This window comes from Pinus tabuliformis, chromosome X, assembly GCF_031772625.1.
Source record: "Pinus tabuliformis cultivar Carrire ecotype Pingquan chromosome X, CPIR1, whole genome shotgun sequence".
Classification (NCBI taxonomy): Eukaryota; Viridiplantae; Streptophyta; class Pinopsida; order Pinales; family Pinaceae; genus Pinus; species Pinus tabuliformis.
The window spans coordinates 769,310,985-769,448,609 of NC_142308.1; the positions used below are offsets into that span (position 1 = coordinate 769,310,985).

General features: G+C 37.7%; 1 long non-coding RNA gene and 1 pseudogene across 2 annotated transcripts; one reads left to right on the plus strand and one right to left on the minus strand.

The window, feature by feature from the left end:
- Positions 1-18,633: 18,633 nt before the first annotated feature.
- LOC149142124 (uncharacterized) lies at positions 18,634-121,578 on the minus strand. Of its 2 annotated transcripts, none has more exons than XR_016264459.1 (4): positions 118,143-121,577; positions 108,274-108,319; positions 107,299-107,526; positions 18,634-18,925 (listed from the first exon to the last, which is right to left on the minus strand). It is a non-coding gene; the product is annotated as an uncharacterized LOC149142124 (long non-coding RNA). The 2 variants fall into 2 exon arrangements; XR_016264460.1 differs by lacking the exon at positions 18,634-18,925 and adding an exon at positions 104,226-104,797 and having other exon boundaries at positions 118,143-121,578.
- On the plus strand, positions 111,471-115,196 carry LOC149142125 (probably inactive receptor-like protein kinase At2g46850; annotated as a pseudogene).
- Positions 121,579-137,625: the final 16,047 nt, after the last annotated feature.

Sequence of the window (137,625 nt, forward strand, 5' to 3'; positions counted from 1 at the left end):
GTCGGCCTTAGCTACCATAGCTGTGGTGAACTCATTCTTCTTTGTGATATTATTAAGAAGACTAATCGCAGAAGTCTTTTCTATGAACATCTGGGCATTGTTGACCTTTTGCTCACTGATCACATTCAACGCACGCTTCTCTCTGGCCCAAAGTTCCGCGATCACACCATCTTGCAGGGTGTGAAGGGCCTCACTTGGCGGCGGGACCAAGTTAAACCCAACCTTCTTGAGACTGCTGATGGTGGCCCTCTTAGCTTGCACTTCTGTAGTCAATGCTCTGTCTGGAAGTACGACGACCCGGGGATCCAAGGAGCGGACCAACTCCGCTGCTTTTGAGGTCCTAGGCGCTAAGCTAGTTGAATTCGCATTGTGTTGTCCCACATTGGTCTACAATTGAGTGGCCTAGATCTGCAGCTCGCACAGACCCGTTTGAATGGAGATCAAGGCTTGCTTCTACTGCTGCTCGAACTGCTGCAGTAGTTCCGCGGTCGCGTGCCTCACTGTGTCCTCGATATCATTCAAATCAACTTCAGTCAAAGCGATCGGGTCAAGTGATGACTTGCTGGCCTTGGAATTCTTCCGCAACCCTACTTTTTCCTGCTCCCTCGTGCACTTAACCCGGAATGGAGTAGTCTCTGGCTCTACACATCCCTGTCTTAATAACTGCTCGTATTCCTCTATCTGCGGTGAAGGAGACCTTTGAATTCTGTCAGAGTCATGCTCTTCTTCTTCTTCCTCCTCTTTTGTCTACTTTTTAGCAGCACACTCTACTTTAGCTTTTTCCTCATTTCGATGAACTCCTGCTTTTTTAACCTCGCCTCTTCCTTCTTCGGCTTCGTTGCAGACTTACTAGACCCAGCTGACAAGTCTAAGTCTGTGCGCCTCTCTGCTGGCCAACTCTCAAGGATTGCGATGATTGCATCATCCATCGCCAGGTATGGAAGATCATACCATTTTTTTTCGGGGTCCTTCCACGCTCTGATGGAAACGCAATGGAACTTCACCTTGAACTCCACATATTCTAACAACTGCTCAAAGATAGTTGGTGAGAGCCGCGGCTTGCGGTTGATTGTGGCACGGATGCTTGCCTCCATTAACTCCCAAAAGATATTGTTGTCTTTGATCCTCGCAGTGTCCTTGGTGGCCCAGAGCGAAGCAAAATTCGTTGCTTCTTCAAATTGACTGTCTGCGACGCGCACTGCAAAGAGCTGCGCGTCAGGAAATCCTTCCTCCAATTTAGTAGGCTCCTCTCCTATTTCAATGCGCGACAGATGATCTGGACCCACATTCAATCGTCCTGGCTTCACGATAACTTCAAAATCATATTCCTAGAACAACAACAACCACCTGAATATCCCCCCCCCAACATAGGCTTGTTGACCAGGTATTTCAACGCAGAATGGTCTGTGTACATCTTAAAGTGTCTGCCTAAATAATAGTGCCTAAACTTCTGGAGCACGTACACCATAGTCAAACCCTTCGCGCTCCATCGTTGAATACTTCTTCTCAGCTTTAGATAACTTTCTACTTGCAAATGCTATAGGATGATCCAATTCTCCCTCGACGACCTGCATTAGTACTGCTCCCAGTGCAATACATGACACGTCCACATGCAGATGTACTTGTTTCTTCCAATCCGGGAAGACTAGGATCGGCGCAGTGACGATCTTTTCCTTCAACACATCTAAGCTTTGCTGGCACTCTTCATTCCAATAGAATGTATCATCCTTCTTTAGCACCTTCTCCATCGGTGCGATAATCTGGGCATAGCTTTTGATGAACTCCCTATAATACCCAGTATGCCCCATCATTTCACGCAACTGTTTCACACTTCTTGTTGCCTCCAAATTGATGATGACCGCGATCTTAGTAGGGTCTACCATTAAGCCTTGTCTGCATACCACATGTCCCAGCAGGATCCCAAAAGGGACACAAAACAAGCATTTCTTCAAATTGAGCGCGATCTAATACCTCCGGCATGTGTCCAGCATCGAGCGTAAGCTAGCTACATGGTGCTTTGCTAGCCCAAACACCGTCCAATCATCAAATTATACCTCCGGAAACTTATGAATGAAATCCTTGAATGTCGCAATGACTACACGTGAAAATATTGTCGGCGCATTCTTTGGTCCAAACGGCATCATAGTATATTGAAAGCACCCCCATTCAGTCGCGAAGGTCATCTTGCTTCTATCCTTAGGCGCGATCTTGATCTAATGGTACCCCAAGAACCCATAAGTGAATGAATATGCTTCCTGGCCACCAACATTATCCAGCACTTCATCGGTGAATGAAGTTGGAAAGGGATCATGCACGCAGGCGTCATTCAACTTCTTGAGATCTACGCATATCCTTATTTCATCTTTTTTCTTCTTTTCCTGAACCACTATTGGGCTCACCCAATCAAATTCTTCGATCGGTTCAATAATTTCAGCGGTAAGCATTTTATCCAACTCTAAGGGGACCTTCTCTTTATACTTGGGGTTGAGGCGATAAGGGCTTTGATTAATCGGCTTCACATCTGGTTTCAATGTGATCTTCATCACTCCTAGGTCCCCTATTATCCCTTTAAAATCTGAAAACTTCATAGGGAACAAGTCCTGATATTCGTGGAGCAATTCAACGACCTTATAGACTGTTGCATCATCCCAGTAGTCCCCAATTTTTGAAAATTTCGGCTCCACATCTGTCCCAATGTTCACTTGTATCATTTTCAGCGACGCGGTGATATATGGATTCTCAATTTGTGGTCCTTCAACTTCACGTGACCTTCAGTCTATGTGATATTAATGTTCCTCAGGTCTTCATCCTCTTCCTCAGCAGTCACATTATAGCACTCCAGCGTGTGGCGCAGCTGGGTAGTCCAATCTGGTTGAATTAAGTCCAAGGGGTCCTGTGGTATTATGATAATCAATGCCTTGACTTCCTGCAATGCTTCATCAATACATTCGAATCCATCCACGAAAGTAAACGTCATCAAGAACCCTTGTTTCAAAACGTCCCATTCTTCAGTGCCATGGTGGAGCTCCGTCTCTAAGTACTAATTCATCGGTATAACATCCAAAGTATGACAAAACAGATGCACCCATTCAGGCTCAGGCTCCGCTCCATAGACCTTGGTCCATTTGGCTAGGTGATCGCGCGGGTCATCCCTCCCATCATATTTCTTTGTGAACCACACTTATGGGTGACCAAACTGCAATCTCATCATGTTTCTGTACACGTGCCAATAATCAAAACTTTCCTTGTGCGTACCCCACCATCTCGCAGGCATAGCTCGCAGTGCCCAATCGAAGGCCTAGAAGTGATGCTTCTCTGGCACTTCCCTCTCAAATGTATCTAAAAATTCATCAATGTCAGTTCAACCATCATAGTAAGGTAGATTCCTTACCACTGATGATACATAGTGCAACGACTTGGTCATCATATTACGTACTTCATGCAGTCGATTCTGCCAGTGTTCCAACTCCTCATCTAAATCTAATGTGCGGGAGCTTTCGCGGTCCCATGCAATACGTCCATCCACTGTCGGATTCAACCAATCCTGATCTCACGCCATTATCTTATAAATTTGGTCCAATTCATCATCACTTTCATAATCACGGACCGGTTCAGTATAGCGTGGTCCTTCTGCAGGGTCCAGGGGCAGTACTATGTGGAGCAATTTCTTCTCAAATATCATCTTCCACTTCTTCAAATTGATTAACCCATTCAAGTCAGTGGCCCAATCGATCCCAAGGAGCGCGGGGTAGGGATTGCCGTCATCCACAATCTCTATCACTTCGAAGTCAACCAATGCACTCGCACCCTCAATATCTACTATCACTTCCTGCAATCTTCCCATGGGGATGATTTTCTACTGATTCTCCATCTTTAACTGAATCGGAGACCACTGCAGTGCAGGTCTCCCCATCCTTTCCCATTTCCGTTTAGGTAGAACATTCGCGTCCGATCCCAGATCAAGAATTACTTGATCCATCTCATATTCTCCTATTTGCACAATGAGCCTCATCTCATGCCCCGTTCTTTGCCTATTCTTACCAATCTTCCTCACTATGTGCGGTCCATCAAGAGCGTTTTATTTCCCGACACACTTATTTATCAGTTCCTTTAGTCCTTTTACAGCCTTGCTCTCACGCAAGAGCTTCATACAGGTCTCCAAGAAAGTAGTAAGCATGGAAGGGTCCATCTCTCCAGCTGGCTTATCCTAACTTCCTGAGGTATAGGCCTCAACGAAGCTTTTCTTCACTTCCATAAATGTTTCCCGTGCACACTTTAGATCAAACTTGACCTCCTTTTCTGGAGCTTTGTAGACCCATTCACTTTCTTCAGGCTACTTCCCCTTATCTTCGCGAGTCTTCATCCCACTCCGCAACACAATATTTACCTTGGGATCCTCTTCGCGAGGCTCAACCCTCATCATCTACAGATTTTGAGTCGGCTATGGAGGCTGCGCCCCCTTTTCACGTATCTTAGCTAGCAATACCACACAATATGCAGTTGTGTGGTCAAACTAAGTACAATATCGACATGACAAACGCGTCGAATTTGGGCAGTCTCGCGCGTAGTGTCTCGGTCCTCCACAATTGTAAGAAATGACCTGTCCCCGATCTCTACCAGGTCCTCCTCCACCTTGGTCTCAACCGCGCCCTTGATATTCACCTCGCGCTCCCCCAGCACCTTGGTCCGGAGGCCAGGTTTCTACCTGCACCCAATATATGGCCGTTCGATCCATCATTAACTCGTAACTATGAAAATTGCGCTCATCATGACCCACCGATTGACAGAAGTTGCAGAAGAGTTGTTGCAGTGTCTGTACAAATTTCTACAACAAATGGTAATTGTTCGTAACGTGTTTTCCAACTACTTGACAGATAGCACACCATAGCGCGGGCTTTGCACTTGGCCCTGCTTGAGCCTCCAGTCTAATAGGCATTGGTCCTCCTGCTGCAACATAACTCGCGAAGACTGGGCAATGATCTTTGTCATGCCCCTGGATTTTGCATTTCAGGCACCAAACTTCTTCGCGCACCTCTGGCCGAACTGTTCTATCATTCTTCAGACTCTGCATTTCTTGGCAAAGGTTCTGCAACTGTGCATGAATCTACTGAACCCCCAAATTAGCATATCGCATCAATGTCTCACGCAATCTCATCGCAATCTCCAGAGCTTCTGCCTGAGTCCCAATATTTTGTTGTGATAGCGCAACCCTTAGATGAGGCAGGAGCGAAGCCACAAACCATTTGCGGTGCTGTCCATCAGCCAGATTCATGTTAGCTTCACGGATATTACATTTCAATATCTGATCCAACTCCTAGGGCGTCTCGCCAAGCCTCATCGTGATTTCCTTGAATCCAATGATTGATCGCGCTTTAGACTTAGGCCTACTGAATTCCTTATTTAGCGCGTTCTGAATATCTGCCAACACAGACGTCGGGTTATCAATGGAGTACTTAATGTACCATGTTAGCACGCGTTCCTGCAAAGCACTAAACAACATTTATTTCTTCATTTGATCATCTGTGATACCCTGAGCTTCCCATACAACCTTCACTACAAACCAAAACTCATCCGGATCCTCATTTCCCAAGTCCTTGATCACAGGTAGCTTTACTGAGTTCGCCATACTGAACGGTAGCGGAGGTGGTGGTGGTGTAGGCGAAGGTGTATGCGGTGGAGGTGAAGATGGAGATGGTGTGGGTGGATGGGGTATTCGCGGGAACCCTTGTTTTATCAACTTAACAACGCTCTACAAAGAAGCCTTTGCTGCTTCCTCGTCGTCACTCAGAGGAGGTTCAATCAATGGGCTATACTCAGGGCCTGTTTTCCCTTTGTTCCTGAAGGAATTTCCACTTCACGTAGCCCCAAACATCAAGGTAGTTGCATAACACGCTTTTCACACAATGACATCTTAATCCAAGTATTTACAAACCTTAAATACTTACCTCGCGACCCCTTGAAGAAGCGGCGCTCCACTTCGCTGTAACTAACCGAGGTATTGACCGTGAAATCTGTCACAAAACCTCCTATGATACGATCGAGCCAATGATCAACAACGTGTGCAATCTTATCTTCAGAGGCTTCTAATCTCCACACTAACTCTAGGGTCCAGACTATTGGACTGTCAAGCCTCCACCTTCTTTGGTCGTCTGCCAATTTCGTGATCCACTCATACAATTCAACCGGGAAGGAACAGAAGAAGATTTCGTGTATCTCTGTGTACAGATATCTGTCCAACCACTGTTCTTTCGTCAATCGCAGATTCCTATTCTCTTGTGCTATGAATTCGTGGATCTTTCTATCCAACCAGTCTTCGATCTCCTTCTTAGTTGGATTTCAATGATGAGACATCACACATATTTTTATGCAGATCCTGTCCCGACAATGGAACCATTTGTTGGCTTGATGGGCCCTAACCAGGTTCAATGTTAATTAGCCAAGAAAATCCCTACACTACTGGCCCTTTCGGCATCAATCCGTAGAGCGCGGACTGAAGTCTCACCCGAAGTAGTATAGGGGGATTGAAGAACCAAGTTTCCACACTCCGAGATGGCAGTGATGTATCTTTATACCCTAACCCTTCCTTCGCGCAGATCGATAAGCATTTTAGGGCTTATCAATATACTTTCCTTAGTTGTCCTCTAGAACTTCGTGAAGGTCTATGACTGTCTTTCGCGTACCCTAAATAGGCAATCCAAACACTTACACGCCTCTGTAATTACTCTTACTGCTGTATTTACCTTGATTAGCTTAAGTAGTGGATAACTTCAACATGAATTATGACTATCTTCGCGTAAATAGATATTCTTACTTGCGTTCATATAATAAAGTAAAACACATAGATTCACGCATCAATACAACATTAAATCATAAGCCTAGTATTTAACATAACATAATTGGATGCAGTCATAACAGAAGTAAAATAGCTCATACACAGGTAATTCCAGAATAATTCTCTTTACTGTTGTTCAGATCTCTCTTACAGACTCTAACTACCCTGCGCACATAGCTACAGGGGTACACGCACTCAGCTATGGATTTCTACCCTAGACCTCTGCGCACTCAGCTGCAGAGCCTCTCTCCTACGCTAAGACACTTTTCTCTTAGCCCTCACAGAACCATTACATCAATGACTCTTCAAAACATATCTGAACTGAACTACCAAAACTGCCTTAGACTCTTCTAAGACTTCCCTTTTATACATTCCCATGGTCCGCGGACCAAGGGTGGATCTCATAAAGTCGACACAAGTTACATAAACTAAGGGTGGAAACCCTTGATGACTCTTTACATCTTCGCACTCCGCAACCACAATCGCACTCCGCAACCACAAAATGTGGAGAATTTACATTCTTTATACAAAACTTGGGCCTTTAGCCCCAAAACTTGGGCTTTTAACCCCAAAATTGACCCTAGGGGACCCGTTCCCAACACTCCTCTACCTTCATTTGTTGCACTCCAAATCCCAGTCTCCATAAGAAATGCCATTGTCCAACGGTGTATCATAGATGAAGGCGCTTCCACCTCTGTGATATTTGCTGGTGTTTGGAAGCGGATTGGTTCCCTGGACTTGTCCCCATTCACCATCACTCTCTATGCTTGGGACAATCATCCCTCACAACCCCTTGGATTACATAAAAAATATCATATCATTATTTTCAGAAAGATTGTATCTATTAACAATGAGGTCATTGATGCCCCATTACATTACAAAATCATTTTTGGTCGTAGCTATACCTATGCTATGTTAGTTTCGCATCTGCGTTCACCGTAAGATGTGCTTCCCTCATAATGGAAAGATCGTCACTATTGATCAACTGACGTACTATGATCCCAAATCTCAGACTTCACCTCAATCCAATATCTCATCAATGGCTGATAATCAAATTGTCTCATCCCTTACCAATTTCTCTCATGGAGTCTACAAAGGTCCCATCTTGCTTTTTCTTTTTACGGTCTACCACCTACTCCTTCAAATCCATATCCACAAAGTTCAGAGCTTGGGACACTTACATTACAACTAAGCTCCATGAGGAAGCAAATGACTTATAAATTTGATGAGCCTTTGTCCCGTTATCAAATTTTTCTTATATAATTGTCATCTCATTTGTAATTTGTCTTATGTAATAAATGATACGTAATGAAGTCCAAATGACACATGTGGAATGTGAATAGCCACACATTGGAATGTAATGAGTCATGTATATAATATAAATAGCCATAGAATTCAAAGGGTCATGAGTAAGCTCAAAGGTCATTGTTACTTGTTACAAATAGCTCCTCATAACTCAAGCAAATGGACTGGATTCTAGAGGTCTTGTCTTGGCATCTCTTGTAATACATAGGAGATAGATCATTCTTTAGAGAAGCAAGTTGTGGCTTCATGTTCCACTATTGGATACAAAATTTCATCTATGTACAGTGTATTTGGGATCTTGCACTCTTAATCAAAATCTCAATGAGATGACACTTCTTCATAAACGTATCATAGATATAGTAGGGCAATTCTTGTTATTTTTATGGTATATGTCATTTTAATCAAACACTAAGTTAATGAACTAATTTGTTGCTTATCTATGGTTATTATTGAATAAATGTTGTTATGTTTTAATGTTTGTTGTTTATTATGTGGACTAATCTACAAGTATTCAACAAGCCTTTCTCTTTCTTCCCTGGTCCCCCTTTAGGATAAAACTATTAATTTTCTAACTGGTGGCTCATTTTCCCTACTAGTCATGGAAGTCTCCCATGTACACCTTACATTGGGTGTCTCACAAAGCTCACATTATTTTTCTTGACCTCGACACAAGTGACATTATCAAATCATGGTTTCGAGAGCCTTCCAATTTTCGACATCGCCCATTCGCATCCTATCTGACCAAGATTCTTAGAGATGTATATAAATACCTGATAGTTATGTGTTTTCAGTTGCATGGGTGCAAGAACGCTGAGGTGAGGAGAATTAGATATATATGCTCAACATGGTGGTATTCCATGGTAGAGTTTTCAATTGGGAATATATATTGTCATATGAGTTGTGACGTCATGTGGGGCAAGAAAAAACATCTTTGAGGGCAAACTATGAACCAAAATTCTACATGTTTTCATTTCCCTTAAATGGAATCTGTGCAAAGTATGCGTTCCCGGGAATGAACTGGAACTTGACCCATGAGGAGAAGTTCCTGGTTTACTTCCACTGGATAGTGTTATTAGAATCAAGCTTCAGAGGCGTATATGACAAATTGGCTGAGCACTTCTTTGCAATTATCTTTTAGATGATATTCGAGATCGATCCTCCTTGCATGACCGATCAGGTGAAGGAGTCACTCTGAGATATCACGGACTTGTTTGTGAGAGAAACAATAAATGGAAAGTTGATCCTTTAAAAAAATGAGCTATTCAACTAGAACATGAGAAGAGGAAGTAGGATGAGTTTCTCTAATGATCTAGGTCCGGGTGTCACAAAGGACCCTTCCAATACCTTTTACTTTGTTGATGTGTTAAATTGTATTTTTAAAATAACATAAATGAATACATGTGCATGTTGTAAAGAAGAGGAACATGTCAATCATCAACAACATAAAAACATAAGTCGTTGATAATGGATTTCGTCTAGGAGGGACTACGTTGGATTTCGTGTAGGCCATTGCATTAAGTGTTGTCAATAGTGATGATGTACATAAGAGGTGATGTCACTATCATACAAGGAAAATGCCCTCACGCAGGAGTGGCTCCAAGAGATGTTCCACTACAGGAACTCTCAGTCAAAAGGACTCCTATCAGTATGACACAAACTCATGCATGATGATCATCTCGCCAACATGGCATAAAAGGGATCTCAATGCAAACATACAAGACGACAACATGAGTATCCCATCAACATACAACAAAGGGATCTCAAAACACACCATGAAAAATCATGACAACAAGTACATCACACAGAGGATTCCACATCACATCAAGTAGGAATCATGAAAACAAGTAAGAAACAAGATCCCACATAGAATATCAAACAAGGATCTGTGCAGCACAATGCATAGCAAAATAAGTACATGAATGCACTGCATATACCTCACATCCAGGGGCCATCTGAAGAAGCGGGATGTCAAACTGCTGAAACTGTTCGAACCATCGATCTCACGGTGTCGAATGTCATGGAATGATTGCTCGCACGTTGAATTTTGACACATGCACTCCACTTAGAAAAGTGGTCGAAGAATAGAATCAAAAAATGGAAAATTTGAACGCACCATCAGATTTGTGGCGTCGAATAGTGCAAAATTGACTGTCAAATTTCTGAATTCTAAGAAAGTGAGAATCTGGGGCTCAAGGAATCTTTTAGATTCCCCCTAGATTCCTCAAATATTCTATCCTCCAGGTCCTCTGCAAATTGGCTACTCAGATTAAGAAATTGACTAAGCCATCGGGTTCGTGTTGCTGAGAGGTGTAAGATCGACATAAATTTTGTCTAATTTGGACACTGCAAAAATTTCACCCTCTTGGAAATTTTGCTCAGTGATTGTTCCACCTACATTAAAAATTAATAAAAAAATATTCTGCCTCGTTTTCCGTGCTCGCTCCTAGTTCCTCCATCTTCCCGGGTGCACTTGTGAAATGAATGTTTCTATAATTTTCTGGCGGATTTATCAACGAAATCATTTTGGTGTAGTGGTAAAAATAGGCAAATGGTTGAGGAGGGGACGGGTGGTCAAACCCCGCCCCTCCCTTTTTTTAACACATCATTGTTTGGCTTTAAAACGAAATGAATTTTAATGGGGGGTTGGGTCCACATTGGGCGGCTCACCCCATACCTCTGTATCCATATATGTTGTTGACCGTGGGCTTTGGGGTTGTTGCAATGTATTTTATGGGTGGTACATCACACGGTTTTGGTGTTACATGTATTAATGGGGTCGCCCACTTGGGGGCTGTCCATGTGGGCCGGTCAGGTTTGACCCCCGCAAGCTCCTATACTAATATTTTGGTGCCGTTTTATTGGCGGGGGTGTGGGTCGGGTCCACCGGAGGCGACCCGTGCCCACAGGAGGTGGCCCGTGTCCACCCCATTTATGTTTATGTTACGGTATTAAACATAGGAGAAGGGTGTGGTGGGGTTATGGCCGTCCACCCAACCTTTGTATATTTGTTTTGTGTAACGGTTAGACCGGCGGGGGTCATGGCCCATCGGCCCGTAAATAATTTATTTTTGTTATGGAATTTTAGGGGTGGCGGGGGTGGTGGCGAGCCACCATAATGTATATATATTTTTTTATTATTAGGAATAGGGGAGATTTTCCAAACTTTAGAAAATAAGGGATATTAGGCAAATTAACGAGGCCACAATTTCGACTGCTTCCGGAAGCTAGGTTTCATGCCCTGGGGTCGGTCAAATTGTAGGACACTTAAACATGGCCCACAACCCAACTTTGACCAAAAATTTGACTGGCTTGTTCTCCCTCATACGAGCTTGGATTGGCGAACCATTTGCAGCGCCGCGATCAGGACGACGAGATCTACGCTTTGGTCCTAGTTCGAAACCATTCTGATCATTTTGATTTTCGAACTCCCATTAGCCCTCTTTGTCCTGTGTGTATCTCTGTAGCCACCTGGATCAATCCTCCCCACTGAGGAGCTTTTTTTCCTCCAAAAGCATGAAAAATAATCTGCAAATTCTATGTACCTTGTCTGCATCATAAGCGTCCTGAAAGGTATCGCTTCCATCTCCTTCACCTTTGTTCTTCGGAGCCTTAAGCGATGAGCCGACCCCTGCAACCTCTAGTACATTGTTTTGCAAATTACATGCTTGACTTTCATTACCAAATAATGACCCAAGCGTCCCACACTTGCCACGAGTTTATAACACATACTTGGTGGTCAAGTTTACAACAACATGGACGCAATACCCTAGCTACGAAAACAAGGCCAACATATCATTGCTGCTTCAACAAGTGATGGAAAACACATCATCACTACAACACATGATTTACAATCATAAGGCCAAACACTATTGTCTTGACATGTGATGGAAACACGACATCACTTTCACAGTTTATCATGCAACACAAAACAAGACCAAACATCATTGTTGCTTAACAAGTGATGGAAACACGACATCACTTTCACATTTTATCATGCAACACAAAACAAGACCAGACATCATTGTTGCTTAACAAGTGATGGAAAACACATCATCACTTTTACATTTTAAAATGCAACAAATGATTTACAAAGGTACGGCCGTGAAATGCTAACATATCTAGAAACCATTTTTCACTTATCAAAGTGAATGGGTCACCTCCTTGTGGCTATTTTTCATATCGAACAATTGTTTCGCCTGGTTTATGCACCGACACTTTCTCTTTAAGGTGCTGCTCTGGATGGAGCCTCCAACAAGTGGCTCTTTGATGGCCGCTTCTATCGCAATGACTGCGATACATCTTATTTCTCCATATTTGTTTAACCTGTTGTTGAGAGGGTCTTTCACGCCTCATCCTTTTGTGTGCTGCCATTATTTTCCAACACTTCGAAAATGTATGGATATGTAATCCAAAAAAGGTACATGTCTTTCAAAGCCATGTTTTACGTTCATTATTAACAACCTGATCATAATCAAAATGAAAATTCGAATGTTGAAAGTGGTTATACCTTTCCTTGCCATCTCTGGTGTAAGTATGGCAATGAGAGCTGGCCTCATACAAGGAAAATGCCCTCACGCAGTAGTCGCTCCAAGAGATGTTCCACTACAGGAACTCTTAGTCAAAAGGACTCCTATCAGTATGACACAGACTCATGCATGATGATCATCCCGCCAACATGGAATAAAAGGGATCTCAATGCAAACATACAAGACGACAACACAAGTATTCCATCAACATATAACAAAGGGATCTCAAAACACAACATGAAGAATCATGACAACAAGTACATCACACAGAGGATTCTGCATCATATCAAGTAGGAATCATGAAAACAAGTAAGAAACAAGATCCCACATCAAACATCAAACAGGGATCTGTGCAGCATAATGCATAGCAAAAGAAGTACATGAACACACTGCATATACCTCACATCCAGGGGCCATCTGAAGAAGCGGATGTCAAACTGCTGAAACTATTCGGACCATCGATCTCTTGCAGCCTAATCACTCCGATGCCAGACTCCAGAGCATGAGGAGCCTACTTAAAGGATGAAGCACTTGCTCCTACTCTGCTCGCAATTTCCAGCCCATTCTCCTGTGTACCTTCTTCTCACCCTCTTCATGACATGCTACCTTAAACAAAGAACTGCCATTCACAGACTTTAAGTTCTCCCCCTCCTTGTCAGTGCGCTCTTCCTTTTGAAAGATGCCTCAAACTGTTTCCCCCTTTCCCGGGTATAACCAGGGTCTGATAAAAAAAAATCTCCCTCTGGCCCAAAGTTACTGAGCCAATCAATTGTTTCCCAGCTATCCATATTGTTCCATATTTTTTTGTGTTACTTGACCTTGTCACTGCTAATTAATTTGTTTCTGCTTGCCAAGTCTTGCAAGCCAATCTCTGTGATGCCGCCTACCAGCCTTCATGGTTGTCATAAGCAAAAAAATCCCAAGCAGTTTACCTCCTCATCTCTGGAAGTCCATGTCACCAACTTAGCCTTTTTATTTAATTAAATTTATAATGCTTAAAGCATGCGGGAAATGTATTGAGTTATTACAGCCAACACCACATTACAAGATCCATAATTCCTCCAGGCACCTAGTGTCATCAAATTATCTTACTCCAAAAATTAAAGGACTTGATATTGAAACCTAGAATTAGCTACCGTGATGAGAATTCTCTTAGACTAGCATATCATGAAAATTACACTTCCACCTTGTCCTTTGAAAATTAAAAAATTATAGAGAAATGGCAAGGTGATATGTTTGGAGATGGCCCAGTTTAACTCTTAGTTACCTCCTGTACACACAGTTTCTAATCCGCCTAAAGGGTGTTTAGACTCTACATACAGAGAATAAATACAAATCTTCTTAGATAATGCACAAGATTCACGGAAATTATCAGTGGTCAATAAACCCTCTAGAGCTTAGAAGTCACTCTCAAGATAACACACATGTGAGGTATATTGGATGCAAGAATGATAAAAATGAAACCACAATTGCAACCTAGCAATCTCACCCACCCAACACCCCTAAATTGTCTGGAAAAAACAAAGAACCCAAAAAACACCACAACAAATAAAAAGCAAGCCCTGAAACTCATAACCCCAAAATTCTTGGATAAGATTTTTTTTTTGAAGAGCTAAAAAAATCAATGATGACATTGCAAAAAAAACTGTTGATAAACCATTAACGCTCATATAAACACTCTTAGTTGATGTTTCTCAACATTTCCTTGTATCTTGGCATATCCATTACGAACCCATGAATCAACTTGAGCATGCATAACTGAGGGTCAATCCCTTTCATGTCTGGGTAGTCCCATGCAAAAGCCCCTTTATATTTCCTAAGGACTTGGATAAGTTTATGTTGCTGGTCATTACTCAGATTATTGTTAATGTTCAGGATTTTCCCTTGCTCGATTTCAATACGCTTGCTATTATAGACAGTGGTTGTTGGTATCGGTTGGTCATTAATGTCTCTCAAGGAATCTTCTTAAATCTCATTATCAAGGACTGCTTCAATTATGTGACATCTCAAATTAGACACTGGAGTAGGGTGATTGATAAAGGTGTTAATGACATCATCTTCTGTTTGGTTTTTGAATTCAAGCGCATCTGCCACAGTCAACGGTGAACGAATATTTTCTTTTAAATATGTTGTTGGTTGTTTCCTAGTTTTTACAATGGTTAGACTTGGCTGAGTAGGAGGGTATAAAGCTAGATTATTTACATCATTCCCTCTGGTTATGGTCATAATGCCTATTCAGAAACCTATATAAGCATCGAATGTTGGTAGCCAAGGCCTTCCCAGTATTAAGGTATGTCCATCTAATCGATTTCTGGGGTTAATGATCAAAAAATCTGTCGGATATTCCCAAGAGTCCACAAAAACCATCACATCTTGTAATGTTCCTTCTGGCCTAATGACTGAATGTTTAGCTAGTTCCAACAAGGTAGTGGTTGGTTCTAAGGCTGTGATACCAAGCACTTCGCAAGTTTCTGTTGTAAGAATGTTAATGGCTGCCCCTAAGTCAACTAAAGCATTGGGAAAAGAGCGGCCATTTATTTGTACTGTGACAATGGGATTTCCCGGGTCTTCGTATTTTACAGGTGTCTCTTTGCCTAGTAATAAATCAGACAAAGTTCCAATGACATGGACAGTAGGTGTTATTTTTGTTTTCCTCACATACTTATTTGCACACAATTATTTAATGGTTTTAGCATATATTGGAATATCTTGAATGGCCTGGAGGAGGGGTATTTTTATACAGAGATTTTTGAGTTCACCCGGAAGATCAAAGTCAGGATATTCAATTGGTCGAGGTATTATCAATATTTCTGGGAGCGGGGGAGAAGTAATTATAATTTGCTCAGGATCTTTCTGCCTGACTGTATCTTCTCCCTGTTTTATTTTCTTGTCATCTATAGTCGAAGGCTTATCCAGATGCGTTTCTTTAACTTTAGGTTGCAGATTTTTGTCCTCATCTGGAGAAATTATGCGTCCAGATCTTAACTTAAGTTCATTACATTCTCTCAACTCAACTTCAGGGTCTAGAATCTCAATAATTTGTATTGACTGGATTGGTTTGTGGTTAGGATTTCGGTTGGGTTGAGCTGGGAGTTGCGGTCGTATATTAGGTTGAGGATTTTGCTGCAACGTGTAAGGTGATAGTAAAGTTGGTTGAGGCATAGGAACTGTCCCCATAGGCTGGTTTGCGGATCGTTGCCAATTTGGTTGCCAGTTATGATTTTGTGAGGTAGAAGGAGACCATTGAGAGGAATAGGGGTTGTTCTGCCAGAATGGTGGAGGGTAAGAAGAATTTGGCCAATTATTATTTGGATTTGATTGGTTGGGCCCTGATGGCATAGAAAATGCTTGAGGTGGCCAGGTAGAGAAAGGTGGCTGGTTCTGCCATGCTGCCCCTGGATACCTGTCGGACGTGCTTTCCATTGACGGCGCTGGTTCAACAGATATACTGATTCCACTTCCTCTTTTGCTTCCTTGAAAACTGCTTTTAACCTAGGAAGTGATGGACAACTTTCCATAGCATGATCCTTAGTGAAAATGGCACATGTTTGTATCATATCTAGTAGACATTCTCTATGATTGTGTTTCTTTATGCAACGTGGACAGAAAATAGCCACGTTCTGTTCTACTTCAGCCTATTTTCATTTGGCTTGCATGATATCCAATTGTGTCGTCAATGTCCCCAAGATATCAATCTTGAAATCTTCCAACAGATTGTTGATTTCAACTCGTGTAATGCTTCCCCCTGAGGCTTTGCTGTCTCTGGCGATCGCACCTCATCCGGTTGGTTTCAGCCTTGTACTACCTCTGGAACACCTGATGCACAATTGTATAATATTGTCATAATCTTCTTGATAAATATCACCCTTCCCCATTAAATTTAGTGTTTCTACCCATTGGTCTTTCATACCTTTGATCATCGTAGTTTTAAGAACTTCAGGAGGAAAATTTGCATAACGAGATCTTTGCAAATTATATTGAAAACGTTCTACATATTCTTCAAGAGTCTCATTAGTATTAGCTACCATTTGAAAGATTTCATCCTTTAGTTCTCTAGTTCGACAATAATCTTGGTATTTTTTTAGAAAGGTTGTTTTCATTTGGTCCCAATCATTGATGGTACCTCCACCAAGCCCCATAAACCAACGCAGAGCTGCTCCTTTCAGAGTAGAGGGGAACAACTTCAGCTTTTGGGGGTCAGTAGTGTAATTACACCCCCTACATAAAACATCGAATTCGAAAAGGAATGCATCAGGATCCTCTGAAGTTAGCCCATGAAAGGTAGGAATATTCTGTAATGGAATAGCTTTCATGGGAGCATTGACAACTGTATCAACAATAGGGTATTGTAATGTAGAGGTCTGAGGATATTGCTGATTATTAGCCATTTGATAAAAAATATGCCAATATTCTTCAGGGATTTCCGGAGCTGGAGATTTGTTCCTAGGGGATTCAGAAGAGACTTTTAGAATGGTTTTAACAACGCTACCTTGGTCTGGAATATTGGGTGTCATCTGTTCAACTACTACTTCAAGATATTTGGGTTCTCACGATTTAATCTTTTCAGCATTACCTGTTTCTCCGTCTCCTTCATGGAGGTTGCAAGAATTCCCTTCTTGTAAAGGGTTAGGCTGTAAGTTTTCCGTGTTCTGAAAACTTTGTTCAGACCCTTCAATCTTGTTGTGAATCTTAGCATCAGCTACAGATGGTGATCCTGCGGCCTGAAGGGTTACAGTAGGATTTCTTGTAGAAACGGTTCGGGGTCCTACTGATGACTGAGACTCAGCTGTCCTGATGATTTCGTCAATGAAGGTTGATCGTCCAAGGGGCACCGATCCCTTATATTTTTCAGATCTGGGTGGAGGAAGAATATCTTTTTCTACTCTTTTCTTCTTAGTAATTCACACATAAATTCAAACATTTATTTCTACTTGAATTCCTACGCAATTTTTCTGAAAAGCGGGCAAAGGAGCAAGCACTTTACTTGTTCTTACGCAGTTTCTTACCTTCCGTTTTTAATACCCAATTCTTTCACAACAAACAAACATCAAACATCTATTTCTACTTCAATTCCTACGCAATTGTGTTGAAAAGCGGGCAAGGGAGCAAGCACTTTACTTGCTCGTACGCAGGTTCTTACCTTCCGTTTTTAATACCCAATTCTTTCACAACAAACAATTATAAAACACACATCACCTTCTGTGAAATGGAAATACTCTCCCCGGCAATGGCGCCAAAATGTTGGGCACATATAAGGTGTCTTTTAGAACTCCTAAATGCTTCACATTAATTATCAACCTGGGTAAGTATTTTTGTTTCAAGAGTGTACACAATATGTGCAAGTGATGGAAATCGTTATATCTACAGAGAGTAATGCTTTGAAATAACTTATTGATTTCAATACAAGAGTAAATGGATCAAACCATAACTATCAAACTTTAACTTCAAACCATAACTATCAAACTTGTAACTTCAAGGAAATTAACCTATTCAAGCACCAAAACTCAATCTTAATCAAGAAGTTCTAATTGCAATTACATCAACCGAGTGCACCGTAGCAATAACAGAGCTCTTTCAACTGAATCTAAACTTCTGCATAAAAGTAATACACTTGATCTAACCAATAACACTCTGGCTTTCAATTAACAAGAAATGATTCTTACCTAATAATTAAATTGATCTACGACATGAATAAATAAAACCAATCGACAGAAATAAGAATTAATGCAATGAATACACAAACTCAACACTAGTGAAAGTAAATCAATCGTAAAGCTATGAAACAGAGTAATTAAACTTGCAGTAAAAGAAAGGTAAACTATAAAATAGGGAACATCAGTGAAATCCACCAGTGACTGGGCCCAAGCTGCCAGTGATTACTGCTTAATTACTTCAGAATATTGCGAATGAACAACAACACGAATTATATATTATTCATCAAATCCAAATGTCATTACAACACGATGTATCCTTCAGAATAACGCTCTGTATATTAAAATTACAACTGAAGTAAAAAGGCGAAAAGTTAAGTCCCTCTATTCTATTCGTTTTTCCCCTCTTATAGTCAAAGAGGAAAAGAGATAAATGTGATTCCTCAGGATAAGGAGATCCTGAGGAATTCGCAACCAAATACTATTATCAAACAATCTTCCATCTTGTGTTGATCCTCCTGATTCGCTTCTCGATTTAATTGCGCTCTTTTCTCCTTGTTTAGCCTTTGTTGTTCAATAGTTTGAAAAACAGTTGTTCCATTCGCTAATTTCTGCATAAAAAGCAACGAAAGTTAGTTTTGACAGCCAAATCACATCAAAAGAAGTTTCGTTCACTTCTTATCGCAATTCTATCAAAACCTTATTACATCATGGCACAAATACATAAAAAGGAGGAAAAAGATAGTGTAATCAAGAGTAAATTTATACCTGTTGCACGACCCAACAGTGGGGTGAGATATTTTTCTCTCTAATTATTTATGTCAGATACTTGCTGATTGGATTGCTAGTTGGGCATCCATAGATTGTACTTAGATTTCACTACTGCATAATAAAGTAAAACCCTCATCTTTTTGCATCAATTTTCCCAATGTTGGGTTTTTCCAAGGACATTTGTCCAAAAACAACGGTGTTAATTTTATGTGTGTGTGCTAGTATTTTCTCAGTTCCAACACTATTTATTTCCACAATTTTTATTTGTGAAGGTTGAATTGTATTTATTTCGATGTTGTCGTAGCAATAAACTGAATAATTAATTTATCAGTTAGAAGAAATAATACCAGTTGCTGCAATAAGATTCTGGTTTTTGGATTTTTCACAACCCTGGCCCAGATGGCAAGGGTATTGAATTTTTCCTGGGTATTTATGAAATTATGAGTAGTGATTTATTAGATGTGGTAAAAGAATCTTGTTTGAATCATCATATGCTCCTTTCTTTAAATTCTACTTTCATTAATCTGATTCCTAAAGTGGAATACCTTATTTCCTTTGATGATTTTAGGCCTATATCTCTCTATAATGAAGTATACAAAGTCATTACAAAGTGATTTCCCTTCGTCTCAAACCAATTCTCTTGGCCTCCATCTCCAAGGAGCAATTTGATTTTCTTGAAGGCATACAAATTCATGAAGTAATTAGGGTGGCTCAAGAAGGCCTTCATAGTCTGAATACTATGAATCTCAAAGGTGCTATATTAAAGCTTGACTTATCAAAGGCCTCTGATTAGGTTAGTTGGATGTATCTTTGGTTACTTCTAACACATGTGGGCTTCAATCTAGATTTCATTACATGGGTTATGAGTTGCATTCAAATGGTCTCTTTTGTTGTGCTTATTAATGGTGTTTCTTCTCCCTTCTTTCATGTACAAAGGGGTCTTTGTCATGGGTGCCCCCTCTCACCTTTATTATTTCTTATAGTTGTTGAGGGCCTTAATCGGATTTTGGGAGAGGTGAAAAACAATGGGGATTTTTAGGGATGCATGGTAACTCAAGCCTTGGATATTTCTCACCTTATTTTTGTCGATAATATTCTCATATTATGTAACGGAGATATCCAAGAGGTATGTTGAAAAACTTTCAAAAATGATTTCTTCTAGTTTCAAATCTGGAAGAGGATATTGTTCAACAAATTATTGATCTACTTCTGAAGGATTTCTCTCATCTAGATGATGGTCTTAAATATTTGTGTTTTCTCCTAAAAACCAACACTTACAGAATGATGGATTAACATTGGCTGATCACAAAGGTTTAGAAGCATATAAATATATGGTGTCACATACAGATTTCTCGAGTTGGCTACCTGGTTCTTATCAAATATGTTCGCGAAGCAATTTATGTTTATTGGTATTCTCTTGCCTAGATTCTAAAAGGTGTTTTGGAGTGTATTAGGTTGGTTTGTTTCAAATTTTTATGGTCTGGATCAAATTATGATGTCACCCTCCCATGTGTGGGATGGGATAAAATAAGAAAGCCCAAGGCCTTGGTTGGTTTGGGCTAGAAGAACATATTTCTCTTCTCACATGCTCTTGATGCAAAATGTGGATGACGTCTTCTTACCACCCAAAGCCTATGGCCCACAGTTTTTATTGAAAAATACATTTCTCCACTCTTGGTGGAGGATTGGGTTCATCGTGCAGATAAAAATCACCTAAACATTTCTAGAATTTGGTGTTCTATTGTAAATACCTTTGAAACTATCTATAGTGGCATGGTTTGGAGAGTTGGATCGGGTCTTTGGGTTCATCTGGGTATGGATCCATGGCTTGGATCCCATCATGATCATCTTCTTCCTTCTCCAATAATCAACTTTCTTTAGGATCGTGTGATATCAAATTATATCACATTGTTGATCTGACATCTACTTCTATTTGGAGTCAAGGGTGGAAATCTGTGGCAGATTTGGGAATTCCAGATCCTTTCACTAGTTAGTGGAATAATTTCGTTAGCGCTCTTTGATTGGGCCATGTTCATCTATCAGACAAGGACGATGAAATCATTTGGTTTGGAGCCAAGATAGGGATTTATTCTCTAAAATATGGTTATAATTACAATTCATCTTAGTGTCATCCAAATGATACACTATGGTGGTAGCCAATTATATGGAAATCCAAATTCCCACCGAAGGAAAAAATCCTAACGTGGTGTATTATGAACAGGAAGGTTCCTACATGGGATGTACTTCAAAGGCGTTATTCTATTGGCCCTAGATGGTGTGCTCTTTGTCAAGATGAGGGGGAGTCTATCACTCACCTCTTCATGAATTTCTCTTTTAGCCACGTAATTTGGGACCTCTGTAGATTTGCATAATCTCAAATTAGTCCTTGGATGGGTCCATCTATTTAATCCACTTAGCAATACTGGCTCTCTCTCTCGTCCTCCCACACTTTCAAGGCCCTTCCATTAATCATATGTTGGGGCATTTGGGTAGCTCACAATAGATCTATATTCTAGGATCATATATCTTCTCCTAGGATTATAGTCGTTGAAGCAATGGTGATCCTCAGTCACTATCCATAGGAGAAAGAAGTTCATAGGGTGTGTGAAATAGTGGCTAAACAACCCGATGAACTAAATTGTGGGCATATTTTGACAGTGCTTCAATTGATTTGGGTGGGAACAACAAGGGGCGATTTTATTCTTCATCTCACTTCTAACATCTATTTTCATGTATCTATTGGTATGGGGGTTGGATCAAATAACTATGCTGAAATTCTTACTTGATGGAACCTATTTGTTTTTTCCATAGAACAGGGTGCATCTCATTTACAACTTTTTGGAGACTCCAAGCTTGTGATCCACTTGTTGAATGACACTTAATATTGCATAAATTTTCTTTTATCACCCTTCTGGATGAAGTTATGAGATTAAAAAATATGTTCTCATATTTTTAATGTCAACATATACACATGGAATTAAATCAATGTGCATATGGTATCTCCAAACAAACTCTTAATCTGGCAAAGGATTGTTGGCAGATCACCGAATTTCATGGAGGAACCTCAACTACAACTTCTTTCAGCTGATCTCCTACACATATTTCTAGTCAGCGATTGTGATATGATTGTTGGGATCTATGATCATTTGTATATACAATTTTTTCCTTTCTTCTATTTTTTCTCTAGACATTATTCATCTTGATCTCTATTTAGAATTGTTTTATGTATTATTTTTGGGACTCTCTATGTGCTCATGTTGGATGAGCTTCATGATATTTTTGTATTTTGGGGACAATAGTTAGTATATGACCCCGATTTGATATATTTATGGTAATATTGAGTGATTGATTGATAAATATGCATACATACAACAATGTGTCTACAAAATGTAATTTTTATTATCTCTTAATAAAAAGTACAATATTTTTTTTTGTGGGAAAAAAATATTGTATTCATTAATTCAAATTTATCATTCACCATTTTAAAATGTACGTTTATTTAAATTCATCATTCATCATTTTATAACATACATTAATTTAAATTCATTATTCTTTATTCATTATTCTAGCATTTGATTAGTACTAAACAAAATAGTAGATATTAATGTCCCAATGCTGGAATAGTAAATTGAAATTATTGAAACTCAAAAAAGTAAAGATTGATGAGTCAAATACTTGATGTGAGGTCATAAATATCTACAACCAAGAAACAAAAGTTAAAACTAAAAATTAACAATGGGTAATGAGCCATGTTATCTACTAATTGAACCTATCGACCACAATAATGAGAAAAATAACATAAAAGTAAAAGCAAACCAAAAATCGATCGACCGAAAAATAAATAAATATTCATGTGCATCCATATGAATCCAAAAAATTACACACAAATATGTAAAGTTTCTTATATATATAAAGTAGGTGTGCATATAACAAAAATAGCACTAAGTGCAATCCATGTTTGAACAAATAATATGTTAAGAAAGAGGCTCTAGATGGCCTACATATCATCAAAATCATTGCCTATATTGGGATACTTATCATCAATATCACTCTTTAAGCATTAAAATAAGATATAAAAATATTAATATGTAAATTTGAGATTTTGTTTGAGTGATAGATTCATTTTTACTAGGGTCATGACAAAGGATTTTAAAAACTAATACCACAAAAATTGAGGTACATAGAGGGCTTGGTCCTCTTGATTGAATACTAGTTCCATACCCTCAAACATGATAGAATCCAATGACAACATTGCAATCCTCCACCAATCCTAAAATCTTGAAAAATGTTACTTTTGTTGGATTTTGAATGGGATCCAAAATTCTACTTTCTCCATATGAAATCTAATGAGGTTGGAACCACTCTCAAACATCTTGAATCAATTAATGGTATTGTTAAAAATTTAATTAAAAGGATGAAAATGGAATATAAAGGAGAATGCCACTTCTTGACATTACAATTAATTACATAGCATTAGTAGGGAACTAGGGTTGAATATCAAACTTCCTTACTCATAAATTATTTCTTTTAGGAAAAATTCAACGGGTTCCCACAAGAACCCCCTTTGGGGAAATGCATTCCCCACATTGGGAAAATGTTCCCCCCTATGTTTCACTAAGTTTCCCCAAAAGAGGGAAATGGGGAAACATTTCCCTAGGTGTCTCCTATCTTAGGAGTGCAGGGAATGTATGGAGAATAATCCCCTCTCTCCAATACTACATATGGGTGAAAAATACAACGCTTTACTCTGATAGTAATAATAAAATCAGTCGTAACGTTAGATTTTATTTGGATTTTTTGTATTTTTTTTAATCCCTGACCATCATTAGATATCTTACTTTGTTCATTAATGTGTTGGATATCTGACACAAACACTGGATATCCGACGTGCATGCTATGTGTGTCGGATTCCAGACATATGACTAGGTCAAGCATAGCAATGTTGGAATACTGACGGTGGAGGAGGTCAATTTTTTTGTTCGTTATACAATTTCTCTACATAATATTTGGATGGTGTAAATCTGACAAAAAAAATATTATATTTAATGGAATTACAAATTGCATCACAAATAGTTAAGTTGTGATTGATTTTTAAAGATAATCAATATTGAAAGTTTGGTAAGGAAAAATGGATGATGGAAAATATTATTACCCTTGTACTAGATGCAGGGGCTACAACAGGAGGAGACTTTTAATAAGAACAACTAAACACCATTATAGAGAATTTGGACACCTTGAAGATAGGCATGAATATCGTTCCTTAGTAAGTTATTCATTACATGTCTTTATATTGTAGACTTTTTTTGTAAAGTAGGCGTTTATGGTTTAATGGGTTTAAGGTTAGGGATCAAGGGGTTAAGTCGGCTTATGGGTTAATAATTTAGGGGCTTAGGGGTTATTGGTTATAAGGGTTTGGGGGCTAGGGATTAAGGGTTAGGGGATTCAAGGCTTAATTATAAGGAATGGGCATAAGGTGTTAAGGATTAGAAGGATAGGATCTAAGGGGTTATGGGTTAATAATTTAGAGGTTACCAGGGGGTAGGTTACTGATGTATGTGTGTGTGTGTGAGCTTTAAATATTTTTATTTGATTTTTAACTGATTTGTTGTCAACTTTATTTCTGGTCATATGCTATGATTTATATTTTGAGCGAAAAATGAAGGCAATATAAGAATAAGTTATCTTTTTTGGTTCTGATTATATATCTCACAAAGTGTTTATTTTTCTATCTGCTAAGAAAAGTAATGTTTTCCCTAAAAAAATTTCAACATATTCCATGAACCTCTTGATAAATTGCAGAAGCTCCGTCATTGATTTGTTGTTTTCGTTTCTCGGTCTCACCTAAGTTTATTGCTCCATCTAGACTACCAACTCCTTAATACCCCTGATGCTTGGATTTTTAATTTTTGAAAATTTAAAAATTTATTTAATAAAAGTTACATTATCATACACGTTTTATTAAATAATAATAAAATACCCCAGCGTCAAGCATTCCACCAGGAAAAACTTCATCGATTAATGGTCCAAGTTCTTTTAAGGATGAAGTGAGAGGGAAATTTGCCACACTAACTCCAAATATGACTATCTCGGGGCCTTACATAGTTGATAAGGCATAAAAAGCATAAGCTCTATCAGTAAAATTGATAGAAGTGAGTGGGATTTTCACTGTTCTCCAAGCTAGATCTATGATCTACCGATTTAATGGCTTATGGCCCAAGTCTGAAGATCTACATCAATAGATCTACATCAACTGGACTAAAAATTATGATATATGCCCATGTGCAAATGGATTTTTTGTGTTTCAATTCGACAATCTGAAATATATGGACTACGTCATAAACGAAGGACCATGGTTTTGGGGAAGGGAGGGTCTCTTCATCACTCCATGGTTTCCAGCTTTTGATGCTACAATAATGGTGATTACAAAGATGCCAATATGGGTAATATTTCACAATCTCCCACTTCCTTTTTGGAACCATCAAGTTTTAAAAGGCATTGAAAATTCATTTGGGAGAATTCTAAAGATGGATCGAGAAATAATGGAAAAATGTATCTTTACTTTTTCTTGCATCTGTATGGAGATATACCTAATCAAAGGCATACCAAATTGCATCCATCTAAATCATCAAGATTTCAAGCGGACACAATGTCCAGACTTTGAAAAAATTGCATTTAGGTGTCGAATCTGCCATTAGACAAGGCATCTGCAGAACTCATGCCCTTAAGCAAAAGGAAGGACAAATAAAAGATCCCAAATTCCAAAGGGATGGAAATCTTCAAATCCACCTTCTTCAAATGATAAAGATGAAAAATGTATGAGAGTCTTCAACAATCAAAAGCATAGAATCAACAAGGCTCCTAAGTGGAGGAGGGAGAAAAGAAGCAGAAGGATTATGCTAAACATGGTGTACCCTTTCAAAAGGAAGTAGGGGGGAATAAAGTGAACCCATACATCAGGGAGTTTAGATTCAGAAAAAGAAGTTCCCTCGAAGGTAGAAGGAAATCAATTGGAAATAAAATAAACTGCTCCTAATCAAGGAGTTTGGCGAAAGGTGGAAAAAGGGGGAGCCTAATTAATTATTATCACACTTAGCCTCGAAAATTTTATGTAATTTTTTTGTTTTGTTTCTTTTTTCTCTTTTTGTGCATTAGATGAAAGGTTGGCTTGATTGAATTCTTTCGGGCATTTGCAAAATGTAATTTTGTTCCTTCGTTTTTAGGTTGAATACAATTATGATTTTTCTTCGAGGAATATATAATATTGATGTGTGTAATTTATTTATTTTTAATTTTATTTGTATAATTAAAATTTATAACTTTTTATTAATAATTAGATTTGAAACAATATCAACCAAAAAATTACCTAAATGTATTATAAAATTATGTCTTTAAAAATCCTAAAATATTCAAATTATAAAAAATTCAACTTCAAATTATAAGTTAGGGTACTTAGTAGTTAATAGGTTAAGTGGTTAGGGGTTAATAAGTTAGGGTTTAAGTTAGGTTTAGGGGTTTAGGTCCTGGGGAATTTAAAGGTTAATTGGTTATTGGTTAAGGGTTTATGGTTGAATGATTTAGGTGTTAAGGGTTAAGGGCTTAGGGGTTAGGGGTTTAAGGGATTAATTAGGGGGAATGCGGTTAAGGTGTTAAGGATTAGGGGGATAGGGTCTAAGGGGTTAGGGTTTAGGCCAGATTAAATGGTTAGGGCCGGTTAATGGTTTAGATATTAAGGGTGGGATAAAGGCTAAGGATTAGAGGGAAAGTTTCCATTGACTTAAAAGCCCGCATAACCACCAAGTGAACTCGAGGAAGAATATGGCATGATGATGAAGGCGAAATAAGAATAACTTATTTTTATTATTATTGTGACTATATATCTCACAAAGTATCTCTTTCTACGTGTCAATACAAGTGACATTTTTCTAAAAAAATTTCAACATATTCCATAAATATCTTGATAAATTGCACAAGCTTCATCATTGATTTGTTGTTTTTGCTTATCACTCTCACCTAAGTTGATTGCTCCATATAGACTACCAACTCATAAGTACCCCTAACACTTGGATTCTAATAACCTCTTAACTCCTATTGTGTTAACCCTTAATCCCTCAGCTTTGAACCCCTTATAAATTAAACCATTGTCTTGAATTAATTTGGCAAGGAAAGTTGCCATCGAAATCAAACTCGCAGTCTCCAAGTGAAATAAAGAAAAAATAGGACATAATGATGAAGGTGAAATAAGAATTGGTTGTTTTTTTCTAGTTGTGAGAATATATCTCATAAAGTGTATCTCTTTCTAAATGTTAAGAAAACTAACAATTTTCATATATTTTTTCAACATAGTCATAAACATATTAATAAATTGCACAAGATTCATCATTGATTTGTTGTCTTTTTTTTATATAGTATATTTTTAAATTTTTGTATCATTCAAAGATTTATTATATACACCAATATTACTTTATTGTTTGTAATTATGCACAAACAACGCCTTAGGGAACTAGCCATGGATCAAGATGTCATGGTCGTTATACAAGCCCCTGCTCAGGAACATGGAGAGAATATTGAATATCAAGTTAATGATCCTATGGAAGAAGATGATGATGCTAATAACACAGTTGAAGAAGTGGGGACAAATATATTGATCCAGGATACATTTAATAATGATGGAATGAATGATGACGATGACCAAGTAGATGGTGTTTTTGATAGACCTCTAATTGAGATGGAAACACAATCTCTTTATGAAGGCTCCAAAACAAGTCTTCTCTATGCTATATTGCTAATGGTGAACTTAAATATTATGAATGGTTTGTCACACACTTGGGTCACACAACTCCTAAGCTGTGTAATATATTTTCGAACATTTAGTACTTGATGATAATTTTTTTTGTTTTTCCTCTATTTTTATTGTAAGTTGATCATCTATAAAATTTGGATGCAATATGTATGATTAATTTTCTTTATGTTAAGCAGTACTAATTTTTTAATTATGTTGTAGATTGTTAGGTACATTTATGTTACCATTGTCAAATGTTTTACCTCACACATATCGATATTTACATGCCATTATGAAATATATTGGAATGGAGTAACAAGCTATCCATGCATGTCCTAATGATCATATTTTGTATCATGGAGAACATGCGTTGAAAGAAGAATGCCAAAAAATTCAAATTAATAGATATCAAATGGATCAAGTAACAAAAAATGTGCCTCGCAAAGTGGAAATCATGCTTTAATTAATTGACCCTGCACAAAGGGGGTTTTGAATGGGGCCAACGTTGATTTTTTTTTAGTTTGTACTTATATGCACTAAAATTTTACATGGTTATAGTAGATGCATGTGTTGATAGTATGGGAAGGTTCCAAGACTCAAATATGACTCACACAAAGAATTCGACAAAATTATAATATAAATGTCGAGGAGATGAAATTATGTAAGTAGCAAGACGTGATCATAGAGGCAAAAATTGAGAAACTACTAGAAGAAAAAACATACCAATGATCATCACATGGATGCCTCGAATCCTAAATTTATCCATTCTCATAATAGCGAAACACCAACACAAGATTGAAGTGGAATTAAAGACTAGTGTGTATGACGAGATTTAACAACAAGAATTTTGTTATCCCTCTTATCCTAATCTTGTCTCCTCCTAATTGAAAATATGCCTTTGGTTTATGGCTTAATTGATCGACCTAAATTTTGGGCGATAATCCTTAAGTCTAATATCCACTCCCTCTTGTAATTTGTAGTCGCTACTTCCCCTTGAATGCTTTAACCATATACTACATTTGTAACATATGGTCTCTAAAACTTAATAAATCCCCACGCCACTAACTCACGTAACCCATACAACCCTGATAACTCTTGAACCCATAAGCCCCAAAATCTTTATAGGCTAATATAAATATACAACCCTCAATATTGAAATTTTAACTCTTGAAGCCTTTATCTCATAATATAACGTTTAATGCACCTATAACTTGATACTTATATCCACTCATCACAATAACACCTGACCATTAAGCCATGTAACTTATGTCACATATAAAACTGAACTCCTAGTCCTTAAAATATAATCACAATACAAAATTTTAATTAATCATTGAAACAAGAGTAGGAGTAGCTTCGGTCTTAGATGTGATCCAGGTCCGGGTGTGAAGAAGGACCCTTCCAAGACCTTTTACTTTCGTGATGTGTTAAAATTGATTTTTAAAAGAACATTAATGAATACATCTGCATGCGGAAAGAAGAGGAACATAACAATCATCAACACATGAAAACATAAGCGTTGATAACAGAGTTCGTCTAGGAGGGACTACGTCTCCGGGCCCCGTGTCAAGATCGTGTAGGCCGCTGCATTAAGTGTTGTCAATAAAGGTGATGTACACAAGATATGATGTCGTGATCATTCAAGGAAAAATTTCCTCACGCAGGAGTCGCTCTAAGAGATGTTCCACAACTAGAACTCTCGATCAAAAGACTCCTATCAGTATGATACAAAAACATGCATGGTGAGCATCCCACCAACATGGCACAAAAGGGATGTCAATACAGAACACATGCATGATGACAATAAGAGTAGCTCAGCAACATACAACACAACCAAGGGCCATCTGAAGAAGTAGAGGTCTCACTGCTAAAGCTGCTCAGGCCATCGATCTTAAGGAGACGATCGTATGAAGATGGCTACTCGTAGAAGAAAGTGGACGTCTGAAACATAGCTATCAAAAATGCTGAAGCTTGCTGAATATCGATTTCACAGCATCGATTGCAAGAAGAAGAATCAATCAAAGAAGACTAACTGCTCTGGACTTCTCGCTCTGCAGCTCTATGGCTATCCGGCTTATCACTACAGCTCCGCGATCTGCCAGAATTTCAGGCGTTGTGACTCTATGGCTATCTGCGCTCTGGATTGATCAAGCTATGTGGCTTTATGGGGTTCAAGCGTTGCGCTGGCTTTCTAGCCCTCTCTGGCACTCAGGCTCTTGGGCCTCTTCCTCGCAGCCTTTCCACGAAGCCTCTCGGACTTTCTGTCATACTGCTCTTGCCCACTGTTACCCAACCTTTCTGTGCTCCCCCTTGGCTCTCTGTCACCATCGTGTGTTATAACACGCTTGGATCAAAGTTGCGCTTAAAAATCGGAGGTCGGTTTTGTTCAGAATAGAAGTCGTTTGCTTAGAAGCATCGACTGGTGCAACAAAATCCTCGGAATAGCCTTCTTTCTATTTAAAACATAAATACACTAAAAATTGATAAATCCGAACAAAATCCTTTAAAGCCGAACTTCAAAATATTTTAAATCGGCCCTACAAACCCAATCGGGTCCGCCTTTAGACACTTATAGCAATCGTTGCAACTCGGGGTCCTGACTTTGGCATCCGCCAATCACCGACGCCAATCGTTCCAGTCGCCGATATCAACGATCGCTAATCACAATCGGCCCAAAGGTCCGGGTCTTGTGCCTTGGGTTTCACCGACCCGATCCACCGATGCCGACATTCCATCGCTGATTTGACTTCTTCGACCCCATATCTCGGTAATCGTTGATCAGGGGTCTTAAAGTCCACCCTTTGCATGATTCCCGAGCTGATTTTCATTATAAAGGCTTTAAGTCCATTTTTATGAGAAAAACCTCCTTTCTTCAAAGGAACCAAAGCAACTCTTTTCATGATAACTTCATCATCCGGACTCAAATTGACGAACCATTCGCACATCCACGATCAGGAAGATGAGATATATGCTCTGGTTCTGGTTTGAAGTCATTCTGAGTGCTTTTGATTTTCGAGCATTCATAACCATCTGTCCTGTGTGTCTTTCTGGAGCCACTTGGATCAATCCTCCCCACTAAGGAGCTTTTGGTCCTCCAAAAGCATAAAAAGTAATCTGCAAGTCTCTCTGTACCCTGTCTGCATCACAAGCATCCTGAAAAGGTCTCGCTTCCATCTCCTTCACCTTTGTTCTTCGGATCCTTAAGCGATGAGCCGACACCTGCTACTTGTGCAACCTGTAGTACATTGTTTTTCAAATCACATGCTTGAATGATATGACCAACTAATGACCCAACGTCCCACGCTTGCCACGAGTTTATCACATACTCGATGGTCAAGTTTACAACAAGATGGATGTAATATCCCAGCTATGACAACAAGGCCAACCTATCATGGTTGCTTCAAAAAGTGATGGAAAACACATCATCACTGCAACACATGATTTACACACATAATGCCAAACACTATTGTGTAGACAAGTGATGGAAACATAACATCACTTTCAGAGTTTTAACATGCAACTCAAAATACGATTCAAGACATGACCAGACATCATTGTTGTTGAACAAGTGATGGAAACACTTCATCACTTTTACACTTTAAAATGCAACAAATGATTTACAAAATAATGACCATGAAACAACAACATGTCTAGAAACCATTTTTCACTTATCATGGTGAATGGGTCACCTTCTTGAGGTGGATTTTCTTGTCGAACAACTGCTTTACTTAGTTCACGCACCGACGCTTTGTCTTTAGGGCGCTGCTCTGGATGGAGCTTCCAGCAAGTGGCTCTTTGATGGCGGTTTCTATCGCAATGACTGTAGTATGCTTTCTTCCTCCATATTTGCTTAACCTGTTTCTTTTCATGTTGTTGAGAGGGTCTTTCATGCCTCATGAGTGTTGCCATTCTTTTCCAACACTTAGAAAAGGTATGGTTAGGTAAACCACAAAAGGTACATGTTTTTCGATGCCTTGATCTTCGTTCATTATTAACAACGTGATCATACTCAAAATGAACATTTGAAGATCGAAAAGGGTTATACCTTCCTTTGTTGTTTCTGATGTCAGTATGGCGATGAGAGCTTGCCTCAGCTCTCTCCCTGCAATGGAAACTACCATGGGATGATGGGGATGTTTTCTCATCATTCTCTTTCCTTGACGATGTCTCGGACGAATCTAACACCTTTGAGCACTCTCCTTTAGTGTATCTCGAGCCTGAAAATCGATGTTCATGCACAACCTCCAAAGGTTGAGTGATGCCTTGGTTATTAGCACCAAGTTCTTCTTTCTCCTCATGCCTCATCCTTGTAAGGAGCCTCATGTTTGTCCCTATAATTGGGATCTCCAAATCTCCAACAAACATCATACTATGAGAAGATGAAATCGAAAGGAAATCAACATCTTTTACCTTCTCTTTCGATTTGGAAAGAATTGATGAGGGCTTCTCATCATCCGTCGTTGGTGGTTCGCTAAATGTCTCAGCACATTCCCCAACTTCTCTCCTGACATACCCAAGACCTGCCTGACGGGGTAATTCCTCTACTTTGATGGGATTGACAATGCCTTGGCCATTAATGCCCAAGCCTTTTCCTTCATACCACATTCTCTTCAACAGTTTGGAGCCAATTCCTGTGGTGTGATTTTCAAACACAGTGAAATCATTATCAGGAAACATACATGAAGATGGAGAACTACTTTTCACCTCGCATGGGTCACGCTGCAGCTTTTCCAAGGCCTCGTCCTTTGCTTGCAGCTATCATAGAAAACTTTGTTTTTCCTCTTTCTCTTCATGTAGGCGCATCTTCAATTCATCATTCTCTGTTTGAAGATTATGTTTGTTTTGCTTCAGTTCTTCCATGGCCTTTTTTGTGGCTTGCAACTGAAGCTGCAACCGCTCCTTTTCCTCTGTCTCTTTCTATAGAGTTTCATACATAAGTTCCACTCTCTTGGAAATGTCGAGCATGGTCTCGTACATCACTCTTTCATCCTCTGTCATTGTTCACACTGCAATTCACATTAATGCAAAGACCGCTCTGATACCACTTGATCCAAGTCCGGGTGTGAAGAAGGACCCTTCCAAGACCTTTTACTTCCGTGATGTGTTAAAATTTCTTTTTAAAAGAACATTAATGAATACATCTGCATGTGGAAAGAAGAGGAACATAACAATCATCAGCACATGAAAACATAAGCGTTGATAATGGAGTTCGTCCAGGAGGGACTACGTCTCCAGGCCCCATGTCAATATGGTGTAGGCCGTTGCATTAAGTGTTGTCAATAAAGGTGATGTACACAAGATATGATGTCGTGATCATACAAGGAAAAATGCCCTCATGCAGGAGTGGCTCTAAGAGATGTTCCACAACTAGAACTCTTGATCAAAAGATTCCTATTAGTATGATACAAAAACATGAATGGTGAGCATCCTGCCAACATGGCACAAAAGGGATGTCAATACAAAACACATGCATGATAACAACAAGAGTATCCCAGCAACATACAACAAGGGATCTTAAGGCATAACATAAAGAGTTATGAAAACAAGTACATCACATAAAAGATTCCGCATAACATGAAGCAAGGAATCATGACAACATGTAATAAACAAGATCCTGCATCAACATCAACCAAGGATCTGTGCAACATAATGCAGAAAGAAGAAGTAGATGAACACATCATATACCTCACAACCAAGGGCCATCTGAAGAAGTGGAGGTCTCACTGCTAAAGCTGCTCACACCATCGATCTCAAGGCGACGATCATATGAAGATGGTTGCTCACACAAGAAAGTGGACATCTGAAACATATCTATCAAAAATGTTGAAGCTTGCTGAATATCGATTTCACAGCATCGATTGCAAGAAGAAGAATCGATCAAAGAAGAATCAATCAAAGAAGAATTGATCAAAGAAGAATAACTGCTCTAGACTTCTCGCTCTGCAGCTCTATGGCTATCTGGCCCTATAACGCTCTGTCTTATCACTGCAGCTCTGTGATCTGCCAGAATTTCAAGCGTTGTGACTCTATGGCTATCTGCACTCTGGATTGATCAAGCTTTGTGGCTCTATGGGGTTCAAGCGTTGCGTTGGCTTTCAAGCCCTCTCTGGCACTCAGGTTCTCGGGCCTCTTCCTCACAACATTTCCACTCAGCCTCTCGGGCTTTTTGTCATACTTCTCTTGCCCACTGTTACCCAGCCTTTCTGCGCTCCCCCTTGTTATAGACAATTGTGTGCCTTGCAGCATCAGGCATGAATTGTCAATAATCCAAGGGATGCAAAGTCCCTAAACATGATGTTCCTACCCCTAGAGGAACAAGGTCAGCAAGCCAACAGCTCTCAGATCAGTTCTCCACCTGAAAACACTCAAAAACAAGCAATCCTGAAATCAAAGCAGGTGCTCCACTAGGCTTCTGCGCTGAAACTCAGCTGCTCCATGGTGTACCTGCGTTGCAAAGCAGGTAGGACAAAGGCCACCTGCGCTGAGCGAGATGGGACAAGTGGCACACTGAGTCATTGCTCTGGAATCTTCCAAAAATGACACTTGGATCAGGGATTTCGCCTTGTGATGAGTCAGAGGCTCTGTTTCTCCAAGTGGAAGCAAGGTTCTCCAAGTGGACTCAAGAACTGAAGATCAACTGAAGAGAGAGAGGACACAAGGCAGCTACACATCAGTTGCAAGCTGACTCATCCTTTCTCAATTCATCTATATATTGAGCTCTCTACTATGAGCTCAGGAGGCTGGAATTTTGTGCAAAGTAATGATATGCTGTTGGTTTCACTATAGAGCTATTGGGTGATTGCTTGAAGGAGGTGAAGAGGAGAAATTCTTTCTGCTGGGAGGTGTTGCTGGATTGGGGCCTTCAATGGTTGTAACACTCTCAGAACTTTACTTCTTCCATTAATAAAAGCTATTGAGGTTCTTCTATATGCACTTGTTTCAATGATGTATTGTGATAATTGTATATTTGATTTATGCTAATCCTTGAATCAGTTATGATTGCATGCTTCTTGTAGTTTCCTTCTTGGTTATTTTGCAGGATCTCATTGTAGCTGGGCCAGAAAAAGAGCAAGGAGCTGGGAGCAAGCAAGCAAAGAGAAGAGTTTGGATTCGACATTAAGCGCAAGGAAACGGTTAGTGCATTTCTTCATTCTCTCTTGCTTTCATAAAGAAGTAAACCTTAAGTAGTTTTCTTTACAGTTGTTGCTGAGGTACTATCACCCTTAGAGTGGGATAGGGTCATCCGAATCGGATACTTTTCCCTACAACAAACTGGCGACTCCGCTGGGGATCGTATCTATTTGATTGTTTGTAGTATTTTGCTATTCATTTCCTGAACAAAAGAGTACCAAATCGAAAAGCTTTTGACTATATCAAAAGCGAAGTAGAGGGCAGCTACTCTAGCTCATTTCTGAGCATGTTCATGATTTGAAGAGCTGATCTACAAGGATCCTTGTAAGCTCTTAGTGATAGCTTTTCACCTTCCTTGACATCCCTTAGTGTGTGCTTGACTGATAGCTTCTGATTTGAGCAAAAACTGAGAATTTTTGAGAAAATTGTGACCCGGAAACTGTGAAAACGAAACTTTCGTTTTCCAAAGCAGGTAGTACACAAGCTACCTGCTTTGCAACGCAGGTCCCGAAGGGGCTACCTGCGCTGAGATCCAGATTGGCTGTGCAGCACCTGCGTTGGCCCAATTTTGCCTTGTGCAGTTGGGGTTTCCTCCCTTTTTCCTGCCTGTTTTCACTATAGTTTTGCAGTCAGTTTTTCAGTCTTAGTACCTATCTGAAACCAACCTTACTTGCCATCATTCCACCTCTGTTATATAACGAAATTGTACTTGTTCTTTTGTATTTCTTATGTCATTTACAATTTCCCATAACGAAAGTGAACTAGTCTTGCTTTTGGCCTCTTAGATCTGAACCTGTGTTAGGCATTTTGCTGGTCTAAAGTGTTAGCTTGTTTGCTGTCCATAGCTGATTAGTCTTTTCACTTTTGTCATTATGGTTTGATTTCATGTATTTTCGGTGATTAAACAAGTAAATCTTAAGGTGTCTTTTGATTTTGGACTAGCTTGTTTACTTTCGCTTTAAATCGAAATCAAAAAGTTATATAACAACTTTCTTTTTGTAATACATCAACATTAAGAAAGGGAAAAGAAAATACATGCATTGTGCATTTTGCATTTGAAAAAGTTTGCATGATGATTTAGGAGAAAGTGCATTAGTTTGTGCTGTATGAACTGTGAGAAAAGATTTGCCTTTCTTCTCCCTCAGTAGTTAAGATTTTCATCAGTCAAAAAGATTTGAAAGAGCTTGCTTCTCATCTTAGGCTGCATTTAGGAATTTGTCATATACATCTCGTGGTGAACCTTGAAAGGCAAACTTTAAAAAGATCAACTTAAAATATACTGAATGAACCTAACAACGCATTGAAACATAACGCAAACACATAGAGGTCTAAGCTAGAGACGTGTTTCGGCGTCGTTAAACTTAGTGACTGTCAATCTCTACGAAGGTGGGTGATTCCTCCTGAGAGTCGGTGGCACTAATACGGACTTGTGCTCCCACGTACCGTCGTGTATATATTGGGAGACCCCTATAGGAATAAAGCCTTTATCCATAGGAAGCCGTGTCGGCCGCCCTACTGATCGCAATGCAGTGAACACAGCATTCACGAAGATTGACCACACGTACCGTAAAACGTATTCCGTGGTTTTGCGAAAGGTTTGGCACACCCTCTGCCTAGAACTCCAGAGCAGTTTCTTTTGGCCTTTTTCAAACTCTATAACTGAAAAAGTCCAACCGAGCATTTGTCACTTCGGGCTCGTTAATACATCGAAGGAGACTAGAGTCATCTTTAGCTTTTTCTCGACTCTTAAAACATGAAAAAGCAAAGTTATGTCTAAAAGCGTCTAATAAAATTCATTCAAATCAGAAACACAAATTTTCCCCTTTATATTTTAGTTGATCAAGTAATCCGCAATCGTGGAAGAAAGTCAATTGAATATCCATCATTCGCGGAGGCTTGCGAGCCAACCATCTTTGTCTCCGGAATCGAAAACAATCCGGGCAAAGCGAGCTCATCGAACCAGTTCAAAATCTCCTTTAAAAGTTAGAACAAGTGTTCCAACAACATCTGAGATTCTGGTGACTCCAAACATTTCCGGAAACCCTGCCTCTATAGAAGAAGTTCAACCGCAGCAGAAGGACAGTAATACTGATCCCAGTCTGGGGGCAAATACTTGTATAACTGAACCAGTTCCATCTGTAACCGGTCCAGAGAGTTTTGTTCCTCAAACATCTGTCGCTGTCGATACAACCCCTTCTTCGGCACCGGAAATATTTTACGGACCTGACGGTCTTCCTCTTCCACCTGGTCTGATTGCGATAGAGGAAATTATAGAGGAACCGCAAGTATCCACTCCAACTCATTTTGGAGTAGGGGTCACTCTATTTCCTGCTACAACAGAAGTTTGTCCATCACCAGTGGAAGTTCCTGTAGAATCACTAGGCGATCAATTGGATAGACTCAAAATGTCTGAACAACCGTCGACATCTAGGACTGTGTCAAATGACACGACGACAGCAGAATTACCTGTTGCAAATCTGACAATGTTCGCCGGCATACCATCTGTCCCAACTAGCTCTCAACTGCTAGAAGGAGTCTACCCAGGGACTATCGCGACGGTATGGTCTGTTCCTGTTTGTTCCAGAGTAATGTCTGGTAACTCTTACGGTGAGACTCATCAAATTGACCCTTTTGGGAATCAAATTAGGCCATCCAGTCCTCCAGGGCAATCAATTGCCTTGAGTTCTGGATTACCACCATATGGGGGGCAGTACGCCCTTTCATTACCCCCTCCGGGAGGGTACCCATACGGGAGTTCTCAACCTTATTCAAGTTATGGTGGAATTGCAACAAGTAGTTGGGTACCCATGCTATCCCAGCAACCGAGAGTTGTATATTCTATGCAACAGTTTGTACCTGTGGCGAACATCCCAACTACACCGGCCATTATAACCGTGTCGCAAGTTCAAACGATGCCTGTTGTATGTCAACCTCAGATTTCTCAGGTTCTCATGCAACAGCCCCTTGACCCTGCGACCCAACCACAATCGCCTACTGGTGGGGCGACACAAATACAATCGGGTACAATTACCCCACATCTTTGTCCAATGGTTAGTATAGCACAACAACCCATGGTCTCGCAATCGTGGCTAGTGCAGTACCAACAACCACAATTCCAGCAAGTGTACCAAGGTCCTGAACAGCAAATCTTTGCGAATGGTGGACAACCATATATCCAAAATGGTCAAAATCAACCACTTTATAGTGGTAGTGTCCACCAACCGTACCAGTCATACCAGCATCAACTCCATTATGCTGGCATGCAAAGGCCAACTGTTCAAGCGATTCCATCGTATCCTGGTTACGCTTCACCTAACTTGAATCAACAGTTACCATTCGTGGTGACTTTAGAGTTGCCTGATCTACATCGGTTAACCAACGATCCGATTGCCTACGCCCCATGGTGGCCAGTTATTCCACACAAACTTCCATCCGACATTACTAAATTCAATGGAAATCCAGGTGAAGACCCGTCGAATCATGTGATGACATTTCATCTATGGTGTTCATCGAACACCTTAAATGACGATTCGATAAGACTTCGCCTCTTTCAGAGGACATTGACAGGTCCAGTGGCAAAATGGTATATAGAATTGCCAAGAGCTTCATTCGACAATTTCAGCTCCCTTGCCACGACATTCTTAACCCACTTTCAATTACCGATAAGGTATGAAACGGGAACAGAGATATTGACCAACTTCAAACAGACAACCGCAACTCATATATCAGATCATATACATGAGTGGCGACGTCGACGAAGAATGGTTAAAACATACGTTCCTGACCAGCTTCTAGCTGAGTGGTTTATAAAGTCGTTACTTCCGGCCATAACGGAAGATGTGGCGAAGGGGGGAGTCGTAACAGAAGAGCAGGTTATTGCTCGTGCGCAATATTTGGACTTAGTATATACTCAGTCCGGCACGCTCTATGACAAGATACCAGACGCCCCTAGACCAGAGTTTTCAATCCCTCCTCCTCCTAAATCGAACAGTGACTCTCATGCCGGCGATGGCGTGATTGGCACAGCAAACTCGAATCTGAAAAAGGCCAATCAAAAGAAAGCCCGTAAGGATTCGAATCAAAATGCGCATGAAGAAATTCTTGCTTCAGAAGTAAATGCTGTATCGACAGATAAGGGCAAAGAAACCAATCAACCAGTAAGCAGGAAGAATCAAAACAAAGGGAAGAAGAAAAAACAAGGTGAGTCATCGCCTAAGAAAAATTCTTCAAACCCTCCTGGGAATAGGAAACAGAATCCATGTCAAATATGCGCCCATTCAAAGCTGAGCTAAAGAGGCTCTTTAAGAGTCCACATACCTCAGCTATGTCAAATGATCCATTTCCTAACCCAGGTCAAAATCTGGTTGATAGCGGAAATGCTTCCCCATCTCAAGTGCTTATGTTGTCGATTTCAAAACAGCAAAATGATGCTTTGATTTTGACAAGGAACAAAGATTACGGAAATCCACAGGTGTCGAACGATAAAGGTAATGATCAACCTGGCAGTTCGACAACAACTTCGGCAGAAGTTGTACCCCCCATCACGCATGAATTAACAATAAAACCGCCAAAGGGAGTAGTACACAAGTCGACATTTAATCCTCGTGCCAGAGCGGCACAGCATTACAACATAGTGGAAGATTTGGCGCAATCGCCATCCGCTATGTCGACTCTTGAAGTACTACAGCATTGCCCATCCCAAAGGCAAGCATTGTTATCAGCAATAGGTGGGGTGGATCCTAAAGATTCCAATCTTGTATCCTTTGATCACAAAGGGTATGATCCTCAGTTACCAGCTCAACTAGCTTTCCTCGTCCAAGTGAAAGCCCTCAACAAAATTGTTCATCGAACGATTATTGATGAGGGGGCATCGACATGTATTATGTCGATGAGTTGCTGGAAAACTCTAGGATCTCCAACCTTGTTGCGATCATCGACAACATTAAAAGCATTCGATGGAAGGATATATACCCCTTACGGTATCCTTAGTAACTTGAAAGTTGAACTGGGGGCAAAACAGTAGATATAGATGTTGAGTTCATTGATGGCAATCTTGACTATAACATCCTACTGGGAAGACCATGGATTTATGCCATGCAAGCTATTGTGTCAACTTATTTTAGGAAGATCGCATTCCCCTTTGAAGGAGGGATTACGGTTGTCGACCAACAAAACTTCCTCCCTAATGGTTCACAAGTTACAGGAAGCGTTCCCATGATCCACAACAGTGACCGGTCGATTCAAGATATTGGAGTAGGTCTATTGAAGGATCCCACCATGATGGGAACTTTCACGCTACCACCTCCTTTTTGCATAGGAAATGTACCATTTGTAGCAACATGCAATATGGTATCCACCTTGAAAGTCACAGAAGGCAGAGTCGCTATGGATCATGCAATGGTTTTGCCACCAAGTCCCATTGAAATATTGTAGCAATCAATGTTTCATGCCTGGGAGGCAAATCCCAGTCAGCGCTCTTCGAGCGTTTGGGTAGATAGATCTAGAGAATATGGTACCCCATTAGATCCTTGGTCGAAAGTACATGGGACTGACGAAGGAATCTTACAATCAATGTTGATTGAGGGAGCACCATGGAATGATCACCACCATCATTTCCTTCTTCCGGAATATGAAGAAGATACTCGACACGACCTATACCACCCTTCAGTTTTTGAATTCCTAACAAATACTATAAATACGGTGGATTCTGAGCGAAACCTATCCAATATTGAAGAGACCATAGCCATAAATATCTCGACAAAACCTGATGTTGTAGAGAATATTCATGTCGGCAAAAGTTGTTCCCCTTCAGAACTGGAAATATATGGTGCTCTTTTCCGCGAGTTTAGAGATGTCTTTGCGTGGTCATATGATGAAATGCCAGGCATTGACTCGAGTATCGTTGAACATGAAATTAAAATGTATCCTGATGTCAAACCAGTAAGACAACGGCTTCGACAGGTGCACCCTAAGAAAGCCGCTGCCATTAAAGCAGAAGTTGAGAAACTTCTCCATGCTGGATTCATCTACCCGGTTCCTCTAACCGATTGGGTATCGAATATTGTTCCTGTTATGAAAAAACAAGGAACAATACGAGTGTGCGTCGATTATAGGGATGTAAACCAAGCTTGTCCAAAGGACAACTACCCTACACCCTTCATCGACCAGATAATTGATGAATGCGCCGGATGTGAAATCTTTTCCTTTATGGACGGATTCTCCGGGTATAATCAAATTAATATCCGCCCACAGGACCAGTCTAAAACTGCCTTTATATGTCTGTGGGGCACATTCGCTTATCGAAAATTACCCTTTGGTTTGAAGAACGCAGGGGCGACTTTTCAGAGGGCTATGAATTATGCCTTCCACGACATCAAGAGCATTGTTCAACCATATCTCGACGATCTTCCGGCTCATTTGCGAAAGCGGACTGATCATCCGCAGCATCTAAGAGCGATATTTCTACGTTGCCGACACTACAAGATAAGACTCAATCCACACAAATGTGTGTTTTGCGTCAGTTCTGGTCGTTTACTTGGCTTTGTAGTCTCTAAAGATGGGATTCGTCTCGACCCCTGTAAGGTACAGGCAATCATCAATTTGCCTCCACCTTCGAATTTGCTTCAGATTCAGAAACTCCAAGGGAAAGCAAACTTTCTGAGGAGGTTCATTCCAAATTACGCAGAACTTGCTAAAGGTTATACACGTCTTTTGAAAAAAGATGTACCCTTCGACTGGGACCAGGTTGCGCAAGCTTCCTTTGACGCTTTGAAAGAGTCTCTAGTAAAAGCATCATTAATGTACACCCCAGATTATCTTAGGGATTTTAACCTGTATCTAGCTGCAGCGGATACAACCATTGCGATGGTTTTAGTTCAAGAAGTCGATGGAGTTGAACATCCTATATATTATTTAAGTAAAAACTTAAATGATACAGAAAGTAAATATTTTTACGTTGAAAAGCTAGCGCTTGCTGCTGTTCAAGCGGTACAGAGATTTCGACATTATATCCTCTTTAGGAAAACTACCATTTTGTCAGATTGCAACCCCATGACTTATATACTGTCGCGACAGTTGCTGGGGGGCAAGTATTCCAAATGGATAGCGATCCTTCAAGAGTTTGATTTGGAATTTGTAAAATCCAAATCAAAGAAAGCTCTGGTATTCGCAGAATTATTATGCGATCTCCCATCGTCGTCCAACGATGAAACCTCCAAGGAATCAATCGTGGACGAGACTTTGTTTCTGATATCTGCAAGCGATGAGTGGTATGGAGATATAATAATCTATCTCCAGACCCAAAAGTTTCGGCCAGACACCTCACACTCCGAACAGAAACGTATATGATACCAAGCAAAAGACTACATGATCGTCGGTGATACTCTTTACCGTCGTGGTATCGATACAGTTCTGAGAAGGTGTCTCACCCATGAAGAGGCCGAAAAAGCCCTGAATGAGTGTCATTCAGGCGCGTGTGGGGGGCATCAATCAGGATTCGCTACAGCCCAAAAGATATTAAGAGCAGGATATTTTTGGACAACCATATTCAAAGATTGCATAATCGTAGTCCGAAGTTGCCACTCCTGCCAAATCTTTGATAGAAAAACCAGAAGACCGCCCACACCACTGCAACCAATAGTTGCAGTTGGGCCTTTCGCCAAATGGGGCATCGATTTCATGCAATGTAACCCCACCTCGACCGGGGGACATGGGTATATTATAGTCGCTGTTGACTATTTTACCAAATGGGCCGAGGCGATGCCTACATTGGATAACACTGGCGAAACAGCTGCCCTTTTCTTTTTCAATCATGTAGTCGCCAGGTTCGGCGTACCACAGGCTATAGTTACAGATCATGGATCACATTTTTCCAATCACATGATGGTCGAATTGGCTGCCAAACTAGGGCTATCTCACGACAGCTCTACCCCATATTATCCACAAGCTAACGGACAAGTTGAGGCAATCAACAAGGTCCTGAAGCGTATGTTGCAAAGGATGATCGGGGTTCATAAAAGAAGATGGCACCTAATCCTGTACTCAGCCTTGTGGGCTTACCGAACATCGGTAAAGAACGCAACCGGGTTCACACCTTTTCAATTGGTGTATAGCCTGGAAGCAGTCTTACCAATCCAGTGCAAAATTTCGTCGCTTAAACTCGCAATTGATCTCCTCCCCGGAACTTCGGAAGAAGAGGCTCGTTTCTTGGAATTAATCCACTTGGATGAAACCCGTCGTGATGCTACTTTGGCTAACGAAGCCCATAAGAAACGAGTCAAGGCTCAGTTCGACAAAAATGTCAAACCCCGTGTCTTCTCAGAAGGTGATTTGGTCTTGCTTTATGACCAAGAATCCGATAAATTAGGAGCAGGTAAATTCAATTCCTTATGGATGGGCCCCTATATTGTTAAAAGAGTGTTAGCAAAAGGAGCCTACGAGTTAATTGATTACGACGGAATTCCACTGGCGCAGCCCCGGAACGGGCTGTACCTCAAGCGTTACTATGCTTAAATAGTAACCTACATGCTTTTGTTATATTTTGTTTTCGCCAAAGTTCTTGTTTTGGTTGAGTGATTCCCCTTTTTTCCATTCGTTGCAGTTGTCAAACCTTATGGAGACATGTGTTGGGTATGCCGACGGAGTGAGTCGTAGTTCGCGGAACCTATCCTCCGCAGCCTGGGCCATTTTTGATCCAAGCGGCGAGTTAGTAAGTTTCAGAGGTGTATGTATTGGGAAATCAACGAATAACATCACTGAGTATAGCGCGTTGATAGAACTACTCTCTGATGCCATCACACGTGGCATATGCAGACTAATTGTCAGGCTAGACTCACAGCTCGTAATACGACAACTCAATGGTATATATTCTGTTCGCAATCCAGCTATTTATCGCATGTTCCTAAGAGTAAAAATCTTGGAAAGACGATTTGATTCAATTCAATATCAACATATTTCAAGAAATTTAAACACATTAACTGACTCATTAGCAAACTATGTGTTAGATAGACATTTGCAACATTTATAAAAGGGACACCTCATAAAAGAGTGTACATATGAATCATCCAAATCAACCAGAATGAAACTCGAAAATCAAAATACATATAAACTGTTTATAAAATTCATACATAATGTTCTGTAACCAAGAAAAATTGGTCATGCGACCTAAAAACTCAAAAGTGCTAGGGGGCACCCTGGCCTAGTGATGCTCCTGATAATAAGCCACAGTCTATGCTATCATACGCAGAAGACGGGTCCATCGTCTAGGTACACCGATGGTATGCTGCTGCATCGGTAAAGGTAACTCGTCAATCTGTACATCCGGAAGACCACGGGTAAGGCTCTCAACCTACCCCTGCACAGCTGTAAGGGTCTCGGTATCGCTAAGATCACGGATAATAACTCTCCGAGCAGGTTCCTCTGCCGGAGCAGCAACAGGTGGTCTTAGACGAACTGCCGGACGAACAGGACCGACATCTGCAAGCACACATGAGTTCAATTAAAGTCTTGATAGAATAAAGTACAAGAACATTATAAATGAAAACAATGGACAGTAATATGGTTGAAATTCTTACCAGTAGCATCCCACTGAGCACCGTCTGGCAGTACCATATCCGGATCACCCCGGAAATCCATACCAACATATGGGTACTCGGAAAAATCCATCTCCTGGCGATCGAACCACCTGAAGAAAGCGGTACTGAAAGAAATCTGGGATTGACCTGCATGTCTGGACATGTGATCGACCCATCGCTGCATACGTGGCTCGGTAGGAGAAGGCACTCCGAGATCAATGTACTGAGGTTGCATCAGAGGGATCTTCTCCAAGGCGAAGGCAGTCAGAATCGAACCAAAACCAAAGTTCTTCAGCTTCCCGTCCTTCACCTTGTTTAGTTGACTTTTCATCTGAGTAAACACTGCATCACTCCAGTTGAAGATCTTCGGTTGGAGACACTCCAAGGCGTGCTGCATATGAGACCTGTTGGCAACATGTAAAGATGCGCTGCCAGCCATCCTACCAAGAGTATACAAAATAGACCTGAGAGGCCTGCTAGTAACATCACGGATGACTACTTTGCCGTCTCTGCTCGGCTGGGACCCCTCCCTGCAATACTGGCGGACATAGTCTCTCACGGAATCATTCCCCCGAACTGTACCAGATAAAGAAATGGGGGCACCCCGCCTTGACAAGCCAGTCAAAAAGTAAATGTCTGTCACGGTCAATGGAATAGGTTTGTTCCTGATCTGGAATACTTGGTTAACAGGATCCCAAGCATCAAGCATATACTGCAGTAATGAAATCTGTGCTCTCATGCTTGAGATACGGAAAAACTTCAGCATACCACAGTCTTGTAGCGTGCCCACCGTAACAGGATCATGAAGGGCAATCATATCTTCTTCTTCATGTTCTCATTCTCGCCATGTGAGGGCCATCTTGATCAAGAATCCCTGCAAAACAAACAAGAGAATGAGTCAGCTCCTGAAATTGATGAAAAACTGGCGAAAATTTCATCAAAATCTGTAAAAAATTGTTGTTTTTATGCCCCAAAGCAGGTGCCCAGTGTACTACCTGCGTTGGGGGACAAGCTGCCTTCAAGCAGCTTGAATCCCAACACAGTTTTCGAATGGGGAACCTGCGTTGATCAGAGGGTGCCCTAGCAAAACCCCAGAGGCTCAATAGAACAGCAAAACAAGCATAAAACAGGAAAATGAAACCATGAAAATGAAGAGCTAAGGTTTAGCTCCTACCTGGTCCAAACGGCGCCGAAAATCGTCCACAGAATCTCCCGGAATCAGCTGGTGAAAATCAAGGGGAAAGAGGCTCCTCCAAAGCTCCAACAAGCAAAATGAAAATGAAATGGTAAAGTGAGAGGTAAAAGCCCTTTTTATTTGCTTTTTACGTAGTTCAAGGTAAATATTAATGTGTTAATCTCATTTTCAAGTAAATATTACTCATTTCTAACTAGTTTGTTGCAGCAATTTGAAAATGCAGTGCTATCAGTGAAAAAGAGAAGCTAGTTATGGTAAAAAAATCAAAAGTAAACCATATAATCGAGCAGTTTTAGCAATGTTCATGCTCGTTAAAAAATAAACGCAAGATCCGAGCAGTTTTAGCGCATAGTTCATGCTCGTTAAAAAATAAACATAAGTTGTGAGCAATCTTCCCCTAGAGTTCAAGCTCACCCAGAAAAAATGAACCGGTAAATAACCTTGGTAAATGTAACCTTTGACTGCCATATTAAAAGCCCTTGGTCGTGTTTATATGCCATCACCTCCATCCGTTCATTTGGCCAATCGTTCATCTCCATATGATTGTTTACCTTCTTTTGAGGAACAGCTGCGAAGAGTGATTTCACTAAGCCATCCTTGTGACACTGCCGTGATTGGAATATTCCAACCTGTACCTGGAATCTGCCGCTGCCCTGTTTATCACTCATTCCTCAAAAGACGAGTCTTCTTTGAGCTCTTTTCACTGACTCGTAAAATATGAAAAGTTTGCCGAGTTTTGGCCTTCCAGCTCGTTAAAGCGACCGGAAAGCTATCCCTCCTCTAGATTTTAAGTTTTTTGGACCTGAGGGATTATTGCACAAAAAGATCGAGCGCTTGTTTTGTTCGGCTCGTTAAAAGTACCGAAAACTCATCCCTTCTGTATTGTTTTATACTTTTTCGGACTTAAGGGATTAGATGACGAAAAAGGAATTCTGGAGTTGACTTTATGTACCTTTTCAACTCTCTAAAAGTGAAAAGGACCGAGTTATCCTTGTCGTTAGACTCGTTAAATTCATTAAATAGTGACAAACTTGTCTTTAGACGAGAACGAGTTTCCCTATCGCTAGGCTCGTTAAAACATAGCAATGGGCTTGCCCGAAGGGCAGGTTATAGAACAAGCATATGTTATCCTCCTCAAGCTTGACAAAAATAAAGAGGTACTGGTCAGCAATGACTGGGGAAAAATTGGGAGAACCTCACAGCTTTAATGGTAGCAAGTCGCTCTTGAACATGACACTTTGTCCTCCGTATCACATCGGGTTGGGTTGTTTCATTCACCGGTCTCATCACCATGGTCCTCGCCACACCATCCATAGTTGGGGTAATGCTACCGATCCATCACATCAGTGTCGTTATATGTTCAAGAGATGTTGTTCTGCAAATAGTCAACCGTGTCCCATCCACTGCCATACATTATCCTTCATCCATTTCATGACCGCCACCCTGAATCATACATCACAGTTTGTTTTCACCTCATCACAATCACTAGCTCCGTTCCGTGTCAATGATGTGGGATTCATTAAGGCCCTCCTTTGACGGATCGCTCCTTGTCGACATCAGCTCATTATCCAAGGAGTTGATCTAGGAACAACCCCTTCAGTACTTTGAAGCTTGCATGCCTCAATGGCAAGTTTCTCACTTCCGGCGATAGGTATACATCAATGACCTTCGACCAGAAGATTTTGCATGGTGGTCGACGCCAAGTCCTTTATTCCCACCATGTGAATTGTACTGTGGTACCTTGAGGGTCATCATCCTTATCGGTGATTCCTCTCGCGCTTGTTAACGGTTTACATCATTGACCGGTAATCAAGCGATGTCTTTCCATGTTCGACTTCAAGAAATTCTCACATGGATCGACTTGTACATCGAGTGAAGATCGGAAGAGATTGAAGACCCCGGATCTAGTTTCATCCATCTGCGCTACGATATATATTCAGGATATAAAGACATTTGATATGTACATCATTGCAGCAGATGATCATCCTTCTCAAAGGATGATAATTTCAGTAGAGAATTATCAGTCTACCATCAGACGATCGTCTGTTCTATGTACCAAAATGAATTTATAAAGCTGAGCATGGGAATGCCCACCTCAGCTAGATCATGAAAAAGTATGAAAAATAATGTATTGTATTGTATCTTATTACAGGACACTTCTCAGCGGATTGAATGAACTTTGGATCCTCCTAATAAAGCATTTCACCCGATAAACGACCTCATACTTTAGGGGGCATCTGTTATAGACAATTTTGTGCCTTGCAGCATCAGGCATGAATTGTCAATAATCCAAGGGATGCAAAGTCCCTAAACATGATGTTCCTACCCCTAGAGGAACAAGGTCAGCAAGCCAACAGCTCTCAGATCAGTTCTCCACCTGAAAACACTCAAAAACAAGCAATCCTGAAATCAAAGCAGGTGCTCCACTAGGCTTCTGCGCTGAAACTCAGCTGCTCCATGGTGTACCTGCGTTGCAAAGCAGGTAGGACAAAGGCCACCTGCGCTGAGCGAGATGGGACAAGTGGCACACTGAGTCATTGCTCTGGAATCTTCCAAAAATGACACTTGGATCAGGGATTTCGCCTTGTGATGAGTCAGAGGCTCTGTTTCTCCAAGTGGAAGCAAGGTTCTCCAAGTGGACTCAAGAACTGAAGATCAACTGAAGAGAGAGAGGACACAAGGCAGCTACACATCAGTTGCAAGCTGACTCATCCTTTCTCAATTCATCTATATATTGAGCTCTCTACTATGAGCTCAGGAGGCTGGAATTTTGTGCAAAGTAATGATATGCTGTTGGTTTCACTATAGAGCTATTGGGTGATTTCTTGAAGGAGGTGAAGAGGAGAAATTCTTTCTGCTGGGAGGTGTTGCTGGATTGGGGCCTTCAATGGTTGTAACACTCTCAGAACTTTACTTCTTCCATTAATAAAAGCTATTGAGGTTCTTCTATATGCACTTGTTTCAATGATGTATTGTGATAATTGTATATTTGATTTATGCTAATCCTTGAATCAGTTATGATTGCATGCTTCTTGTAGTTTCCTTCTTGGTTATTTTGCAGGATCTCATTGTAGCTGGGCCAGCAAAAGAGCAAGGAGCTGGGAGCAAGCAAGCAAAGAGAAGAGTTTGGATTCGACATTAAGCGCAAGGCAACGGTTAGTGCATTTCTTCATTCTCTCTTGCTTTCATAAAGAAGTAAACCTTAAGTAGTTTTCTTTACAGTTGTTGCTGAGGTACTATCACCCTTAGAGTGGGATAGGGTCATCCGAATCGGATACTTTTCCCTACAACACCCCTCGGCTCTCTGTCACCATCGTGTGTTATAACACGCTTGGATCAAAGTCGCGCTTAAAAATAGAAGTTCGTTTTTGTTCAGAATAGAAGCCGTTTGCTTAGAAGCATCGGCTGGTGTAACAAAATCCTCGGAATAGCCTTCTTTCTGTTTAAAACATAAATAAACTAAAAACTGATAAATCCGACCAAAATCCTTGAAAGCCGGATTTCAAAACATTTTAAATCAGCCCTACAAACCCTACCGGGTCCGCCTTTAGATGCTTATCGCAATCACCGTGGCCCGGGGTCCTGCCTTTGGCCTCTGCCCATCGTTCTGATCGGTGATATCGGCGATCGCTAATCGCAATTGCAATCGGCCCAAAGGTCTAGGTCTTGTGCCTTGGGTTTCGCCGACCTGATCTGCCAATGCCGACATTCCATCGCCAATTTGCAAGCACCGATATCGCAGATTTGACTTCTCCGACCCCATATATCGATAATCATTGATTGGGGGTCTTAAAGTCTGCCCTTTGCACGATTCCTGATGCAATTTTCTTTATAAAGGCTTTAAGTCCATTTTTATGAGAAAAACCTTCCTTTTTCAAAGGAACCAAGGCAACTCTTTTCGCGATAACTTCATCATCCGGACTCGGATTGACGAACTGTTAACATCTCCACGATCAGGAAGACGAGATCTACGCTCTGGTCCTGGTTCGAAGTCATTCTGAGCGCTTTTGATTTTCTAGCGTTGATAACCCTTTGTCCTGTGTGTCTTTCTGGAGCCACTTGGATCAAGATGCCAAGCCTTCTCATTGATGAAGACCTTCAGGCAGGTTGATTCCCTGGGTTAGCCCTTGGGAATATGATTAAGGTGACAAAGGTGTGATAATTTGGGGTTGTTTTCTCGACAAAGGCATTATCATTTGGGGTTCTGTTCACAATGAAGGTGTGAATATTTTTGGTTTTGTTCAATGCGATGAAAACATGAGCATTTTGGGTTTTGTTCTAAATAAAGGCATTAATACAATCTTAAAAACCATCTTGGTAGAGAGGTTATTTGGTAAATTGGCCTAGCTTTGTGTCAAGTAGTGAAAGTGAAAGTGATCATGGAAGTAATTTGTTCGTTTTATGCTGCTACAATTTGACTAATTTGAGGATTCAAACCCTCCTAACTCCATAGCATTGATTGCATTCACCATTCAAAATTACCTTTCATATTTAATAATAAGAATATTCATAGTAATTCCACAAAGTCACGTACCATAGGCCTCGAGAATGGCATCAAGTTGTGGGCTCCGAAATGAGTTTTAAGCCACATGCAGGGTGTAGAATGTTGGACATGGCCACGATGCTATGAATCATCAAGCATAAGAATCATCAACAGTGGCAAGCCCATATCGAATGTGGAGATGAGAGTGGGTGAATAGCCTTTGAACGATATGATGGGAGGAGTTGGTCTATCGTTGGGTTGATGTGGCATCATGTTATTGGGTATTGGGCCTAGAATAATGCCTGAAAATGCACCCCTCAATTGGTTTGATATTTTTAATGGAAACCGAGGTATATCCGCTGATTTTCCATCAACTTGGGTTATATTCATGTGGGTTTTTTTTATAATTTTCTTTCCCCAAATCATGTGCAATTGTAACAATAAATTTGATATTCATCACATTCTACGAATATATTTCAAGAAATCATCATATCACATACTCATTGATTCCTTATAACTAGAAGAAACAACTTGAATGTGCATTAAAAGAGAACGTAAAAGAAAAAGGACAAAATAGGTGGAAAGTACAACGCACACAATTAAATCTTAGATATGATTTAATTTGGTGGCCATGGCTTGCTAATAAATAAGAATTATAATTTAAGATCTGAATGGGGGGAGAGAGAAGGAAGTCCACCATTTGAACAAATCACAATTAAAAAAAGAACAATGAATTTTGATTGAGATGGGGCAATGATAGTGCAAGATTGCACACAACGTTCAATGTTTTCCACCATTTTTCCCATTAAACAAAGAATTTGAGCACTATACACTAGAATTTAAACTTTTTGAGCTAATAATAGGTTGTTAGCTAGGTTGTTTTGAGTTGATATAGATTATCACCATGAGGGTATATTTATCTTAGCATTGTTTGACTATTTTGATTTTATCTATGCACCTTGCATAAGATAATCAAGCTTCTTTTGTTGCATATCATTTTTTTCATTTTCTTTGCATATTTTTGTTAACGATTTAAGATTTCAAGTATGTTTCAAGAAATCGACTGGACTATGATTTTGTCATGGGTTAGAGAAGTTGGGAATTGAATTGTGTTTTGTAATGGATTAGAGAAGTTGGGAATTGTAACAACTATTTGTAAAAGAAAATACAATTTGTACAACTCATTTATTTCTTGTTTGAGGTTTTTGTTGTGAATTTCATCTTTGGGTATGAATTCAATGCATTAAATGAATATAATGTTGTAATACTAAAACATTGTAATGATTTGAAGGAGAATTTGGTTTATTCTCATGCTAGACAAAATGCCTTTAGGTAGGGCTCTTACTATAACACCCATGGAATTCCCCAAGGGAAAGAAAGCTATAGAACAAATGAATGCTTTGCAACAGAAACCTATTATGGTAGAAATATCTTCAAAAGAATAAATTTTTGATATCTGGACACCTCAATCAAAGGTGGAACAACCAAGACCTATTTTCAAAGACATTGAAGCCATCAAAGGGGCTCAAAACCCTTTTCCATGATGAGGGGAGGTGTATCAAAGATTTCACATATAAGAGTGTCTTGAAGTAGTACCTCATATTCACCTTCTTTTTTTTTGTAATTAAAATATTTATATTATATATGATAAAAAATTACATTCATGAGAGCTCTACGGATTTGCAAAAGCCAGCCATAATCATGCTCTAGCATATGAAAACCAAAGAAATGCTAGAAGCAGGAGGCCTTTTTGAAAATTGTAATGAGAGTTGGTCTTCATAATTGTCATTGTACTTATGTAATTATATATTTTATGTAAAAACAAAAATAAAGAAATTTTTTTTTTCAAGCATGGGTTTCATGCTCAAGTCAATTTATTAATTAAGTCAAGCATGTTTTTCATGCTTCTAGGGTTTAATGAGTCAAAAGAATATTTCTCCCGATTCAAATTATTGTATTAGAGTCAAGTCCCATTTGGAATTTGAAAAGAAAGTGGAAAAATATTTTTATTTGAGTCGAAAATATAAATTTTGTCCCCATAAGACCAAGTTGGACCTACCTGGGAAAGTCGGCCCTGAAAGTGACCTATTTAACCTCCTAGTTGTGTATAAATAGAAGACAATTTGACCTCATTTAGAGTATGTCAAGTAAATTTTATTTCTATGCCAAGAAGAGAGAGAAAACAAACAAAAAAGTCAAGAAGAAAAAGCAAAATTTAAAGGAGAAAGAGTGAAGGTCAATGGAGGAAAAAATATACCCTAACTCTCTCACACATGTGAAATTCTGAAGCAATTGCAGGGGCTAAAAATCTACAGTTTGACCGAGTTTTGAATGTGTTGACTATCATTGACCAAAATGAATTTTGACTTGTTGGAAAAACTTGAAAGGAGGGTTTACTTGGGTATTGTGGGAAGTCTTGGTCTTGGTGTTCGGGTCTTGAAATTATCACTTTGATTTTATTCTATAAGAAAAGAAGAAATTACTGCGTTTTTCCCCTTAGAGGGGTTTTCCCCGAGCTTCGAGTCTATATCTCGTGTTCACTGTTTTATGTGATATTCATAGTTTATGGTTTTGGTAATTGGTTGATGAATTGAACATAACAAAATTAATAAGAATCCAACATATAGTCACAACCAATTATCAAAGTAAAGATAAATCAACCTTAATTTCTACCCTAGTGATTTCTCAACATGGTATCAAAGCTAAGATGAGGAGAAGGCAGCTTGAAGATCACTCTTGTTGGCACAAGTGAAAGAGATTCATCAAAGCTACTTTGGAGGACAAAAGGAAGGAGAAAGGCTCATCATTCATCTTGAAAGAATACATGTACATCATCTATTTGTATTTCTCTCTCTATCATTTAAGACTGTTGGTTGCTCATCATTTTTTGAAGAACATCATCATCTTGTCAATCTCTCTCTCTTGGAATCTCTTTGATCATCATTCATTTTGAAAAATATCTCTACAAGAAGAAGAATCAAGATCCTTGGGAACATCATCTACATTCTTGGAAGCATCGTCATTCATCTTTGAAGTAACCATCCTAGAAGTCATCATTCTAGGACATCTTTGAAGTCTCTTGGAAAGTCTTGGGAGCATAAAGATATTTGAAGACATCATCAAAGGAAACACATTTGAAAAGTAAGTACTATATTACTCTCTATGTCTCAATCTTCAAATAAAATGAATTCATTTTGTAAAGAAGGAAACAAGCTCGATGGGGTATGTGCCTTGCGAGGCAATGATGATGGTGTCTATAGTCATGCATCCCCAACATTGTGCTATAATATAGTGGAGAGATAGAGATTGTTAGTCAAGGCATTGCTATATCACTATGTTGACAATGTCAGTCATGATATTGATGCTTAAGATGGCTTATCAATCTGACTCTTCTTATGATAATATTTCAATTTGATATTTTCCTTGTATCTTGTAGTGCAATTATGAATACCTCCCTAGTTAAGAGGAAGTGTTGAAAATTGTAACTAGGTTTGGTCTTCATAATTTTCATTGTACTTATGTACTTATATATTTTATGTAAAAACAAAAAGAAAGAAAAACAAATATGTTTTTCAAGCTTGGGTTTCATGCTTAAGTCAATTGGTTAATTAGGTAAAGAATGTTCTTCATGATTCTAGGGTTTATTGAGTCAAAAGAATATTTTTCATGAGTCAAATTATTGTATTAGATTCAAGTCCAATTTGGACTTTGAAAAGAAAGTGGAAAAATATTTTTATTTGAGTCAAAAATGCCAATTTTGTCCCAACAAGGCCAAGTTGGCCCTGCTCGGAAAAGTCGACCCTAAGAGTGACCCATTCGACCTCCTGGATGTTTATAAGTAGAAGATAGTTAGACCTCATTTGGAGTATCTCAAGCAAGTTCAAATTTTGTGCCAAGAAGAGAGTGAAAGCCAGTAACAAAGTCAAGAAGAAAAAGAAAAAGTCAAAGGAGAGAGAATGAAGGTCACAGGAGGAATAAATATGCCCTAATTCTCTCACACGTTTGAAATTATGAAGTAGTTGTAGGGGCCAAAGTTGCAGACCTAGTTGTAGGGGCCAAAAATCTGTAGTTTGACCAATTTTTAAAGGCGTTGACTACTGTTGACCAGAGTTGACTTTGAGTTGTTCGAGAAGCTTGAAAAGAGGGTTGACTTGGGTCTTGTGGGAAGTCTTGGTCTTGGTGTTTGGGTCTTGGAATTCTCACTTTGATATGATTCTATAAGAAGAGAAAAATTTACTGGGTTTTCCCCTTTGAGGGGTTTTGACCTAGCTTAGAGCCTAGATCCTGTGTTCATTGTTTTTCTGTGATCTTATAGTTTATGGTTTGGGTAATTTCTTTATGAAATGAAGATAACAAAAGTAATAAGAAGCCAACATGTAATCATAAGCAATTATCAAAGTAAAGAGAAACCAACATTAATTGTTTCCATAGTGATTTCTCAACAACCTCTACCCATTAAGGAGAAACCAAAGGTCATCCTGAATACTACAAACCACATTACAAAGGGAAACCAAAGCGAGGTTGTCAAAAGGAACCATGAGAAAAAAACATAAAGAGGTGGAAGCATAGGAGAATCGTGGCCATGAGGAGGATACCTTGGAAGCCTCACGTGGTCCAATTAGAACACAAGAGTGACTTCCTTGACCATGGGACAGGGCTTGTAGCACTCAACATCGTCAGGAAGAGGGTGCATCATTAGAGTTGGCTCACTGGAGGGACCTATTTCGACTTGAGCTACCTTAGGATCCTTGCGGGTATTGCGACACTTTAGTGAGGGACCGAATTGTTGATCATGCATCATTGTTGTCTGAGTTGGAAAGAGTTGGGGAGAATCTACAATCGTGTCCATCGAGGGTGACACTCAGCCTTGAAGTTTCATTCTCATAAGCACAACAATGTGGAATTCCATGTCTAAAAATTTTCCTTCCAATAGAAAATTTACATCCTCTTGGTCTTTGAAGTGATGACTAAGGAGGTTTCTAAGAGCCCAAATATTATCACCTATCACCCTGAATTATTGCATCTCTATGTCTACAACCATTCGACAGAAATGGTAGGGGACAGTTCAATCAAAATGGTCATATCCCTTCCCATACCTAGGTTGGAGGGGAGGTCTTCCTTTGCCACAACCACCTCTATGTGGGAAACCCTTCTTGTGCATCATGGTTTTTATTGAACTGTTCTTCAAACTTTTCACCAGAATTTCTACTATGGATCTTAGCACCCAACTTTTTAACCCAATTTTGAACTCTCGCCTGCTCCGGAATGAGACAACATACTGCTACATTAGTTAATTGTGTGTGTTCCAGCGGAATTTCAATATATGCTGGAGGTCCTCTCACTAGGTGGAAAAATGAGTGTACTAGCTTATAAGCTATCATAAATTCCATTAGATGGTGGATTTGTCACCGACTTCATTTCCAAATCCCAATGTACACAGGAAGACAAGCCCATGGCGCCACCAAAGGCCTACTACATGAGAGCTGGGGGGGGGATTCATGAAGTTAGTTAATGCACTCAATTTAATGTCCATAACCCAGATATGGGGGTAATACCTATGTAGACATATCTCAAATCCCCTCCTTCATGTCCGTTATCAATTTATTAACGAGAATAAGAGACATTATACAACAATTTGTGATCAATTATCCCCTTAGTGAGTGGTAACATTGCTGATATTTCATATGGTGGAAAAGAAGTTGACCCTGAAGGAATATGGATCAGTTACATAGGGGTCATATCGTAGTAACAAGGATGAACTTTGATGAGGTCTTTGTTGAGAAACCAATGCTAGTAGACTTAGGGTTAGATTTAACTTTCTTGATAATTACTTGTGAATTATGTTGGCTTATTTTACTTATTTGTTATATTATCTTTTATCAAGAAATTACCAAATTATTTGTGCATGAAGATCACAAAAACACAAGACACAACCAGGGAAAAAGACCTATCGAGGGGAAAACCCAGTTAAAATCTCTTCCTTCAATAATTTTTTTTGAGACTCTTCAACCTAGATACAAACCTCTTTAACACCAACCCAACCTTTCCTTCTTCGATCTAATCTTTGACCTAGTAGTAGCCACACTTCAACTCCAATAAATTTGACTTGGAAAGGAGACTTCGATATCCTAAATCATCCCACATGAGAGAGAGAGAGAGAGAGCAAAGCTTCAATTTTTTTCTTCCCTTCCAAATCACATGAGAGAGAGACCAAAGCTTCAATTTTGTTCTTCCCTTGAGAGAGAGAGAGAGAGAGAGAGAGAGAGAGAGAGAGAGAGAGAGAGAAGCTTCAATTTTGTTCTGCCCTTCCAAATCACACTCCTTTTAGCCTCCTTCTTCACCTTAACAATTTTCCAAATTCCAGCGTTAGATATCGAACTATGTGTGAGAGAGTGAGATGCTCCAAATGAAGTCGAACTGCCTTGTATATATAGCCTTCCAATGAGGTCGAATTACCTTTCTTGAGACCGACTTGATCTTCTTGACGCTGACTTGGTGTGGAGGTTACATAATTCATCTTTGACTCAAAATAATTATTTTTACATCATTCGAAAGCCCAAGAAGGGTCTCATAAAATATACAATGACTCTAATAACTCTTTATTAATCCTAGGAGTCCAGAATGGGGACTTTGACTAATAAAATGATGACCCGAACATGAAACCCACGCTTTAATAAATCATTGCAACAATAATAAAAATTATTTTGACAAATACATTTTATGAAGACCGAACCTAGTTACATTTTTCAACGCTCCCTCTTAACTAGGGAGGTATTCATAAGGAAGATCTCAAACTATATGAACTATAAAGAGTTTAGGCACCATGTTAGGGTCCAACCCTAACCCCCTTATTTATGTAATAGGGTCGAGTCATAGTTATAGTTAAATAAAGAGTCAATAAAGCCCATATTAATAATTGTAAGTGGTTGAACCGCATTTAAGCAAGGGACCACAGTTAGTTGCAAATGGGCCATGGTATTAGATAGATGGTATTAATAAGAACCATGGTATTGACCCATGGTATTGAATGTATGAATCCCATATAAAGGATAGAGACTCCCCTCGAGGAGCATCGTGTCTTATTTTGTAATTGAGCTCAACTCTATTGGAGGTTGCCCCCTCGAAGAGGCAAGTGAACATTGCTTTCCTTTTTTGAATAATAAAATACTTTTTGTTATTTCTTATTGTTCTATGTTCTGGGTATATTTCTTCGCATATTTGGTATTCTGGTATCTTCTCGCAGGTCAAGAGCATAACACGCCACAATGCCATGGAATAGATTCCTGACCAGGGAAATTTATCCAAGGTCTCTCAATATTTTAGGCACTGCAATGCCCCAAACTATCCTAACCAGGAAATCTATCCGAGTGGGATTAAGATGGACTAAATCATTCAGCCTCTCTAGGTACCATCAGGCTTACTTACTAACCATCAACCCAGGAATCTGGGTGTGTATCTGAGGTTAGAGCTCCATGACCAATGCCACCCTCCCTACTTCGGAAACTAAACATCAACACATAGTGTCGACCAGATGTCCTTCCAGGCAATGTGTTTCACACACAAGGCCTCAACAAATTTCTTCCAAACTTTTATCATCATCAACAAGATCACTAATATCAACTAAACCAAGCACGCTTATAAGATATTCAAACCTCTTATTAGGAAGCGAATTTGTTAGTATATCAACTACCTCATTTTCTGTCGAGACATACTGTAGCTTCATGATCCCATCCTTCACCAAGTTCCTAATATAATGGAACTTATTGTTGATATGCTTCATCCTAGCATGAAACACGGGATCTCTAGACATCTTGATACAACTTTTATTATCACAATTAATCACAGTAGGGTCCAGAGGCTTCTCAAACAAATCTATCAAAATCTTCTTTAACCATACAACCTCCTTTCCTACTTCACATGAAACCACATACTCTGCTTCAACACTACTCAAAGCAACGCGATCTTGTTTTGTACTCATCCATGAGATCATGGTAGATCCCAAATTAAAGCATCCACTGGTAGTGCTTCTTCCGTCGGTCTCGTTGCCGCCCCAATCAGAATTTGTGAAGCCAACCGGCTTGACTTCCTTGCTATTTTACTTTAGGCAGTGATGTATTGTGCCACGAAGATATCTCAATATATGCTTGGCAGCTATCCCATGATCATGATGAGTCTCCAACTAAAATTGATTGAGTATGTTCACAATAAATCATATATCCACACTAGTATTTACTAAATACATCAGAGAACCCACTAAATGACAATATGAGGTAGGATCCACGAGACTTGGGCAAGATCCCCTCAACTTCTTGAGATTAGTGATCATAGGAGTAGTCATGGGATTAGAATCGATCATCCTAAATTTTTGTAACAACTTGATGATATAATTTCCTTTCCCCAAATATATATCCCCAAGATTTTTCCAGACTTCCAGACCTAGGTAATAGTGCATCAACCCTAGATCCTTCTTCTCAAATTCATCTACCAACATCTTCTTACATTCTTGTATTCTTCTTTCCACACTAGTAATGAATAGCACACCCACATACAATAGAATAATGACTAGCTTATTATTCACAACCTTGATGTAGAGATTTGGATCAACGAAACTCTTCATGAACCCAATTCTTAGAAGGTATGCATCCATTATTTCATGACATGCCCTAGGATCTTGGTTCAAAACTATAGGGCCTTCTTGAGTCTACACACATGATTATATTTTCAATTTACCTCAAAGCCTTCGAGTTTCTCAATGTATACTTCCTCATCGATGGTCCCATTTAGAAATTTTGGCATCACATCCATTTGATGGATATTCCATCCCATTTTAGCATCCAATGACACCCAATTTCTAATGGTAGTATACCTTGTAGTGGGTACAAAGGTTTATTGATAATATATGTCTTCCTTTTGAAAGAAACCACTTGCAACAAATTTGGACTTGTATTTATCTATACTTCCATCAACAACGTGTTTGATCTTGTAGATCCATTTTGAGGTGACAACCAATTTTTCTCTAGGTCTAGGAATGATTTCCCAAACCTCATTCTTCATGATGGACTGATATTCTTCCTGCACAAATTTCTTCCATACTTCTTGATGATAAAATTCTTCAAATGTAGATGGTCCTTCTTCAATTAGTCTTCTCATATATGAAACATACGCAGAATATCTCTTCGGCCTTTTTCTTTCTCTAAAGGTTCCTTTCGCAGCTCCATGTCCTTCATCATCTTCAAGAGTAGATTTTAACAAATTTGGCCTCTTTCTAGCATTCAGTATGACCACAGGTTGAATAGGCTCATATAGTCCTTCTTCTTCTTCTTGAATTGTAGAGGGCTTGTCAGGTTGTACTTCTTCTTCAAATATAGGTAGATCTTCATCATCAGAATCAATAGGAATATACTTTGATCTTTTGTAGGCTTGATTTTCATCAAATATAATGTCCCTGCTTACTTCAATGTGTCTCCCTTCCTTGATGTAGATTCTATATGATTTTGAGTAGAGACTATAGCCAATGAAGATCCTTTGATGCTTGTAGAATCCAACTTCTTTTGTTTTTCCTTTGGAATGTGGATGTAGGTTAGACTCCAAAAGATTTGGAGATAGTCCACACTTGGCTTCTTCCTTGTGAATTCTTCCTCGGGTGTCATATTTTCAAGAATTCTATGAGGACTTCTATTTTGAATATATACGGTTGTCATTGTTGCTTTTCCCCATAGAAATTTTGGTAAGCCTTGATCAAGGATCATTGTTCATACACCTTCTTCAATAGTACTATTCTTTCTTTCAACCACTCCATTTTGTTCAGGATAGTAGTGAACAATAATATCCCTCTTAATTCCTGCTTCTTTACAAAATTCAATCAATTCTTTAGAAGTGTATTCCACACCATTGTCAGATCTCAAAGTCTTTATTTTCCTTTCGGTTAGGGTTTCCACTTCACATCTAAACTCCTTGAATTTTTCAAATACTTCGTCATTTTTCTTGAGAAGGTAGAGCCATGTATTTCTAGAGTGATCATCAATAAATGTTACATAGTAAAGATGACTCCAAGTTATTTGTCAGACATGGGCCCACACACATCATAATGTATGAGGTCTAATATTTATTTATACCTTGTTTCACTATTTGAAAATGGTTTTCTTGGATGTTTTCCCAAATAGCATCCCTTGCAAACTCCTCATGATATTATTTGATATCAAGGATGACATGAATTGGATGTTTAAGAGTGGGAAATAACTTGTAGTGAAGATGACCATATCTTCTATTCCATAGCTCAATGGGATTGATTTCCATATGAACCAGAGATTGAGGAGGTGGTGTAATGACTCTATACAAGCTTCCTTCATGAACTCCAATAACCCTAGCTTTATCAATACTTGAATATTTTCCCCAAACCAAGACCTTTCCATCAAAAAAAGAAACTATATCCCCTTTATCTTCTAAGCAAGAAATTGAAAGCAAATTCTTTTTCAAACCTGGAACATATAGTATGTTATTGAGATGAAATTTTTCTCCATTTTCCATCTTCAAATATGTTGATCCCATGCCTCTAACAACGTAGCTTTTGTTATGGTTCCTTTGATAAAGTTTGTAGTTGTTTACTTTCCCCTGTCACTGATCCATTCATTATCATCATTAAGCGATCCTGTAAGTGTAGCTAAGAACCCTTGACTTTTGACCTTGTTGAATAAGTAGTAGACAATATTCTTGATCCATATTCCTATAGAATTGAATCCCATTGTTATCATAGAGGGAGTAATCATTTCCTTCAAGCCAACGAAGTGATATTCAATCTTCTTTGACCTTAGCTCTAATACCATGTTGAGAAATCAATGCTAGTAGACCTAGGCTTATATTTCTCTTTCTTGATAATTACTTGTAAATTATGTTGGCTTCTTTTACTTATTTGTTATATTATCTTTCATGAAGCAATTACCAAATTATGTGTGCTTGAAGATCACAAAAACATCAAACACAAGAAGTAGGCACTCTGCTAGGGAAACCCCTATCTAAGGGAAAACCCAGTCAAAATATTTTCCTTCAATAGTTTTTCTTGAGACTCTTCAACCTAGACACATACCTCCTCCATACCAGGCCATCCTTTCCTTCTTCAATCCAACCTTCAACCTAGTAGCAAAAACATTTCGACTCTAGCAACTTTGACTTGGTATCTTCCGCAATCAACAAACAACAACATCAACTTCGACTTTGACAAGGATACTTCAATCTCCTAAATTAAACCACACAAGAGAGAGAGAGAGAGAGATCCCAAAGCTTCGATTTTGTCTTTCCCTTCCTTTTTTACCAAACTTGCACTCCTTTTAGCCTCCTTCTTCACCTTCGCACTTTTCTCAGCTTCCAACTTCATATATGAACTATGTGTGAGATGCTCCAAATGAATTCGAACTGCCTTGTATATATATCCTTCCAATGAGGTCGAATTACCTTTCTTGAGGATGACTTGGTGTGGAGGTTAGATAATTCATATTTGATTCAAAAATAATTATTTTTACATCATTTGAAAGCCCAAGAAGGGTCTCATAAAATACACAACGACTCTAATAACTCTTTATTAATCCTAGGAGTACACAATGGGGACTTTGACTAATAAAATGTTGACCCAAGCATGAAACCCATGCTTTAATAAGTGATTGTAACAATAATAAAAATTATTTTGACAAATACATTTTATGAAGACCGGACCTAGTTACATTTTTCAAGAGTCTTAGGGGTTTTACTCTTGAAAATCACAACTCAAATACAAATTTAAAATGTCATATTTCTTACCCAACCTGAATTTAGGCACAAGCCTTTGAATATATTTGAGATCCATCATGTGGAACTCATATTCATATGATGAAATTATCACCAAATGAAACTATTGACTAATTCACCTCATCCAATTATCAATAGAGTACACAAACAATTTCATCAATGATAACCCACTGGGCCAACCAACCAAACATTCAATCTTCATGAAGCACATTAGAGCAAGGAAAGTTCCCTCACACACCCTCAACCTATGACAATTCATGTCTTTAGGCTCACCTAAACTAAGTGTAAGTCCACTCATCAAACCACCAAACTATTTATTCCCTAGAATATGAGAGTGTTTACCCAAAATGCAAGCAATTCAACACAATTTGCAGCAAGCATTAGGAATAAATATTTGCAGTAAAAAAAAAAAAAAAGGAAAACAAAAACAAACATTTTCTCCTTTGTATATTGTTGAGATTCCTATTACATGTTAGCATTGTAGTATCCTTATATTATCTTGATTTAGTGACTAAGTTAGTTAGAAATCAACCACCCATTTTCTGCATATGGACTTTCAAATCTTAGGAATTCACTTATTTGGAATATTTCCAATAGCTCACCTAGTTGATACAGGGTAAGATCTAGGGAGTGTATAACGTGTATATAACCCTCCCCATGATGATCAAGGGACTAAGCTAACCCCCATACTATAATTGTGAGGAAAATGAATACACTGGGGAATATCTTACATCACATTGTTAGATGTTCTATGAAGACTATACCCCACATAGTCTTCTTATAAAACCTAAGATTCGAGTTGTGAATCCAATCACGAACCCAATATCTAGGATTCCAGTGGCATCTTTCAAAAACTCTCTTCTATAACCTAGTTTATTAAAGCATGATATTAGAATCATTATCAAATAACCAAACACATGCAACATTATAATAGACAATATACAACATACATTTAAAACTAAAAAACAATAAATTAAAAACAACTCCGCTTGTCCCTGCTATTGAAGCAGGTAAAGAACACTTTAATTCTCTTTCTATTAATGAAATACTTGTAATAATAATAAACAAAATATCAATTCAACATTTCTTTCTTGTTGCAATTGATGATTTTCCCCTCTTGCAACAACCTCAATGATGTCGTGAGTACATGATCGGGTCATCAATGAGAGCTACAAAGGCCACAAGAACGAAGGGGAAGAAGAAACATTTGATGAATTCATTTCTGAATTCTATTCAAAAGTGAAGAAAAAGAAAAATAAATGATTTACTAGTTATATAATTAGAAACATCATGTACCATGTTATGAAAACATATTTTTGATGATAAAATTTATTGAGATAAGTGTTTTATGTTTATGATTAATGAATGAATGGATGTTATAGTTTAATGAATGATTGCTATATGTTTCTTTATGTAAAAAGCATGTATGTTTCTTTATGAATTTTTTGTTTTGCTAGTGTTTATGCATGAATCCTAATTTGTTGATTTCAACTATTTCCTAGTAGATAGATTGGGTACTAGGGAATTGAGAGTGATGTGAGAAGGGGGGGGGGAGGAGAAGGGGGGTTGGGGGGGAGGCGCTATAAGAGCTTCCACCTTCATGTGGTTAGCCCTATTCATTAGAGAACAAATTAGGATTTGGATAATATTGCAGAAAACTTCCCTCAATACAACAGAGCAACAACAAAGTTAATGTTGAGTTCATGTGTGGCTTCGTCAAATCGAGGGACATTTGCTCCAGGATTTGACTACTCTGATAAATTATTCTAAAAAGAAGAGAGGATCTCACTCGGGTATTCATGCACTCGATTCTTTTTAATTAAGATTAATTCATAAAAATGTTTGTTGATTGATTATATTATTTTGATGATTATTTTTCTACCTTCAACTCAATTTATGTGAGTTTTGGGTAGTTTATTCTCAATTTATTTGTTTTCATCCCAAATTCGACATCAAATTAGTTGAAATGGATCTTTACTAGTAAATTTCATGTATGTTATACAAATCAAGTCAAAATTTTATTATTTTTTCATCTAACTTGTTCATATGAGTCTTCTACCTCAATTACCTTCTCTTGTTTGATAGACCTAGTACTTTTTTCTACATTGATATTTCTAGTCATGCTCCTTGTAAAATTACGTTTAGGAGACAAACTCACATTGAGAGAAGTCCTTCTTTTCTTTAATCTTGGTGTTTTTATTCTTGGCATGACAAATTGACTTTTTATATCTAGGACTTCTTATTGAACATGTGTTCTAGGTTCAACCATAACTACTATAGTTACATGTTCTTGAATCACCATGATGTTATTCCTTCTTCGTATAAGCTATATTTTTCTTCTTTTAGAAGAAAAACAGATTTAGGTCTAACTCTAGGGTTTTGGGATTTATTATCAATCCTTCTAGGTTGCTAGGGTTTATAAACCCTAGACTTCCAATTTTTATCGAACCTTTGTCATATGCAAGTTTTCTTTCTAAAATTGAAATGCCAAAAACCATAAAATCCATATGTGATAAAATTAATCAAGGCATATTAGGGTTTATAGTCCATTATAACTTTTGTGAGGCAACATATCTCAACTAGTTTCATATGCAAGGCATCTTTCGAGGTTCACTTCATCAATACAATGCCCTGCTTCTGAGCAAATTCTAAAGTGCAATGTAACATTTCCAAAAGAAACATAGGTCCCCAAAACTTCAATCCAATGTATAACACTTCAGTTTTCCAAATAATTTTGGCAAAAGTATGAGAATTTCACATAGTTAATCCCTGACATGCTTGATTAGCTTTCATGTGCAGTTACCCAAGATACATTTTAATAAAGAGGCTTCTTTGAAGCCTTATCAAGCTATGGATTAGCTACCGCAACAATCAATATTGGTTCAGGCGAGGGTCATTAACTACCATGCACCTGACATTTTGATATATCACGACAACCATTGATTTTCATTTCTCACAGCCATTGGATCATATCGCTCAACAGCAAGGCATGCATTATAAAAGTCCCATCTTCTCACCCGACATTACAAATTGAACATTGGATGTAATGAGTGTGGGTCTTCAGATCGCATCAGGGGTTAAAATCGCATTAAAATGCACGCAGGTTCAAGGGGGATGCACCTTATCAGCCATAGGATCGATGGATTTACAACCACTTGATGATATCAGATTCAAATATGAAAGTGGGTAAATGACGATTAAACGATATGATGGGAGGGGCTAGCCCCACTACTGGGTCGACATGGTGTCATGCTATTGGGTATCAGGTATAAAATAATTCCTAAAAATCCACCCCTCGATCGGTCTGATACTTCTTATCAAAACAAGGGATCATGGTTCTGTGAATATCAATTTGTTTTATAATACTCCATTAACTGTCAAAATTCCAATGCAAAACCCATCGGATACACAGAGGGGTCTTTGGATTCACCTGTGTATTCTGTTAGATATAATGTTGGCCTGTTGGATAAACCGTCAGATTTACAACACATTAAGGTCAGAAGGGGTTGTTGGATGTACAATGCAGTCGTCAGATGTATAATAGCAGTGTCAAATTACTACATCGAATTTATGACGTAGACATGTTAGAAACCCCTAGTTGAATGCATATCTTGGCCTTTGTTTCATTCTCAGATTTCCTGTCGGCTATCTGACACCCATTGTAAGATTCTTATCGTTGAATTTGTGTACTTTATAGCAGAAATTCATCTTACATCCGACAAGGAAGAAGTTGGATACTCGACGGAATATTCATCACATGGTTGTCGTTTATCTAACTAGAGGTTTGTGGATTTCCAATTGACTATCCAATGCCAATTTGTTGGATTCTTATCATCAAATTTGTGGACTATCCGACGAGATGTCGTGGGCTATCCAATGGACTATGTGTTGAATACTCGACAGAATATTTATATCTTGTTCATCGTTTATCCAAATAAAGGCGGTTTTCGGATATCTGATGGCCATTTGTCCGGTCAATTATTTGGTCGGGTTGCACTGACGTCCTTGGAAAAAGAGGCCTGTCGAAGTGATTATAGAATTCTATCAAACATATGACATTAGGCCATAAGATTTTAGTGCACTATAGAGTAGTGCTCGGGGATGCATCCTCATGGAACATTAAATTTAAGATGGATTTAGACTATTTGTTTTAGATGTTACCATGTATATATGTACATATATAGTTATTTATTTTTCTTATTACAAACTAAGTACATGTTTACCTTTTTATCTCCATGATCACTTCATAATCCAAACTATATGTTTTTTTTTAGTTCAAGTAGTTTGTTTCCTCTAGAGATGGCTATAGGTTTAATATTTGGCTTGATAAACCGCGACCTAGGGGCATCTAAGCTGTCAAAATAACCCGAGGATCGCGCCTGGCCTGGGCCACACCAACCCTTAACATGAATGGATTTTTTCCATGGAGTTTTGAATCAGTGACCTTCACATCATGAAGTGACTTAACCATACACCCCATCACTGTTTATTATACGCCCCGTGGGCCAAAAGTATATGCTTCTTATTATTATCATTGTCATCTAATAAATTATCAATATTTTTTTATTTCTATTCAGAAACACAAATTTAAATTTCCCCTAAAGCCCTTTTGTTTATTTTTAACTTTAATATAAGTATTTTTCATTAATTTTTTACTTCGTTTAGAGCACCTCACAAGTCGTGCAATAAATATTTTAAGAAATGTTAGAAATTTGTCACACAATAACATCTTTGAGATTATCTTTAACTCTACTAACACAACAAAGAGTATCACTCATATTTAACAAGCATGAGAAGAATACTAAGGAAGCTCATCCTAGAGAAACAAGTGGTATAAGGGGTAGAAACTTGTTCCAAGATGATGGAACTTCCCTAAGCAAAGTGAAGTAGAGAGGACGAAAAAGAAAACCCACACATCATAATGGTCTCTCTAGTAAGGGTAAGAAAACCAAGTGAAATCTAGTAAGGGATTCAAGGAAATGTGATTAAAATGACCAGAAATAAGCCTAAGGAAGATCAACATACATAAGTAAATAATGCAATGTATAGAAAAAATCACAAGGTAGATTTTTTTTGGGAATCCTCCCAAGGTATGGCTAGAATACAACAGAGGAGAGAAAATGAGGCTTATATTTAGATTCATGGTAGGTATAAAGGAGGGATTCCAAGATTATAAAAATATCCAATATGAACACCAAAAAGGAAAATAGGTGCTAAATTAGGGCATCCATGTAAAGGAATGCTCTACCCTGTAAGTCATGAAATGAAAATAAAGAATGGTTATTGTCACAACCTAATGGGATCAGACCTAAGGCACAATGAAGAGGGAAACGGTGGTCAATAATGCATTAGAAATGGCATGGAAAGACCTACCTCTATATGCCAGGGTCAATAAAATTCGCCTAATATCCAGTGGATATAGCAATAAAAATGCCTACCTTTCCTATGAAATCCATCTAGAAAGACTAGACCCATGGTTAAATCCATGTTTTGTATATGTGTGTCCTTGTATAAATCCTCAATGATTGTGAAAAATGTCAACATAGATAGATGAATTACGTAAGTAACATCACGCTCTCACCATGGGTGTGCCTATGATAAGCCTAGAACATGTGACTAACAAATGCAAATAAATCAATAAGCATGATAAGCATTGAACTAAAACAACCCGCATTCAAGATAAAAAGCACTCACGTCACATACCAAACCAAAACTAAAATACATATGTATAAGGTACAACATAATCTAATAGGTTATGTTATTTAGTACCCAACCCCAGGTATAAGCCAAGGATCCCTATGGATGTTTATGAACTCATGGGTTGTTGTAAGCATCATATGGCACACCATTTCAAGGCCACACTAAACAAAGTTGAATTGTCACATTCCTAAAGGTTGATGATTCCAGAGGAAAGCCTAGAATTGTATCATTATTAGGAACTGCCCAAGGACATAGAGAGTGAGTAATATGATGAACTATTATAGCTCCTTGATGATGGCTATTAATACACAAAGTAGTTACAAGACACTCGCCAATGGGGGGTGGGGTTTGGATTGGAAAATTCATTGTAAAGTTTTATAAAATCCAAGACTTGACTCGATCCAAGGGTGGAACTTCATTGGATGACTGAGGAAATGGCCCCTGGCCTGATTCAAAATTTTGTTTACCAAGCTCCACCATTTCTAAATCAAGAAAAATAGAGGCATTATGACACATATCCTCCCTTGGATTATTAATTGAATAGATGACCTCCATGATGGTTCATTGTGAAGGGAACTTATCATCAAGGAGTCATATGGAATAGTTGGAGTGATGAATTTTGTGGGAAAATTTGTTATAGCTAAAAATTTCATCCTTAAGGTACAACATAGTTCAAAATGACACCCCTTTGGGTCTACTACAGAAGCACCTCAAAATGAGAGCTAGAATGTAAGAGAAAAGCTAGGGATAGTGATATTATATCAAATTTGAAACCCACTTCTCTTTGTAATAAGCTACAAAACACATTGAGCCTATTTATGAGTTGTGGTGAGAGGAGGAGCCAAGGGAAAGGACCATAGAGGGACCAACATTGTAAGTATTGATTGGTATAATAAAAAGATCATACATTTCCCTAATGCAACATATTTTTTCTATTTTATTGATAATGTATGTATCTATGTTATTATGATGACAATGCCAACTTCATTTGTAAGGATATATATATAGTGGTTGTTTGTTGTTTGTGTGCATGTTACAGGTGCAAGTAGTGAAAATACCAAGACCTTTAGGAGCTTCATCATTGCAAGCACCAACCATCCACCTTCCATGATAAGGTGTAGATATTTCTTCTTCTCCATTTAATTTCATTATTCATTCCTATGCCATATGTTTTATGGGTTAAGTAGATATCAAAAATATTGTATTTCATAGGCCTTGGGTAGGTCCGTGGGTCAAAATTACTCTATTACTATAGAGGAAATTCCATATAAATAGGACTAGCGCTTACAATAGAGAGTCCTAGTGGATCCTTTTTGTGGTATTTTTTTCTCATTTAATTTCTTTTGTTTACTTTTCTTGATTTTGAGTCATCATTAGGGGTCTTAGAATAATTCATTATGAAAAGTTGTGCTTGAAAAAAACTTCAAAACTAGGTCTAAAACCCTTCAACTCTCCTCTGCAGTCTTGAAAGAGTGTTGTTCGCTTGTTCAACACTATGTATGAGCTGTGACAAAGGATTGCAACTCTCTATTTCCTCTGTTATAAAGCATTAAAACACTCAAAAAGGGTTTTGCATGGGTTTTCTCTAAAATTTCTCAATTTTTCTTGCACCAGTATTAGCCCAAGGTTAGGCCAACTTTAGATCTAATTCTTTAGTCCTTGTCTCATTCAAAAATTTCTTAAATCCACTTCAAATAAGTGAGTTTGCAATCTTGTATAAAAGCTTTGAATCCTCCTGGGTTTTATTCCCAACAGTGACATTGGAGGTTGGGTGTTTCTCTCAGTCACCATTTTCATGTAGCCATGTTTCATTTTTGCCTTATGTTGTGAGTATGTTCTAACATTTGAATCCTTTTATTTGATGCATTCTTTCTTGTTGTTAGGGTCTTAGGTTTTGGGTACGTTCCTTTTTTATTCCTTTGGATTTCTCTTTGATTTCCTGCATATTACGATTCTAATATATTAATGTACGTTAGAGTGATAAATGAGAGAGTTTTGAGGATTGTATTCATATTGCATTGAAAATATATAACTCTCCTATAGATAGTTTTCATTGAAATAAAATATTACATTTGCATATTTTGCATCTCTTTCCTTGAAGCAATTCAAAAAACCATTGAGTTTCATGCCATATACTCCTGACATAAAAAAAAAAAAAAAAAAAATAGCCACTAAGAAGAAATTTAATTAAATTTATCAAACATTTTTCATTTCTTTGGCAGCGCACCAACATTATCTTAGGATTATAGGGCCTTCGAATAGGTTGGTGGGGATGCTCTCCAAGGCCATAAAAACAAAAACTAGAGTCTTCAATCAGTTAGTGTAAATCTAGATACAATTAGACATTGTCTAGGAATCCCTTCTGACACAAGGGTCAAGCATTAGGTCACACTGGGGATGGTGGAGTGACCGCCCCACTTCATTTGGTCTTGTTGGCGTGGTCTACATACATACGAGGGTATCTATTGGGAGGTTACGAGATCAATACTATTGATGTCCAAAATAAAAGTACTATTTGCCCATTTTTTTTTGAATCCTTGGTAGGCTAGAACAAAAAATATGGGAATGTAGCCTTGAATTCATAACCTTCTTTATCTATATTACAATTTCAAAGTAACTACTCAATAAATAAATACCAATAACATTAATATGATTGTTATATTTACATGCATGGACCAACCATAAGTAGTGCCATAAGTCACATAAGAAAAGAATTAAAACATCTATTAACGATGTATTTACAACTATAAAAGATAAGACATACATGGTAGATTGTTATAGCAAGTAGTTGCAACCATGTCAAACAAAATTCAACAATATTTACTGCTTCTATTTCATATAGAAACTCATCAACAAGAGAGGCGTTGTGTACAAAACAAATGAAACTACAATTAAAAATGTGAAGAAAATAAATAATAACAATAAGACATAGGATGGCAAGATAAGAAATAAATCCTTCATTGAGTATATTTGAAAAATTGTTTGGATATAATGATCCCAACTTAACAAATTATAAGTAATATATGACAAGAATCTTCTTTGGAAATGACAACGCTTATAACCTTATGAGTCAAATGTAAGTAGCAAAGAACAAAATATAGCCTCGGCCTTGTTGCAGCTAACTCAATAAGATCTTTTGGATGTTGGTATGACTATTGCAAAAAATGTTAATTATTAGCGATGACAAATAAACAATAGAGATAAATATCATTAAAGTCAAAAGTTAAAGTATACCTTAACAAAAAACACAAAACTTTTAAACCTCCATTCATTGCTACTATTTAAAAGAAGTCTTATAACAAAATTTTCATGTGTCTCAAAATATCTAAAACAACTTAACAAATTGTCCCAAAACTAAAGAAATTAGGCTCATTCATACCATACTCTGTGTGAATATTTATATAGTTTTCCTTCTCCATTTAGGTATTTGTAATCAAGTTTTACTTCATAGGGTTATGCAATTGTTTCATGTTTTATTTTCACTGAGATTCATCAATAAAAATGACTCACAAATAGGTGAGAAGGAAAATCATTTTAAAATGGTGGACTCTTAATAAATAGGGGACACATATGACTCAAGAGGGAGGGAGGACCCACTTCCGTAACATTAGCATGCCATCATATTTACATAAAAAAAAATCTTTTAAAGAAACGAAAATCCACATTATTCATGATAACACCTTGTATCCTGTACAAAGTCATGCGTCACATTATGGTCACTCATCACAAGATCAACTTTCCCTCAAAGATTCCAAATATATATATATATATATATATATATCAAAATTAGTGAATAGGAACTTTCCATATGATTTTGATTGTCAAAACAAAACCATCATCAAAACTAACCAAACAATTGTAATTAATACTTAATAGAAGTCCAAAACCTAATCTACAATCCTATAAATTAAAATATGTATGAGAAAATAGTCGAGTTATATGTTGTTTCAGAAAAAAATATTATAAGTTGCAGCCATTGGTTTCCCTGTAGATGACTCAACAAGGTTTGCATTAGACACAACCTCCTTTTATTTTCCTCCTTCTTCATGAGGTGAAGCTCTGAAAACATCGCCTATGTTTAAGTGTTCAAGATTAGAAGTAGGATTTTCAACATTAGGGCTAATAGAATTTACTGGCAGAGGACAAGGATTAGTTGAATCAAAATGTTTGGGAATTGGATCATCAACAACAACAACTTTAGTAGCAACAACATCAATATGTCTAGGATCAAAAACTGTAATGACAATAGTCACAATATATTTGGTGTTAGGGTTATAGATGCTTCAAATGGGGAATATTGAGCATGGATTTTTGAGGAATGAGAGTGATTAGACATATGGCGAGCAAAGTTTGTAACAATTTGTCCCCAGCCTTTATCTTCAACCTTTATCCACCCTTTATCACTAAATTTATAGTAATTGAGTGTAATTCTTCAAATTTTACAGCTGGAAAAACTCAATATAATTGAGTATGGAAAGATAAGCAAGTTATCATGGCTAGGGTTTTTACAAGGCTTGAGGATTTAAGATCATGAACAAGGGTAATAGGTCCAGAAATAGAAGTTGTATCAAAATAGATGAATAAATGAATTGACTGTCGAGCATAAATACCCAAGGACGAATTGAACCTTAACTTATATGAGGGCTTTCACATTTTGCAATAAGAGTGAGAATTATTTTTAAAATGCCCATTCAGAGCTCATTTCCAGAGTCTATTTCATGAAACCTTAAGTCAAAATTAGGGCCTTTTAGTTTACTAAGCTCGATAGCTAATTTTGTGAGGTTTCCAACAAAAAGTTGTTAAAATATGTTGCAGTAAAAAGGGGTTTTATAGAGCCAAATAATGTCAATGTAATGGAGAACGAGAAAATATACAATAAACACTAATAGTATAAAAATGGTTGCGGAATTGATGATGAATCTACAGAGTAACGAATTTAAAAAAAAAAAATGATTAATCAACATCCAAGACACATGTTAACTGCGTAATTAACCATAACATATATCAACTTACCTGTACCTTTCATTTCCAAAATTGACACACGACCTTTAGAAACATTCTAGTGGTTTTTCCACAACTTTAACTCAATGATCTCTTTTGGTTATAACTACTGCAATGATGCTTTGGTGAAACAAATAATTGTCGTTTAAAGTTATGGTTTGGTATGGTTATTTATTGTGAACTTGTGTCATGAAAATCATTTTATTCATAATAAAACATTGCAACATGATCAGTTATAGATTCGATTGTTGAGGCTTGATCTGGTTGCAAGTCATCTAGTCATAATTTGCTTGGAATACACTTTGATCCCACTGTTACATAGCTCTGGCTCTGGTTCAGTATACAACATCATATGATTCACATTATGACATGGAAAAGGCATAATATATGGTCGAGGTTTGATTGGTTCAAGATTTCCACGACGACATCCCTTGATAGGATTTCGTGGTATATGTTGTATTGGTTGGCACATGACATGAATTTTCAAGCCTGACACATCAGACCAAGGTGGTTTGTATAAGGACTGACACGATGTAACAAATATTTGAGCATAAGGTAGGCATGTTATCTTGCCCCTATTCAAAGTTAACTTTATTATAATGCCAGGAGAATAACATTACAAGGTTTAACATATAGATCAGTTGGTGGTGCACTGATAGTGTATGGGCTGAGACCCTGGTTCGAGTTCTAACGATAGTTAGGCTATATTAATTGTCTTTTATATAACGTCATTTAATCAAATGTTTAACAAATCGACAACATACATTTTGTAGCGTCGACACCAAAATGTGACCATAATATGGCCATTATGTCTAATGTGCCATAAATAAGGAAAATTGTATAATGGTTATTTTATTATATGGTTTTAAATGGTTGTTTTGATTTTTTGAGTTCATTCATGAGCCAAATTGAAATCTAGAAGATGCAGGTGATCAATGTTCAGAGGTGGATGAAAGCCTTGTTGACATATATTTGATGACCATAATCTATATTGCATGGTTTTGAGGATTTATGAGTAGGTTGTAGTGGTTTTGGATATGTTGAGAGAAAATTTTGATAAGGAGTTTGTGTGACCAGATAATGAACTAGTTGGAGAAGAGTATGGACAACAATATGACAGCCAGTGACAATAATTGATATGATAGTTTGTGGTAATGATTGCAATGAAAAATTGTGGTAGTGATTGTAGTGACAATGTTTGCAGGTTGTGGCAGTGTTTGCAGTGGCAATGTGTGCAAGTATTAATGATGGTGAAAGTGTGTGCAGGTTGTGACAATAGTAACAATGATTTCGAGTTCTGAAAAATTCATTGAAAAAAAACTATTTAAGATGACGGTGGATCCAATTTGATTTTTTTTTAAAGAGGTCCATAAAAGGTTGAAGAAGGAGGTGGGTGCCTCCTTTAAGTTTGGAGCCTAGAGCAAGTCTAAGCTTTATCATCATTTCGATTGGTGCCTCAATCATGTTATAGCCTAGAGCAAGTTGAAGCTTGCTCATCATCTAAGTTGGTCCTCAATTAGGTTTGTAACCTATAGTGAGTTATTGCTTGCATATTTTCGAGGTTGGTGCCTCAATCAGGTTGTATCCTATCGCAAGTAGTAGATTACATATTTTTTTGGATGGGTGCCTCGAGTAGGTTAGTGCCTAATCTATGCAATAAATTGAAGCATAAGAAGAAGAATTTGTGGTTTTCTCTTATATGGGTTTCCACGTAAAATCTTGTGTATCTTTGTGATTGATGCGATAGCTTCTTGATGTGTTATTGATGTGATGGTAGCTTCATGATGCATTGTTAGTCTAACAGCCCTTGGTTGATTTACTATGTAAATAAATAAAAATAATGACCAAGGTCATGGGACACGTATTCCAAGCTGAATATTGGGCACAAAAACATAGTGATGGGGATCACTGGTGATTAATAAATGGCTATGGAAATTAGCAAAGGCATTGGCAAAGGAAAAGTGGAATTTATTGACATTTTTTATGAAAATAATGGAAAATAGGAGAAAACGAAGGTGAAAGGTTACAAAATTGCATGTGAGGAAAATTGAAGGAAAATTAGAGGAAAATGAAGAAAATATAGGCCTCAATGATAAAAAGGCTTATGAGGATCAGTTCATAGTTTTTGACAGTACAAGATTTTATCAGTTCAGTTTTGGAGCTCTCTCTTTATTCTCTCTCTCTTGTACCCTTGCACACTTAAAGAAATCTTAGAGCATTGTTGGAGCATGCTTGGAGCACTCTAGTTTTCATTCGATTTGGTGAAAGAAGGCAAAGGAAAGAAGGAAATCGCAAGAGGACAATGGGATCAACAAATACAACATGATTGCTTTGCACATATTGAGTTGCATGTATGATTTCCTTGCTAGTATTGGCATACATGGTATATGCATGTGGTTATTTGGTTATGATCTATCATTGGCACAGAGGATTGCCTAGATTGACAATGGATTTTCCTAGCTTTGCCATTTCCTAGATAGCCATGGCGTTGTGGGTTTTTCCACTTGTTCTAGACAAATTGGGTTGAGTTACTAGCCTTGGAGCCTTGGTTGGACAAACGCTTTGGAGCCATGGAAGGTTGTGGGTTGAGTTATCAGTTCCTGGAGTTGTGGTTGGGACAAATGCTCTGGAGCCTTGGACAACTTGGGTAGGGACTGATCTGGTTGGTGTTAGTGATGTCCGACCGTGAGGTGGAATCAGGTTGAGGGTTGAGATGGTTGGCCTCTAGAAGCCCTAGTTTGGTTTATTCCATGAGATCCCACATATACACTTGGGATATGGCATCGAGGTGATTGGCTAACAGAGAGATTTGGTTCATCCCAATCTATGGTTGGGTGGTACGTGGAAGTCCATGACTTGGTTTGATTTTTCATATGTTAATAAGAGCTCTTTCCTCTTGTATTTTCATAAGTAGTTGTACTTGTTAATATGTGGCTTTGATAGTTGTTTTATCATGATGTACATGATATTCATTTGTTGGTTATATAATGGTTATATGATGTATATTGGCTATGGATCTTGATGTGTTTTGATTGTTGATGAATGGTTAATGAATGTATGAACTAAAAGATGTTATTTCATCTATTATGAGAGGGCACTAGACCTTCTTGATGATTATCAGATAAGTATCAAACCCCTATGTTTAAATATGCATTCATGACCTGTACATTACATGTTTTCCATATGTTTGATGAAATGACTGTCATGGTTAGGCTTGGTTAGGTCAAGTTTTTGGTTTATGTTTGGTTGAATGTATTTGTCATCATGAAAGAAATGATTCTGGAAAGTGTCACTGAGTTTTGGGCAGTGGTCTGGAGGCTGACCTGGAAATTAAGCTCAGAATTCGAGACCGCATTCTCTAAAATGAAATTTTTGGGTTGCAATCGCTGAGATGTAGGCTTATGCATGTGGTTGGAGGCTCCCAACTGTATGAATGCCTTTCTATGGGATTAGTTGAGGGCTCATATCAGAAAAAAGGGTGTCCAACTCATTTTTTGGGCACCTGGGGTGGTTACTCAGCCTCTAAGTGACCTATAGCCCCTGTATGATGTGTTGAGTTGTTAGTTTGTTTTTCGTGGTTGGCCCCACTCCTTAATGGGACTTAGGATTTCAGGTCATGTGATAGTAGCTCCTCCTCTCATGATTACCCCGGCAGGCCGATGAAAATGGATAGACATGGGATGGGTGGTTATAGTTATATCTGTTGATATGTTGCATATGGTTATGGTTCATTGAAATATGATTGTTTGTTGAAGAAAATTTATGAAATGGTAAAATTGTTCTCACATTGATTCACCGCTCCGCCCCCCGCCCCTTCTTAGTGTGATATTTGATCAAACAATCTAGACCTCCTGAACGTACTATGCAGAACCCAAATTCCACGTTGCAATATTGTATTTGTATCTTGACCTTGTGACTGGTGATCCCTGTTATTGCACCAAGAATGTTGCAACTCCCAAGGGCTCCTCAACTCAAATTATCAAACTGAGGTTCATATAAACTTTAAGGTGACAACGTTATATGCACAGCAGAAAGGATTCCACTCATGCAACCCTCATTTATGACATTATATCAAAAAGTTCTCAGAGACCCTTCCTCCTACTGAATTAGAATGAAAACTTGATAAAAGGACAACTCGAAATTTCTTCTAGATATGAAAATAGAAATTCCATTGACTCAACTTGTAAAAACTTAACTAATCAATTCATGAAAGGACAAAGGCTAACCTACTTGCAGAAATAAAGCTATGTTATCTTGCGGAATTCATCAAATTACCTCATCTACATGCAGAATGGAAACTAACTTATCTTGCATAATTCATCAAGCTACCAATCAGAATTTCATGTACCATCTACCTAGTTCATACTTTCTCATAAATCAGTAACCTATTTGCATTATAAAGAAACTAACTCTACTATGTTTTTGCAGTGAAGAAAAGGAAGGTTTGGAGTGGCCCAGGAGCTTTCCCTGATCATAATATCACAGCTGGGGGTCATTATGCATTTATGTTAAGTCAAACTTGCATGGGGATCAAAACTAAAGAAGGAAAACGCTGCTACAGGTTTTCTACAGGCGATTGCTACAAGAGGCCTATAATGCTACAGGAGGGAATCGAAGTGGTTTTGGAAGGTGAAAAACATTGTATTGAGGGTATGCAGAGGTGGATAGTAGTTGAAGAAAATGAAAGGAGGTTGGTTGGTTGGATATCAGGGCTAGGTATCTCTTCATTATGAGTGAACAAGAAGGAAAAGTAAAGGGGGGAGGCACCATTTGCATACTTTGTTCATGAGATTTGAAGAGGAGAAGGAGTTTGAGAGGACAAAGTACAACAAAGGAAGGAGAGTACAATAGGTACAATAATAAGGCTATAGGAATGAATTCCAAGGCATAGGCAGAGTAGGCTTGCATGAATTTCGAGTAGAAAATTCAGTGCATTTATTTTTGTAGACATAGAAAAGGATTTGAGGTAGTTTGGGTCGCATTTATTGTTGTCTTATGGGATAAAAAATCGAGGAGACTGATAAGCATTTATTATTGTAAGAAATGGCATGAAATTTGAGGTTCCGAGATACATTTAATGTATTCTAACAGACATGGAAATCAAGGAACAATGTTGCATGAATTTTGACACAATCAGCATGAATTTCTGAGTGAGTTGGGAATGAAAATCAAGGGAATCAAATCAGATTTATTGTAGCATGTTAGAAATGTAGACCAATGTTATTTTTCGAGGGGTGTAATGCATTTTTTCCTTCGAGGATTTTCCAAGGTCATTAGACCAAAATATCTTTCTTCAAAAATTATGTGATTGCTAATGTTATTCTCAACAAAAGTGAAAGAGTAGAGTAGGCTCATGCGTTTCTTGTTTGAAAAATATCCATGTCTATGACAACAACATAAAATATGTGGGTTGTGCATTAAACTTGATGTGATTTTAGAAAACTTGAAACCTGGTTTGACTTGCAACAAAATTTCTACACCATGTAATTACAAGTGGAACGTTTGGCCATTTAGATTTGAAACGACCCCTCTTGGCCTCATCCATGTAAAATTTTTCCTCCATTGGGGTTTACTCAATGTAAATTTGAAAATTTCAATTTTTTAACTTAGCCTGCAAGTGTTTTGTGGGTGACAAGTTACTTATTTTGTGGAAGACCAAGGAGGAATTTTTGAAGAGCCTTGTCTATAAATATAGGCCTTCTCCTCCTTAGAAAATCATTGTGAACTTGTTGAGATCTATCAAAATGTGGATTTTTTCATGAGGAAAAAGGCTTTACATGTGAATTTCCTTCTTTTTCTTGATTGATCAAATATTTTTCAAAGGAAATTTTTGGAGAAACAAAAAGTTACTACAAGGCTAATCTAATTGATCCAAGAAGTCTTGGAAGAGGAGGTCTAGGGTTCATCTCACACATTCTCTTAATTCATTCAAGGTATTTTTGTTCTCTTTTAGGACATGATTCACTTTCACCTCTTGAGGTAGATAACCTTATCTTCAATAATTGTTGATTGCTTGGTTGGAGGAGTATCTTCTTGGAAGGCCCTCGTAGTAGAATTTTGGTTCTATTACTTCTTATTTTGGATTCTAGGGTTGTATCCTTGGTGTTCCACCTAATATTCCAAAACCTCAAGCATTGAGATACCAAATCAACAGAGGACATAATTCCATGTCTTTAACTCCCGTGGAAGAAAGATCATATCCTTATTCCAACAATTTGCAATCATTTTATTTACAAAATTATATATCAAAATCTCTTATCTTTTTTGTAAATTTGTAGTTAGTCTTAAATACAAAAACCCTAAAAGAATTATATATTTCAAAAAATCAATTTGTTTCTTATAAGAAATCCAAAAAATATTTAGATAGCGAATATATTCACTCAACTATGATTTACATTGTATTTATTGGTTATATCATTGGTAAAACCACCACAAAATTTGCAATTTTGGGAAGCCCTAAGCCATAAGGTTGTACAACCCCCATTGATTTGCCTTGTATTTTTGTACTAATTGTATTTTCAAATGTTTTAAAGCTAATTGCAGGTCTTAACAATTCGCCTACAATAATTGGAAGTGATTGGAGGCCAACCCTTCCCTCGGGATATGTGAAAACCAAGATACAATATTTTGTACCCATTGAAAATGATATAAAGAGGCTTTTCATTTACTAATTATTACTATATTTTTCAAGTTTTTGTAGTTGGAGTTTCTTATTGATAAAGGAATATCCACAGATGTGAAATTTATTGTCGACATTTCAGAGCCACATGTAGAGCACATGAAAAAGAGAGAGTGAGAAGTACAAGTACTCTTGGGCTCTAATCTAAATGAGTAATTTTGAGTGAAAATATTGGGTATTGTGTTTTACATATGTTTATTTTTTTAATTAAATGTGACAATGAATGGATAGGTTGTCCCACCTCCCTTATATACTATTTGGAATTTTTCATGAAATCAAGTCAAAGTAGTTAAGGTGTATAGGGATGGGTATGGGTATAGATGTAAATGAACCAATTTCAAACTTACATGTAAAAAGGGTGTATGCATACTAGTCAATTCAATTAAGTTTTATAAATTATGGAGAGAGAAAAATAATAGAATTTTTTTAAATAAGTTTTATCACATCAAATATTATGGGTTAGTTAATACTATGGATCTATAATCACCAATGGTAAACTCATGATCGACAAAATCAAGGTGATTTTAATTAATATAAATTTCTTGTTTTAATTTTTTTTTGGGATAAACAACTACCCCTTTGAAGTTTATTAACAATGTATTCTAGAATATACCTAGCTTGTCTCCTTAAAGCAGGACAAACATAAGTAAATGGTATTAATGGATGGAAAAGTATCCCATGAACCCCTCCTTCAAGTACATGCTTTAATGTCTAATGTTATAAGGCCAAATCATTTTCCCCTCAGTCTTATCCAAACTTTAGGAAAATGGGTAAAAATTGGGGGACCATGTGACAGGGTTTGTGGCTCCCATTGACGCAACACTTCATGCAACTCACTTAATCTCAATCTCTTCACATTCTCTGAGTACAAGGAAATGTCGATGTTTTGATCTCTTCTCAGATCTGGAAATCCTGCTATTGATTGTTCCAATTGCTACAATAATTTTTTAAGGTTAATGGAATATGGATTATAATCGCATGTGGGATTAACTCCAGGCATGTTAAATTTACAGTATCATATCGATCTCCTACTCTCAACATGTTAATTCCCTGCCACTTTTTGTTTTTTGGCCTTCGAAGGTACTCTAAGTAGTTTCGATTGAGAACGATCAACATCTCTAGGCATATCTCTGTGGTGGTGAATATAACTTTCTAGTTTGTTGCTTCATCATTTTCTGAGTGGACTTTGGCAGTAGTGATTCCCTCTAGACTCGTCTAGGTTTCAGGTTCGTTCTGGTGTGCCCATTTCAATTAGTCTTTGTTGATTGTATTTTTATGTTGGAGCTCCTCAAATTTGGTTTTCTTTATCCATCTATCTAGTACTCCCTTCTTTTGGCTCATATTTTGTGTCTTTGAATTCAGCAAAGCCTCTTCCATTTCTGGAGTTAGATTTATACTTTGGTGTCTTTGTTATCTTTACCCCTTCGTCAATGACATTAGTTTGTCTCACTCCTACTTGGGCCCAAATGTCACAATATTAGGATTTCTTTAAGCGTGCTCTATCTCCTTTAGTGAATTGTGGTTGTTTCCTCTCTGCCTGGACCATGTTGTCTACTATAAGGTCGCTCTTGTCCTCCTTTGAGAAAATTGTTCCCTAGCACCTTTCTCCTATATCCCTCCTATTATTCTCTAGCACCTATTACGCATCATGCGAGAAGGAAAAGAGGTCTCCTGTGCCATCAATCTGAGGATGTGGGAAAAAAGAGATAAAACTCCTCAAACTATGGATAACCTAAATTGTATAAATTGTTCCAAGAAAATTGAATCTCTACAATTGGAAACAATGGAAATTAACTGGAAGTTGCATAAGCAAATGACAATGTCTATCAACCTCCTTGAAGAAATAAAATCGTTGAAAGGAAAATTAGCTTGATAGAAGGCCACAATCAACGCTTCCCAACAACAAAAAGAAGGTTTAAAGGTGCAACACCCGGTCGATGATAATCAAACTACCAACAACAATTCTTCCAATCAGTGTGTGGGCATACTACTGCCTGATCCCAAATAGCTTCCCAAATATGACCCCCCATCAATTCTTTGAAATATTCCCTCTATAAATGTGTTTTGATTCTCGATCAGTTTTGAAAATTTTATGCATGTAGTTCATCAGTAATAGTCAGATTACAATATAGCTAATTTGTAATTCTAGAAAGATCCTCTCTAGAGGGCCCACTACTAGATGAATTATTGTTACTACTTCTCAAGTAATTGTTGCATTAGAGCACATATTTTAATAGAAAATATTCTCGTTTTTGTTATAAAAAAATGAATTCTATAATATAAAATGTTCCTTATCACTAGATCTACATCCACACTTTACACTACTTACTAACCGAATCAAAAGAAGACATGCCTATATAGATCTTATAGCCATATACCCATTTAAATATGTGAATGCATACAACTCCATACATAAACTTGCAATTGTGTGCTCAAATATGCAATGCTTAAAGCATCTATTTTCTTCATTACTCAAATCCTCCAAATACACTTACTAAGTACTTATTAATTCATATATCCTATCACTGTATGACTAAGAAAATGATTTTTGAAGCATCTACCTTTACTTCAAATACAATAAGCTAAATGAGACACTTCTTAATTAAAAAAACTTCTTCATTAGCTATAGTAATGTGTTGTCACCAATGCTCCAAATTGGTTCTTGTAATCTATTTCCTGTTGCTTTCCACCATTGAGACAACACGGGAAAAATATATCATGCAACAATGTTGACATATCCTCTCTATTGATGGAATTGTGACATATTTTTTCTATTGATGGAATTGTGACATATTCTCTCTGTTGATGGAATTATGACTTATTATCTCTATTGATATATATTAATATTAGACCACTATAGTGAGAAAGGATAAGGATACTAAGATTTGATTCACCATCTAGGAAATGCCTAGGTTAGTCTCACTAGATAGTCCAAGCCTAAGGTTTTATACTAAATTTTAAAAATAAGAGACGTAAATGTCATTATAAGATAGGAGAAAAAAACATAAATAAGTTCATAGAGCCAATATTTATCTTGGAAACTCTTACTTGAGAAATGAACACCCAAACAAATACATAGTATTTCTTTGGCAAAGGTGGACAAATACCAAGTGAATTAAAAACATTATATAATGGTGTTCTTCAAACATTTCAATAGGTTTCATCACTTCAAATACCATGGTTTTACCAATACCATAGGGCCCTATACCACCAATCGAAATCTTGTTGTTGACATATCAAAATTTTCTCATAGGGTAAGTCAAAATTTACCCATCAATAACTACCAAACCCTTAGAACTTGGAATTTTTATCTTTTTGACAAATGAGTGATCAGACGACACCCTTCTTCCTTATTATTATCTAATATAATATTCACAATTTCTCCAGTTAGTGATGTTCCTAAGGTAGACCAAACCAAAATGGGAAGGTAATAAAAAAAACATGGTGCATGCAAACCAAATGGCAACTACATGCAATCTATGGCATAACATTTCATTAACATCCATATCTAAAAAATTCATATAATGCATAGTGGGTATGTAGAAAGTCAACACTTGCATCCCATTCCATCCTTTAAACACATGTCTAATGAGCACAAATTTATATACACTCTCCAGACACAAATTTATATACAATTTACATGGATATGCACATTATAATTGTGTTTATGTAAATTTGTTGAGAATGTGTATTAAACTTTTAATGCATTTAAATTGTTGCGTGATATTAAGAATAATATTGAATGTGACTCTTCATGATGACATCACTAGTGCCTCAATAGGCATTTAGGAAAGTGAAGGTGGACAATGCGCAACTCATTAAGGGCATGTTTGTGTGGATTGTAGTGTTTGCCATCCATCACAATGAGGAATTATGGGGATAATATGCCAATGAATTCAACCCATAGTGATTTGTTTACAATTCATGTAAGCTTGAGATTGATTTCTTATTGTTTATTATTGTTTATATATATATATATATATATATATATATATATATATATATGGGAATTTAAAAATTTATAAGAAAAACAATTAGTTTTTAAGGATATAATCCATTACAAATTTGGTTAGAAGTATAAATAAGTTATATTTAAATTTATTTTCAAAAATCATAAAAATTATTTAATTTAAATTTTCTTAGGTTAAAAATATAAAATAGACGGTAATATGCTGCAATGTTAATGAACTCCTTAATGTAAAGTCACCGGTTCAATTCCCAACTTAATCAGAGTAATATATTGGACACTATGAAGATGTAATCCTGCCAAACTTTAAAAAAAATCATAAATATTTTTTTTAATTATAATAATAATTGTTATTTCTCGATCTAGAAAAAAAATGATAAGATAAGAAAACTTTATTTAAATATAAATATAAAAATACATTTATTATTAAAACTATATATGCACATAAATTTTTAATGCGTTATGCATTTTATTTCAAGTAATTTTTTTTAAATATTGAAACATCATTTGGTTACCATAATACACCATTTACATATTATTAGATATTTTATTTTAACATTTAATTTTTTTGTTTTTATACAAGGAGCTCGATAAATGTGGCACATGAATTATGAAATGGAGTAGTCTAACAAGGCAGAGGAATTGCCCGGTTTCCGTCACCGCTCGAAAAAACGTCCAACTCCAGCCAACGGCAATTCCTCCGCCCTCAGCCACCTTTCACAAGCTCCGCCACCGTTCCACCCTACTTAATGGAGTAGTCTAACAAGGCGGAGGAATTGCCCGGTTTCCGTCACCGCCCAGAAAAACGTCCAGCGCCGACCACCGACAATTCCTCCGCCCTCAGCCACCTTTCGCGAGCTCCGCCACTGTTCCACCCACCACCGTGGAACATTAATTCGTCTGACAGAATTTTGAGCGCGGGTATGGCAATTCAAATTTGCCCCAAACCAATTCCCATTTCGTTCATTTGCATTCGAATTTTCCCCACGGGCTCTGCAGCTCCCCTAACCAATTCGACTCACCAGCTCCCGCGCTCTGCAGCTCACCACTGAGGTGACAGACAGGCAGCAAACCAAGGCGAACATCATCAGCCAGACAAGCTGGTTCATTTTTCCACTCAGCAATTCCTCCACCTTGTTAGACTACTCCATTCATTTAGCAACGCCCAATTCCCTATTTGCCGAGAATTTTGGGTTTTGACACAGCAAATTTCAATCGATTATATACAGTGCCGCCATTAAAGTTGCAAATTGACCTTCAGAGCTTTTTGGAATAGCGGTGACATCTCGAATTGAATCATAGTGAGATCAATTGACCAATCATGTCGGATCCTAAGTACGCTTATCCATACCCAGCACAAGGTACGTTTAGCGTTTCTAAAACTCAAATTTCTTTGAAATTCACAGTATTTTGAAGTCTGAATTGCCTTTTAATGGATTCGATGAGAAGACCATGTTTAATATGTTGTTGCAGGTTACCCTCAGGGTTATTACTAGCAACCCCGCCCATCGTTGCCCCACCGTGTACTCTCAGGCGCCTCCGAGGAGGAATGCAGAGTTTCTAGAGGGATGGTATGCTGTTTTTTCCAGAGCTTTTGGTTGTTGTTTTTGTTGACGTCTAGGTATTATGTAAGGGTTTGATAGGAATTCTGAAGTTTTTGATATGAATTGTAAGGGTTTTTTATTTGAATGGGGGTTTAATAGGAATTATTGTCAGGTATTGTTAGGGTTTTGATATGAGTTTTTATTATGCAGCGTGGCTGCTCTCTGTTGTTGTTGTCTTCTGGATGAGTGTTGTTGCGATCCGTCTATTATCTTCATGAATTAATCGGCCGTTGAAACCTCTCCATGTGTACATATTTAAAAATAATCCCGCTGGTGTTAACAGAAATTGATTACAAGGAAAATCATGGTGTTGTATATTAACATATATGGATTTAGTCCATCCTGCTTCACAGAACATTTCATGGAATTCAATATAGGTTTCATGGTCTGTTATATTTCTTCTGATTATTGTCCATCTTACTTCACTGAAAATTTCATGGAATTCAATATAGGTTTCATGGTCTGTTATATTTCTTCTGATTATTTTCCATGTTTACACTTCATATAGATTTTGTTGGAACTTTGACATTTATACAGATAAATTAAGTGTTGTTTATGCATTCATTTTTAACGAGGCAAGAGTTCAAAGCTTCTAAACATGACAGCATATGTAAAGAAGAGACTTATAAAATACTACATCATTCAAGCAATGAATTATGAACTGGAGAATAGCTAAAGGCCAATAAATCGTCCAACTAGCAGCATCCATATCAATTTAAAGACTGGATACAACATGGATAGAGAATTTTGAGCTGGTACGAGCTTTTTTGCATTAATCCTAAGAAGATTTCCCTTACCACCAACACCTGCCATGCACAGAGTTTGAATATATTTTCAAATTCAATTTATAGTTCAAACATTATTACCATGTCGTATCAAATTTGATTCCCTCAAGTTACAGACTTCTCATCAAGGGAAAAAACAACAATTTGAAAAACAATTTAAATTTTACAGAGACTAATTCAAATTGCAGTTCAGAATCCTCTCTCTTTCCATCTTCAATGGAAGTTTGCACCAAGAGACACAAAATGTTACCCACTTTCCAGCATACATTGACAATCACTAGACCAAACAAGTTTTGTAAAAATTACACAAGCAAAATTGATTCTGCTCCTTAACCTTGCATTGATTGCCAATCCCACTACCTTAGATCAACTTGCCACTTGCCATCAAAGTTAAGTGGGCAGTTAATGGTAAATCAACAAGGGATATGTAAGAGCCCTATCCTAGGGTCTGCTAATGGATCTAATTTTTCTGAATTAAATACGATAAGAGGTGATAACTTACTTACTTACACGGCTTTTAAACAAATAAAATTTTGTCATTTACATTATAATTAACATAAATTAAGGTGAGCATTCCATTGATATCAACTTAACAAGAGTAGTCCATGGAAAAATACCTGTTCCAGTGGTTGATGATGATACCCTTGTCTTATAGCTCTAGCTGAACGCTCCTTATCACCGACCCAACCGGATTTACCTCCCAGCCAACTAGGAAATAAATTCCTAGCCCAGGAAACCTCCACAGGTTCCCTAGCCCTCCGTGCCCAAGTCCAACCAGATATAATGTGTCCTCAAGAAGAATGTGCAAAACTAGATAATGATACTTTCCTCCTCTCAAACCCAAGAAACCTCCACAGGTTTCCAAGGTCTCCCAAAAATCATAACAAGGCCAAACAATCACAACCAACCCCCACAATCCTAAGCAAGACTCCAACTCCCCCCTTTTCTTCCTTCCCCCTTCCCTTTTTATACCCTCTTTCCTCAACCACCTCTCATTAATGTCATTAACTCTCACCCATCCTTGGTTGACTTCTCTTCTAAGCTAAGAGTACATTTGGAATCGTGACATGAATATAAAATTGAGAATTTAATGGGAAAGGATCATGTCTTCTCCCAAGTAAATCTGAAAAGTACATTTGGGAATGTGAAGTGTAATTACATGGAGAGGACCATGTATTCTCCTTAGTAAATGTGAGGGTACATTGGGGAATGTGAAATGAATAAATATATATTGTTGATAAGATGGAGAGGACTATGTCTTCTCCCAAGTAAATGTGAGGGTACATTGGGGAATGTGAAATGAATAAATATATATTGATGATAAGATGGAGAGGACTATGTCTTCTCCCATGTAAATGTGAGGGTACATTGGGGTATGTGAAATGAATAAATATATTTTGAATTAATGGAAGGAGACCATATCCTACATAATATTCAAATTGAGAAGGTAAGTGGGGAATTTGAATAATGGAAATCATAAATTTATTTTATGACCAATATTTCTCAATATTTTCAGATAATGTAAATATTAACACAATTTGTAGGATAAGATTTAAGTGGGGCATTACATACACCCCTCCTTCAGAAAAATTCGTCCTGAAGTTAGAATGAAAAGATAAAAGGAGTTTGAAAGCATAGCAAACCAGAGAGAGTTATAGCATTAAAATTTGATAAGTCAGACAATGACATTACTTCCCATCAAGAGTCTCCAACTGATCTATTTCCTCCTATCCATATTGACCTACTTCCGTTCCCACCCTATCCATCCTCTGCTGCTCTATCAGTGGCAACGGCCATACTAACCACTGATAAAACCGACATGGTGGAAGCGTCGAATACCTCGACCGAACTTTCCCCAGCAGGCATCTGGCAATCATCATCACACGTCTAGGGGGAGCGTTCAGCTGTCCTCCCCACGATTCCAGGTTTCAGAGGATACACAGTGGGAAACACCTCCACCCCTCCTTCAGAGCACGGACCACACTACAGAGCTGGTTGGACTTGTCATCGAATAATCCAGTCAGGTCATCTTGCCACCTGTCATTTGCATTTTACTCATGTCATAAGAGTGCATATCAAGTAGATACCAAATGTAATAGAACAATGTACATCGTACCTTTCCTCATTGGTCATCTCAACCTTCCCCAATGGAATAGTAGATCTTGGTTGTCATACGGTTCTTTCCAACTTGTAGTTTAGTTCTCATCCATGCATATATACAACCACAAAATAGATACAGATACATGAACTTAAACATCATGTTTATTAAGCCCAATGTCCACGTGTCAATTTTTGTTGCTCATACTGGAAATAAATCTTACATCAGATAAATCATAATTTCACTAAGTCATTGATTAGATAAATCATATCTATATAAGCCTATACAATGCAACAATAACTCTGACAAGTCATGCACTGGATAAATTGTAACCAAGTAAGTCACACATTTGGTCATACATCCAACATTTCCATCATCAATACCAAATCCATCAATTGATTTTCACGTGTCCAACCAAATGTGTATAATGTTCATAAATAACAACATGGAACTGCAAAATAGAACCTTAACATAGGTGGCTATCTACGTTAAAAGGGGCATCATAAATGCTCATGTGACATCCTTGTGGAACCCTTCAATAACAATTAGAGTTGAAATAGATTCAACTATCCGTCATGGAAAATAGCATTTGAACCCGGATATCCTATAAGGTGGTACCAAACCAAAATAATGGCAAGCAACGGATTAGTGCACTATCAATTCCACTAGAAGGTGTTAGTATAAGTTTTATGCATATAATTTCTTTAAAACCTTAGTGAATATGAAAGTCCCACTCTTCCAATTTGATGGTTTTTCATCTTCCAAACCCATTTAGTTAATCTTGAAAATAAAAGACTCAAAACTTCAAAAATTGTTTCGAACATGATTTTCATACTTTATTATTTTTTTTTGTAAATTGAGAGAAATGTCCTCTAAATGTCAAAGGTTTTATATATTTAATCATTGTTTACTAGTACTAAAAAAAGTTTCATGATATATATTGCAGCTCACAATATGACTAGACAAATGAGAAATAAATGAACGAATGGAATAATTGCCTTTGCCCTGCTGCTATTAGTATTTCCTTTCTAAATGGTACCACATTTCTAAAGATGCCTACTCCTTTCATAAGTGGCTAGTGACCACAAAAGTTGCGAAGAAAGTTGAGGGTCCTTTTATCCAAAACTAGAGACACATTATTTTTTTACAGCATTTTTATTCAACACTAGAATAAGGGTAAAAGTGTATTCTAATATTTTCACTAGTCTTTTATTGACTAAATAAGATTCCATTCTAAAATCCCAATTCTCTATGAATTGATCTTCTCTTTTAATATTATTAAAAACAACTATCACAGTAAACCTTACACAAGTCCATGGTATTCAATCCATGTTTTCACTAGATAATTCCACCACTCATAGAATAATCATTAATGTGACATATAGGATATTTCAACACATCCTAATCTGAATTCCCATGCTTCATAGTCGTTTACTTCTCAAACTCGAGATTTGTTATTATGATTTCCTCCATGAAGAATGACAAATATACTATTTGAAAGATAATCCTACTATCCGAATGGAAAATTTACTATATCTTAAATAAGGATAATGATAATCTGCTATCCATAGAATTAAAAGCCACCCTCGTATGTAAATTATAACTGACTACCTGCTTTAGATTGGGACACATTTTGGGTATAATTTACTGGCTAAAAACTGCAATTTTCAGTGCAAATATGGTTCACACCATCCATATATTTAATAGACACTGAGGTTGGCATCAAAACAAAGACCTCAGGTACAGATTAGTGGGAACAAAATTGAAATTTTCAATGTAAAATATAGTTCACCTAATTCTTCAATCAGAATTCTGAGACCATTACAGAGTTTGTTCAAAATGTTCAAGTGACACATCCTTCGGCCAAATTTAATCATTGTGATGTGCCAAACTTAACTATACAATTAATGCACTTGGGCTGCATGTTGAAATAGAATAGCTACATCTTCACAAACCAATCATCATAGCTTGACCATAGATCCCTATGAATGTTGGGAAAGTGACCTTGCCCATAACTATCGATCTATCTACAACCTGCTAACTTTCCTATCATTAATTCTTTGGTTCAGGGGCCAAAGTCATCCAATCATAATCATATAGTTTCCATGCATCTTCTTAGATAACAGAGATATAATGAATCATCAGAGTCATTGGATCAACATCCTTTGTCAATCTGCTCATTTTAAGATGAGACAATATCACGCTACAATTGTATCAACAAACTTCCAACCACCAAATCCCAACAATACACATGCACGGGAACTCTCTCTCACATGCTCTTCCTGTTTAACAACAACTTCTAAACAATAATATATTCAACTGACAAACATTAATAGCAGTATCATACCCACATCAATAGTACCTTTATATTACTGATATCTTAAGTACTTCTAACTGTTTGAAGATACTAAGAGAATTGATCTGAATTTTGCTCTGTTATGCTCTGCTCTACTCCTTGTGAATTGTTTGCTTCGAGTCTGATTATGCTAAGGTGTCTTATGCAACACTGGTTCAAAGTTCTAGCCTTTATTAGCACTATTTCTGACATTTTCTACCACACTCCAGACAGAGCAAAGAGAACCCAAGCAATAGATCAATTCAAGTTATGCCAAGTTACTTCTTAGCCACAAACTTAAACTTAGAACATGTTATCATAGGCTAGTTGCATGAGGTCATCAATATGCTTGGAATATATATAACTGCTGATGTATTAGATTTCTTGAAAGATTCAGTGTTGTTGCAAAAGAATGTGGCAAATAGAGAATGTGTAAGGTCCCCTCCTAGGGTCCTCTTCCCTAATCCTCAATTGGTGGTATTCAGATCGTAGATCGATCTTTGAGAAAACAGCTGCTCCACTCATTTACCTCACATGTAATTTCAATTTTTGTTCATTTGACTGTCATCTTGTCAAATGCAATCATATTTTCTTTTCTAGCAGGCATTACTCCCTGTGTTTAATTAAGAAGCTTAAAGGTATTACGTCATGTAGAATTCCAAACTTTCCTTAATGCACAAGCCACTAATCCAATTTTATTCTCTAATGTGTCACTCTTTTTGCTCTGCACAACGTCCATACCTTTTTTTTGAACTAGAGATGTTGATTAGAATGACCCTTTGGGTAAGTGATCATGGAATCCTAGGTGTTTCTATATCATCCAAATCACCCAAGACTTCCACTTAGCCCCATTTACACCTATCAAGGGGATTTGAACGCATGACAAATTTTAATATAAATTCTATCGTTATTAGATCACATGTGGGTTTTTCCCTTTTGGCTTTCAACTCAACTCCTTTTGCTCCCCCCCCCCCCCCCCCCCCCCCCCCCTTTTTTTTTCTTTGAAATTTACATGACACATTTCTTGTGTTTCCTCATTCTCTTTGCTTTATGTGAACCAATGCATGTTTTAATGAATTATCTAGAAGTATAAATAAATATGTTGGCCAAAATATCAATTTATAAATTTGTGCAGAGGTGATGTTGATGTCCTCCCACACTTTTGACAGAGTTAAAGTAAAATCTTGGTGAATCTTTTGGTGAAGCCCATGACTCCGAAAAGAGTTTTATCAACCTCCCGTTAAAATTATAATTATCGATTAAAGAATTCATAATCTCTTAGCCAAAACTTTCTCAATCCAGAACACTTAGTCGAAGCAAATTATTGGCACTATAATTTTTCTATGCAATTTCAACTTCTAAAAGGTTAGTTCTATGCAAGTTTTCCATATATATATATATATATATATATATATATATATATATATATAATTTTTATTTTTAATATAATGTCTTTAAATTAACCAACTCAAAGGATTTGCAAAAAAAAATATTTTTATAAAACTCACATGGTCATCTTCAAGTACGTATTTTAGTTCTTTTTTCAGCGAACACAAGGAGACAATTATGGTACAAATGTGATACATCACTTTCTAATTAGTGTAATTAAAGAAAGTAATAGACAAGCAAATTAGCAAAACTTTTCTCATATCCTACAGCTGATGCATAATGTCCTAAAAGAATTGTTTAAATTGAATATTTAACACATAAGTTATGACATTGGTGTTAACATAGCTCACTCATTATCCTTTTTATCTTTTTTATGCAATTCTGAAGAATATTGTTAATAGAAAGCATATTCCCCACTGTCAATAAATTTTTTGCTGAAATTTAGGAGCCAAAAGCTAACGTTATAAATATGAGTTTGATCATTTAGAATCGAAAGACCTATATAAATTTTATCTTCAGATTTTCACCCACAAGCTAGATCTTGTTATCGAGAATTCAGTGCTCCCTTTTGGTAAAAACATTCCACACACTGGAACATTAAGCACATCATGAAAAGGGAACTAGCTTTGTGATAGAGCAAGCCAACCATAAAGGGTATGTCTTGGGTATGATTCCTAGCCTGTACAAGTTTTAATATGGAGGTTTTGGCTTGAACAGGGATGTTGGAATATCAAATTGTGAGACATGGTTAAAGGAAGAATATAATTAGTTTTCAAGAGTTCATCCTCCCAATAGTGCAACATACAAGCTTCCATTTTTTTATAAGCGATTTCATTTTTGTTTTACAGGTTGCTGAGTCTATGCAACATACTATATGCAACCACATTTTGGCTACATAAATAAAAGCTACTAAGCATAAGCTGGAGTTTCCTTTTACTTAGTTTATCACTGGTGTGAATTTTAACAAACGCAGTTCTGCAGTGAAATTTCTAGGATGTGACAATTTCAAGGTTCCCTCTTGCCAGAAATTAGTTCAAATTTAGAATTCCTCCAGGAAATGGCTGTGGATTTAGATTAATAAGATAATAATAGACAAAAATGAGAAACCGACACTTAGTATCAGTCAAAATCACTGATCGTCATTCCTATCCCATGCTCAGCTTGTTCCTGTGATAGTTCATCTTCATTCTGTGAAGGAGTGCTTGTTATTAGGAAATATTCCTCTCTTTGTGGCTGCTGCATGGAGTTTTCTTGCATCCTCCATTCTATATTCTTTGCAAAGTTTTGTTAAGTAAGATATTGTATAAGATCGCATTTGGGTCCATATCATTTTCTATCATGAAATCCAACATATTAATGGCATCATTCAATCTCCCATTTAAGAAAAACCCCTTGATGATTGTATTGTAAGTTCTCTGACTTGGCAAGTAGTTGTTTCTCATCATCTCATGAAAGAGGGTCAATGCCTCTTCCATCTCTCCTGACAACGAATGTGCATGAAGAACCATATGGTATGTATGAGGACCATGAACGTGACCATTATGTTGCATTTTTCTAAATAACCTCATTACATCCTTGGAGTTGCCTTCTCTACAAAGTCCTTGAAGCAGGGAGCTTAGAATTGGGAAGTTGAGGGTGTAACCCTTCCTCTAAAACGATAAAACCATGGCAAGCGTCTCATTTTCTAAGCGTTTTCTGCCTAAAGCTTGGCCAAGAAAAAGATAAATTTGGATAAATTTTATACTCCGCAATGTTTTATGATCAACTTCCCGGTATTTATCAAGGTGCCTGGTTTATGTTGACATAGAGAAAACTTTGAATTGGTTTTGGTAAAATACCAGGACAACTGCACTTCATAACCACCATATACCATTGTTGGTACGAAAACTCCATTAGTTTCTCCTTATCTGTCTTTAACTTACTATGGTATTAAGGAACCTTCGCATTACTGGAAGCAGAACGTAGCGTGCACATTCGAGGTGAGTTATCCACCAGCTTATGCACATTGTTTTTTTGATCTATAACCATTGTTTCTGGAAGAGTATTCCTTTACTGTTTGTCCTCGTAATAAGCTCCACAGGATCAAACTTGCTACATTTTCTGTAAAATGTGACCCACTCTCACACCGACACCAATCATGTGCCCTTCCCCATTTATTTCTCATTGTTATCGCTGATTAAATTCGAAGACTCAATGCCTAATAGAAGGTTTTTTTTCAGTCCCAATGAAAGGTCTTTGGAGACCCTTTCCATATGGGGATTTTCATATAAAATATTAACGGGCATTCCTAATTTTTAATGGTTTTTCATTTGCATTATCCTTTTGGTTTTTCAACTGTCAGAAATGGGTAATTCTAGTTGAATATTTTGCTTACGCCCACCATAATTTTTTTTTTATATTCCTTATGGGTGACTGCCTGTTTTTGCACCTAGTATGCCCTTTAGCAAGGTCCTCTAATGGTTGTTGTGCCCAGACAATAAAAGGAAGGTGGAAGATTTTGATTTGATATGGCGAAGCTCAAGGCTCAACCCTGACTCCATGCTTATTAAGCCACCCACGCTCACTGTGACTAAGAACATACTTTTGAGTTATATTTTCTTTGACAACAGATGCCCCATATACTATACATGAGAAAAGACACAAATGGTATCAGCGGAAAAAAATTCAAGAAGCTATCAAAGCTAATTACAGAGGACACATATTACAGGGCCTCAGTATTCCCTTTTCTACTATCTCATACTGCAACTTCAAGGCTTCTGAAATTTTTCCAGTTTTCACGAACCCATGAACCAAAGTGGTATAAGGGAAAATGTCAGGCACACAGTCATTCTCAGATAGTTCATCCAACCAAGCCAGAGCTTCATCTGGCCTCCCTTCCTTACAATATCCATAAATTAGAGCATTGTAGGGGACATTAGAGGGTCTCAACCCTCTTCCAAGAGCTTGACCTAGCAACTCTTTTACTTCATCTGTTTTTCCCACCTTACATAGACCATCCATTAGGACAGTATAAGTGTAAATATCAGGGGTACAAGATAAATTTTGGATCTTCTCCATTAAGTGATTAAATTCATTGAAGAGAAGAGGCTCCATGAAGGTGTATCCCCCAGGTTTGTAACTCAGTCCAATGCTCCAAAAGTACCACCACCAAATCTCCATCAATTTGATGAAAATCATAAGATGGAACCTCATACAATATAAGTTGCAACACCCACCACTCTGAAACCCCAATCAAAGCTTAATTTGGTTCAGATATGTATCACACTCAGTGCCATTTTGAAATATTCATCCTTACATGCTACATGCATGAGTAAACTTTGCATATTTGATGCCTAATGATGTATTTGTATTGGTGTACATGATATATATGTATTTGCCATATTTTATGTATTTTTTAGTCTGCTTTTTTTTTTTTTTCCAGTTCCAGTCCAGTTCAAAATTTGTGCATGACTGGTTCTGGTTACCATAACTACGATCAAAATCAATGTTAGAATTGTGTTCCTTACTAGAAATTAGCTAGAGGAAGGGTTTATGCAACAGCTGCAGGGTTTTTACTTGGAAAATAAAATATTGTTTGCAGATTGATATAAATGCTCTATGGCTTGAAGCAGATGCCGAAAACTTGATATAGCAAGATTGACAAGCATCTGATAGCCATGGGTTTCAAGCTGAGTCCCTTTAATTCAATGGCAACCCTTAATTGAAGACTAGAAGTGATGATCCTGTTACCCTTATTGTTCCTGTTGGTGATCTAGTAATTACAGCTAACAAAGATGAATTGGCAGATAGGTTATAGCATATCTTGTTATTGCTCTAAATATGACTAACCGTGGACCTCTTCACTATTTTTATGGCAACAAAATTTGGGAAAATGAAAATTTTATCTTTATCTTGTAGACTAGATATGCATAATAAGTAATAGGGCTCAAGTTGATTGCAGGTGAAAACTCACATATAGACAAAATTTTGTACAGATAGTTGGCAGTTCAATTGACTTGATGCTGTGAGTACTATTTCAGAGTGTATGACTACATTGTCGGAAAGAGTTCTTTAGATATATGTATAACGAACACTAAGCTTTGTTCTGGAGTTCGTAAAAAAAAATGATAGTTTCAATAGTTTCAAGCTGGTTGACCATTGACTTCACTGATTCAAACTGGACAAGATACTTCGCTAACATGAAGTGAACTATATGATAGCTTTTAGCCTAGGCATGGCTGCAATTTTGTGGGATAGAACAAACAATCCACTGTGGATTTGTCCTTGACAAAAGCTTAGGACAGAGAAGCTGTTAATGCTTCTTGTGAAGCCGCATGGCTTAAAACAATTGTTGGAAATCTCTCCTCTGATCTGCAACAGTCAATGTGTACTCAACTTAAACAAGAATCTGTTTTTTATTTTTTTTTTTGTGGCAGAACAAATCATACCGAGTAGTATCAATGTTATATCTAAGAATTGTTGTGCAACGAAGAAACTGTTTTGACATACTATGTGACACAATTATTCTCACCAAAGCCTTGATAAGAGATAAATATGGAAAATTTAGAGACATGCTTGGTGTAAATATAAATAGAATGACCATTAAAGGGAGTTACTAGGGAGTTACTAGAATGTCGAGGGTTTTGATTGACGAAACTTCTACTATTTGACTAGCCTTTACAAAATATTTGGAAGGACTTTTGACTACTTCAAATTTACAGAAATACGTAAAGGATCACCCACTTGGAAAACCAACAATCGCTATTTTTCTGTTATTATAGCTACTGTTCTATATTGTTTTATGAAGTTTCTTTGTCAATATGATCTAATAATTATGCATACATGAAAATTATTTATGTAGGGTCTGCGTGTCACTCATTTTCTTTTCCCAATTTTCTCAAGCTGCAACATGATACGCTGGCGTTTATGCAGGTTGATAACCTAGCTGTAATTCTACCTCGATACAGTGATATTATAAGATTTATAACCTAGATCAATTTAGTGTGGAATTGTCATTTTGTTCTTGATACATGTTTACGTGTTTGTTGTTAATTTTTCTAACAGTTTCCGTTTTACTGCTTCTTTGTAACTGCGGTTCTTTCCAAGCCTCTGATCAAGTGATTTAGTGTTTCTGTGAAGTCAACTAAAATATCCTCAAGCTGTTTAAGTTTTATGCCATCAGGTACAGAGGATTTGGTATCGACAAGTGTTGACACTGAAAGGAATGATACACATCAATTGCAACTCTGTCAACAGGGTGAAAAAAAAACCTCCCGTTGAATCGATAACTAGAGATGTGCCTCATTTACTTCAAACTAGCAGCACTGTCCCTAGTTTGGCACAGGTATCGATATGGCAAGTCGTTTCTAGGAGGGTGCAGTCCTCGCAAAATGGTACTCAAGATCAGCAGAACATTTATTTGATCCTTAGTTTCCTGGATGTATTATGACTCACTTGCACAAGAGCGGTGTCCGGTGTCAGATTATACTGGGAATTCTTATAGCAGTGTAGTTTCAATAGAATTTTCTTTCCAAAGTCGGTTAATATCGCTTGGGAAAACTAAAGGAGCTCTTTGATAGAAATTATGCTTATGATAGCAATTAAAGGAGCTCTTTGTGGACCATCACGAACTGGAAAGGCGATGACAGTGAATGCTGTGGCTCATCATCTAGGAAAACATGTTCTTCTTGTTGATTTTCATTCACTTCAGTCAGTTTGCGGAGGAAGTAGAGGTGTTGACTACTGTGCTGACCTCCGTGGACTCTTTCGAGATGCGGATATGAATGATGCAATTATTTTTTTTTGAAGAATGCGAGGCTATTTTTGCACAGAGAGAACGTGGAGGGCATAGATTACTTAATACACTTTTGATAGAGATGGAGCGATACGAAGGAATAATAATCCTGGTCACTAACCGACCTTTAGAATTTGATGAGGCAATGCATAGGCGCATAACATGTGTGAGTGAGTTTCACACACTAGATCACACACAGTGTTACAAGATCTGGAAGCTTGCATCAGAACACCTCCCAGATGTCGAGAACATTGATTGGGAGAAAATTTCTTTACGGTATGAGTTAACAAGAGGGTTCATAAAAACGCTTTGTTAAGTTCTCTGCTCTTGGGTATTTCTCGTGATGGCAACAATCCAATGATTATTGAAGATGATATTATTTCAGAATATCGGTTACAGATGCCTGATAGTTTGCAAATGAACACTGCAGCTTTGGAGTTCCCTACAAGGACTCTGAGAAATGCCATGGCTAGGTTACCCGGTCGATCAAGGGCCGACTAGGGCCTATTTTGGCAGAGGCCCAAGAACTACACAGAGCTGTTGATTTGCAGGATATTTTACAGGATCGACAGTGGGATTTCCACGGCTGCCAAAAATAGATTTGGGTTTCACTAATGTGATGGTTGCCATGATCTTTGAAGATTTAATACGGCCTTAAGAGAAAATACGGCCTAGAGGTATCCTTGTGCTTTGAAACACTTAACCCCCTCAACAGTAAATCCAAATATCAAAACTACTGTCTAGATATGGAGAACCATCTAGATATGAAGAACCTCCTATGAGAAACCCGACGGCTCTTTTGGAGTACGGTTTTTAGTGCTAGTGCATCATAGTATGGTGAGTCCACTAGGCTTTGGGGAAGCTACCAAATAGGCTATAGTGTAGTGCTACAATATTCATATGGTGTATATGACGGAGACCAATCTAGTGTGGGTTTAAAGGCCCAAATTTTGAACCTAGGCTCTGATACCATGTGTAAGAGCCCTATCCTAGGGTCTGCTAATGGATCTAATTTTTTTGAATTAAATACGATAAGAGGTGATAACTTACTTACTTACACGGCTTTTAAACAAATAAAATTTTGTCATTTACATTATAATTAACATAAATTAAGGTGAGCATTCCATTGATATCAACTTAACAAGAGTAGTCCATGGAAAAATACCTGTTCCGGTGGTTGATGATGATACCTTTGTCTTATAGCTCTAGCTGAACGCTCCTTATCATGGACCCAACCGGATTTACCTCCCAGCCAACTAGGAAATAAATTCCTAGCCCAGGAAACCTCCACAGGTTCCCTAGCCCTCCGTGCCCAAGTCCAACCAGATATAGTGTGTCCTCAAGAATAATGTGCAAAACTAGATAATGATACTTTCCTCCTCTCAAACCCAAGAAACCTCCACAAGTTTCCAAGGTCTCCCAAAAATCATAACAAGGCCAAACAATCACAACCAACCCCCACAATCCTAAGCAAGACTCCAACTCCCCCCCTTTTCTTCCTTCCCCCTTCCCTTTTTATACCCTCTTTCCTCAACCACCTCTCATTAATGTCATTAACTCTCACCCATCCTTGGTTGACTTCTCTTCTAAGCTAAGAGTACATTTGGAATTGTGACATGAATATAAAATTGAGAATTTAATGGGAAAGGATCATGTCTTCTCCCAAGTAAATCTGAAAAGTACATTTGTAAATTTGAAGTGTAATTAAATGGAGAGGACCATGTCTTTTCCTTAGTAAATGTGAGGGTACATTTGGGAATGTGAAATGAATAAATATATATTGTTGATAAGATGGAGAGGACTATGTCTTCTCCCAAGTAAATGTGAGGGTACATTGGGGAATGTGAAATGAATAAATATATATTGATGATAAGATGGAGAGGACTATGTCTTCTCCCAAGTAAATGTGAGGGTACATTGGGGTATGTGAAATGAATAAATATATTTTGAATTAATGGAAGGAGACCATATCCTACATAATATTCAAATTGAGAAGGTAAGTGTGGAATTTGAATAATGGAAATCATAAATTTATTTTATGACCAATATTTCTCAATATTTTCAGATAATGTAAATATTAACACAATTTGTAGGATAAGATTTAAGTGGGGCGTTACAGGATACAATCCATTGTTGCATAGGGACGGATTCATGGAAGTCTTACCCGAATAAGTGCCAGGCTGACAGCATACCTTAACAATCATTAAAGCACACAACTTTTGCAAGAATCACACATTAGCTAAATTGATTATGTTCCATCAGCTTGTGTCTGCTGCCAATCCCACTACCTCATATCAACTTCCCATCAAAGTTCAATTGGGTATGGTAAATCAACAACAGATAGGAGCCACTTGTTGCATAGGGACAGAATCATGGATTGTAATCGAACATAATTGTTTGCTCTTCACTAAAATTACAAGTTTCAAAACCATTGGTCATAATAGAACACACAGTATGCACAATATCCTATGTTCCACCAAGTTTCCTAGGCAGCAGAGTGCGTGAGTGGAAGTCAAACAAGATGGGTAAATGATGGAATTCATCCTCATTCATCTTCAAGGCTTACAACAGGAAATTGTGGATTCAGAACTTATCAGTTATGGCTAACATTTTGCTTCAGAATTCATGGTTCTGTCAATTCCAACTCCAAACATCAAATCTATTGCACTGTGACACTAATCAATCTATGGCGCACCTTGAGTCTCAACAGTGGTTGTGGCCTCCTCATCCTACACTAACTTCCCCATCAGTTGGAAACTTTTAATCATTGTTACAGGGGACCTTGAATAGTTTCTTAATGGCCGTAGAACTTTGCTTAAGGCAGAAAGTCAGAGCTCTTATTTTAAACCCTATTTGCACAGTATAACTTGCTAATAATTTATCCTCTTTGGTAGAAAACAATGATGTTACAGTAATATAGAATTTCCCTAATCTGAGGGGAAATATTAGGAGAGTGGCTGATACAGGAGTTTTTCAATATGCAAATTTAGTAATGATCGCAGCACTAAAGCCTTGACAATGTTTGTTACACTAAAACCTCAGCAACAATCATTGCCCCAACTTTTTTCTATGCAAGCCTCTTGGTGCCAGAATTCCTACAATTATGCCAAGCATCTTAGAAATCAGTTTAGTAATCCACAACTTGTGCCCACTATGCCAACTCACAACCAAGAGGGATCACATAGAAGACACATTAACCATGAAAGTGGGCTTGGGTTCTCGCCATGAAGACCAAATGTAATTAACTAGTTACTATTAGTAGCATTATTTTATGAAATATAATAGCAGCAAGAGATCTCCAAAGTCAAAAGAATGAATAGATACAATATTGAGTTGGTTCAATGAATTCACTTCTATTGTTGCATTCTTAATAAAGGACTCTGATCCAAATGCAACGGTCCATAAGTCAAACAAGACTAGATTTGTATTGTTTTGCAACTGGCATGGAAATACATACTCTAAAATCTTTTCTCTCTAAACAAAGTGCACCAAGGTCAAGAGGACGCAATTTTCAGATTTTTTTCATACTCTATAATACCTTTCAACCATGGCCTAAAGAACCTGTGTTTTATGTTAATATGACTTCAAGGACTGTACTTAGTTATATCAAAAAATTGAGAGAGGGGTTACAAATTGGTGCACTAGGTGGTTGTTCATAGGAGAAAGGCTTAGTTTTGTTAAATCGATATTGGAAATAGTTCCTGTTTACCAGCATTCATTAGCTTACATTCATGTGGAGATGTTGGAAAAGATTAGAATGACCTGCTTCCATTTCTCATGGAGAGCTAAAAAGGAAAGAGATAGCATTGCCTTAGTATAGTGGAAAAGAATAGCTAAACCCAAGGGTGCTGGTGGGTGGGGTTTGTAAGATAACAAGCAATTGGCAAGGCACTAGCAGTGAAAACTTAGCAGAGGCTTATTTCTGAGGGGTGGCTGTGGTAGGCTGTTATACAACATAAATATCTGGATCTGGAATGAACGAGATTACCAGTAAGGTATATTTCTAATGTTTCTCTGGTTTTGAAAGCACTTGTTTTAACTTTTATCATTTCCCTTGGTGGGTAAATTAGCTGGCCTAGAGAAGAGGGGATGGCAAAAGAGTTAGATTGTGAACAGACCCTTGGGTGGGCTGTGGAAAACATCAAACTCGACAACAGATGGTTCAAAATATACTTCAAGAGCAAAGCTTTAATCTTCACTGCTGATAATGCAGAGCTATTAACCACTAATATTTTGGAGAAAGGTTGGAAGAAAACTAAGCATGTAAATCTGGTGGTACCAGATGCAGTTTCATGGAAGCTATACACTCACCAGCTGATTTTATCCTTTGTTAGACTGGGGGATAGATATGATTCCTTTCAATGGTCTAAAAATATTGCTACAAATTATTTCACTGCCAGACCAGGTTATAGAGAAACATTTGGTGATGAAATTGGTGAGAAATGTTTAGTGGTGAAAGCCCATTTGGAAGGTCAAATGAAAACACATGTTTACATGTGGCTTGCTTTAGCCAACAAAGTGTTTCTAGGAGGAACTGCAGAAATGAGCATGGCAAGGTCCTAGCCTCTTTTCACTTTGCAAGTGTAATAGAGAAATCTCCTACTCATACACTGTGCATATATAAGGAGGTATGGAGATACTGTGGCGGGAAAATATTTTAATCAACTGTATGAACTGGTTCACTAACAAAGCTTTGAAGAAGTTTAAAATGGTTCCCCTGTTTGTCTCCTGCGCCATTTCGATTGCTAGGAACATTTTCTATTTCAAGGTCAGGAAGCTCCCCCTTCTCAGGTAAAGCACCAAATCATGTATGTTTATGATGGCATCAAGCGTACTCCTTTGGTTAAAGTTCTTATGATGAAATCTGGTTCTTAGACGCCACTGTCAGCAGGCTAAACTTCTGGTCAGCACTTTCATGGTCTGCACTGTTGCTCACATCTATAGGGAGTTGAAAACAGAAGCAGAAGACTTACCAAGGAAAGATTTGGACCAGAATGATGGTGTTTGGGAAATGTCTGAATTAGAAGGAGAAGTTGCACAACCTCCTTGCATTAAAGCCATATCTGACTAGTTTATCTTGCAGCGCTAGGTGGACTATCCAGAATAGACTTTATGCATTTCTAGGAAGTTCTTCAGTTCTATTTTTGAACTTTTGAAGCTCAGTTTGAGCTCGCCTCTAAATTTGATTTGAGACTGTTATGTATACACCATATGGACAGATCTATGGATACTTGGGACTTAGTTTCTGAATATATTTTGTGGTCTTTTCAAGCATCTAAACCATTTTAATGGTTTCCCTTTGTAGCCGCTAATAGAGAGTGGGTTATACTGAGGGATGTACCCAAGTCAGAATGTAAACTTTTTTCCTCTTGAATATAAATTACAATTTTTTTCTTTAGATTAATAATAAAAAAAATTTAAGTACACACACATAAAAGAGAAGAGTATATTAATTAGGGTAAAGGATATTGAGAAATTATCCAATGGCTTTGTCACCAATATAGATCATACTGAACCATAAACTACATATACTCAACTATACATATTACAGACCATATTCAAGCATTTAGAAAAGAATATAACACATCATAAGTTGAGAAGATCATCATCCATATGACCACAGCAGACCATAAAAACGATAGAGTAAACAATAGAGATCATATAATGATCAACTGGTCTAGTTCTTCGTGTACCAGGGTTGGGTAGGAATTTGTTTTCCATAGAACAAATTGCAATTGCATATCACCACATTATACAATTCAAAGATGGCAAATGTCTTGTGAAAAATAAGAATAATGATATCCTTTCAATAAAAGATCTATAAAAAAACCCATGGAAAGTGTGTGTAAAACTCTGATTCTGCAAATGAATCTCTGATATCTCGTAAACTAAAGATATGTCATAAATGTATTGGAAATTTGGGTTATGACTTATGAGGTCTCAAAAGTTGAGTGGATTCTGTTGGTTTACCTGTTTTTACTTCAAACAACTTCTATGAAGCGTGTGTCTATGGTAAAAAAACATAAACAGAAACTTGACAAAATTCTAGCACATAGAACTAATAGAGTCTGGTTTATTCAGCATTTTTATAGAAGCAGCATAGATCCATCTTAAATACGGATCTAACATGAGCCCAGAGGAATCCAATTTCTTCACATTCAAATTTTTTTACAAGTCGACATACAACGTCACACTTCACACTAGGCTATAGAATGAACCTCTCCTCAATAAAAAACCAGCGTATATCATTACTCAATAAAAAGAACCAACATAAATCCATCTCGGCTCAATAAAAAGAATCAGCATAGATCCATCTTAAATAAGGATCTAACATGAGTTGAGAGGATCCATCTTAAATCAGGATCTAACATAAGCCGAGAGGAATCTAATTTCTTCACGTGCATTCTAGGGTTGTAGAATAAACTTTTCACATCGAGCTGTAGAATGAACTTTTCGGCTAAAAAAATTAAAACATTTTTATAGAATAAAAAAAAATTAAAAAGATGGCTAATTTCTTACTTGTTTGGTTTGAATTGATTTGATTTTCGCATCATAATTTGTAACTTTTGTTGTTATGTAAAGATTAAAAACATGGCTAGTTTCTTACATGTTTGGTTTGAATTGATTTGATTTTCGCATCATAATTTGTAACTTTTGTTGTTATGTTTAAGTAGTATTTAGTAAGAATATGATATACAACATACATATTTAAAATCAATTACCAGTTGATTGAACATTCTATGATAACAAAGACTCTCATACTGTTGAAACACAGCATTACTGTATGATTCACAAAATTCAACACAATGGATTGAGAATTCTATTGATAAAACATACTCTTCAGGTTGAAATTCAACATCACTGTATCGCATACATAAATCAACACAAAGTTGATTGAGATTTCTATGATAAAACATATTCTTCCAGTTGAAATGCAGCCTAACTGTATCACATTCCCACCTGAATAGCGAGAGGATACTACCCTTAATGCCAGCCCCAGTGATAGTCGACATTTAGTAAGGCCCATGTGCGTTGCTTTTGAATTGAAGAAAATGCAAGGACCTAATAATTTACAATTTGCAGCTTATCATCAGTCACAAACAAGCAAACGCTGACCTTCACCTTCAGGGCCTCAGGAGTACAGAACCAAAAATGAAGCTCACTAGTGATCGGAAAAAGTTGCTTTCAACGACATGGAGATGTCTGACGAAGGCATATTGGTGACAAAAAGGATCCAGATATATACAATATTAACCATTTTTGCACATAAAGCATCACAGATCTGGTTTTCTTTGAAGATCGATTAAAGCACTTTGCGAGATTTGTGGCAACACTTTTGCAGTGAGTTAACGATGAGCTTCCAGCAATAACCTCGCTGTCATCTTCCATCAGATCCTTCGTAAGATTCGGCCGAACATCCAGAATTCGAATAGGTAATGTTATCTGCAATCAGAGGCATTGAGAAGCTTTTAGTCCAGAGATAATGGAGTATAATTTAAGGATTTCAGTGTCAGATAGAAATTGCAGTTAGTTAACTGTATCTGCAATCAGAGATAGTGAGAAGCTTTTAGCCCAGAGATAATGGAGTGGAATTTAGGGATTTTTCAATAGCAGACAGAAATAATAGCAATTCTTAAGAACAATCATGATCTCTGATTAAAGCAGACATTCTGAATTTCAGAAAAGGCCTAGTTTGTATCAGAGAACGCAATGCAGATTAATGCAACAGGAATTAATAAAAAAGCCTATTCCTAATCTATACATTTTCATGAAGCTCTTGCTGGGTTTTTAAGATTTTATTTATTTATGGAAAAGGTCAGGACTTGGCAGCACATTGTTTATTGTTATGGAGTCCCACACAGGACCGCTTACTACTATGAATAATGAGAAACAATGTCTTTGCACAAAGTATCATCAAATCACACAGCTCCTGGGCACCCCTAACCACCTGACTGACTGTTATCTACTCAAGTGGTAGAACACCATAAATAATTACATGAGTAAAAAATATGCTTACAAGGTCTAAGATGTATGCCCATCAGTATCAACAGTTATAACTACAAAAACACTAAGAGGAAGGCTGATAAAAGAATAATTCCTATGGTGATGAGGAATTGCAGTGAGAATTTGGGTGGTTAATAAGTTTGAAGCTATGTTTGAGCCCTGAGACTGAGCCAAGACAAAATAATAATCAATTAGGTAAACAAAAAGAAGAACCCCTACAAGGATTTGCAGGGACTTCTGAAAAAACAATAGAAGTATGCCTATCAAGATCTACAAGAACCCTTGTTAATGCTGAAAACATAAGAGGAATGCCCATCGGGATCAATAGACTAGCCTGAACAAGCACTATTGCAAAATAAAAGAGGAATGAGTATATGAACAGAGCAGGGCTGCTACCACACTACTTACCACTCTACAAGAAAAAATGACATTGGTGAGGAGCGAAAAATGTCACCATAAGCTCATTGGTGATGGTCAAAAGAGTGTTCGTCACCAAAAACTGAACGTCACCAAAAGTGGTGTCGCCAAAAGTATAGGTGTTTTGGTGACATTCAAAATCCGTCACCAATAATGATTTATAATGACGGATAGCGACCGTCACCGTTTCATATGAGCAATGGTGACAGACCATAGCCTCAGTCACCAAAAACTGAACGTCACCAAAGGTGGCGTCGCCAAAAGTATAGGTGTTTTGGTGACATTCAAAGTCTGTCACCAATAATGATTTATAATGACGGATAGTGACCGTCACCGTTTCATATGAGCAATGGTGATGGACCATAGCGTCAGTCACCAAAAACTGAACGTCACCAAAGGTGGCGTCGCCTAAAGTATAGGTGTTATGGTGACATTCAAGGTCCGTCACGAATATTGATTATAATGACGGATAATGACCGTCACCATTTCATATGAACTACAATGATTTATTGTGATGGATATTTCATTGTCGTCACTATTGGTGCATATATATGGTGACGTTCATTGACCGTCACCAAACGCCGCATTGTCAAAAGTATAGGTGTTGTGGTTACATTCAAGGTCAGTCACGAATAATGACTATAATGACGGACAGTGACCGTCACCATTTCATATCAACAACAACTATTTATGGTTACGGACCTTTCATGGTCATCACTATTGATGCGTATATATGGTGTCGTTCGTTGACTGTCACCATTTCATATTTTGGTGAGGGTCAAAAAATGTCACCATAAGCTCATTGGTGATGGGAAAAAGAGCCTTCGTCACCAAAAACTAATCGTCATCATTCCATATGGATATTAGGGCACGATGGAATCGAACCACCAACCAACTGCTTGTAAAGCAGATGCTCTTCCATTGAGCTAGCACCCTTTAAATAATTAGACCTTGAAACTTCATAAATTGTAAATTCAACAACTTTCAATAAATTAAAGTCTCGAAAATATTTTACTAAACAAGCAAAGCAGCATCGAAGCTGCAAGTCCCTACTTAATGGTTATGGAACTTATGAAATGTGGGTGGAGGAAAAAATAATTACATATAAGAAAATCAATATGTTAAGTTGAATACTCAATTAGAAGTGAAACTTTGAAGACATTTATAACCTATAAATGACCTATAACTAGCAAATGCACCAAATATTGCAAAAGAAATGTCATAAGTGGATAACATATGGAAGAAGAGCATTGATGAAGACAGATGCAATATGTTATAGATTGAGTGAAATAAAAATCTCAATGTTGTTGTTGTTGGGTGTTTAGATATTTGAATGATATCTAAAATTCTGTGCAAATGTAACATGGATCTCCAGAAACCATGAACGGCATAGGATATATATAAATATATTCCCCCTTCACATAAACTAACATGCAATTTAAAATTTCACAAGTCCGCACTCAAAACACAACAACAACCAACAAATAAAAAAAATTGATGTGAACAGAAAGCAATAGCTTCACCTTCATTCTTAAGCTACTTCTGTTTATTTGAATTTGACTTGTGACATTCTTTATCTAACAAGGAATCAAAATCATCACTAGTATTAAAATCATCCAACAAGGACTTTGGAGATCCCACTGACATCTGCATTTTTGTCCCATGCCTGAAAACCATGGAGATCCATGTCAATAGTAGAATACGATGTGTGCCTGTTGCTCAAGAACACATTCCTTATTAACCATTGTTACCTGACAGAAACCAAAGAGAACACAATATCAATGTACACAAAATCCCCTACAGAAATATAATCATAACTTAACTAAGATGTCTAAAAGATGTTTTTAATTAATAAACTTTGTATTTGGAAATTATGTTTCTTTATATTTAAAAAAGACTACGTTGTAGAACACTTCTGTCTATTTATCCAGGCAATTATATAGTAGCATATGTCACGCGGTAGCAATCTACAACACCTAAAGTAAAAAGACACTTTCTCAAGAAAATAGATTTAGAAAAGAGCTTTGAAAACTATATGTTTGTCATCAAAGCTTTAATTAGTTTAACAACAAACTAGTTGGAATTTGAAAATCAAAAATATTTCATAGGAAACGAACAGGAAAATGGCCAAAGTCGTTATTCATACAAATAAATCTAGAGTCACTACTGCCATTGCAGATAACTGAAATTTGGGCAATGGTCTAACAATTAGAGCTTATTTGCAAGGAAGACTCGTCAACATCATCATTTTTTTCCAGGGTTTGTTGTGTCTCTAGATCGAGATCAGATAGCTTTCTATTCTCAAGTTCTGCCTTTCAAGTACTTATTTTTGGCTCACCCTTTAAAACACAATTCTACGACTCCATTTGATTTTGTTTTGTCAAGAGAATTGGCAGGAACCTTCCCATCCTCTATTTTACATCAATCAATAACCATCCATCAGTGATATAAAGAATAACAAATACACAACAAAGGCCAAAGATGCGCTAGTTGTATACCTATGTTCTATGACTCCTCTGACCTTACTGGTGCAAAGAGCTCACCCTGAAAAAATAACGTCCACGTGGAATTTACAAAACTTTTTTAAATACGAACATCATTTTAATCAATAAAATCTCTGACTTAAAATAAAAGTGGCCTAGAATTGAATGTTATATCAACCATGTCAAGTAACTAACATCGGGTGAGAAATACAAGCCATGCATATTGGATTAGTGAAATAATTGATCTGATGAAGCTCAAAATCAAACAGAGGACTTACAACTAAGAAACGCAAATAAATGACTTACAATTAAGACATGAGGTTGCCCTTTCAACCATTCATTAAATGACTCTTCTTTATGTCACAGAACATAAAACTTTTTCTGATACCAAGTGGAAGTGGTATTGTAACATTAACCACTGATAGTGTTTGTGTCCACGACTACTCAAGATCCACTCCATTACCATCATTTGGGGCTAGATAAGATTCGTGCAAAAGCCATCAACATGAAAATGAAATCTACATCCTTGTAAAAAAAATGGGAGGAAAAAAAATCCACAAATTGAAACAGATTGTAGGATAACTCATTCCTGCAACATGATTATCTTGTCATGAACAATAAAAAAAGAAATCAGGAGAAATGTAATTTTTGCCACACATTTTGCCAATCATTTCCTTTTGCATATTCTATGAGAAATTGATGAAAAAATTCAACTAAAACTTGTCAACATCAGGATTATAGTAAAACATAAAAGCACTGCTCCAACACATATATAATCCTAAACATAAGTATCTATACATATAAGTATTTATTGAGATCATTGTATTTTGTGAAAATATGGAAGTCAAATCTTTGAATTAACACAATTTATGGTACCACTGCGTTACGAAGTCCATTCATTCGAGTATTTACGAAGTCCATCCAAAAATTTCTTCAAGGTTCAAAGTTCAAACAATTAACATGTAGCCTAAAAAAGCTCAGATTTGAAAAGGAGATAACCCACAAATGTAGAGTATATATCTCACATTTATATATCCTAATTTCTAGAGATTGAAATGACACTTTTTAGCATACTATTGTGAATTCAGCCCAAAATGCTATAAAAAAGTATTGATGGTTATTTTTGTTAAAAATGGAAACTAGGGCCAAATTCCACTTTGAACAGCTCCTTTGGGGCTAGATAATTGTGGCATTGAATTCCTCTTTTTGAGAGGACCAAAATTGATCTAAATATCATCAAATTTGGATAAGTAGAAGTGGAATTTCGAATTTATGTTTCTCTCATGTAAATTATTTAGGTCGGCCTCAACTATATGTCAGCTTAAGAAGATCAAAAGTCACATCCCCTCAACTCCACTAAATTGTATATATAGAGGAGCATTCCCTCTCATTTGGGACACATCAATCAAAAGAAAAATATATCTTTGTGGCAGCGAAGATTAAGGAGGATAAATTCAACTACAGGTCAAGGGGACCCATCAAACAACCACATAAGAAGGTACACTTATACGTAACATAAGTTTCATTTAGATTAAGGTGCATGAAACACTTTCAAGCTAAACAAACTTCAACGGGAAATCTCACAGGTGACATACTACAATTTGACAATTAGCAGTCGGCATTGTTTCTCCAAGTCCATAACTGAATGATTAATCATTCAGAATTGGTTAAGGTGCAAAACTTACAAATTCACTTTAAGGACACTTCTTCCATTTAAAGAGTCATAAAAGCTAAATTTGAATTAAGATGTCACCAGCCAGAAAAAGTATTAAGCGCTCAATAATCCAACAATTGTAATGCTTTCAAGACCTTTTAAATATTCATAACAGTGACAATCGTGAATCAATGGGATAATGCATTCCATTAAATTATAATCTGGGTTGTGCACATTATCTTTTGGATGTATATAGAGCTTTACAAGCTGAGTAAGTTTATTAGCGACAAACCAGTTTCATCAACATTCAGAAAATGAAAATGAAGATAGAAATGAATGAAAGGCGATATCTACCTTGCAGGATAGTTTAGAAACCAAAGCGCAAAATTATAGAATTTGGACATATCCTTAACCACACTTTTGGGACTTTAGCTTCCCAAATATTCACTTTCTTGTCATCCACACCCTCTACAATGAGGGACACTTTAATAGCTGTCAAAGGTTTAGAGTTAGAAAGATTATGTGAAAGTTCCTGTAGATAGAGATCTTGCTCCCTTATTTCAATCACTGGGTAAAACTGCAAGTCACACATCAAAAAAGATCGATGTTACCGATGTGAGTATTTATTCCTTTAGGTATCATGAAGTCTGTGGGTGCTACACACATGCATATGTGTGTGTGTGTGTGTGTGTGTAATTAAGCCTATAGGTTGCATGTAAGCCTTTCAATGCTCTTTACGCCAGAAGTATTCTTACAATGGTCAATGGCTCGTAGGTAAAAGCATTGGATAACAAAAATCAATTTTGGATAAAGCGAATAAAAATACCAACTGCAGAACAGAAGATGACAACCCCCAAAAGTTTGCTACCAAATCTGCATTTTCTAGTAGACCTCAAGATATACAGTAGTTGCAACTATTTGCACGTCATAGTTAGGATATAAAGAAACAAGGATAAATTACAAGTTTCCATCACTGATTGCATCAAAATGTTGATATGATTATCAACGCATAGTGATAATGGTTGTAAGGTGACAAGAAACAATGCATATCTAATTCACAAATTGTACTTATGTATGCTTCAATACTGAACTCATAGGCTTGTAATTGAACTCTTACAACCATCAAATTAATTCATGCACTATCAAGAAATATCATCAATGATATATTTCCTTATAAAAGATTATGCCTCATACCTTGAATTCGACCTAGAGTTTAATGCACATTCCAATCATAAGAAGTACTAATCCCAGATAAAATGGGCAACTGAGTTAGAGACTACGCTTTTCCACCTAGCCATAGATTGGGCAACATTATGGTCTTTCTTGTTGCCCAATCACCATCGAGCCAGATTCCAGGGCATAAGGAGGTTGCTCAAGAACAAAAACAATCAGGAATCCAAAAAAAGATCTCCACCCCGGGCTATCAAGGGGAAATGTTGAAGATGCAGTTGAACTCATCAACAAAATGCTTGATTGGGATTTTGTGTCTTGGAATGCAATCATTTCAGCGTTTTCCCAGCAAGGCCACAACAAGGAGACTCTGGAGCTTTACTTTTAGATGAAGCTTGCAAGTTTAAGGCCAGACCAATTTACATTGACAAGTGGTCTAAATCCATGTGCCAACTTGATGTGTCCCCAGTGTGGTGTGCAAGTTCAAGCTAAGGTAATCAAAGTGGGATTCGAATCAAATGCCTTTCCAGAGCTTGCTCTTATTGAAATGTATGTTAAGTGTGATAGAAAGGAGGATGCAATCCAAGTGTTCGATCACATCTGCGTGCCTAATGTTTTCACATGGAATTATTTGGTTGTCGGATATGCCCGATGCAGTAGGTTAGAGCGTGCAAGGTAATTGTTTGATATGATTCCTGAGAGGGATGTGGTCTCTTGGAGTAAATTGATTGGGATCTACACCCAACATGGGTATAGTGAGGAATCCCTCCAATAGTTTCGTGAAATGCATAGGTCTAGCATGAGGCTGAATTATATTACCTTCAATAGTGCCCTCAATGCTTGTTACCTTACACTCCATTGAGCAAGGAAGACATCTACATGGCTTGATAATCATAAGTGAACTTGAATTGGATGTATTTTTCGAGAGTTCCCTTGCAGACATGTATACTAAATGTGTTGGAGTATAGATGATGCACACCTTCTATTTGATAAAATGGTTATGTGAGATGCCATTTCATGGACATCAATCATTACGAATTTGGCACCTTAGAGAGTGCACACCAATTATTTAATATAATGCCTACAAGGAATGCAGTTTCTTGGAATGCAATGATGGCAACATATGCCCAAGTTGGGTATGGTGAGAAAACCCTACATATTTTTAGAGAAACGTTTTTGGCAAGAATGAAAACAGATTGGGTCACCTTTGTTAGTGTTTTAAGTTCATGTGCCCATTTAGCGACTTTGAAGTAGGGCAGGCAAGTCAATGTACACACTATCAGAAGCAAGAAAATTTTAAGAAAAATTTTTTTGAAGTTTAAAACATTGGCGAATCACAATCCCTAATATGCAGAAGTTTATATATATTTGTAAAATGCAAATTGATAGTCATAATCCGACACGAATCGTCATTGGGGCGAATCGAAAAATCATCGAAAATTAGCCCACTGGGCGAACATTAGCAAAATCCATGAGAAGTGAACTCAAGTCAAAATAGGAAGCCACCTGACTTGAAGACTACCATGCACATCGAACTGGTGGGCTATGCAATCTGGCGAAAGCTAGCTGCTGCGGGGTTTGAACTGCAACCTGCCAACGACAACACCCGCATATGAGTTTGCAACAAAAGTGGTATTCCTAGTGAGAGATTAGAGTTTGCAAGGGAAGTGTTTGTTAAAATTCCACTAAGAATATGCGTTGAGGCAGTACAAATGGTCTCACTCTCAAGTTTGCTCCCCAAGTTTAACAAAGGGTGGATCTGCTGCACAAGTAGCACCAAATGCCTCTATATTCAGACATTCAATTTTATTTCAAGTTGCTCAAAGCTCAAACATAGCTTTGTTCTTATTAAATATCCACTTAAGACGTCATATGATTGTCGCGTCTTATCAATTTACAATTTGGCACATAGCAGTCGCCAAGAATGTTTACGAAGATCCAAAATCATTGTAGCCTCTTCCATCTTTTTCAAAGAAAACTTTCACCAAGTTGGTAATATTTCTATTTCGACAAAAATGAAGACCCCCTCTTCGGGTCTATAATGTATTTTATTATTGGAATGATTCATGGCTATTGTCAAAGTGTTGCAATATTTGTCAGATTGGTAAAAATCTGTGCAAAATAAATGTTTTATTGCACTAATTGCATAGATATGGACTTGAATTCCATCTGCGTCAATGTAACTCCTTCCTGGTTCTGGTGCAAACAAACATATTATTAGAGTGGCACTTGAATTCTGGCACTCGTATCAAAGTGGTGGTTCCCTGATATTTTATATTGTGAATGGGTAACTGAAATATAGGACTCTTGACCCGCATGCAAAAATATTTCATTTCAAGGATTTGGTGATATACCCAATGTATATATTGTAGACTAGGATGTATACGCAGTAGCTGTCGGGATTCGACAATGAGGCACTAGTCATGCCTTCATGACCCAAATGCAAGAAGTTTGAACCCACATGTCCAAAATGTCATTTTTGGTATTTGGATAGATATGTAGTATATATATGTAGTAGGCTGAGTAAATATATATATCATATACTCGGTGGTTGTGGACATACAATGAAGTACTAATCAAGCACACTATGAAAGACAGGCTACTACAGTGTCTAAGCAATTATTCAACCTCTTGTCTTGTCGAGAACCAAGAAAAAAAAAAGGTATGAACAAAGAAATTGAATGCATATATATTTTGAGCCATGATTGTCCTACTTTTGGGTTGATTTGATACGGACCATTGTAGACTTTGCAATCGAATGGAGTAGTGAAGCTGAAAGGGGAAGTTTAGAGTAGGTAATGAGCATAGGATGAACGCTGCCATCATATCAAAGGCAAAATCTTCCCATCGCAGGCTTCAAAACCAGGTGGATATACAAAACATACATGCGTATTTGCTTTGTTATTCTGGGAAGTATATATTGTCTTAGCATGCCTTAAAATGATGTGGTAACTTTCAAGACAAATAAGTATTAGCCTTTGCTATCTTGTTATTCTGGCCTTTTTGGGTTCATGGCTGCCTCTGGTCTTCTCGATTAGAGTGTTTTCTAACATAGCACAGGGCACAAGGAAATGCAGTGAAAGTTGTGGGAATGCCTCAATTCCATATCCTTTCTATATCAATTCAAGGCATTGTCAGCTGGATGGATTCAAATTGCAATTCTATAACAATACTGTGAGGATTTAAGTGAACAACCTTTACTATAAGTTTCTCATCAGATGGGATCATCATCAATCCTCTCTAATCTTCCTATCCTAAAAACCTCAAGGGCTTCAGTGTCAAAGGCATGAAGAATTATGCAATTTCTGTCAGCAACTTTCTCCAGTTATCTGACTGCAAGAACACTCCAGATTGTCTGTTGAAGTGCAATATTCCTTATATGCAGAGCTGCAATGAGCAGTGCATGTTTGATAGGACATTTTGCTATCCCTTTCTGAATGAGACAATATGGCACCATGGAGATGATGACTTTGCTCACTTCTCCTAGTTGCAGTGCCAGAGCTTCATTAGTTGGATACTCACACCCATATTGACCCATTTGGATGCAAAGTGTGGGCTAAGTGGGAATTGGGTGTTATGGGCACTTTTTGATGATGTTCACTATGACCCCAATGTGGTCTATCAACATGCAGTAGATGTAACTGACAATGTGAGGTGTGCTTCTAAAGATGGCTATCAAGGAGATGAGTTCTGTCAAGGCACTGGATACGTAAGAGTATGCAAAAAGCATGGTGAGAAGTCATACGATAAGGACTGTCGAAGAGATCACAATGCAACAAAGAGAATAGTCCTTGCGACTGGGCTTGTGGCTTCGTCAACACTTGTGGCAGCAAGTCTTATTGCACTTGCTTTACACAGACAACATAGATAATCTAATTTTTGAATTAGACAGTCCAGGGAGGAAGCCAACTTGCAAACCTTCTACCTATGCACTCTGAAGAATTCAAACTTGATCTATTCTCTTATAAGATGTTGGAGAAGGCCACTAAAATCTTTGCTACTACAAAAAAAAAGTGTGGACATAGTGCTTGTGGGACTATATATGCTGGGAGGCTTACTGATGGTCACCTTGTTGCTATAAAAGGGATCCATTTTGGGAGTTCTCATGGAGTAGATCAACTATTAAATGAAATTAATATCTTCTCAACAGTGAAACAAAATAAAACTTAATACAAATTCTTGGTTTTGTTTATTAACTGAATTTGTCTCTACTTGAACTGAGGGTTTATATATACTAATGTTGATGAAGCGATGATATAATTGCCTACATTGTTTACCTTGTTGTTAAAGTATGTTAGAATTCTAGAACCAAGTCAGTAAGAAGCAGAGTTCATCTCTGTTCTACCTATGATTATCATATCAGGTTGAGTACTCCCTACTTACTGTTGTTATTCTGCTAGTATCAGATTCTGCAAATTAGTGTTCTAGAGATTAGATTATTGCATACAGGGTACAAGAGCTATGTGCCATCATTTGCAGAGCAATTCATTCAAGCAAGATAAAGGGTTGTGAATGAGTTGAAGTCATCCACTCATCGGGTAGTGAACAAATTGGATAAAAGAGAGCAGCAGTCAGATTCTCAGTTGGAGCACTCTAATGAAAACCATAATTCCCTAGACTCTATTTATTCTCAAGCATAACTACTGGATCAAATTCAAAGGTTGTACAAGATAAAATGACAAATGTTATAGATCAGTGCAATTCCATTTTTTTGAGCAATCTCATCAGATAATTGGCATTTAATTTAAGTTTCAAGAATAGTAGTTTGATATGCTGAAGACTGTGGACACTAGTATGGTTGATCTTCAAAAGTTCTATGTAAGATTAGGACAAGATATAGGGTACCTTCAAAAATTAACTTCACAGATATAAAAGCAAATCACTGAAGTGGCTAGCACTGTATCATCTCAATTAGACAATATTCAAAATAAAACAGATGACATTGGCAACGCAGTGACTTTGTCATTGGGTCAACAGAAACTACTACTGGATGACCAAAGTCTTGCTTTGCAAGGCCTTGATACTCATACACAAACTCAAGCTGAAGCATTTGAATAAAGCAAGTATCAGTACAACAGCTTGCTGATAATGCTTGCCAGCACTAGCTTTAGTTCACTACTTACCAAGAGGAGCTTTAGCCAACTCATAATTGCCTAGCACAGAGCTCCTCTATGGTTTTGTCAACTCAGGAAGAATTTGAGTCAAAGAAAGCCACTATGGTCATGGCTCAGAACAAGTTATCTTCATTGCAAAATGCCATTCTTCTTGAATCTCGGGCTATTAATACCATCTTCTTCTACTTGATTATGATGTTTGTGCTCTATATGTTGATAAAAACAAAAGAAAACCAATAAGGTCAGATGTGTTCTGTACTCTGTACTTTGCATATCATTTGCCATTGAGCTCATCACAGCCCATTTTAAAGGCAGTGTCTTTCACAACAACGCTGGATTGCCTCAGAGACATTTTATGTAAGAACAACATTTTCATATACTCTTGCTCTCTTGGGAGTTCAATATTTTTGACTCGTATACCGTCAGCAACAATGGAACCCAAAAGACAGCACATAAACTTTTTTAATGTGCTAGATATTGAAAGGCACTCTTACTAAATATTTTGCACTTCAATGTTGCCAAGTTAATATACATGTATATTAGGAATATAACACCCCATGGGATCACCATCGCTGATGCATTAACACTCATGAAATTGACCGATAAACTTCTCTTGGGAGTTCAATATTTTTGACTCGTATCCAGATAATGGAACCCAAAAGACAGCACATCAATTTCTTGGATCACTGGAACCACAAAACAGCACAATAATTTTGATTAATTAACAATATATGACAGGTTTAAGATTCCTGTGGGATGGAATATATGGTTGTAGGTTTCCTGGAGAATTTACCAGTGTTCATCCTGAAGATGAATCCAGTTGAGGATTCAAAACATCAACCATTCTGGAAGATGAACACTGGTAAATTCTCCAGAAAAAGCTACAACCTAACAATGAATGCTTTGCTAATTCATCAAGAGGCATGATATAAACAAAAGGTACAACATGACAGACTCAACACATACAGAAGAATGGCATCACATGATTGACAGGTTGCAGATCTGTATGTGAAGCATCTCAAAGGCACAAAATCGAATTGCATACAACATACTATTTCAGGTTCTATATGTTTCACAATGGCATTTCCTCTGTGTGAATCCTATGGCATATACAGTCAACCCTATAGGATGACTTGATGCCTAATTTTCCCCACACAAGAATTCTTGCAAAATCTATTAAAATTTTCAAAATGATACGCTGACTAGAATAGGGGCTAGATTTTGCTATAATGTGCCCATAACAGATCAAGGCACTAGTCTTCTTTCCTTGTTAATAAAAAAAAATCCAAAATTATTCTCTCTTTTACCCCATTTTGTTTCATTCTGCAATCTAGAATTTACCAGAAAATTTTACTCGACATCAGAGTCTGTTTGAACCATAAAAATCCCAAAAAATATATCATAAACTTGGCTCTACTTCCCTCAAGCAAATCATGTGAAATTGACCTAAAAATCCTAGGACATTTTGCTTGTAGGGGCCCTTGAAGTGTGCTTTGTTGAAAGATCTTAATAGGGCAAAGATGGTAAAAGTTATAGACCATGAGGGTTACTCATCCACTAGGTGAATAAATATTCACTTATAAAAGTTCCCTACTTCTCAATAATCATAGAAATAGACTTTACATTCTCAATGCCAATGAAAAGCTAATAAACAGTGTGCAGATTTGGCTTCCATAAATGCTTGTTATCTCTTTTTAGTGATATGTTATATAATTATTTATGTTTGCTTGGAATTTTTGCATAATTGATTATAAGTGTCATACTATGGTTTGTTAATATTCTGAACAAATTTTTAAGTAAAATGATTAAATTGGTTTAGATGTACACTCCAACATGCACATGCAAAAAATATAACTAATTAGGTCACACATAAAGCTAATGGCATTTATGGAGTCTTGCAAAACTAAAAATCAACGTGTATCCTAGGGTTTAGCAAAGAAAATTACCTTAAGATGTTGAAAAGAGCATCGAGGTCCACCAGGCTTTGTCGTAAATCTCTATAGAAGAATCCCAAAAACTGTAAAACCAAGGTACAAATTATAAATTTCTTTGATCACAATCCAACAAAATTCAAATAAATTACATGAAACACCATTTAAAGAATTTGTATCCCAAACAAAATGGGTAACTACAAAGAATTATTTTCATAAAATGTAATAAAGCATCTAACTTACTGAAGTTTTTTTATTTCAGATTGTCACTTTTCTTCTCATAAAATGTAATAAAGCATCTAACTCACTGAAGTTTTGATTTCAGATTTTCACTTTTCTTCTCATAAAATGTAATAAAGCATCTAACTTACTGAAGTTTTGATTTCAGATTGTCACTTTTCTTCAAGTTTTTATTTTTTAGTGTGAGAATGTATCTGGTCATTGAATACAATGGACCTGTATGTTATAAAAGTTTATTTTAGTGCCAGTGTGGACTGAGGATGGAATGCTATTGTTTGGTTTGGAAGTGGAACCTTCCTTTCACGATGGGAATGGATAGGGTATTGGTAGAAAATTGGTTATTCATTATGATATAAATGTGTTTTTTGATTGCCTGTGGGTATCATTCTAACAATGATAAATTGAAACTCTGGGGCATCACACCTGCTTCATTGCCAAACCTGAAAAGGTGCTTGTGTCTAGACAGTTTATAAGTTCTAGAGAAAGCAAAGTTTGTTAGGATGCTTGTTATCATGCAAAAAACAAGTTATATGGTACTAAAATTTCTTCCTTGAGGTCAAGTAGAGATTTGACAATAAGCTATTTGAAGCTCCATGCCCAGGATATTTTAAAGAAGATGTATAAGTGTCAAATGCCACCATTCCAGAATTGGAAGTACCAAAGGAATCTCAATTCTAAAAGCATTTCATTTTTGAAGAACTTCCATAGTGATAACAATAACATCCTGCAAAAGATCCTAACATGCATCCACACAAACAAATCATTCAACAAGCAAGATGTTAAGTGCTAGAATAATGCAAAAGATTATGAGAGATGCTCCAGAAATGGTTTTGATCTGCCATGTTATAGTTGATATACCTTGGTAATAATCAAGTAGAAGTCAAGTGGAGGCTTTCTCAGGTTAACACTATTGAGTTTTGGTATGAACTGTGTAAAAATATTTAATCTGACACATTTTGCTCGAAGATTTCACTTCTTTGATGATAAGTGAAATGTTAACTCGAAACAAGTTAGATTAAAACATCTTCACAGTCCCAACAAAAAACTCAGATAAAAGTAGTGGTAGTTATATTAGTAATAGTGTTGGTTACAATAATTAATCTTCACAAAGAGTTATAAAGTTATGACCCCTTGCTAAGATATACAAGAAAGCATATATGCCTTGGCTCTCATTGCTAGTGACCCTCCATCAGTTGACCTATATGGATTAATTAAATAAAAGTTTCAACTTCTACTTGCTTTCCCATTGTATGGGACTTGCCAGTTCTAATGAAATGAGTGGTTGTGGACCTTGAAGGTACACCATATAACAAAATTGTGGTTATTAGAAGTTCAAGGTCTTTCAATTTGTTTTATTTGTGCAGATTTAATGCCATTGAATTTCAGGATGTAATCGAGTACATGGTGTGCATGTTAGCCATGCTGACTGAAATATACGCCTAGTAAAGAAAGACTAGACAAATACAGACTTGCCTGTTTCGCTAAACATGTAGGATGTGAACATGTAATAAAGGGTATTCTAATTGAATCTCGGGGATTGATTTGAATCATGGAAGGGCTTCATCTGCTTGCAACTGATGTTGCATGGAGCCAAAGTAATGGTCATCTTCTTCACAAATTTAACTGTTGAAATTTTGTTAACATTGGAGACTGGGGCCAAATTCCACATTGGGCAGGTCTCTTGAAGAAGATAATTATGGCATTGAATTCATCTTTCCGAGAGGACCAAAATCAACCTAAAGTTAATCGAATTTGGTTAAGGAAAAGTGTGTTTTTGAATTTATGTTTCTATCATATAAAATCATCAAGGTCGGCCTCACCTATATGTCAGCTCAATAAGCCCAAAAGTCACGTCTCTTCAACCCCATTGAATTGTATATAAAGAGGTGCCTTTCAACCTCATTTGACACAACTCAAGGGCTCTAATATATCTCTGAGGTAGCTGCAGCTTGAAGGAGCTAGGAGGACAAGTATTGGGTAAGTTTTCGGTGTGTTCTTCCTTCCATAGGTTCGATCTTGAAGCAGTATGGCAGTTGTAGGTCAGGGCAGAGAATTTTGGTGAGATTTCTCCTCTATTGAAGGATGCATCTTCTTGTAATCATTTCAGGAGGGCCGCAAGATTTGTGAGTCTTGGACAGGGGGCCGAAAGGCTGTTCTAAGGAGCAGAACAGGCCGCAGTACAAATAGACATGAAACCTTGATGGAGGCTATTTGTAGCACAGAACCTTAGATCAGGTTTGCCTAAGGAAGGACCGCAGCAAGTGTCTCAAGATCTGGGCTAATCTACAAGCCCTAACTGCAGATCTTCAACCTCAGAACTCGTCAACTCTTTGACCAGGCTTCACTGCTCAATTTGGGACTGTCTTGTCCTCTTTATAATCAGAAAAGGAAGCCGCTTGAAGCAAACCAGGACCAAGCTCATTTTGGAAGTTGGAACCTATTGAGTTGCAGCTTTGAATACTATAAGTTAAATACTATTATGAAGACCGACACTAGTTACATTCTTCAACACCTACAATCAACACATCTACACTAGTCATGCAAGAAAATGCATAGACTAGTATTCAAGTGCAAAGGAAAACACATAAAATCTTAAATGGGAACAATTTTTGCTGCAAGCTAACAACAAACAACCAATCCAGCCTTCTAATATCCCATCTGCACAACTACAAAACAAATTCACCAATGACAAAACTCATGGGAACTCATTCAGTGTAAAAATGTGATTGGAAAATTTAACTCCTATAATGGCTCTTCACAATCTGAAGATAATGGCCTCCTTCTTGTCCATTGAATTCCGCAACTTTTCCTTGCCCAGAAGTTGCAAATCGAACTTGGTCAGTGAGTGCTCCAAATGAGGTCGAGTTGTTGTCTTTATATAGGAGTTTATGCCCCTTAGTTAGGTCGACTTGTCCAGTTTGAGGCCGACTTGGTGGAGGAGAACTAATTGGCCTATTTTACAAATAAATTACATTTCTTCTTTGACAAATGGGCAAGGACACTTGACATAAACCCTAGAAGCCTACAATAGAGGCTTTGACATATAAACAATTGACCCAAGCATGAAACCCATGCTTTAATAAGTCAAATTCTTTAATAATAAAATTTATTTTTCTTTCTTTTGACAAATACATTACATCATGACTTGAATACTATTATGAAGACTGACACTAGTTACATTCTTCAACACCTACAATTAACACATGTACACTAGTCATGCAAGAAAATGCATAGACTAGTATTCAGGTGCAAAGGAAAGCACAGAAAATCTTAAATGGGAACAATTTTTGCTGCAAGCTAACAACAAACAACCAATCCAGCCTTCTAATATCCCATCTGCACAACTACAAAACAAATTCATCAATGACAAAACTCATGGGAACTCATTCAATGTAAAAATGTGATTGGAAAATTTAACTCCTATAATGGCTCTTCACAATCTGAAGAGTATACACAAAGTCTTGACAATTGCTCAAGAATATATGCAAATTATCTAAATAGTAAATATATATCTTTTTCATGTGGTAATGAATGTGCGCGCTATTCAAAAACTTATATGAAGCTGAAACTTCTACGTGAACATGTAAAAACTTATATGAAGCTGAAACTTCTATGTGAACATGTAATGAACCTAGATAATAATTTACTAAATATCCATGGAAAGAGAAATAACATTATCCATGTATTATGTCACCTTTTTTCAATGTAAATACTAAATACGGGTAACAGTCACTCTGGCTTCTGGAATCTAAAGACATTACTCTATCATGTATTAAATAACAATTGGGGTAATCTCTTTCAGCCCTCAAGAATTGCCTCATACTGTCCGAAAGATCTGGTACCAAGTGCCCAATTTTGCTGTTAGAAATCCTCACTGTGAGTGTTCCCTTTCTCCCTCACCAGCCAACCAGGGAATCAATCAAGGACCCTAAGCATTCATGGCCTCCACCCATAATTGCCTCTCCTCTTCACCAGCCAACCGGGGAATAAATCGAGGACCCTAAGCATTCATGGCTTCCACCCTTAATTGCATCTACTCTTCACTCTGCGCAATTAAGTGACATGGAGGATAGTGACAAAGCAACAAAGGACAGCACTGAAACAAAGTAAAGATTCTGAGGAGACTGAGAAGGAAAAGAAGCTAATCCAGAATGTGCAGTCACCAGTGTATACAAAATAATCTCCAAAAATATTTATATACTAAAAAACGGTAGCCTACTCCAACAATTTTGAACTTCTCAACTACTCTCCTACCAAAATGCTTGCCCAAACTGACTTTCATCTTTAATTTTAAAATTGAGAATTAGAAGTCTTCTATTTAAGAATTAAACAAGTTAACATAAGATGTCATATGTAAGGCGTGATTTATCCTCACAGAATCATGAAAAAAGATTGGACATAAACCCCAAAGGTAAAAAGATATGAGGCCCGATTTTGGACTAGTGTGTTAGAAGCCACCCATGTCTATTAATCATGTTGGGATCCTTACACGAGCACACCTACAAGGGGTTGGACAAATCCTTTACATTTTGTATGGGCTCTTAATTTTCAAACCATGCTGAGAAGATTCTGCACTCAGCAAGAACAAACTAGATACTAGGTAGCTGAAAACTTGAAAGCTTCAATCAAAACAGCAGATCTAAGTACAATAATCTACAAACACTACTGCTAAAAATTCGAACAGCAAATACACAGATCTGAACTCTCAATCACATCTATCTTCTCTTGAATACTGAAGGAAGAAAATACCTTGCAACAGCTCAAAGCAAAAACTCACTAACCAACACGGTGGTGTGCTCTGCATGTCTCTTACAGAATAGGAAGAAGAGGGAAAATACAATGTATCTGATCACATGCATGAAGCACTCAAGGTGACTCAGTCAAACCTTAATCCTAGTCTGATCACCCTAGCTGCGTGATAAGAGTGCCAAGTATGTGTGCCTCAACTGGAAGACGAACTGGAGCATGCACCCCCTTCCTTAAGATCTGTGCCATCTACCTAAACTGCAAACTTATAATGCATGAGCACTCCTAACTTACTAGGGATTAGCGTCCTCCTACAAACAACAGATCATGCATGTGAAGACTAACAAAAGCAAAGCTCCAACAATAAACAAGCTCTAACAAAAATGGAATTGCTAAAAACTGAAACAAAATTTAAACTGGAAATAATTGATGGTGAAGGCATGCATGTGCTCTCTACCCAACAGCAGAGTCTATATCTCTGTCTCCTGTTCCCTCATTCAATCAGTTCATCATTACTGTAAGGAAAGGCTGGATATGGGAAAGGTCAAAAAGTCTTCCACAAATTTCATTGGATTGTATGTTTTACATCAAGAGATCAGGATTCTATGGGTATCCTTGATACTCATTCAAGGACTAGTTCTGTGCAACTAAGTGGATAATCTGATCTTTGGACAGCCAGGCAGCTTCGAAAGTGCTACTATAAAAGACCAGTACTACTCGAAGAGCTCCCAATGGAAAGAAATGTTGGGTCAGGCCTAAGCTTTCGAGATCTCAATCTCACCCTGACCAGAGTTAAAATGAAAAACGCAATTCTGGCTCAAAGCACCTATAGAGTCTAAGAGGCCAGTAAACCATTCTTACACTGGAAGGGCGACAGTTTCAGTAACATCTAACTTTCAATGAATATTCCATCTGGTGGTCACCCACTGTGTTAGAAAATAGCAAGCTGCTAGCAAAGACCACATGGTTCTAAGACTTGAGGTCCTTCCAAAAAGGGATTAAGACTATTCATGATATTTTTGGTGTTGCTTCCAAGGATTGTATGCCGTGGACAGAACTGAGAGAGGTCAAAACCAGTATTATCAGAACCGGACCAGTGAACAAGCCAGTTGACCCCAAAAACTGGAAGAGGACTAGAAGCAGACAAAAATCAAAAACCAGTATTATCAGAACTGGACCAGTGATCAAGCCAGTTGACCCCAAAAACTGGAAGAGGACTAGAAGCAGACAAAATTGAAAAATCAGAAACAGACCCCAACCAAAAAATACATAAAATAATCAAATGATATATATATCCATGTGAATCCAAACCATTACACATAAAATATGCAAAGTTTCTCATGTAATAGCAAGGGTGCATACAACCAAAATGGCACCGAGTACAATCCACTTTCGAACCAAAATACATCGAGAATAGGGTTCTACATGGCCTCTAGAATCCAGAAATATACAGTACTAATTAATAACTATAGGCCCTAGACTCAGTAACGAAAATAGCACCAACTGCAATCTACATCCAAACCAACATACATCAACAAAGAGGCTCTAAATGGCCCCCATAGTCCAAAAATAGGCATAGTACTAATTAATAACCATATTCTAGAGTCTAGACTCTAGACTTTACAATCTAATCATTATAGAATCATCTGAATTCTCATCATCTACATCCTCAACATAAGTATATTAAAAAAGGGACTCTGACTTGATTCCCTTGGCCCTGAAGGTAGCTGTCCAACAGCAATGATCAAATCATCTGGCTGTGGAAGTGGATCAAAGTCCCTCCAAGATTTGTCAAGCACTGCTAGCTGAGTCTCCATAACCCTCTTTTACAAAAGATCAATATCATCCAAGACTATGCTACTCGATTCGGTGGTCATGTTCAACCACTGGGTGCACATCTTCAAATCAACCCTTCTATCAGCCCTCCAAATCAGCCCAAGAAACTCAGCTCAAAAACTACAAATTGCTCACATGAATTTTGAGTCTTATGGAGGAGTGGGGACCTATTTAAATAGAGTCGAGGTGGGCCTAGTTAGGTTTAGTGTTTTACTTTTTTCCATTTTATTGATTTTTTTTTTAAATTTAAGTTCAAGTGGTCCCCGTCACTTGTTATACAATTCTATACAAAATCAACTAGTTTTGACATTTATGACCAATTCAGGAACAAAACCTGCCAATTCAGGTGCAGAACCTGAAAATTGAGCTCGATGGTACCCATCTCTAGCAACTCCTTAAATATTTAGGTAGGGCCCCCTGTATCTTACACTTGGAGCCTCCTGTCCCATTGCCAACTCCCTCTCTCCATTTTCATCAGTCACAAACAGCGGCTATCACAGACACATTGCTGGACACACAAAGAGGAGTCGAGGACACATCAACAATGCTATCACGGTTGCCCTTACAGTCCCCAGAACAAGCCAATAATGTTAGTTCCCTAATGAGACTTGGCTGGTTGTGATAAGACCAGAAGGGTAGACAGAGGGATGAAGACCACTCAGGTGCCTCGGCCCTTGCTAAGTTATAGGTTATTGGTGTATCTAGCATGCGGGCTATTAGATATACTCTTGGATTATAGTGGCAGCCAGTTGGTTTGATCCCAGGCCTAGACCAAAGCATTCGAACAAATTACTGATTCCCATGGCTAAAAAAATGGTAAGTTCCCAACATTAACCCTAGGAATTTCTACAACTAAGAAGCATCCACAGAGAAAGATTGCCGGGTGGAAGATCAAAGCCACAGATAGATGGTGGGGGTGTCTTGCAAAAACAATGATTACAATAATCCTCCAGCGACAGGAATATTGCTTGCAGTTTCCCTATATATTTTGTGCCTTGTATGTTGGTTTTTGCATCCATGATGGCAGTTTTATTTTTAATAATTGTAACCCTGGATTTATTCACCAATTCCAGCTGGATAATTGATAAATTTTGTTAGATATGGTAGTTAAAACATTTTTGCCATAAAATTTGGGGCAACTAAGGCCTTTGTTGCTAGTGTTTGTGCTTGTGGCATGTGCAACACTATTTTTTTTGTACACAAATGCTCATGTGTGTCTATATATATACTGTTTTATTACTAGTTAAAAGTAAGCACCTTTACAAAAAATGAGTAAAAGAATAGATGCAGACACAAATCAACTATTTTGGAAGAACATGGAAACCAAGACAAGCAGAAGACAATTGTCACATCTCTCAACATCTGAAACTAGCTATTCAACTTTATGGAAATGTGTTGTCAAACATAAATTATATTTGAGTATTACACCACAAACAAAATAAAATTGACATCTTGACAAATTATCAAAGCCACAGATGGCAAGAATTAAGTAGCAGCACTCTAGAGTCTAGAGTCTAATGACTAATATAACCTAAAGCTGCATAAAAAAAACATGGTTAAGACTTGCACTACAATAAATGCAGACATAACTAAGCACACTGGCACAATATAGCCAACAAATAACAACCTCCATAAGCCTTTGGATAAATCCAAAAAATATTAAACCAACTGTAGCTGACTAGACAGAAAAGGAAACCAATCAAAAAAATTTAGGAGTGATAGAGACCTATAATTCAATCAACAATTTACTACCAATAACAAGAAACTATTGAAAAGTTATAAGAGAAACAGAGGTAGTACTTCCACTACAATATTATATCTGTAAACAGGTAAAACTGAGTACTAAACAATCTCATATATAGAAAACAATCAACCAAAAGGAAATACTAGAAATATATTGCTAAAATATAACGGGGAAATCATAAGTTTGAATCCAAAAGATGAACTAAACAATCCAAAGGGGTGTTCAACTGTAACTAGAGAACTCACAATTAAACCCATGGAACTCCTAGAGGTAGAATAGGACAAGTTGGAAATGACCCAATTCCAAATGGTACCAAAAAAAAGAAAAAAGCCCAAATAGAGAGAATTCTTATTAACACACCAAGTGAAGAACAATCACAATAGATCATAAGATTTTTTTACCAAGAAAAAGAGAGAGCACATTTCTAGGGGAATATCATTCTAAATAAAGAATATCTACAAATAGCAGAACACCATCGCCCCTTAAACTAATTATGAGACAACAATACTTGCTAGATGACACCTAGAAAATGAAGGTTCAATGAAACTAGTTGTGAAGGTATTGGTCTTAACGAGTCATCATTAAACCAGCGTTCAAGACCTAATTGTCAAACAGGCTCAATTGACCTATATCTATGAGGAAGAGATTGTTGCCACTCAACTCCAAAACCCCTAGATAAGCAACCAATTTTTGGATGATTACACAACATGGTAACATACAATTCAACATTAAGCCTGAGTCAAAGATTCCATGGTCTAAAAACAATAACCCCAAAACCCCGTCCTAATTAGTTATATATTCCAATGTGATGGTTAAAAGAAAAATATAGTACTGTTATTTTTTAAGATGAAAATGAGCACTGTTAGGGTCTACAGTAAGAGAGATAACAAGACAAAAGATCAATACACACAATGCAACCATACCAGTGCTTCTAAGAACTCAAACTCCACATAAAACTCCTATTAGGTGTGCCTATTTATAGGCTCATTGATACAAGATCAAAATAAAAAATCAGTGTCCCATAAATGACCCTGACAATAAGTACAGTAAATTATTAACAAAAGGTAGGCTGAAAGAGGTCATCATGTGGTCTTTAAACATTCTAACACCCCTTAATGGTCAACTCATTGACCAGAACTCCAAGTGCTGATATAAATTTCTCAAACTTGTCCTTACCCAGTGATATTACTTGTTTGGTCATCAATAAAATGCTATCTCAACTCAATCTCTATTTTCCATTTCCTCTCCGATGTCATGGAAATGTGTACCTCACAATAATGTGGCACATGCATGTACATTGGTTCTTCACAAACTCCAACACACTTCGATTATCACAACGGAGGGTAGAGGGAAAAATATGCTTCTAATTCATACTCACATATTCGTTGAAGCCAAACCACTTCACAAGTAGCATCCATAGTTGCCATGTACTCTACCTTTGTCGTGGACAATGCCATTACCTATGGCCCTAATGGTTCTTATTGCACCTACTACCACACTAAATATGTACTTTGGTATCAACTTCTTATCATCATGTGACCTATTTGATTTGCATCTGTATACCTTGTCCACTTGAAATCGCCATTTTTGTTGTACTTGATCCCATAATCAATGGTACCCATCACATATTGAAAGATCATCTTAGCATGTATGCAATATGTGGTCTTTGGAGAAGATAAAACTCTTGCAACCAATGAAATTGCATAAGCCAGATATATTCATGTGTTGATCAAGTAAAACAAGCTATCAACCAATTAGTTATAAATAGTTACATTCATTGGCTTAGAAGTATCCTCCATTGTCAACCTCAAAACAATGCCAATGAACGTTGACGATAACCTACAATTGATCATCTTAAACCCTATGAAGTAACTCATTTACATGCTTACTCTATGTCATAGATATATGTTGTCCCCATATTCCCATACCTCCAAACCTAGGAAAGAATGCATCAATCCCAAGTCTATCATCTTAAAAGTACTTTGTAGTTTCTTCTAGATCAACATTAAAAGCAAAAAGGGATAAAAAACTAAGTGTCTGGCTAAAAGGTATATGTACTACCTTAAAGAAGATATAAAATAAGGTACAAGCAATGTCACAGGGTTCGCTGAATTTCGGACCTCAATCTCAATAAAATAATTTTAAGTTCATTGCAATTCGGCAATGGCATTCACCAGCTAATCATACAACCAATTTTCTGAAGAACGAATGCTCTTTATTTCTTCTTGACTATTGAAAAAGTCGAGATGAGAAGGTATAACACGCTCAGTAAATAAGAGATTCAGTTGATCAATCTCGCTCGACGTTCCAAGGCAGAAAACTAATTGATCCTTCAAATAGAACCAATATGCGACCAAGGGGATGCGGTCGGCACGTGACTGCAACTGTGACGATGAATATTCTTTAATTGTGCAACTATGGCAGTTAATTTTTGAATCTATCCCTTGAACCTTTGCCACAGTCTGGTTAATTTCTATGAGTTCTTTAAATTTTTGCAACAGTCCTTTAAGTTTTAGCAACAATGCTTTGAATTTTAAAATATGTTATATATATTAGATATTAACCATATATGTTAGAATGTTATTTTTTATATTTTTTATTTTATGATAATTTGTAATATTGTATTATATAATGATATAAAATATTTTATATATTATATATTTAGTATATATGTTACAAAGTTTTACATATATATACAAAATGTTATTTATTATATATAAAATAGAAATATATAAAACATATTATAAAATATTTATATTTTGAAAATATGTATATGGACGAACCTAATGGTGAACCTTATTGAAAAATTCAAATTCAAATCGAACTTTATTCTTGTCGAACCTTAACCATGTGATTTAGAATACAAGACATAGGAGATAAGATAAGATAATTATATTAATGTTCAACAAATGACCACAAAAGTAGGTCCCTGGGACTCAAGAGTACGACTAGTATGAATACAATGTGGCAATGCAAGCACAGCTCCTACATATATATATATATATATATATATATATATATATATATATATATATATATATATATATATATATATATATATATATATATGTTATGAGCTTATATAATTTCAACATTTATAGGAGTTGTGCTTGCATTGCCACATTGTATTCATATGTATATGTATATGTATGTGTATGTGTGTGTGTGTGTGTGATCATGAAAAAGGTACAATGTTACAAAATACTAAGTAAGTTTGGACAACTCAAGAGTCTGTCAAGAGAGAGTGAGAGAAGGAGATTGAACAATGATGTCGATGATATCTAAAATTGGAAAAATGGAAACCCTAAATGGATCATTGATTGCTCCTCGGAGCCTAGAAGGTAGTCTGACGAGCAAAAGGTACTCTAATCTGAGTTCGTCTAGAATTGGTCCCTCTACAACTCTGAGAATGTGTGGCCTAATGTACAAATTGATATCATATTATCATCAATGCAATCTCGATGATGTCAGTTGGCCTCTCAGAGGGGGAGGATAAGGAGAAACCCAATGCCTCACCATTATGTTGTTTGGTGCCTTGTGGAACTTTGCCTGCCATTTGTTGCGTCAATCTAACAAATCAACGAGGCAAGGAAGTATGAGGTGAACAATTTGGTCATCTCAAGGCAAGGCATGGTGTGCAGAAGTTGAAATCTATGGCTAAAGATCTCCCTGATGAAGAGGACTAAGCATCTTTGGTCCTGAAACACAAAGAAAGTAGAGAGGGAGTCCCCCGAGTCCCTATAAAGGAAAGATAGTATCTTCTAATCTTGTATATAAGGGGCACCAAAATAAGGTGCATCTACGTCTCCAGCTCCTAAAGGTGGCACACTTAGCAGACCCTATCAGATCATGGTAAATGGTGATTTGTCTCAATCTAGATTCGATGGGATCTAACCCAAAGTTATCCCAAAGGGATCCTAAGAGAGTGCATCCAATGCCTACACGTCTAAGGGGAAGAAACAATGATTCCATCCCACAGCTCCAGAAAGTGTTATAAGTAGGACATATTCAAGCCCAAGTTTGTCAAAGGTGAGAAACTAATAAGTTTTTGTGCTAAATAGAAAGGATGTCAAGGCATCCTACAGTTTGTTGTTGAGGACAACTAAGGGGACCACAAAACATGCTCCTCGTCAGAGTCATCAATAACTATGAAAGGGCCAATAATATGCACTAGTAAATGATATCCCATACATGAACTGACAGGCACTGAGAGTGCCTACTTGCAAGATCCTGGGGCGGACACAAGAGCACGAAGCCCAACACTACTAACATCCAAGGCCATGGGTAATAAACTGTAGATGGAAGCTTGGCTACTCAAACAAACCTAGGGAGTAGAGTGTTGGATGAGGGTAACCCAACTTTGAGACCCTGAATCAATTTGTTCACTAGTTTGGTGGTGTTCCAAAAAAGGTTACACCTCATGAGTCTCATGGAGTATAACATACCCAACCCCTAATGCCTTATTAGGGATGTGGGGCGTAACTAGACCCGACCTTCACGATTTATTACGAAAATGGGGTTATTAAATTTCCTCTTTCTTCCATCACTTCAAATCACTATTGTGACACCACCATCATCTCCTGCTTGTCAAGAGCTTTCCAACATTATAAATTTCCTCATTTTGAGCTCTGGGCACCAAGTTATGCCCATTTGAAGACTTCTCCCCGTAAGGGCCATATAAGCATTCGTACTTGCCCACATCGCTGACATGTGGTAGCTCGTAGCCATGTGTCGCCCACACACTAGTCCACGCCCCAGGCCCACTTGTGATGTCAACCCTCGCCATATCATTGTTTCTATGAAATGGGCTTATCCCAATCTCTGAAGGTTTCAATAAACTGATACTTTGGCTAACCCAATATGTCAATATTCCAAGTGACCCAATATGCTAATATGGAATATCGAGTATCGACAAATTCCTACAACTACGAACTTTTGCAATTCTCAATAGGCCAATGGCCCGATGGCCAACTCAGCATGCCATCTCAAAACTATCAAATCCAACCACAGACCGACACGTGGCAAATACTAATGTCCTTTGCCACATGGCACTACTAATGTGTGCCACATGTCAGTGACCTTTAAATAGTTGGCATGCCAAAAACCCCAAATCTACATGACACGTTCTCCACTTGGTACTGCCATGTCATTGATTCTGATATCATCCCTCAAAAGTCCCACACTTTGATGCTTCGATGTCATCGTTTACTGTGTCTAATTCGATTAACAAAGATTTTTCCATCCAGTAAGGACCATCAACGGAGGGCCACACCATATCAAGACTTCTACAAAATATGCTTTCAACATACTTCTAAGGTCTTGATATATGGTAAGCCCTCCATATACCTGCCTTTTGGTCATAGCCCCTATGTCAGCCATGCTACCAGGGGCTAAGGCCGAGGCCTGCAAACCCCAAATCTCCAATGAAACATTGTGTTAAGGGTCTCTACCTCAAATCCCTTTTCACCCAAAGCAATGGAATCAAAACCCCGACTTTTTCTCTCCCATACCAAGGATCTCACAACTAAATTGCGGCCCAAACCAATATACATAATGGTTGTTTTGAACCATTAGCTAGCCCCAAACAGTGCCAAAGTTCTTTAGTTCACTCTTTCATGATTCCATCACATGTTCTGGGAAGACTCTTTCCCTTATGTTTCCCCTTTGAAGTCAAGGCTTCTGCTCCTGCCTTTGACATCCACATCATTCACAAGACCCTCTAATAAAACTCAGCTAGTTTGGGTTTCCCCAGTCTAAGAACCAACCATCGTCATTGGCCATATGGCCAGGATTAGAACTCCTTCAATCCCTTACTTAAGGAACCATTTACTTCTTGTCCATAACATGAAAGGCATGTCACAAAAATATATTAATGATTGAATATGGGCATATGAGCATTATACAGCCATTCCAACTTGATGTACTGCTTCACATCATACATAGACATTGTATAGACCATATTGTCCATTAAGCAGGAACGCATATAAATACAATACATTTCAACAATGATCTTATCTTTCTTATTAACATAGTTTACATCGCAGAGATGAAATCCACGCTAATTACAATTTTATGATGTCTGCAATAATGAAGGGTGAGCCACATTCCACCCCACCATACGCTCAGTTGCACTGTGTTCTTTCTTGTAGCTACACATCCACGAGGCCAAACCAAGAGACCATGAGGGGAGTTCTACTCAGCATTATAGGTTGAATTCATGAAATCCATTCTCCTTCAACAAGTTAACTCATCGGTTTCCTTTAAGATCACACAATGCCCAAAGTCATTGCCTACTTGTTATGGGTGATTTCTTAGTTGCTCTACACAACAACCACCCCAAGGGGCAACATCTCTCATGCTACTAGTAGTGTAACGATGAAGGCCACTGTCCTTCATCCACTCAATGGTCTGTATTGAGTTTTTTTAGCATGTAGAGCCATGGCCTAATCCCATTCCCAATGTGGTCACAACAGAACCTGCACAACACAAGGAGAACCCTTTTGCTCGGCCAAGAGTTCCTCAATGCCCCTTCCAAGTGCTCAAGTGCATGACTTCCAACATTTCACTCGTCAAATGGCCATTCCAAGCCTGCATAGCATGAAAGGAGCCCTTCCCACTCAATCATAAGTCCCTTAGCACCTCCTTTCGATGTCTTCGTGCATTACACAAACAGTCCTCAACAAAATTTATTCAACCCTCTAACTCAAGCTAAGACTCGCCCCCTGACCTTACTCATCGAAATTAGGCAAACCCGATCATGCACGAGGTTCCCTTCTCCTTCACACGAGAGCCCTCCTCTCATCTCTGGTCTTCTCTGCACCCATGCGCTATGCGCTTCTCTCTCCTCTAGCGCACCCACTTGTGCTATATTTCGCTCTCCTCTCTTCCCTTGCTTTTTAGCTCTACTCTTCTCTGTCCTCAAGCACAAGTGCTTCTCTCTCCCTTCTTTTTTTTCTCTGCCTTTTCTTGTCTTTCACAATCAACTTCCATAGGTTTCTTCCCTTGATGGGATTGCATGTCATGTTTTCCCATGCTGGTCAGATCAGAGACTTCTAGTGAAAGTATTCAAGAGGTACGTTGCCCATACTCATTATGCAGTTTTGGTACTACTGCCCACTCCACTCATAACTATTGGCAATTATTGTTGCACCTTCCCATTAGATATTTTCTTAGAAAATGTTAACAATGTTGGTCCTTATGAACATTTGGCTCGACCAATAATCCATTGGCAACTACTAACCTCCAATTTCCCTTTGTTTGCTTCCCTCTCCTCATGGCCTCACATGGTTTGTATCATATCAAGGCTTCACTGCTTCATCAGCTACTATTTAAATTGTAATTACAATTATTTTGGGTCTTTGCCCGTTTACATGCCCATACAGCGATCAATAGTATAATTAAGTACAATTACAATATCAACAGGGTTAAGTTTTGGGAATGTTATAAAGAGGTTGATTGACCACCTTTGGTTTTTTTTTTTTTTGAAAGGGGGGTGTCTGATCTGATATTCACCTTATGAGTGACATTAGTTAAAGATTCATTAAACAAAGGTATTACAGACTCATGTGCTGGTGTGTGTTCTGTGTTGTTGAAGCAACGGATCGATCAGATTGCCAATACACAGACAATAAAATGGAAAGACAGCAGAGAAATACAGTAAGCAAACACAAAGACACAAGAATTTTAATAAGGAGTTCACCCTATTCTCCAGGGCTACGTCTCCGGTCCAGCTTTCAGTGGTGGCCTTGTTTTATTGTGCCTTTAGCAGAGAATTACAATGCAGGGACTCAATGTGAGTTCTCCTGAAGCAGGTTTTGCTTGGCAGGGTGGTTCTTGGATTCCCCAAGCCACTGGAGTACACAGACTCTTCTTCTACCTACCAGCTCTGTGACCTTCTGGTCTACAGTGGAAAGAGCCAAATATGGTGCTCAGTCCGGACAAATTCCTCTATGGGACGGCTTGAATCTCTCAAGCTCTCTGGTGCTCGATGCTGCCGCTGGTCAGCTCGGCCCTCTGTCTCTTTCTGCTTTTGCTTTACTGCCTCCTTTCTCTGTCAATTCCGTCCTCCTCTCGGGATTCTGGTCTTTTTTCGTCTCTCGGACTTCACTGTGTATTTTTCCGTTGTTCATGGCTTTGAAGCCATTCGAACTCATGTATGTTCGGTTCCTCTTCCGCCTCTATCGATTCACCTTCTGCAACTGCGCTTGGAGTTCCCTGTTCGGCGTCAGCATGAACGTTCAGGGAGTGGCCACTTGTCCTCTTCTAAACAGCGCCAGCCTGCTTCGTCGGTTCATTTCTTCAATTACGTCGTGGATGAAGTCTTTCCTCCACCGTGGCGGTCAAACGGATTCCAAATCTTTACAAATTGCGGCGTATTCCTTCGTCGATTCCGCTTCCTCCATCGGGCGCGATCTCAGCCGTCCGATCTGGGGCCTCCAAATCCGACGCCATACGCACGTCCCGCGCGGTTGACTTGCTCGATCGATAACACGCGATCAACTGCGGTTTTCTCTCACCTCCACTTGCCATGCGTCGATCGTTGAGTGGGATTGCTCCGCTCTCGTCCAAAACCGTTTACCGTTTGAGGGCGCCCCGATCAATACCGCCGGTTTCCAGAGTGCGGGTCCCGCCTTTGTACGTTTAGCGCTTTTGCCTTTTCACCCGCGGTTCTCCGGTTCCCGATGCGTCCGAGTGCTTGGGCTCCCTCCACTTCGGCCCTGTTTACCTAGCGATGAGCGATTAACGCTAATCGCGCATCAAAATCCACCTCCTTTTCCCGATCCAGGGCTCCCAGGGGCTACTTTGACCTCCTGCGCAGTCTCCATGGGCCTCGGTCAACGCGCTTTGACCGAGGTCCTCGTCGTTCCACACTGGCTGCCATTGTCACTGGTTCAGGGGTGTTTTTGATCGCAGTTTTGGAATTCTTTAGAGATTTGTCCCGCCCTGATACAGTCATGGTTCTTGACAGTCTTTTATGGATCCAATTCGGATCAGTGTCAAAAGAACAAAATGTTAAATTGGGATGCCAATCCTTGCCAAAGGCCAAGACCCAAAAATCAAAAGTAAGTGAGGAACAAGATAAGTCAAAAACGAAAAGAAAAAAAAATGATGTGCAAAACAAGATCAATCAAAAGACATCATTAATGATTAAGGCAATGAGACTAAACCCCAAAATCTACTTGAACAATGTGTCGAGGTATAATTTGTTTGTATCCAATGGTATGTATGACGAGGAGCGTCTAGAATTTGTCTAACTTGAACCCAATCAATCTGAAGCAAACTTGTTCCCCACACCTCAAAACCATAAATGACTATGGGCTTAATAATCATGTCCAAGAGGTGCATTTTGGATGAGATGTCCTTGAAATGATTTTAGAAGCACTATCTCTCAAGAAGAGCAAGGACGTTGCATCCCTTATTAAGTTGAGGCTAAAGGGCGTATCACACACTGGAACCTAAACCCTTGAATTCAACCCCTAAATATGTGTAAGTTGTAAAGAACTAAATCTCTTCCCTCTAAAAGAAACTTTTATGAACAACTAAAACTATCTTGCTATCCAAAACCAAATCAATGTCACGTTGATCATCCTAATCAAGTCCAGGAAAAGCTAGAATGTCTCCTTGCTAACTCCACTAGATCAAGAGGTAGAAGATGCTCTTTAAAGTTTAAACAACTATTGCAATAGCAAGGATTCCCACATATATATCTCCGAACATATCTATTAGGGTTATTCTTCAAGGCTAACAATGTGTATGAAAGTGATACAAAAGAATTTCGTCAAAGACTTAACAATGCACAACTACTAACAACTATAACTATATTATCACTTGACCAAATCAAGACCTGGTTGATGATCCCAAATGAATCAATAGTAAAGCTAGAATTCCTCATTGCTATCCAAACTAGATCAAGGATCTAAACATGCTAATTTAAGTTTAAACAATCATCAATCAGCAAAGATGTATTCTCCTTAAACATGCATCTCTCCCTGCATATCCATTGAAGCTATTCTTTAAGGCCAACAATCTATAGGCATCCATTGAGGGCATTCTTTAAGACTAACAATGTGCACGCAAGCAACACAAAAGAACACCGTCAAAGACTTATCAATATGTGTCTATGAAAAGCTTGCGAGACAAAGTGACTACAACAATGCAAAACAACATTTCTAGCAACCATTAGCCATACTCAAAAGGAGTGACTTGATGACAACTAGGAATAACATGGAAAGTGCCAAAGAAAAAGGGGTAGAGAACAAGCCAAATAAAAAGTCCCCTTATTATTATAAAGTGGTTGATGTATAAAGGCGAGGTGGCTTGGCAAATTGATTGAGCTAAATAAGGCTTTGTTCCCCAACAGGCAAAATGATCAGATTTTGCTCCATTTGATATAGCATGCCCCCCATCATCATGTCCTAAGCTAATCTATCCTGAATTTATTCCACACCTGCCCTCGTATTTTACCTAGACATGTATGCATAGTACATACCCTGCTTGATGGAACCTTGATAATGAATTTCCCATTTCACAAAAAGTTTGTACATTCTACATCATTAAATTCTTAATAATAAAACTGTCTCATTATTTATTTACAAGACATTAAAACATTGAATCGGGGATATTAAATAAAAAATCTCAAGAGGCAAAAAAATTCTTAAAGACTTGGAAGTTTGGGAAAGTGCCATAATATCATGGAATTTACGAGGACCAATTCCCAAAATGAAATTCATAATCAACAATGAAAGTTTATTTTTCAGAAAATTAGACTATCGAAAGATGTGATGAGAATATTGAGCCAAAGATTTTTTAAGGGTTACGAGAGAATAGTTGTCGATGCAAAGGAGTCAGTGAAGAGATCTGTTTCAGACTAGAAGCCAAAGCTTGTCATGATGGTGAATTACAAAGAGAATTGTGATCAATAACAATCTCTCT